The sequence below is a fragment of the Cherax quadricarinatus genome, chromosome 5, assembly GCF_038502225.1.
Source record: "Cherax quadricarinatus isolate ZL_2023a chromosome 5, ASM3850222v1, whole genome shotgun sequence".
Taxonomy (NCBI): domain Eukaryota; kingdom Metazoa; phylum Arthropoda; class Malacostraca; order Decapoda; family Parastacidae; genus Cherax; species Cherax quadricarinatus.
In genome coordinates, this window is record NC_091296.1 from 55,901,698 (window position 1) to 56,045,876 (window position 144,179).

Genomic DNA, 144,179 nt, shown 5'->3' on the forward strand with positions numbered 1-144,179 from the left:
ACTTATTTCCACTGGGGTCCTTTTACCTTATTATTATAATATAAAGGTTATAATATTTTCTTATTATTTTATAATGAAGATAACATCTTATTATCATACTAAAAAGACTATCTACTACACGAGGGTCATTAAGACTATCTACAATACGAGGGTCATTACTAGGAATAAGGTAAAATTTACACGTATGTTAGCTAAAAAATAGAAAATCATTCCCCTCCCTTTCTGTAGCTACATTCATCAGACACCTTTTGGCACTCTTCTTGAACTGGTTCATGCTATGACTGGCTTTGACATGTGCGGGTAGTCTGTTCCATTCCTTTATTGCTGTACAATAAAAGGTGTTTGAAACCTGGCCAATGACTGTGGGTACTACAAAGTTGTGCTCTCTCCCCCTAGTACTATGATTGCTTTGGTTCCCAACCTTGACAAAATTGACAGCAAGATATTCTGGACACTGTTTGTGAGCAATTTTATAAACATGATTTAGCTTCAGTTGTTTTACTCTGTCTTCAACATTCAGCATATCCAACTGCTGTAATTCATCCTGGCCTACATGTTCTCTTGGTCCCAGCCCCAGGATGAATCTTACGATTTTGTTCTGGGTGATTTGCAGTCTATCTTTCAGTTTTTTTGTCAAGGCAGAGTACCAAGAAGAGCAAGCGTAATCCATATGGCATTGTATAAGGGCTAGACATAGGGTCCTGCGAGCCTCAGTAGGTAGACACTGTGCTTGTCAATACAGGAACTTCAGTCTGGCATTCGCTTTCTTTACTACACTGTTCCCTATCAATTCTCCTGACATGCATGGGTCAAAGGGGATTCCCAAATATTTTACTGATGAAACCAAAGTGATGGGCTCCCCATTACATTGAACATTAAAGTTATTTACCCTTCTCAGTTTATGTTTCGTGCCAAAGAGAATGGCTTCAGTTTTCCCTAGGTGTAATGATAGTTTGTTGTCTACTAACCATTTGCTGCAGGACTCCAGTTCCAGTGTTAAAACATTAGCAATATCTTGTGGGTCTTTACCTGACACTAACAGAGCACTGTCATCTGCATACAGTAGGAGTTTGCACTTGACACTGATAGGCATATCATTGACATAACATAAGAATAATAAGGGACCCAGAATACTGCCTTGGGGAACTCCACATGTTATCGGCAGGGGTTCTGATTCTGTTTTCTTGATTTTGATTATTTGTCTCCTGTTGCTAAGGTAGGACTTAAACCAGTCTACAGAACCTATACCGATAGCTTGAAGTTTATTACATATTATATTGTGGTTGACAGTATCGAAGGCCTTTTGCAGGTCTAAGGTTACCATACCTATGAGGTTTCCCTTTGACATTTCAGTTCTCAGGTAATCCATCAGATTAATAAGGGAGGTGTCGGTTGAGTAGGATCTTCTAAAGCCCGATTGATAGCTATGGAGATTGTTGTTGTCATTAAGGTACTTAACTACTTGAGAATACACCGCCCTCTCTAGAATTTTAGATATTATACTAAGTATACTAACAGGCCTATAGTTGCTTACATCAGACCTACAATTTTTCTTGAAGATAGGAGTAACTGGCCTCCTTGAACCCCTCCGGTACGGTATTAGTGGTGATTGATAGATTTATTATGTGAGCAATAGGGATTGACAGTTCAGAAGCACCATCTTTTAGGAACTTAGACGGGATGTTATCAGGGACTGTGCTCTTAGTTGGGTTTAACCTGCTTAGTTCTTTTTGAATAAAGTCATGAGATACACTTACTAGTTGACAACTGTTTGGGGTTACCCCTTTATTGGTATAGTATGTTTGAAACTTATCAGAGTCTGTGTTAATACCACCTGGTGGTTCACACTTACACTCACTCACTCATTTGACCATAAACAGAAATATTAATCTCAGTCTTAAAATAATGAATCCTGTGATACTCCAATACTGAAACTATGTACTGTGCCAAAACAAAAGCATTCACATTGCTAAACTCACAAACTAGTATTTAGTCACTTAGCCATAATACCAACTTACCTCATAATTTGTAATATTTTACAATTAAGAATAAAACTAAGTATGCCCGAAATGCCTAGCCATGCTAAGCGTTCTAGTGGTACACTCTGTAATCACAATTTTACTACATGTAAACCAAACAATAACCAAATTTCTGTAAACTCAGCATTGTAATCCTTATAGAGAATAAACTTTGAATTGAATTGAATTGAAAGGTATTTGATGCAGCTGGTAGTTTACTTACTAGTGTTGATGCAACAGATGTGTAGTATGAATTAAAGTAATTTGCCACCTTAGATGTTTCATGGTATACCTCATTATCGATAGTGAGTACTATGTTAGACCTATCTACTGGCTTATGGCTATACCCCAAATGTTTTAGTTGTTGCCAGAGCTTTCTGGGGTTATGCTTATGCTCTTCAATTTTTGAGCAATAGTGCTTTGCCTTTGCTCCTTTTATAAGTCTCTGTACTCTGTTCCTCACCCTTTGGAATTCATTTAGTGCTGCAATATCCTGTCTGTTTGCTTTAAATCTTTTTAGCAGCTGGTCTCTGAATTTCATATTATCTAATATCTCAGTATTCATCCAGGGTTCAGTTCTTCGTTTAATCCTAACCTCTTTAACTGGTGCAATATTATCAAGGATGGTAGTGAACATTGTTTTGAATTTTTCCCAGGCATCGTTTACGTCCGTGCAACTTATCTCTGTCCAGTCACAATTGTGTAGCCTATTTACCAGTGTTTCTTTACTGTAGTTTCTAGTTGACCTCATTTTTATTGTCCTGTGTAGGCCTATCCTATCCCTAGTGATTTTCCTGGTGCAGTAAATGATGAAATGATCACTAAGACCTGTGGTAATGACGCCTGACTGACTAATGTTCTCAGAGCGGTTACAAAGTATGTGGTCAATTAGGGTGGCTGAGAACTGTGTGATCCCGGTTGGAGTATTAATTAGTTGAGTGTAACTATTTAATCCTAGAATTTGCTTATACCTTTTGCATAGCCCGTTATTTTGCTGCTGAAAACAGATATTGAAGTCGCCCAGTATTATTGTCTCGCAATTGTTTTCAACTCCGGACAAGACTCTGGAAAAGTCTTCTAAGAACTGGTCCTGGGTAGGAGAGCGGTAACTAGTTCCTACTAAGATGGGTTTGGTCTTAGGAAGCAGCACTTCAAACCATAGAATCTCCAGTTTATTGTTATTTAAATCAGGTCTTGGGTTGTAAGCTAAGTCATTTCTAATGTAGGCACATACTCCACCACCCTTTCTGTTCCTATCTAAGCGTTTTATATTGTAACCATCTATTTTGACCTCGTCGTCAGTCACCGTATCATCCAACCAAGATTCAGAGATGGTTATAACTGCCGCCCTAATTTTGTTAGCTAGAATCCTAATCTGGAGTTTACCTGGAGTTTACCTGGAGAGAGTTCCGGGGGTCAACGCCCCCGCGGCCCGGTCTGTGACCAGGCCTCCTGGTGGATCACAGCCTGATCAACCAGGCTGTTGCTGCTGGCTGCACGCAAACCAACGTACGAGCCACAGCCCGGCTGATCAGGAACTGACTTTAGGTGCTTGTCCAGTGCCAGCTTGAAGACTGCCAGGGGTCTGTTGGTAATCCCCCTTATGTGTGCTGGGAGGCAGTTGAACAGTCTCGGGCCCCTGACACTTATTGTATGGTCTCTTAACGTGCTAGTGACACCCCTGCTTTTCATTGGGGGGATGGTGCATCGTCTGCCAAGTCTTTTGCTTTCGTAGTGAGTGATTTTCGTGTGCAAGTTCGGTAAGATAAGATAAGATTTCGTTCGGATTTTTAACCCCGGAGGGTTAGCCACCCAGGATAACCCAAGAAAGTCAGTGCGTCATCGAGGACTGTCTAACTTATTTCCATTGGGGTCCTTAATCTTGTCCCCCAGGATGCGACCCACACCAGTCGACTAACACCCAGGTACCTATTTGCTGCTAGGTGAACAGGACAACAGGTGTAAGGAAACGTGTCGAATGTTTCCACCCGCCGGGAATCGAACCCGGGCCCTCCGTGTGTGAAGCGGGAGCTTTAGCCACCAGGCCACCGGGCCACCCTCTAGGATTTTCCAGGTGTATATAATCATGTATCTCTCCCTCCTGCGTTCCAGGGAATACAGGTTTAGGAACCTCAAGCGCTCCCAGTAATTGAGGTGTTTTATCTCCGTTATGCGCGCCGTGAAAGTTCTCTGTACATTTTCTAGGTCGGCAATTTCACCTGCCTTGAAAGGTGCTGTTAGTGTGCAGCAATATTCCAGCCTAGATAGAACAAGTGACCTGAAGAGTGTCATCATGGGCTTGGCCTCCCTAGTTTTGAAGGTTCTCATTATCCATCCTGTCATTTTTCTAGCAGATGCGATTGATACAATGTTATGGTCCTTGAAGGTGAGATCCTCCGACATGATCACTCCCAGGTCTTTGACGTTGGTGTTTCGCTCTATTTTGTGACCAGAATTTGTTTTGTACTCTGATGAAGATTTAATTTCCTCATGTTTACCATATCTGAGTAATTGAAATTTCTCATCGTTGAACTTCATATTGTTTTCTGCAGCCCACTGAAAGATTTGGTTGATGTCCGCCTGGAGCCTTGCAGTGTCTGCAATGGAAGACACTGTCATGCAGATTCGGGTGTCATCTGCAAAGGAAGACACGGTGCTGTGGCTGACATCCTTGTCTATGTCGGATATGAGGATGAGGAACAAGATGGGAGCGAGTACTGTGCCTTGTGGAACAGAGCTTTTCACCGTAGCTGCCTCGGACTTTACTCTGTTGACGACTACTCTCTGTGTTCTGTTAGTGAGGAAATTATAGATCCATCGACCGACTTTTCCTGTTATTCCTTTAGCACGCATTTTGTGCGCTATTACGCCATGGTCACACTTGTCGAAGGCTTTTGCAAAGTCTGTATATATTACATCTGCATTCTTTTTGTCTTCTAGTGCATTTAGGACCTTGTCGTAGTGATCCAATAGTTGAGACAGACAGGAGCGACCTGTTCTAAACCCATGTTGCCCTGGGTTTTGTAACTGATGGGTTTCCAGATGGGTGGTGATCTTGCTTCTTAGGACCCTTTCAAAGATTTTTATGATATGGGATGTTAGTGCTATTGGTCTGTAGTTCTTTGCTGTTGCTTTACTGCCCCCTTTGTGGAGTGGGGCTATGTCTGTTGTTTTTAGTAACTGTGGGACGACCCCCGTGTCCATGCTCCCTCTCCATAGGATGGAAAAGGCTCGTGATAGGGGCTTCTTGCAGTTCTTGATGAACACAGAGTTCCATGAGTCTGGCCCTGGGGCAGAGTGCATGGGCATGTCATTTATCGCCTGTTCGAAGTCATTTGGCGTCAGGATAACATCGGATAGGCTTGTATTAATCAAATTTTGTGGCTCTCTCATAAAAAATTCATTTTGATCTTCGACTCTCAGTCTGGTTAGCGGCTTGCTAAAAACTGAGTCATATTGGGACTTGAGTAGCTCACTCATTTCCTTGCTGTCATCTGTGTAGGACCCATCATGTTTAAGTAGGGGCCCAATACTGGACGTTGTTCTCGATTTTGATTTGGCATAGGAGAAGAAATACTTTGGGTTAGTCACGAGGGAGCATTCACCAAATTCAACTTCAATAACAAAAACATAAAGTGGGACCAAGTAAACCAAGTCCTAACCGATATAAGCTGGGAAGATATACTAAGCAACACAGACCCCAACTTATGCCTAGAACAGATTAACTTGGTGGCACTCGATGTATGTACAAGACTTATTCCTCTAAGAAAAAGGAGGAGTAGATGTAAAATAGAAAGAGACAGGCGCTCTCTTTACAGGCGACGGAAAAGAATAACAGAGCGGCTAAAAGAGGTCAATCTATCTGAAATGCGTAGGGAGACACTGGTCAGAGAAATAGCAAACATCGAACTTAAGCTAAAGGAATCTTATAGGAGTCAGGAATCGCGGGAAGAACTAAAAGCCATAAATGAAATCGAAAGAAACCCAAAGTATTTCTTCTCCTATGCCAAATCAAAGTCGAGAACAACGTCCAGTATTGGGCCCTTACTTAAACAAGATGGGTCCTACACAGATGACAGCAAGGAAATGAGTGAGCTACTCAAGTCCCAATATGACTCAGTTTTTAGCAAGCCGCTAACCAGACTGAGAGTCGAAGATCAAAATGAATTTTTTATGAGAGAGCCACAGAATTTGGTTAACACAAGCCTATCTGATGTTATCCTGATGTCAAATGACTTCGAACAGGCGATAAATGACATGCCCATGCACTCTGCCCCAGGGCCAGACTCATGGAACTCCGTGTTCATCAAGAACTGCAAGAAGCCCCTATCACGAGCCTTTACCATCCTATGGAGAGGGAGCATGGACACGGGGGTCGACACACAGTTACTAAAAACAACAGACATAGCCCCACTCCACAAAGGGGGCAGTAAAGCAACAGCAAAGAACTACAGACCGATAGCACTAACATCCCATATCATAAAAATCTTTGAAAGAGTCCTAAGAAGCAAGATCACCACCCATCTAGAAACCCATCAGTTACACAACCCAGGGCAACATGGGTTTAGAACAGGTCGCTCCTGTCTGTCTCAACTATTGGATCACTACGACAAGGTCCTAGATGCACTAGAAGACAAAAAGAATGCAGATGTAATATATACAGACTTTGCAAAAGCCTTCGACAAGTGTGACCATGGCGTAATAGCGCACAAAATGCGTGCTAAAGGAATAACAGGAAAAGTCGGTCGATGGATCTATAATTTCCTCACTAACAGAACACAGAGAGTAGTCGTCAACAGAGTAAAGTCCGAGGCAGGCACGGTGAAAAGCTCTGTTCCACAAGGCACAGTAGTCGCTCCCATCTTGTTCCTCATCCTCATATCTGACATAGACAAGGATTTCAGCCACAGCACCGTGTCTTCCTTTGCAGATGACACCCGAATCTGCATGACAGTGTCTTCCATTGCAGACACTGCAAGGCTCCAGGCGGACATCAACCAAATCTTTCAATGGGCTGCAGAAAACAATATGAAGTTCAACCATGAGAAATTTCAATTACTCAGATATGGTAAACATGAGGAAATTAAATCTTCATCAGAGTACAAAACAAATTCTGGCCACAAAATAGAGCGAAACACCAACGTCAAAGACCTGGGAGTGATCATGTCGGAGGATCTCACCTTCAAGGACCATAAGATTGTATCAATCGCATCTGCTAGAAAAATGACAGGATGGATAATGAGAACCTTCAAAACTAGGGAGGCCAAGCCCATGATGACACTCTTCAGGTCACTTGTTCTATCTAGGCTGGAATATTGCTGCACACTAACAGCACCTTTCAAGGCAGGTGAAATTGCCGACCTAGAAAATGTACAGAGAACTTTCACGGCGCGCATAACGGAGATAAAACACCTCAATTACTGGGAGCGCTTGAGGTTCCTAAAACTGTATTCCCTGGAACGCAGGAGGGAGAGATACATGATTATATACACCTGGAAAATCCTAGAGGGACTAGTACCGAACTTGCACACGAAAATCACTCACTACGAAAGCAAAAGACTTGGCAGACGATGCACCATCCCCCCAATGAAAAGCAGGGGTGTCACTAGCACGTTAAGAGACCATACAATAAGTGTCAGGGGCCCGAGACTGTTCAACTGCCTCCCAGCACACATAAGGGGGATTACCAACAGACCCCTGGCAGTCTTCAAGCTGGCACTGGACAAACACCGAAAGTCAGTTCCTGATCAGCCGGGCTGTGGCTCGTACGTTGGTTTGCGTGCAGCCAGCAGCAACAGCCTGGTTGATCAGGCTCTGATCCACCAGGAGGCCTGGTCACAGACCGGGCCGCGGGGGCGTTGACCCCCGGAACTCTCTCCAGGTAAACTCCAGGTCCAGGTAATCTCATTTTGTTGGTCTGGGGCTCTGCGCATACATGTCTGAACCTCAATTATGTTGTGATCTGAGTATATTGTTTTTGATATGTGACATTTCTTATCAGATCATCATTGTTAGTGAAGATGAGGTCTAGTGTATTCTCCATTCTAGTAGGCTCTATTATTTGCTGGTTTAAATTGAATTTTGTGCAGAGATTTAAAAGCTCATGTGAGAGCATTTAGCCTAGCTTTGCATTTCTTGTTTAGTTGTGGTATAGTGGATTTGTTAAAGGGTACATCTACACCAAGATATCTGGAAGTTTTAAAGTAGCTAATGATTTCACCCTGCAAATAGATGGGTGGGGGATGTCGTTTGCTTGTTAATATCTTTGTTTTAGAGGAAGATATTATGAGGCCTAGTCGATTACAAATTGCTTGAACTTCATTAAGAATGGTACTCATCTTCTTATGCCCTGTTGTATGGATCATGATATCATCAGCATAGCTTATAGCTATATGTTTAGGTGAGGCAGGTAGAGCATTTAGGAGAGCATTAATCAGAATATTAAATAGCATGGGACTAAGAACTCCTCCCTGCGGTGTACCTAAAGACATTTCTTTAGAATCACTTCTGAAGCCTTGGTAAAGGACAGAGGATACTATATTTGACAGGTATACTATTATCCAGCAGAGTAAGCTACCACCAATATTCATTTTGACTAGGTAATTTAAATATGGTGTCTAAAATATCTACTGTGAGACAAGCGCGAGGTCAAAATTTCCGGTTTTGTGTAATAGATGGTATATTATTAATCAACTAAATTAATATTTAATTGTTGGAGTTTAGAAAGAAGTTAAAAGTTATTTATTTTGAAAAAGTTTGATGGGATAAATGAATAATATTGTAGGTATATATGTTTATTTATCTAAGGTTTGCTCTCGTAGCTTTTCCTCCATGTTGAACAAGTGAGGATCAGTTTAGTACAGCCGCTCTTCAACATTACCACCGCCATGGCTGACGTAGGTGATCTCTAATACACTTCATTACATCTACGTTCATCTGGCCGCACTCTCAAACAACTTTGATATGTATCATATTTATGGTTTGATCATATATCGATAGTTATTCAGGATAGGGTTAAAAGTTTGTCTGTTTAGTATAAACTGTTTATTTTATTGTAATTGTGGACGCATAAAACTGTTTATCTTGAAACTTTTTTCCAGGCTCAAGAGCTGCGTAAGAAACGTACGTTCAGGAAGTTTACATATCGTGGGGTGGACCTGGACCAGCTGCTCGATATGACTAAGTAAGTGGCTAGGATAAAGCTGTGACATAACTAATTATTTAGAATAAAGTTGCAGTCATGGTCGGTCATCCATCATATCCGTGTTCATTATTTATACACAGTTTAGATTTTAAGAAGGTATTGTAAATAATTGATGAGAAACGTTTTACTTACAATTGTACTTCATTGAACCATTGTAGTTATTTCTTGTTAAATTTAAGAACCTAAAACTGTCATTTATGATAAGTTAGGATATCTAGTTTCCCTATCTTGATGACTGGTTCTTGATTCAAGGAACAGAAGCTGCTGTCTCACTCCTCGGATCAGAAACTGGCTCATGCTAGGGATATTCAACTTATCTAAAGGACCCCAATGGAAATAAGTCACTGACTTTTTTGGGTTATCCCAGGATCTCTACACATATGCTGCTATGTATGATAATTCTATGTAACTGTATTTGTGTATACCTGAATAAACTTACTTACTTACTTACTTACTTACTTACTTACTTACTAATTGTGTCCTTGTCTAACCTCTTCTTAAAACTACTCAAGGTCTTAGCTTCAGTGACTTTGTTCCACTCATCCACAATTTTTATTACCTAAGCTGAGATTTCCTATGTCCTCTTTATTCCCGTTTTCCATTTATATACTTCATATTCCTCCAAATTCTGTGCCTATCTCGAAAGTGCAGATTCCATGGTTCATTTCTTTCCAGAGTGCACATTTACTGAGCAAGAGCCTCGACTGCCAAGTAAACTATATACATGTATGTGATCTTTGGCTGCCTAGTAAACTAGGCTGGCAAAAAACTAGTCTTTAATTTTGTCTGTACTAAAATAAGTGCCGGAAATTGGTGTTGTACCTGTACATGATCCTATACATTTTCTTGAGGGAGTGCAGCTGCAATGTTAAATTTGTGCCAAAAGTCTGGCAATCCACTATCTGTTGTCAGTTGTTTTTAACTCCTCAATCCATTGGTTGTATCAAGGATGTCATTGGGTGATAAAAAAAAAAGGCTGTCTTGATATGTCCCCATGTCCTCCAGGAGTTAAGGAGTCCTGAGTGCAAGGTTTCTCAGGGACAGGTCCATCCTTGCTTTACCAGTAGTCATGCTTGAACTACTTGCTGAAGGCCTCAGTCACCCATGCTGTGGTGTTGGATTTCCAAATAACAGGCAACATGCTTTTATCTTTACTATTTAAAGCATGTGGATTCTTGGAGTGATAAGCAGTGGCTCACGTTTAAAGTCTTCTGATGCATTACCACAAAGAAGTAAGCTGAAACAGTATGTTGTGGCCTTTAATCTAATAGTTGTTTTTCCTTGATTCCTGATATATGTTCCAGATGGCATTTTCTAGAGCAAACCTATCTCATCAGCATTAAACACTAGCTTGAGTTTGTAGGCACCCTGAGAAATCTGTTAGTTATGTAGTGTACCTTTCATTGGCAGGATGGCCTGCAGAGGCACTCATTTCACTATATTGTACAACCCACTGCATTCTAAATCTGTAAAACTATCCAGAACTAGATGTGCACTCTTTTTTGGACTTTTCCTCCTCACACACTTGTAGTGGACAATAAAATCACTCATTAATGAACTAATGAAGGGGGGGGGGAGCTGTATGATAATGTTGATAGCCATTCCTGAATTCATGATTGTCCAGTCTGTCTTCTGAAGGTGGACTTTGTCCATTGATGCAGAAGACTGACACTAAGAATATAGTTATTGTAATTTGTATTACTACAGAACAGTACTGTACTGTATAGCAGTTTTATAGCACTCTCTGTAATTTACAGTAATTTTCCTTGCTGGAGAGACCAAGTGTAGACTACCATAATTGATAGTGGTGTCTTAGAATAATTTATATTGTCAGAGGAGCTGTAAAGCTCTACTAGTGAAAATAATGTAGATGGTCGAGAACCATACATCCTCTTGGCACCCCTACTTGCTTTAGAAGCAATTGTTAAGTACAGTACCTAATATGAATACCTAATAAAAGTGTACTGAACACTTGACAGTGCTTAGTAGAAACCCACATGGAGACGAACTCGGAAAATGAAATTGTATATTTTAACCCCCTACTGGGGCCCTCTTCAGCATGTATAAAAATGAAAGGAGAGCCCATGTCCCATGGCTTGATCGCTAGTGCACTCAACTCTCACACTGAGGTCCAGAGTTTGAATCTCCGGTACAGCTGGAAAACATTAGGGATGCGTTTCCATAAGACAGTTGCTGTCCCTGTTCACCCATCAGTGTAAAATGGGTACCTGGGTGTTAGTCTACTAGTGTGGGTCACATCCTGGGACAAAACTGACTTGATTTGTCCAAAATGCTCATCATAACCAGCAGCTTTCTATATAGTAGTGTGTCATTGATGTCAGCTAGGCCTGTAATACCTTGTACATGTACTTGTAGAAATAGATTTGTTATGATGTCTTAGATTCCCTAGTGATTTTAATTTCATATATTCTCTTCACTTTTATTTCTTTTTTATTCTCACTGACCATTTAATTACACTCATCCTGGAGAACAGGAAAATAATTTCCTACCTTCAGATCTGCTCTTGTAACCTACACATTGATGTTTCTTACTTTACTGGAAACTACTACCCTCTTTTAACTGCTTACTGCTGGTGACCTGTTTCTCATCACTAATCCAGACCGCCTTGCTCAACACTACAGAAGAAAGCCAAGGTGCTCTTTAACCACACTAATCCCACATGACAGCTCAGGCCAGGTAGTAACCTCTTGTGACTACTGTTATTCAGCTTTTAAGTTTGGGCGTGTGTGTTATTACCAATATAGAAAAAATGCTTGCTGCATTTTTTCATTTGCTAAGATTATTACTATTATATTCATGGGAGCACTGAACTTGGTCATACAGTGCTTGGGATAATGTGAAGCATTCAGGTTTGATCCAAGGAACAGAAGGTCTGGTTCAATTTCTTGGATCAATAGCCCCTCACCAGCACTTTTTTTTTTTTTTTTTAATATACAGTGGACCCCCGCTTAACGATCACCTCCAAATGCGACCAATTATGTAAGTGTATTTATGTAAGTGCGTTTGTACGTGTATGTTTGGGGGTCTGAAATGGACTAATCTACTTCACAATATTCCTTATGGGAAAAAATTCGGTCAGTACTGGCACCTGAACATACTACAGGAATGAAAAAAGTTCGTTAACCGGGGGTCCACTGTACTAGGCTTCTTAGGTATACACATATACTACGTATTGTGTAATATTGAGTGGCAAACTAAGTGACTGGACTAGATGTGTTTCATCCAGTCATAAAACAAGCTCATAGATTAAATTTGAGGTTTATTGGGGTTTAAATCTTATTTTAAATTCCCTATGCATCTTAAGGACATTATGAATATGATTAATTGAGCTTAACTCTTTCAGGGTCTGTCCCGTAGATCTACGGCTTTACGTTCAGGGTCCAAACTGTAGATCTACGCCATGAGCTCAGCTCACTCTGATAAACTGTGAATGGTAAATTTGGGCCTATATATGAGAGAATACAGTGGTCCCTCGCTTTTCGTAGTTCTCGGCAATCGTAAATTTCGCCAATCATAGGGGTATTTTCGTATAAACATGGACTCGCTTTTCATAGGTTGACTCGCGAATAGTAGTTCGTCCAGGACGCTTACGCACGGTGTGAGCCGGGGAGGCCTCCCTACCCAGCCAGTCTGGCATTGTTTACCAGTGAGTGAAGGTCCCCTCAAGTGCTCCTATGAAATATTTCATAATCCACTCATTTTAGTGCTTGCAAGTACTAAATAAGCTACCATGGCTCCAAAGAAAGCTCCTAGTGCCAAGCCTGTGGTAAAGAAGGTGAGAAATATGTACAGTGACAAAGTCTTGTACCATTTTAGGGAAGTGTTAAAGAGACGCCAGAAACAGAGCTCTCTCCACAGTTACTTTGCGAGACAGGACTAGAGTGACTCAAGGTGGTCCTAGTGGCAATAAGAAAGAGAAGAGAAGCAACCCCAGAGAAGCAATTGGTACCTGAGATGTTGCTGGAAGGGGATTCCCCTTCCAAACTGTAAACAATCCAATCTCTCTCCTCCTCCAATCTCCCATACACTAAGAAGAATCTCCAATAAAGGTAAGTGTTATGCTGTTAATGTTTCATTCATCATTTCCCATTGTATTGTTTACGTACTACATGTATATTTCATGTAAAAATTTTTTTTGTTTTAATACTTCTGAGTGTCAGAAACGGATTAATTGTATTTACATTATTTCTTATGGGGAAAATTGATTCGCAAATCGTAAATTTCGTTTATAGTAGCTCCTCCAGGAACGGATTAATTACGAAAAACGAGGAACCACTGTACATCTATGTGGTATGTGTGCACCACATAAAACAAATCCTGCAGCACACTGTGTATAATGAGAGGAAAAAAAACTGAGACTATGATTTTCGATTAAAACAGCGACTTTGCAGTGTTTTTACGTATGTTTTTTATAGTTTGCGATTTCTTGGTCTTGTTTGATAGAATGGAAGACATTTTACAGAAATAGAGATGATTTTGATTGGTTTTAGCACTGGAAACGGCTTGAAACTGAGCTCAAAGTAGTGGAAATGTTATATTTTTGCCGATGTTCAAGAGTAAACAAACGACCTCACACGTCTAATACACGCCAGCTGGTGGGTCTAATATACATTCACAAATGTGGTGATGATATTTATACAATTATTACAATATTGCATAACAGTAAACCTTCTATTTTTTGGTGTGAATAAAAATTCATTGTGAATAAAATATCAAAATGGAATTTATTTGTAAAGCCTCAAAACATAACTAATGAACAGAGGAAATGTTAGTTTAGTGCCAGAAATACCTACATTGTTTATTCTGGAACCTATTTTGAAATTGGAATATTTTGAACTTTGTGTTAAATCGGCCAAATTACCAATTTCCGATCACTTTATTTTGTAGTTGAAACAGTTGACTTGGCGATTTCTTGTGCTCAATCGATAGAATAGAAGCAATACAAGTGAAATAGCTAAGAATTTGGTCGACTAGAATAATGTAATTAGCCTAAAATGGGAGTCAAAGTCGGCAAAATCGCCGATTCATAAATATCAGTGACACCTCAAAATTTGCGAGAGCATAATTTCGTCAATTTTCCATCAAATTTCGTACTTTGTTTTATTACTATCAAAAAAAGATTCTCTACCATTTCATAAGAAAAACTAACAAATTTTGGTACTAGTTGTACTTAAAATTTAGTAGTGGTCTTCTGTTCTTGTTGGTAGCAATTAGTTATTGCCATTGTAATCTTAGGTTAAGCTTACCTGAAATGCTCTGTATAACTACATCTTTTTACATGCACAACTAAGTGTCCCCTATCTCTACAAACATTGTATCATGCTGAAATACAATATTATTATATTTATTCTTTCATATTCTATAATCTTTATCATACCATTACATTTTCTCCTATCAGCTAGTGAGAGCATATCAAATGTTTTCAGCCTAATTATTAGCTTTTATTTTCTTTAGTATTTTGTAGAACTTTGGAGACAAAAACTTGGAGACAAACTTGGAGACAAAAAGAATGCAGATGTAATATATACAGACATGGTAAACATGAGGAAATTAAATCTTCATCAGAGTACAAAACAAATTCTGGCCACAAAATAGAGCGAAACACCAACGTCAAAGACCTGGGAGTGATCATGTCGGAGGATCTCACCTTCAAGGACCATAACATTGTATCAATCGCATCTGCTAGAAAAATGACAGGATGGATAATGAGAACCTTCAAAACTAGGGAGGCCAAGCCCATGATGACACTCTTCAGGTCACTTGTTCTATCTAGGCTGGAATATTGCTGCACACTAACAGCACCTTTCAAGGCAGGTGAAATTGCCGACCTAGAAAATGTACAGAGAACTTTCACGGCGCGCATAACGGAGATAAAACACCTCAATTATTGGGAGCGCTTGAGGTTCCTAAACCTGTATTCCCTGGAACGCAGGAGGGAGAGATACATGATTATATACACCTGGAAAATCCTAGAGGGACTAGTACCGAACTTGCACACGAAAATCACTCACTACGAAAGCAAAAGACTTGGCAGACGATGCACCATCCCCCCAATGAAAAGCAGGGGTGTCACTAGCACGTTAAGAGACCATACAATAAGTGTCAGGGGCCCGAGACTGTTCAACTGCCTCCCAGCATACATAAGGGGGATTACCAACAGACCCCTGGCAGTCTTCAAGCTGGCACTGGACAAGCACCTAAAGTCAGTTCCGGATCAGCCGGGCTGTGGCTCGTACGTTGGTTTGCGTGCAGCCAGCAGCAACAGCCTGGTTGATCAGGCTGTGATCCACCAGGAGGCCTGGTCACAGACCGGGCCGCGGGGGCGTTGACCCCCGGAACTCTCTCCAGGTAAACTCCAGTATTTTCTAGCTTACTGTCGTTTTACTCCCATTGAAAATAGTGTACTTGAAAGTTTCACTAAAGTATGGAAGTTTATCGTGATTACATAAATATGATCGTCAAATTTTTTTTGTGAATATGATGATGGTATACAATACCAACAAGTTAATAATTAAAACAACACTTGCAACTGTTAGTTATCTTATTCCGAAATGTTTTGCCTACACAGTCAACCTTTTCAGTCTAATAAAGAAGAGGCAGCCGAAGCAGTAGAGATGTGATTGGGCCATTACCCTCAAAGACTTAGTTTTGAGGTGGTCACACTCTCAGCCTGGAGAAAAGTTCTGCTCCATAGTCTGGATGGTTTAGTCATAGGTTGACCAAGATGGTATATAAATTGACAGTGTATTAAGCAGTTGAGAATCCAACAGTCCAATAGTCATATGTTGTCTAATATTGTACAGCCTCTCCTCACTTGACAGAGTTCCATTCCTAAGACCACGTCGGTAAACGATTTCGTCGCTTAGTGAGGAGCATACTATAATAGTTGGTTTGAGTCGACCATCTTTGATATTGTTTTAATGTCATCTTTGCACTATTTATAACATTTGATATATTTTTAAATGTTTATACAGTAGTGTACTGTATATTGTAATAAAAAAGAATAGAGGAAATTGGCTCTGCTGTACATTATTTAGGCATGCATACTGGTCAGAGGGCCTGTCGTAAATCCGAGGCATCGGTAAATGAGTACATTGCTAAGTGAGGAGAGGCTGTATTTCATTTATGTTCGACAGTGGACAGGTTGCATTTCAAATTCTAGTTTATCCGTTTGCTGCATTTCTACCACTAGAATTTTAATAGTTAAATTTTAATCTGTCACTTCTAATGCTTTTTACCAATATTGTCAAGCTTCCTACTGTCTTCAACAAACTCGATTAATCCTCAAATGCTAACTTATTTACAACACTGCATATTTATTGGTTTCAGTGACATTGTAAGGGTTCTTTTTATTAATATCTGGCTGTAATTGTTTAGAAATTGTACTCATAACTGTATGACTGTTAAGTCTTGATAGTCTCTTGTCGCTAATCTGTTCGTTTCCTGAAGAAATTATATTTTGTTTAGCCGTGTCACTCCTGCAGAATTGTTTCCTCTCTCTCTCTTTTCTAGTAATTTCTTAAGCCTTTTGGAAGTCCATAATTTTTTTTTTTGTAAAGTAATCGTTCCGTGTCTTTGTCTAAGACTTGTCAGTGTCAGCAAGATAACCAAAGCATTCTTTAACCCTTAAACTGTCCCAACAGATCTATGTTCACATGCGTAGTGCTCCAAAAGTAGATCTATTTTTTTTTTTTTTTCAAATATAACAAAAAAAAAATGTAGATCAAAGTTTTTTTTTACACGTTTTCAAATGTAAAAAACAAAAAACAAAAAGAAGATTACATTTTTTTACATACTTTCAAATGTTGAAAAAACGTAGATGTACGTTTGGACAGTTTAAAGGTTAAATGTCAGAAAGGGTATGGGCATTTTTCACCCATGTATTGGAGAGGACAAACTGATCAGAAAATACAAAGTGTGTACTTATTGACTCCCTTTTGCACTTATGTATGACTGGTTAACTCTTTTGAGGTCATTGCTGTAGTACTGTGGCTTTAACATCTGGGTCAGTGGCATAGATCTATCTGATGAGCTCAGCTCTCACAACCTGTGAGTGGTAAATTTTGGTCTAGATAAGAGAATAGGTCTATGTCGTGAGTGTGCACCATATAAAAAAAATCCTGCCCCATGCAGTGCATAATGGCGAAAAAAAAGCTGACTGGGTTTTTGGTTGAAAATAGCAACTTTGTGGGTTTTCAGATGGTTTTCATGGTTTTATCCTTGGTTTCTTGGTAGAGTGGAAGATACATTACAGAAATAGAGATGATTTTGATTGGTTTCAGGAATGAAAATAGCTTAAAATTGTGCTCCAAATAACCGAAATAATTTATTTTTCCCAATATTCCAGAGTACACGCATCGCTTGTCAGCAATACGCGTCAAACTGGTTGGTCTATGTTCAAGAGTGCACTGACGTTGTTTATACCATTATTACCATAATGCATGGAAGTGAAAAAAAAAAAAATTTAATAAAAATTCAAAATGGAATTCATCTGTAATATTGGAGAAGCTGGGGACATAACTAATGAACAGGAAATGTTATTTTAGTGCCAAGAATGTCTCCATTGTTTATTCTTGACCCTATATTAAAATTTGTGTAAAATTGGCCAAGTTACCAATTTATGATCACTTTATTGGGTAGTTGAATGGGAGGTTTCTTGTAAATACCTCCTCTTCAAGGGGGGCTCCTTGGCGTGGTGTAGAGGCTCTTGGTCTGAGGAATTAGACCTGTCGGTCTTCTTCTTCAGACCGAACCTAATTACCCCCCATTCTCCCCTCCCCTATTCCATCCTCCCCTCCCCTATCCCATCCTCACGTTTTTCCATTCCTCCTCCTCCTCCTCCCCACCCCTCCCTTTTGCCCTTCCTCTTTTTGGCCTTTGGGATTTCTCCCACAGGCGCGCTAGTTCCTAGGTAGGGGAAAGGACACCGGGGTCCATCCCATTCCGTTGAGGTTCTTGGCGGTGGCGTAGTTTGCCGTGGAATCTGGATCGCCTGGGGATGTCCCGATCCCTCTCCTGTATCCCGGAGTAGCTTTGGGTGTCTTTCGGGCGACGGATGTATCTCTGGAAGCCACCTTTCGGATTCCGGGGGTGGTGGCCGAAGGAGGTATGCTTTGTGGCGGATATCCGGCCGCCCTCTCTTTTGTCCACCAAGGTAGCTCGGCAGATGTGAGGTTGCTATCCCGGATTGCTTGTTTACTGGCATGAAGGGTAGGGTATGGCACAGGTTCCATGCTGCATCTGCGCTACTAGCAGTGCTGAGGTCCTCTTGGGCGCAGAGGGAGATTTCCGGCCCTTTCGTTCCTCCTGGGAACTATTCCTCCCCGCTCCCCCCTTTTTTTTATTCTTTTTTTTATTTTTATTTTCTTCTTTCTTTTTTTTTCTTAAAAACAAAAAGCAAAGGAGTAACCTAACCATGGAGAACCCAATCCATGAACCCACTACCCCCGGGCCCCTTCTTGATACCGCACCCCATTCTGACCCTGCCTTGTGTTTAGACCACTCTTCGGACACTCCTGATGCCCCTGTACCTCTTGCTGGTGCTGTTTCCTCACCCGCTTCAGGTACCGGGGCTTCGACTGACTCCTTCGATTTGTCTGAACTCCGCTCTCCTTTGACTATGCTTCCGGCTTCTCCCTCTACGGTACGGCAATTTTCGAATCGTCCGCCCATTTCACGCTGGACCAACTCCGGTCATACTCCTAAACGCCAACGTCGATCTCCTGATGATGCTCCTTCGTTACCTTCCCATTCTACTCGGAAAAGACCGACACGTCAAGCACTCCCTCTCCACGCTCAGTTTCGGACCACACAGTGGACTAAATTCTTTATTTTAAGACCGACTTCTTCTTCTGCCTACCTTTCTGACCATAGTATTGGCAAAGCGCTCCTGCGTCATGTTGGTAGAGATATTTCATTTCATGCTTTCAAGAGCGGTACGTGCATCGTCACTGTCCAGAATGCTACCTAAGCTCATGATCTTTCTCTCCTTTCGAATATCGATACTACTCCTATCACTATTGAAAAACATCTTTCTCTCAATTCTTCTAGTGGTACTGTCATTCTGCCCCATACCATAGTCCAACAGAATTTCCAGTCATGTGGCAATGACATTCTTGAACAGCTGGAACTCCAGGATCTCCCAATCCTCAAAGTAGACACTTATGTCCTTCCTGCCCGGGGGCGGAGACGTTACCCTTGCAGTGTGGCTCGTTTAGCTTTTGACAGCCAAGAACTCCCGTCCTCTGTATATGTCGCGGGACATCAGTTACAAGTTCAAAAGGTGATACCTACACCTCAACAGTGTAGAAATTGCTGGCGTTTTGGTCACCCAGCAAAATATTGCAGATCTATGGCCGAATGCCCAGTCTGTGGTGCCGACGACCATTCTAATACATCTTGCAGTCAACCTCCATCTTGCCTTAATTGTAATGAAGCTCACCCTTCGTACTCCCGCCGTTGCCAGGTCTACTTAAATGAATGTGAAATCCGTTGCCTCAAAGAGGCAGAAGGTCTCCCTTATGCTATGGCAGTTGCTCATCTCCGCCTCCAAGGGAGACTACCCCATGTTTCTTATTCTCGTGTTTCCAAACATCCCCCCACTTCTGGGGTCCCATCTTCTGCAGCCTCTGTTGTTACCCCTCCCATAGCCACTCCGGCATCTAATCCTTTTGCTGTCCTTGGCTCTGACGTCCCAACTACAACTCAGTCTGTTCTCACATCTTCGCGTCCTTCCTCACAAGCCCCAGTATCGACAAGACCTCGTACGACACCTAATACCAATCGCCCCTCTACTTCTCAGAAGTCCAAAAAATCCACATTGCTCAAATCTTCTTTGCCCCTTCCTTCCCTTCTTCCACCTCCACACTTTACCTTTCCAGTCTCTGTACCTAGTTCTTCCCCTCTCTCTGGCTCTATTACAAGTGTGGAGATTCACCCTCCTCCTCGTACTATGCCTTCCACCCCCGTCCCCTCCCAAGTTTCTCCCTCTTCTGCCACCTCCTAGGTTTCTGCCTCTTCTGTCCCCCCCCACACTTCATCTCCAGTCCCTTACACTCTTCCCTCCCCCTCTACTTTGGTACAGTCCATTACTGTCCCAATCTTTACTCACCCTCCTCCTTCTATCTCCAATATGGTCTCCCATACATCTTTGAATTCAGAAACACTTGAAGCCATTTCAGAATATATTGCAGAGACTAAACCTTCAATGGACACTGATTCACTTCCTGTTCCTTCTCTTCCCTCTCCTCCATCTTCACAACCCCATTCTTCGCAACGCTCCGTTCCTTCGCTGCTTGAATGTCTTCCAATGCCACCACACATTGACTTTTCTAACCCCTCTAGTCCGTAGGTGCCTTTACCTACAGATTCCTGGTATTTTCTTCATCGCCAATCATGGCCTATTTACAGTGGAATATCCGCGGCCTCAGGGGTAATCGGGGTGAGCTTCAGATGTTGCTTTCCAGGTTTTCCCCTGTTGGTGCTTGCTTACAAGAACCAAAATTACACTCGGCTGTTTTCCAACCTATCTCAGGCTATAATTTATTGTATTCTTCGGATCCTTTCTCAGATGGGACCTTTAATGAAAGTGCCCTTCTACGCAATGATATTCCGTACTGTCAACTATTTGTTCATACCTCGCTGCATTACACTGCAGCCCGTATCCACTTGAATAAGTGGTTTACAATATGTTCTTTATATCTCTCTCCTTCTCGAGCATTTTCTATCCCAGACTTTGCCTTTCTTGTTTCATCCTTACCACCACCACTTCTGTTACTTGGTGATTTTAATGCCCACCATTTCCTCTGGGGAGGGTCTCATTGTGACTCGCGTGGCATCCAGTTGGAGGCTTTTCTCGCCTCTCACCCCCTCCATGTTTTAAATACGGGTACTCCCACCCATTTTGATCCTCGTACTCATACTCTCTCTCGCATCGATCTATCAGTCTGCTCTTCCTCCACTGCACTAGACTTCACCTGGTCTGCTCTACCGGACTTACATAACAGCGATCATTTTCCAATCATTCTTACTTCTCCTTCCTATTCACCACCTTTCCGTAGCCCTCGCTGGCAATTTTATCGGGCAAATTGGGATCCTTACTCACACCTCACTGCTTTTAGTGAGGTTCCTTCTTCATCCTCCATTGATGAGCTCCTGCACATCTTCTCGATGTCAGTTTATACCGCAGCTTCTCATTCTATACCCCAAACCTCAGGCAGGCATTCTCAGAAGTGCGTGCCTTGGTGGTCTCCTGCTTGTGCTCGTGCAGTACGTTTGAAACGCGCTGCATGGGGCAGGTACCGGTACAATAGAACCGCTGAGAGACTTCTTGATTTTAAGCAGAAGCGTGCGATCGCTCGCCGTGTCATCCGTGAAGCTAAACGCACTTGTTGGCGAGACTGTTTCCACCATCACCTCTGCTTCTTCTATGAGTGCAGTCTGGAAAAAAGTGAGGAAATTGAGTGGTAAATACTCTCCTGACCCGGCTCCTGTTCTACGGGTCGCTGGTGTTGATGTAGCAAACCCTCTCGACGTTGCCATTGAACTTGGCACACATCTGGTCCTTATTTCCCGGGGGCTCCATCTATGCCCCTCGTTTCTTTCCTCAAAGTCTGCCAGAGAGTTAGTACCCTTGAACTTTTCTTCTCTCAGAGAAGAACAGTATAATGTGCCTTTTACACTTCAAGAACTAGAGGCAACGCTCTCAGCTTGCCGATCATCGGCAGCTGGGCCTGACGACATTCATATTCGTATGTTATAACATTTACATCGGTCAGCCCTTGTAGTCCTCTTACACCTCTTCAGTCTTATTTGGGCACAAGGAGTTCTTCCCCAGCTGTGGAAATCTGCCATTATTCTCCCTTTCTGCAAACCGGGTACTACAGGACATGATGCCTCCCACTATCATCCCATCGCTCTTACTAGTGCAGTTTGCAAAGTGATGGAACGTCTCATAAATCGACGTTTAATGTGGTATTTAGAGACGCACAACAGTCTCTCCGCTAGTCAATATGGCTTTCGTAAGGGTCGTTCTACCATAGACCCCTTACTGTGCTTGGATATGTATGTTCGTAATGCCTTTGCGAATAATCACTCAGTTATTGCCATATTTTTTGACCTTGAGAAGGCATATGACACAACTTGGAGGTATAATATTTTGGCCCAGGCCCATTCCCTAGGCCTCCGAGGCAATCTACCATCCTTCCTTTAGAACTTTTTAACTGACAGACATTTCCGTGTTCGAGTCAATAATGTTCTTTCCCCGGACTTCGTCCAAGCTGAAGGTGTCCCTCAGGGATGTGTTCTAAGCACAACACTTTTTCTCCTTGCTATAAATGATTTGGCCTCTGTTCTTCCACCCAATATTTGGTCATCACTATGTTGATGACTTCGCTATTGCTTGTGCAGGCGCTGACTGTCACCTCATTGCAGTTTCTCTCCAGCATGCGGTCGACAGTGTTTCCACTTGGGCCACCACGCATGGGTTTAAATTTTCAAGTACCAAAACTCACCAAATTACTTTCACTAGACGCTCTGTCATCTCCGATCATCCTTTGTATCTCTATGGCTCCCGTATCCCCGAACGTGATAGTCAGGTTTCTAGGCCTTCTCTTTGACTGTAGGTTATCCTGAAAACCTCGCATTACCTCTCTGAAGGCAACTTGTCACAGCCGGCTAAACCTTCTTAAAACCCTTCCTCATCTTTCCTGGGGAGCTGATTGTCGAACTCTGCTTCGCCTACATTCAGCCCTCGTTTTATCGAAACTCGATTATGGTGACCAGATTTATTCCGCGGCCTCTCCTGCTACTCTCTATAGCAGTGGTTCCCAAACTGGGGGTAAATTACCCCCTGGGGGTAATTTAACCATTTTTGGGGGGTAATGGAGGGGTGACAGAAAAAAAGTTATGAATTCTGAAAATCAAGAAAACAATGCGGTACCCGGTATGAGGATTATTGTTAACTTTGTCTTAGTATATAAAGTTGTAAAGTAAACCTATTATAAGTAAGAAATAAAGTTAAACCAAATAACAGTAAACATCAAAAACTAATATACAGTATTAGAAAAGAAGAAATATATAGCTAAGTGTGTGGAAACCCAAAAGTATTTTGACAAGTATGCTTCAGGACAAAAGTCACTCAGTAGCCCAGATCGACCTGTCCAGTACGCGTCACTCACTTCCTGAGGCTGCCTCTATTTCACACTGTCAGTTTATCTGTGAGCATCAGCCGAGGTAGACATAAGCTGGTATGTATGTGTACTGCCCTGTGCAGTATATAGTTAGTATTTACCCACTGTTACTGTGAATTTGTAGCTATTATTAATTTTATATATAATGTATGTGTGGTTCTTACGTTTTCAATGGTTTTGCTAGGATTAGCAGAGTATGCGAGGCTGTATATGTTCACGTTTAGCCATGTATATCAATAATAACAACATTTTGTGAAAGGGGTAACATGCTTTATGTGGCATGTTAAATTGGGTAACAAGCTGAAAAAGTTTGGGAACCACTGCTCTATAGCCTTAACTCTATCCATCACCAAGGATTACGTTTGTGCCTTGGTGCTTTTCGCTCTTCCCCTGTTGAGAGCCTCTATGCAGAAGTGAATGTTCCATCCTTGTCTGATCGCCGTGATGCCCATTGCCTTCGCTACTATGTACGCTCTCACAATCTCCACAATCCTTCCATTTATAGAATGGTCACCGATATTAGTAGACATTCTTTATTCGTTCGCCGCCCCTGTTTGCTCCGTCCCTTTTCTCTTCGCCTACATTCACTCTTGTCTTCCCTTCAGTTACCACCTTCATATGTTCATGTAGCATCTCACTTTTCCCTACCCCCCTGGGAAGTTCCAGCTGTTCGGGTCTGTTCTTTCTCACTCCCTGGCTCGAAAGCTCAACTGCCTACGGTGGCTTCCCGCTCTCTTTTTCTTGATCACTTCCACTCCCATTCTCATGCCACCGCTGTGTACACAGATGGCTCTAAGTCTTCAGACGGCGTCGGATTCGCAGCAGTGTTTCCGGACAGCGTCGTACGGGGGCATTTACTATCTTCAGCTAGCATTTTTACTGCTGAACTGTATGCCATTCTTGCAGCACTTATTCGTATCGCATCTATGCCTGTGTCATCATTTGTAGTAGTCTCAGACTCCCTTAGTGCTCTACAGGCTATACGAAAATTTGATACATCTCATCCCCTAGTTCTCCGTATCCAACTTTGGCTACGCCGTATCTCTACCAAACATAAAGATATTGTTTTTTGTTGGGTCCCTGGTCATGTCGACGTACAGGGCAATGAACAGGCAGACACTGCTGCGCGGTCAGCAATACATGACCTACCAATTTCCTATCGGGGTGTTCCATTTCTGGACTATTTTGCTGCAATAGCTACCCACCTTCGCACCCGTTGGCAACAACGTTGGTCAACTCTGCTCGGTAACAAACTTCATTCTATTAAACCGAGCATAGGTTACTGGCCGTCTTCTTGTCATCAGTGCCGAGGTTGGGAGACCACTCTCTCCCGCCTTCGCATTGGCCACACTCGTCTTACTCATGGGTATCTCATGGAGAGGCACCCTGTTCCTCTCTGTGAGCAGTGTCAAGTTCCAGTATCAATTAGCCACATTCTGTTAGACTGCCCTCTCTATCAACAAGCACGCAGAATTTACCTCCGTCGTCGTCTTCGTTCTACTACTCTCTTTACCTTCCCTTCTTGCTGATGGACCCTCCTTTAATCCTGACTCTCTCATTGACTTCTTGACAACGACTGATTTACTCCACAAACTCTGATGATACTTTTTGCACTCCCCACAGCCCTTTCTAGTTCAGTCTCTTGCTGCCCTTTACCCTTTCACCATCCACTACCCCGCTGTTATCCGTAACCTATTACTCATCCATCTCCCTTTTGCCACCTGATGCCCTCGCTTCCTTCCTGCCCTGCAGCGCTGTATAGTCCTTGTGGCTTAGCGCTTCTTTTTGATTATAATAATAATAATATGCAGAAGTGAATGTTCCATCCTTGTCTGATCGCCGTGATGCCCATTGCCTTCGCTACTATGTACGCTCTCACAATCTCCACAATCCTTCCATTTATAGAATGGTCACCGATATTAGTAGACATTCTTTATTCGTTCGCCGCCCCTGTTTGCTCCGTCCCTTTTCTCTTCGCCTACATTCACTCTTGTCTTCCCTTCAGTTACCACCTTTATATGTTCATGTAGCATCTCACTTTTCCCTACCCCCCTGGGAAGTTCCAGCTGTTCGGGTCTGTTCTTTCTCACTCCCTGGCTCGAAAGCTCAACTGCCTACGGTGGCTTCCCGCTCTCTTTTTCTTGATCACTTCCACTCCCATTCTCATGCCACCGCTGTGTACACAGATGGCTCTAAGTCTTCAGACAGCGTCGGATTCGCAGCAGTGTTTCCGGACAGAGTCGTGCGGGGGCATTTACTATCTTCGGCTAGCACTTTTACTGCTGAACTGTATGCCATTCTTGCAGTACTTATTCGTATTGCATCTATGCCTGTGTCATCATTTGTAGTAGTCTCAGACTCCCTTAGTGCTCTACAGGCTATATGAAAATTTGATACATCTCACCCCCTAGTTCTCCGTATCCAACTTTGGGTACGCCGTATCTCTGCGAAGCATAAAGATATTATTTTTTGTTGGGTCCCTGGTCATGTCGACGTACAGGGCAATGAACAGGCAGACGCTGCTGTGCGGTCAGCAGTACATGACCTACCAATTTCCTATAGAGGTGTTCCATTTCTGGACTATTTTGCTGCAATAGCTACCCACCTTCACGCCCATTGGCAACAACGTTGGTCAACTCTGCTTGGTAACAAACTTCATTCTATTAAACCGAGCATAGGTTACTGGCTGTCTTCTTGTCATCAGTGTCGTGGTTGGGAGACCACTCTCTCCCGTCTTCGCATTGGCCACACTCGTCTTACTCACGGGTATCTCATGGAGAGGCACCCTGTACCTCTCTGTGAGCAGTGTCAAGTTCCAGTATCGATTAGCCACATTCTGTTAGACTGCCCTCTCTATCAATGAGCACGCAGAATTTACCTCCAATGCCGTCTTCGTTCTACTACTCTCTCTTTACCTTCCCTTCTTGCTGATGGACCCTCCTTTAATCCTGACTCTCTCATTGACTTCTTGACAACGACTGATTTACTCCACAAACTCTGATGATGATACCTTACGTACTCCCCTCAGCCCTTTCTAGCTCAATCTCTTGCTGCCCTTTACCCTTTCACCATCCACTGCTCCTCTGTTATCCGTAACCTATTACTCATCCACCTCCCTTTTGCCACCTGATGCCCTCGCTTCCTTCCTGCCCTGCAGTGCTGTATAGCCCTTGTGGCTTAGCGCTTCTTTTTGATTATAATAATAATAATTGTGAATCCCTTCACTAAATATTACCCTGCTCACACTCCAACAGCTCATCAGGTCCCAAATACCATTTGTCTCCATTCACTCCTATCTAACATGCACATGCACGCTTGCTGGAAGTCCAAGCCCCTCGCCCACAAAACCTCATTTACCCTCTCCTCCAACCTTTTCGAGAACGACCCCTACCCCACCTTCCTTGCCCTACAGATTCATACGCTCTCCATGTCATTCTACTTTGATCCATTCTCTCTAAACGACCAAACCACCTCAACAACCCCTCTTCAGCCCTCTGACTAATACTTTTATTAACTCCACACCACCTAATTTCAAAACTCCAAATTTTCTGCATAATATTTACACCACACAGCCCTTAGGACATCTCAACTGCCTCCAACTGCCTCCTCGCTGCAGCATTTACAACCCAAGTTTCATAGCCATATAAGAGTGTTGGTACTACTATACTTACATTCCCTTCTTTCCCTCCATAGATAACGTTTTTTTTGTCTCCACATGTACCTCAACGCACCACTCTCCTTTTTTACTTCATCAATTCTATGATTAACCTCATCCTTCATAAATCCATCTGCTGACACATCAACTCCCAAATATCTGAAAACGTTCACTTCTTCCATTCTCCTCCACAATTTGATATCCAATTTTTCTTTATCTAAATCATATGATACCCTCATCACCTCACTGCTAATTTCAGGATGTAATCTTCCATGCATTGCTACACAATTTATTTGTAAGGTACCTTGTAACGAATAGCTCGTACAAATGAGGTAGTGGGCTTCACATCTGCACCATCTATGTTAACACTCAGTTCAAGGTTATACAGTATTAGATAAATTCGGTGTCAGTGAGGCCATCTGCATTGTCTTGATTCCTGTTACCTGTGCACAGAATATCCTCCTTCACTGCAGTTAATTTACTTTTACATGTTTTTATTGGCAATATTATCAACTGCACCAGTGATGTAAAAACATTTGGTTACCTATCAAAAATTTCAGTGAGCAGCTGGTCGAGTTGTTTCCCTGCCGCCAACGTCGTCGTTTCCAGCGGGGACTGAAGCGCAAACACATGGCCCTTCTAAAAAGACTGCGTAAAGCTAAAAAGGAGTGCCCTGCTCTTGAAAAACCTGCTGTTGTAAAGACACACTTACGTGACATGATCATTGTTCCCGAAATGGTGGGATCTATGGTGGGTGTATACAACGGCAAAACCTTCAATCAAGTTGAAATTAAGGTTAGTATGTTGGTAAGACTGTGTTGTAATGGATGTTAATACGTATAATTGAATATGGATACTGCTGATTTATTTGCAGAATCCTGCATATATTTTTTGAGGACATTACTGTGAGGTAAGCCAGTGTTGCAAGAGACCTACTTCAAGTTTGGATGGAGAAGTCCAAATATTCAGTTCATTCAGGTATGTTGGTATTAAGAATGTGTGAATAGTGTTCTGAGGCCTTTAGTGAGGAATCTGCATGAAAGGTTACTAGTTACAGGCACAGTATCAGGTTTAATTTGTTAGATTTTCATAAGCAAATTATTGGAAAATAGAATTTTAACCACATTCTTCTCCCACTGAGTTAGGGTGCCCCCTCCCTTCTCAAAAAAAAAAGGGGGGGGGGGGGATTAATCATTCATTCAATAGCTTTCTTGTCAGAAGTGCAAAAATCACAAATTGTAAAAAATTGTCAGAGTTTAAGATTGTGTGATGTAGAATGTGTCAATTTTATTTTTTTATGCAATTGGTGAATTATAAATAATAGGATGATCATTTAAACTGAGGTCCCCCACATTTTTTCCTTAGTCACTCTGTCTGTAGGAAATGGCCTGTGGTAAAAACGATAATTTTTAATTCACAGCTACATTGTATGGGGGTAAAATATCAGTATTTCATATTAAATTAGAGCCTGCATTGAGAGGAAAAAATTTTATGTTTACACTTGTTTTGTAAAAGTATTTGAAAAAATGAACCCATAGCAATGGTTGATCAGATTGAGGTCAATAGGTTAATCATTTCCTCTGGAATTTGTATAAAATATGATATTGGCTATGGATTATTGAAAGTTAAGGTTTTAATTGAAGTGTATTTTGTTTTACATAAAATACTGTAAAATTTTTTTAAAGTGCTAAATGATTTTTCAGATTTGTCACTAACACAAGACTTTATTAATCATGTATTTACACTTCTTTAAAGCCATGACTATTTTGATTTTAGAAAATACTTTGAGTGGGCAATGATAAAATACTTTTAAAACTGTGATGGTTATAATCATTGACAGTGTAGATTTTTGATATTTATATCTTGTATAAAAAAATTCAACTTAACTGTGCACTTTCTTTTTCAGCCGGAGATGATCAGTCATTATTTAGCAGAGTTTTCTATAACTTACAAACCAGTGAAGCATGGTAGGCCTGGTATTGGTGCCACCCACAGCTCTAGGTTCATCCCTCTCAAGTAAATTGTAATAAAGAAATGACAGTAATACTCGTTTCATTCATATTCATTCGACTACAGCATATTTAGGTAGTTACTCAAAAGACCCTTTAAGCAGGTGCCTTAACCCTTTTAAGTGTCTTGACCCACTATCTGAAGTGCCCACAGCATCCAAGAATTTAATTTATTTTTTCTCATGTAACGGTAGAGAATCTTTTTCATCAAGGTAATAAAATGAAAGAAACATGAAATTTGATGAAAAATTTGTGAAATTACACTTTTCAAATTTTGCTGTGTCTCCAACATTTACACGTCAATGCTTTTTGCCCACATTGTCTTATTTTAGGCCAATTGCATTGTTCCAGTAGACCAAATTCATAGCTATTTCACTAATATAACTTCATTTTATCAATTTACCATAAACCTCCCAGTCGACTATTTCAATTGCCCAGTGAATTGATCAGAAATGATAATTTCACAAATTTCAGAATAGTTCAGGATAAACAGAACAGGCATTCCTGGCACTAAAATAACATTACCTCTACTCATTAGTTACATTCCCTAGTTTTACACATGAATTCCATTTTTAATATTTATTCACAAAAAAAAAAATTTACTGTTATGAATTATTGTAATGTATAAATATCTGCATTTGTGAATGCACATTGGACGAGTGAGGTGATTTATTGACTCTGGAATATTGGCAAAAATCAACCATTACTGCTACTTTGAGCTCACTTTCAAGTTACTTTTGGTCCTGAAACCACTCAAAATCATCCCTATTTCTGTAACATATCTTCCATTTTATTATCAAAAAGAAGCTCTGAACCTACGAGCCTCGTCAAGGGGGGCTCCTTGGCGTGGTGAAGAGGCTCCTGGTCTGAGGAATTAGCCCTGTCGGTCTTCTTCCTCAGACCGAACCTAATTACCCCCCATTCTCCCCTCCCCTATCCCATCCTAGCCATCCTCCCCTTTTTCCATTCCTCCTCCTCCCCACCCCTCCCTTTTGCCCTTCCTCTTTTTGGCCTTTGAGATTTCTCCCACAGGCGCGCTAGTTCCTAGGTAGGGGAAAGGACACCGGGGTCCATCCCATTCCGTTGAGGTTCTTGGCAGTGGCGTAGTTTGCCGTGGAATCTGGATTGCCTGGGGGATGTCCCAATCCCTCTCCGGTATCCCGGAGTAGCTTTGGGGGTCTTTCGGGCGACGGGTGTATCTCTGGAAGCCACCTTTCGGATTCCGGGGTTGGTGGCCGAAGGAGGTACGCTTTGTGGTGGATATCCGGCCGCCCTCTCTTTTGTCCACCAAGGTAGCTCGGCAGATGTGAGGTTGCTATCCCGGATTGCTGGTTTACTGGCATGAAGGGTAGGGTATGGCACGGGTTCCATGCTGCATCTGCGCTACTAGCGGTGCTGAGGTCCTCTTGGGCGCGGAGGGAGATTTCCGGCCCTTTCATTCCTCCTGGGAACTATTCCTCCCCGCTCCCCCCTTTTTTTATTCTTTTTTTTTTATTTTTATTTTCTTCGCTTTTTGTTTTTAAGAAGAAAAAAGAAAGAAAAGGAGTAACCTAACCATGGCAGCCCTAGTCCATGAACCCACTACCCCCGGGCCCCTTCTTGATACCGCACCCCATTCTGACCCTGCCTTGTGTTTAGACCACTCTTCGGACACTCCTGATGCCCCTGTACCTCTTGCTGGTGCTGTTTCCTCACCCGCTTCAGGTACCGGGGCTTCGACTGACTCCTTCGATTTGTCTGAATTCCGCTCTCCTTTGACTATGCTTCCGGCTTCTCCCTCTACGGTACGGCAATTTTCGAATCGCCCGCCCATTTCACGCCGGACCAACTCTGGTCCTACTTCTAAACGCCAACGTCAATCTCCTGATGATGCTCCTTCGTTACCTTCCCATTCTACTCGGAAAAGACCGACATGTCAAGCACTCCCTCTCCACGCTCAGTTTCGGACCACACAGTGGACTAAATTCTTTACTTTAAGACCGACTTCTTCTGCCTACCTTTCTGACCATAGTATTGGCAAAGCGCTCCTGCGTCATGTTGGTAGAGATATTTCATTTCATGCTCTCAAGAGCGGTATGCGCATCGTCACTGTCCAGAATGCTACCCAAGCTCATGATCTTTCTCTCCTTTCGAATATCGATACTACTACTATCACTATTGAAAAACATCTTTCTCTCAATTCTTGTAGTGGTACGATCATTCTGCCCCATACCATAGTCCAACAGAATTTCCAGTCATGTGGCAATGACATTTTTGAACAGCTGGAACTCCAGGATCTCCTAATCCTCAAAGTAGACACTTATGTCCTTCCTGCCCGGGGGCGGAGACGTTACCCTTGCAATGTGGCTCGTTTAACTTTTGACAGCCGTGAACTCCCGTCCTCTGTATATGTCGCGGGACATCGGTTACAAGTTCGAAAGGTGATACCTACACCGCAACAATGTAGAAATTGCTGGCGTTTTGGTCACCCAGAGAAATATTGCAGATCTATGGCCGAATGCCCAGTCTGTGGTGCCGACGACCATTCTAATACATCTTGCAGTCAACCTCCATCTTGCCTTAATTGTAATGAAGCTCACCCTTCGTACTCCCGCCGTTGCCAGGTCTACTTAAATGAACGAGAAATCCGTTGCCTCAAAGAGGCAGAAGGTCTCCCTTATGCTATGGCAGTTACTCATCTCCGCCTCCAAGGGAGACTACCCCATGTTTCTTATTCTCGTGTTTCCAAACATCCCCCCACTTCTGGGGTCCCATCTTCTGCAGCCTCCTCTGTTGTTACCCCTCCCATAGCCACTACGGCATCTAATCCTTTTGCTGTCCTTGGCTCTGACGTCCCGACTACAACTCTGTTCTCACATCTTCGCGTCATTCCTCACAAGCCCCAGTATCGACAAGACCTCGTACGACACCTAATACCAATCGCCCCTCTACTCAGAAGTCCCAAAAAATCCACATTGCTCAAATCTTCTTTGCCCCTTCCTTCCCTTCTTCCACCTCCACATTTTACCTTTCCAGTCTATGTACCTAGTTCTTCCCCTCTCTCTGGCTCTATTACAAGTGTGGAGATTCACCCTCCTCCTCGTACTATGCCTTCCACCCCCGTCCCCTCCCAAGTTTCTCCCTCTTCTGCCACCTCCCAGGTTTCTGCCTCTTCTGTCCCCCCCCCACACTTCATCTCCAGTCCCTTACACTCTTCCCTCCCCCTCTACTTTGGTACAGTCCATTACTGTCCCAATCTTTACTCACCCTCCTCCTTCTATCTCCAATATGGTCTCCCATACATCTTTGAATTCAGAAACACTTGAAGCCATTTCAGAATATATTGCAGAGACTAAACCTTCAATGGACACTGAATCACTTCCTGTTCCTTCTCTTCCCTCTCCTCCATCTTCACACCCCCATTCTTCGCAATGCTCCGTTCCTTCGCTACTTGAACGTCTTCCAATGCCACCACACGTTGACTTTTCTAACCCCTCTAGTCCGTAGGTGCCTTTACCTACAGATTCCTGATATTTACTTCATCGCCAATCATGGCCTGTTTACAGTGGAATATCCTCAGGGGTAATCGGGGTGAGCTTCAGATGTTGCTTTCCAGGTTTTCCCCTGTTGGTGCTTGCTTACAAGAACCAAAATTACACTCGGCTGTTTTCCAACCTATCTCGGGCTATAATGTATTGTATTCTTCGGATCCTTTCTCAGATGGGACCTTTAATGAAAGTGCCCTTCTTCTACGCAATGATATTCCGTACTGTCAACTATTTGTCCATACCTCGCTGCATTACACTGCAGCCAGTATCCACTTGAATAAGTGGTTTACAATATGTTCTTTATATCTCTCTCCTTCTCGAGCATTTTCTATCCCAGACTTTGCATTTCTTGTTTCATCCTTACCACCACCACTTCTGTTACTTGGTGATTTTAATGCCCACCATTTCCTCTGGGGGGGGGGGTCTCATTGTGACTCACGTGGCATCCAGTTGGAGGCTTTTCTCGCCTCTCACCCCCTCCATGTTTTAACCCTTTGAGGGTCGACAGGCCCTCTCCGAAACTCGTTCTCAGGGTCGGCCAAATTTCAAAAAAAAAAAAAATTATTTTTTCTTATGAAAAAAGTTTTTTTTTTCTAAACATTATAGGATAAACAAAAAAAATTTACCATCAATACTTACGGAGATATGGATGCATGAAGTTTGCAGAAAATGAGCCGCGTATGGCAACAGCGGCGACTGCCGCTCACCCGGTAAACTTTAGTTTACTTGTATTTGAAGGTTTGTTGTTTTTTTCACTATTTTATTTTTTCACATAACTTATGTGGCCTGTGAGACCAAAGTAAGGTGCAATGTACATTTATACACTCGTTGTATACAACACAATAAGCACACAAACATAATTATCAATATATTGTTTACAAAACTTGTTTACAAAAACAAACAATACAACACATTGTTTATTATTATTGTTCTATAATATATATACCAATATAGTCACTGAACATATTCCTATTAGTTCTGCAGCTTGTGGAACTCTGAAACATGGTGTCATACACAATGGTGTTTTATCTTTCTCCCTCATTCTATCTCTTTCAATCTCTCTCTCTCTTTCTATCTGTCTGTCTATCTCTGTCTCACAGGTACACATAAATACAAGTATACATAGTATAAATTACCTAGGATAACCCAAGAAATCCAGACAAAGTGCTATACTCTGCTTGAAGATGTGAGTAAAAGTGATGACACAGTCTTGTGGCTCTCTGAGACAGAGAGCTAGACGGATAGACAGATAGACAGGGAGCTTGACAGACATACAAATAGACAGACAGAAATGTTAGTGTACCAGTACCAGTGTACTAGTGTTCCACCCTCCTCCTCCTCTTCTTCCTCTTCCTCCTCTTCCCCCTACTCTTCCTCCTCTTCCCCCTACTCTTCCTCCTCTTCCCCCTACTCTTCCTCATACTCTTCCTCTTCCTCCTCTTCCTCTTCCTCCTCTTCCTCTTCTTCCTCTTCCTCCTACTCATCCTCTTCTTCCTCTTCCTCCTACTCTTCCTCCTCCTCCTCTTCTTCCTCCTCCTCCTCCTCTTCTTCCTCTTCCCCCTAATCTTCCTCCTACTATTCCTCTTCCTCCTCCTCTTCCTCTTATTCCTCTTCCTCCTACTCTTCCTCTTCCTTCTCCTCCTCTTCCTCCTCCTCCTCTTCTTCCCCCTACTCTTCCTCCTTCTCCTTCTCCTCCTCCTCGTCCATAGTGTAAATTACAAGGAGTCGGCAGCTGTCAAAGTGACATATTGGCTCATTACTCTTTCCCCCTCCGGCCTGTCAAAACAATGGGGTCGGATGCTGCTTCCCCTCCTCCATTCTATCTAATTATCTTTCTCCCTCATTCTATCTGTCTGTCTATCTCTGTCTCACATGTACACATAAATACAAGTATACATAGTATAAATTACCTAGGATAACCCAAGAAACCCAGACAAAGTGCTATACTCTGCTTGAAGATGTGAGTAAAAGTGATGACGCAGTCTTGTGGCTCTCTAAAACAGAGAGCTAGATGGATAGACAGGGAGCTTGACAGACAGGCAAATAGACAGACAGAAATGTTAGTATACCAGCAAAAACAAAGGGAGGGCGATGTTCATCTCATCTTTTGGCATCAGCTCTACCCTCATTTACCCTCATCAAACGTCAGCACTTATCAGATGTTATCTCCCCTTATCTTGTTACTGTCATGGGTGAACATTTATTATTACATATTATTATTATGTATTATTATTATTATGTATTATTATTATTATGTATTATTATTATTATTATTATTATGTATTATTATTATGTATTATTATCATTACGTATTCTTCTTCTTCTTCCTCCTCCTCCTCCTCCTCCTCTTCTTCCTCCTCCTCCTCCTCCTCCTCCTCTTCTTCCTCCTCCTCCTCCTCCTCCTCCTCTTCTTCCTCCTCCTCCTCCTCCTCCTCCTCTTCTTCCTCCTCCTCCTCCTCCTCCTCCTCTTCTTCCTCCTCCTCCTCCTCTTCTTCCTCCTCCTCCTCTTCTTCCTCCTCCTCCTCCTCTTGCCTCCTCCTCCTCCTCCATTCTTGGAACAAGTTTGAAGAGCTTGTAGTTCATAATCACTATCATTATCATCACCAATGCTCACATCTGAGTCTGGGATTTTGGAAAATAGGAGTTTCCTCTTTGATTCTGGTACAACTGAACGATGGCCCAGCACCAGAGGTGGAAGGCTGTGGGTTGTCTGGGTTTTCCTCACTATTACCCATATTATTGTCATTAGTTTCGGTCAAAACCTCACCAGAACCTTGAAACTCATCTTCACTGTCACTTCCATCTGTATTAGAACTGTCACTGGGGAACAAAAGTGTCCCAATTCGCCGAGGAGTGAGGAACTTCTTACCGCAGGGCACGGTGGAAATTGTGTACTATGATGGCATTCCCACAATGCACCACTGGGTCCCAGATTTTTTTCCTACTGCGCACACCCACCACACAGACCCATTCTCTCACATCTAGGCTTATCAGCCTTTTCCTGCGAGATTTGAGGCCGCTAGAATTTATGCGTACTAGTACGTCAAAAACCCCTACGCGTAAGACGTACTAGTACGACCAAAACCCTCAAAGGGTTAAATACGGGTACTCCCACCCATTTTGATCCTCGTACTCATACTCTCTCTTGCATCGATCTATCAGTCTGCTCTTCCTCCACTACACTAGACTTCACCTGGTCTGTTCTACCAGACTTACATAACAGCGATCATTTTCCGATCAGTCTTACTTCTCCTTCCTATTCACCACCTTTCCGTAGCCCTCACTGGCAATTTGATCGGGCAAATTGGGATCTTGACTCACACCTCACTGCTTTTAGTGAGGTTCCTTCTTCTTCCTCCATTGATGAGCTCCTACACATCTTCTCGACGTCAGTTTATACCGCAGCTTCTCATTCTATACCCCAAACCTCAGGCAGGCATTCTCAGAAGTGCGTGCCTTGGTGGTCTCCTGCTTGTGCTCGTGCAGTATGTTTGAAACGTGCTGCATGGGGCAGGTACCGGTACAATAGAACCGCTGAGAGACTTCTTGATTTTAAGCAGAAGCGTGCGATCGCTCGCCGTGTCATCCGTGAAGCTAAACACACTTGTTGGCGAGACTGTTTCCACCATCACCTCTGCTTCTTCTATGAGTGCAATCTGGAAAAAAGTGAGGAAATTGAGTGGTAAATACTCTCCTGACCCGGCTCCTGTTCTACGGGTCGCTGGTGTTGATGTAGCAAACCCTCTGGACGTTGCCATTGAACTTGGCACACATCTGGTCCGTATTTCCCGAGGGCTCCATCTATGCCCCTCGTTTCTTTCCTCAAAGTCTGCCAGAGAGTTAGTACCCTTGGACTTTTCTTCTCTCAGAGAAGAACAGTATAATGTGCCTTTTACACTTCAAGAACTGGAGGAAACGCTCTCACCTTGCCGATCATCGGCAGCTGGGCCTGACGACATTCATATTCGTATGTTACAACATTTACATCGGTCAGCCCTTGTAGTCCTCTTACACCTCTTCAATCTTATTTGGCCACAAGGAGTTCTTCCCCAGCTGTGGAAATCTGCCATTGTTCTCCCTTTCCGCAAACCGGGTACTACAGGACATGATGCTTCCCACTATCGCCCCATCGCTCTTACAAATGCAGTTTGCAAAGTGATGGAACGTCTCGTAAATCGACGTTTAATGTGGTATTTAGAGACACAACAGTCTCTCCACTAGTCAATATGGCTTTCGTAAGGGTCGTTCTACCATAGACCCCTTACTACGCTTGGATACGTATGTTCGTAATGCCTTTGCGAATAATCACTCAGTTATTGCCATATTTTTTGACCTTGAGAAGGCATATGACACAACTTGGAGGTATAATATTTTGGCCCAGGCCCATTCCTTAGGCCTCCGAGGCAATCTACCATCCTTCCTTAAGAACTTTTTAACTGACAGACATTTCCGTGTTCGAGTCAATAATGTTCTTTCCCCGGACTTCGTCCAAGCTGAAGGTGTCCCTCAGGGATGTGTTCTAAGAAACCATACCCCCGGCCGGGATTGAACCCGCGGTCATAGTCTCCAGTCGCGACGGGCTGGAGTTTTGAGACTATGACCGCAGATTCAATCCCGGCCGGGGGTATGGTTTGTTTGCAATCGTGTCATGACGATTTCTTAAGTTATGTGTTCTAAGCATAACACTTTTTCTCCTTGCTATAAATGATTTGGCCTCTGTTCTTCCACCCAATATTTGGTCATCACTCTGTTGATGACTTTGCTATTGCTTGTGCAGGCGCTGACTGTCATCTTATTGCAGTTTCTCTCCAGCATGCGGTCGACCGTGTTACCACTTGGGCCACCACGCATGGGTTTAAATTTTCAAGTACCAAAACTCTCCAAATTACTTTCACTAGACGCTCTGTTATCTCCGATCATCCTTTGTATCTCTATGGCTCCCATATCCCCAAACGTGATACAGTCAGGTTTCTAGGCCTTCTCTTTGACCGTCGGTTATCCTGGAAACCTCACATAACCTCTCTGAAGGCAACTTGTCACAGCCGGCTAAACCTTCTTAAAACCCTTGCTCATCTTTCCTGGGGAGCTGATCGTCAAACTCTGCTTCGCCTACATTCAACCCTCGTTTTATCGAAACTCGATTATGGTGACCAGATTTATTCCGCGGCTTCTCCTGCTACTCTCTCTAGCCTTAACTCTATCCATCACCAAGGATTACGTTTGTGCCTTGGTGCTTTTCGCTCTTTCCCTGTTGAGAGCCTCTATACAGAAGCGAATGTTCCATCCTTGTCTGATCGCCGTGATGCCCATTGCCTTCGCTACTATGTACGCTCTCACGATCTACACAATCCTTCCATTTATAGAATGGTCACCGATATTAGTAGACATTCTTTATTCGTTCGCCGCCCCTGTTTGCTCCGTCCCTTTTCTCTTCGCCTACATTCACTCTTGTCTTCCCTTCAGTTACCACCTTTATATGTTCATGTAGCATCTCACTTTTCTCTACCCCCCTGGGAAGTTCCAGCTGTTCGGGTCTGTTCTTTCTCACTCCCTTGCTCGAAAGCTCAACTGCCTACGGTGGCTTCCCGCTCTCTTTTTCTTGATCACTTCCACTCCCATTCTCATGCCACCGCTGTGTACACAGATGGATCTAAGTCTTCAGATGGCGTCGGATTCGCAGCAGTGTTTCCGGACAGCGTCGTGCGGGGACTTTTACTATCTTCAGCTAGCATTTTTACTGCTGAACTGTATGCCATTCTTGCAGCACTTATTCGTATCGCATCTATGCCTGTGTCATCATTTGTAGTAGTCTCAGACTCCCTTAGTGCTCTACAGGCTATACGAAAATTTGATACATCTCATCCCCTAGTTCTCCGTATCCAACTTTGGCTACGCCGTATCTCTACCAAACATAAAGATATTGTTTTTTGTTGGGTCCCTGGTCATGTCGACGTACAGGGCAATGAACAGGCAGACACTGCTGCGCGGTCAGCAGTACATGACCTACCAATTTCCTATAGAGGTGTTCCATTTCTGGACTATTTTGCTACAATAGCTGCCCACCTTCGCGCCCGTTGGCAACACCGTTGGTCAACTCTGCTTGGTAACAAACTTCATTCTATTAAACCGAGCATAGGTTACTGGCCGTCTTCTTGTCATCAGTGTCGTGGTTGGGAGACCACTCTCTCCCGTCTTCGCATTGGCCACACTAGTCTTACTCACGGGTATCTCATGGAGAGGCACCCTGTACCTCTCTGTGAGCAGTGTCAAGTTCCAGTATCGATTAGCCACATTCTGTTAGACTGCCCCCTCTATCAACGAGCACGCAGAATTTACCTCCAATGCCATCTTCGTTCTACTACTCTCTCTTTACCTTTCCTTCTTGCTGATGGACACTCCTTTAATCCTGACTCTCTCATTGACTTCTTGACAACGACTGATTTACTCCACAAACTCTGATGATGATACCTTACGCACTCCCCTCAGCCCTTTCTAGCTCAGTTTCTTGCTGCCCTTTACCCTTTCACCATCCACTGCTCTGCTGTTATCCGTAACCTATTACTCATCCACCTCCCTTTTGCCACCTGATGCCCTCGCTTCCTTCCTGCCCTGCAGCGCTGTATAGCCCTTGTGGCTTAGCGCTTCTTTTTGATTATAATAATAATGAACCTAAGAGGGTCATGCAGCGCCACCAGGCAGGGAAGTATGCAGGGGTATTGGGTAGGGAGAGGGATGATGATTAGGTCATGGAGTGCAGGGGTAGAGGGCAGCAAGAGATTGAGTTAGAATGGGCTGTGAGGAGTATTAGTCATCATCATCAGAGTTTGTACAGTAAATTAGTTGCTGTCAAAAAGTCAATGAGAGTGGGTTAAAGGAGGGTCCATCAGCAAGAAGGGAAGGTAAAGTAAGGGCAGTAGAGTGGTGATAACGACGGATGTAAATTCTGGGTGCTCGTTGATAGTGGGCAGTCGAACAGAAAGTGGAACCTGACAATTCTCAGAGTGGAACAGGGCGCCTCTCCACGAGATACCCTAAGATGAGTGTGGCTGATGCGAAGACAGGAGGGAGTGGTCTCCCAACCTCAACATGGATAAGACAGCCAAAAACCTATACTCGGTTTAATAGAATGTAGTTTATTACGGAGCAGATCAGACCAACGTTGTTGCCAACAGGTGCGAAGCAATTACAGCAAAGTAGTCTGTGAATGGAACACGTCTATATGAAATTGGGAGGTCATATACTGCTGACCGCGCAGCAATCTCTACCTCTTCATTGCCCTGTACATCAACAAGACCAGGAACCCAACAACAACAAAAAAAAAATTTGTGCTTGCTAGAGATGTGTGTAACCAAAGTTGGATACGAAGAACCAGGAGATGAGGCGTTATCAAATTTTTGTATAGCCTGTAAAGCACTAAGGGAGTCTGAAATGACCCCAAATGGTAACAGGCATAGATGCAGTATGAATAAGTGCTGTGAGAATGGCATACAATTCAGTGGCAAAAATGCTAGCTGGAAGTAAGAAGTGCCCTTGCACGGAACTGTCTGGAAACAACAACGAATCTGACGTCATTAGAAGACTTGGGACTATTGGTGTACACTGTGATAGCATGAGAATGAGATCAGAAGTGGTCAAGAAAAAGAGAGCGAGAAGCCACAGTAGGCAGTTGGGCTTTTACACATGGCAGTGGGAAAGAAGACACGAACCATCAGAACGTCCCAATGGGGTAGGGAAAAGTGAGATGCTACATGAACATAAAAAGGTGGTAACTGAAGAGAAGACGAGTGAATGTAGGCGAAGGGAAAGGGAATGGAGTAAACAGGGGCGACGAACAAATAAAGAACGTCTACTAATATCAGCAACTATCCTACATATTTCCATTTTATTAAATGAGACTGAGAATACAACAATCCAAACATACACCATAAAGTTGCTATTTTAAACCTAAAAAAGTTGCAGTTTTTTTCCCATTATGCACTGCATGATTATTATAATAAAAAAAGTGCTAAGCAACAAGGGCTATACAGCTATGGACTGCATGAGACTGGATTACTTTTATATGGTGCACACTTACTGCATCAACCCATTCTTTCATATCTAGGCCCAAATTTACTGCTCGCTGCTTATCTGAGTGAGAAGTTCATGGCACGGACAGAACTGCAGACCCATAGAACTTCAGCATGGAAGTCAAAGGATTTGATCAGAGGAATTTCAATTACTTCTCCCTTTTTTCAGATCAAACCCAATTTCCTTCCTTTCTCTAGATACCATATTATTATTATAATAAATGAAGCGCTAAACCTAAGAGGGTCATACAGCACAGCTAGATACCATATGAATTATGAGTTTGGCACTTCTGTGATAAAGCATATAATTTGTGATTTAAGTATAGAATTTTAAAGCCTATGTTCCCCTCAAGGAAGGTTCCTTGATGTTGGTGAGGGGCTCTTGATTTAGGGAATTGGATCTGTGCTCCAGTTCCCCGAATTAAGCCTGAATGCCTTCCACATCCCCCCCCCCAGGCGCTGTATAGAATTTTAAAGCCTATGTTGAAGTTCATTATGTATGCCAGAGACTTAATTTCATCTTTAAAGTGCTGTTAATTCTGATCAGTGTTACAAGTACAATTTTTATAATGCCCTTAAAAGGGAAAGATGCCTGAAGGTCATTTATGGAGGTCAATGCCCCTGCCCTTACAGCCTGTTCCCAGTCCATGAAACTGGCAAAAATACTTATTTTCAAAACCTTTAACTACAAAAACATATATACACCATGAGGGGCATGTTTTGGTGTACAGTTTTTTTTTTTTTTTTAACAAGTTGGCCGTCTCCCACCGAGGCAGGGTGACCCAAAAAAGAAAGAAAATCCCCAAAAAGAAAATATTTTCATCATCATTCAACTCTTTCACCTCACTCACACAATCACTGTTTTTGCAGAGGTGCCCAGAATACAACAGTTTAGAAGTATATACGTATAAAGATACACAATATACTCCTCCAAACTGCCAATATCCCAAGGCAGGGTAACCCAGAAAGAAAGAAAACTTTTATCACTCGTATAATATGCTTTCGTTTTTCCTTTTGGGCCACCCTGCCTCGGTGGGATACGGCCGGTGTGTTGAAAAATATACATATATCTCGCACACACTCGCTCTCTCACACACACACACAAAAGTAATCATACATAGTATACATTACCTAGGATAACCCAAAAAATCCAGACAGTGCTATACAGTGGATCTATACTCCAGTGTCCGCCGGGTTTAGCGCTTCCCCTTTGATTATAATAATAATAATATACTCCAGTGCCCCTCATGGAAGGTTCCTTGATGTTGGTGAGGGGCTCTTGATTTAGGGAATTGGAACTGTGCTCCAGTTCCCCGAATTAAGCCTGAATGCCTTCCACATCCCCCCCCCCCCCGGGCGCTGTATAATCCTACGGGTTTAGCGCTTCCCCTTTTATTATAATAATAATATACTCCAGTGCCCTAAATTAATAATAATAATAATATTAAACTATAATAGTGTTCACTCATTACTTACTGTAAAATATCTGTAGTCTTAATGCAGAGTGAGAGGAGTAAACAAGACTACATTAATAAACGAGAGAGAGAATGAGTGTGTAGAAGGTTCGTGAGTTATGTAAACAAACATTGTTGTCGTCGTTACTAGCCTGGACATGAATGGTTTTTGTTCACTCTGTCAAGCCGACCAGAAAACCATCTCATATTTGTTAATTTATATGTTTATATGTTATATGTTTCCTAGGTAGTAGGTTGGTAGACAGCAACTGCCCAGGGAGGTACTACCGTCCTGCCAAGTGAGTGTAAAACGAAAGTCTGTAATTGTTTTACATACCTGGAGTTTACCCTGAGAGAGTTCCGGGGGTCAACGCCCCCGTGGCCCGGTCTGTGACCAGGCCTCCTGGTGGATCAGAGCCTGGTCAACCAGGCTGTTGCTGCTGGCTGCACGCAAACCAACGTACGAGCCACAGCCCGGCTGGTCAGGAACCGGGCTGTGGCTCGTACGTTGGTTTGTGTGCAGCCAGCAGCAACAGCCTGGTTGATCAGGCTCTTTTGTCTGTCTCATAAACATGCAAGATTTCAGGTATGTCTTGCTACTTCTACTTACACTTAGGTCACACTACACATACATGTACAAGCATATATATATATACACACACACCCCTCTGCGTTTACTGCTATTTTCTTTCTAGTTCTTGTTCTTGTTTATTTCCTATCTCCATGGGGAAGTGGAACAGAATTCTTCCTCCGTAAGCCATGCATGTCGTAAGAGGCGACTGAAATGCCGGGAGCAAGGGGCTAGTAACCCCTTCTCCTGTATATATTGCTAAATTTGAAAGGAGAAACTTTCGTTTTTCCTTTTAGGCCACCCCGCCTCGGTGGGATGCGGCCAGTGTGTTGAAACAATGATGATATGTTATATGGGTGTGAAGCTTGGGTTGTAAATGCTGCAGCGAGGAGGCGGTTGAAGGCAGTGGAGATGTCCTGTCTAAGGGCAATGTGTGGTGTAAATATTATGCAGAAAATTCGGAGTGTGGAAATTAGGAGAAGGTGTGGAGTTAATAAAAATATTAGTCAGTGGGCTGAAGAGGGGTTGTTGAGGTGGTTTGGTCATTTAGAGAGAATGGATCAAAGTAGAATGACATGGAGAGCATATAAATCTGTAGGGGAAGGAAGGCGGGGTAGGGGTTGTCCTTAAAAGGGTTGGGGGGAGGGGGTAAAGGAGGTTTTGTGGGAGAGGGGCTTGGACTTCCAGTGAGCGTTTTAGATAGTGAATGGAGACGAATGGTATTTGGGACCTGACGAGCTGTTGGAGTGTGAGCAGGGTAATATTTAGTGAAGGGATTCAAGGAAACAGGTTATTTTATATAGCCGTACTCAAGTCGTGGAAATGGGAAGTACAATGCCTGCACACTAAAGGAGAGGTTTGAGATATTGGCAGTTTGGAGGGATATGTTGTGTATTCTTTATACGTATATACTTCTAAATTGTTGTATTTCTGAGCACCTCTGCAAAAACAGTGATTATGTGTGAGTGAGGTGAAAGTGTTGAATGATTATGAAAGTATTTTCTTTCTTTTTGGGTCATCCTGCCTTGCTGGGAGATGGCCGACTTCTTAAAAAAGAAAAAAAGTCATGTAGCATGTTCATTATATAATTTTGAAAAAAAAAATCATAGATGGATTAAGCAAAATGTCTATATTAATGTTTTAAACACATTTAATGCACCTCAGTGATAACAGTAATAATCATTATTAACCCTTTGGGGGTCGCCAGGCCCTCTCAGAGACTTGTTCTCAGGGTCGCCAAAACTTCAAAAAAAAAAATTATTTTTTCTTAAGAAAAGATAAGAGAATCTTTTCCCCATCATAATGACACCAAAGTATGAAATTTGATGGAAAACTTACGGAATTATGCTCTCGCGAAGTCAGCGGTCTCGACGATGTTTATGCATCGGCGATTTTGCCCACTTTGAGCCCTATTTTCGGCCAATTCCAATATACTAGTCGACAAAAATCATAACTATTTTGCTAGAACCCCATCTTTTCTATTGAATGAGTACAAGAAACCACCCATTTACCGATTTCAACTATCCAATAAAGTGTTCAGAATTTAGCAATTTTGCCAATTTCACAAATTTCAAAAGATGCCAATTTCTGAATAGGGTTCAGAATAAACAAGAAAGACATTCCTGGCACTAAAATAACATTTCCTCTGTTCATTAGTCATGTTCCCATGCCCCTTTTACATTCTTTTGCTTTCCACTTTGAATTTTTATTCTCACACAAAATACAAGATTTACTGTTATGCAGACCACTGCATTAGTGTAGAAATGGTATAAATAATATTAGCCCACTTGTGAAAGAATATTAGACTCACCAGTTGACATGTATTGGACGCTTGGCATGATTTGTTTACTTTTGAACTTTGGTAAAAATCGAACATTTCTGCTACTTTGAGCTCAATTTCAAGGTACTCTTCATTGTAAAACCAGTCAAAATCATCTCAATTTCTGTAATATGTCTTCCATTCTATAAAATGAGACCAAGAAAACTAGAATACAACAATAAATACCATACGAAAATACGTACAGTGCAAAGTCGCTGTTTTATTCCAAAAACACGGTCAAAGTTTTTTTTTTCTCATCTACACTGTGCTGCAGGATTTTTTTTTATACTGCGCACACTGACCACATAGACCCATTCTTTCACATGTAGGCCTACCAGCTTTCTCTCACTAGATTTGAGGGCGCTAGAATTTTGGCATACTAGTACGTCAAAAACCCTGGGGCGTAAGCCGTACTAGTATGGCCGAAACCCCCCAAAGGGTTAATATGGCGTCTTCAAGACCAATTACACTCTTAATGAGTGGCTCTGAGAGAGACAAGCAGACAGAAAGACAGACACAGGTAGACAAAGACACACACACAGGTAGACAAACAGAAACAGATACAGACAGACATACAGGTAGACAGATAAACAGAAATACAGAGATACAAACAGACACAGATATACGGGCAGACAGATACAGACAGGTTTATGTGCAACAGTGAAAACAAATAGAGGGTTCAAGAGTAAGAGCATTTCTTGCCACAATCTCCAGTGCAAGATTCAGACTTCAACTTAGGGGCTATGGTGAAATTTACTGTCCAGTTAGTACAGTTAATACAGTATGATGCTGCTAATAGGGCAGGGTTACTCATGCTGCCCATGCTGCCTGCATGGCGCAATGTCGCCGTGAGTATTGTCAAATATTTTACAGTGGTGTGCATCAGCCGGCCCAGCCCAGCTGCCTGATGCACTGTCATAAGTCGAGTGGACGTATGTCGAGCGGGTCGTAAGTCGGATGGTAGGTGTATATATTAATGTATATATATATTTAAAAAGCATGATTTAATATTTCAATTTATTATGGCAAAGTGTAAACCTTAAAATACCTTAGTTGTTACAGCCATTAAATTTCAATAATATAAATTACAACACTACAAAATAATTTTAGAGTCCAGGTCTGGGAATATTATACTGTGGTATTTGTGGAACAGGTGGAGGGTTACCTCCTGGAGGGCCAGGAGGTAATACACTCACTCCTGGTGGAGGCCCTGGTACTCCCTGTGTAGAGGTAGGTGCATACTGGCTGGGAGGTACCTGACGTGGAGTTTGTGAAATGTTTGCCTTACTGGCTGGGTCTTCTTGTGACTTGACAGTAAGTGTGTGACGGGGCCCTGTCTGCCAGGCATCATCAGATTCATCTGTGACCGAAGTATCCACACTCACCTAAATCACAAGAATTTGAAATGATTAATGCATTTAATTATATTCTGGATAAGTATTGATGCACATAATTTTATACTGTACAGTATGTAACCAAATATTTTTCCTAAAGTTATTACAGTAATTTAATATATGATAGGTTCTACAGCAATTTTTTTTTTTAATCTTTGTGGTGAGTGCTTAGAAAGTTTTGGAGATGCCCTTCAAAGCTATAAAATTATTTATTCCTGCATCATGGAATCACTGTTTAAGTAAATCACACAGGCCATTCTTCCTACGAGGCACATTACTGACCCCTCACAGGAGGTTCCTTGATACTGATGAGGGACTACTGATCCAAGGAATTGGGTCTCTTCTTTCCTTGGATAAAACCTAATTACCTTCCATTCTTCAGGCACTATATAACCTTCATGGGGTTGGTGCTTCCACTCAAAGATAATTATTATAGATATAGTACTAGTTTTATCAACTCCATTTCACACTGCTACAGACAGCTATGTGGAACAACAATAGTGCACTACATATTGCTAAGAATGTTTAAATACTATACTCTTAAATTGCAGTTATTTATAATTTAAAAATCCTCTCCCCCCCTCTCAAGGGAGGTTCCTTGATGCTGGTGAGGGGCTCTTGATCTAGGGAATTGGATCTGTGCTCCAGTTCCCTGAATTGAGGCTGAATACCTTCCATCCCACCCCCAACATGCGCTGTATAACCCTACGGGTTTAGCGCTTCCCTGTGATTATAATAATAATAATTATAATTTAAACCAAAACATTGCAAGCAACACACTTCAAAAGTGCTTCTATGTAGGTGAAAGGTTTTTGATTATAGGAAATAGAGCTAGTTACCTTATCCATTCTATGATCAAACCTGACTGCCTCCCACTTCACAGGCTATATGACCCCTATGGGTTTAGCACTTCCCCATGTATATAATTAGTATTGCACATACTTGGTATAGTCCGGGTACAGGAAAGCCCAGCAAGAACTGTGCTGCAAAGAAATCATTGTGTGGTTCTACCGTTTGGGTCAACAGCTCATTTGGCTCAATCTGTAAAATATGAACAGAGTGGATAACATACTAAATGAAGAAAAAAGGTCAAGCAGCATTAGAATGTGAAGAATGCATATGAAGAAAAAGGGGCAATATCAGAGGAAAACAAGAGATGGCATAAGAGAGTAGCAATGAAAGGCAGTGTTAAATAAAAAATCAAATACATTAAAGATAAAACAGGAGGGCAAGCATAGCTGTATTGAAACTGCGATAAATGTATTGAAACTGTCTTAAAATGAAAATGACAGTATCAGATAAATAGAATAATCTCAAAATAAGCTGGCCTAACAAATCACCCATGTGGTAGTTATTTTTATAAGTGGTGGTGGGTCAACACATTCTGGAAGAATTAGACAAAGACTGAAAACAATCAGCAATCCCTTTAAGGGGGAAGCTGTGAATGACTCCTAATCCAGTGAACTAGAGCTACATTTCCCTTCACAGATCAAACTTGATTACCACCCCTATCGATCCCATACCCCAGGTACTGTTTGACCCCAGTGGATTTAAAGCATTTTGTGTGACTTTAAAGCAAAGTGCAGTTAACAATGGCTTCTAAAGCAAATGATGGTGCCAAGAGAAAATTTGTGGTTCTCAAGTGTAGTTCTCAGAAATTACATCTTATCCATCTACATTATTTTCACTAGTAAAGCTTCACAGTTCCTCTGGCCAGAATAAAACTTATTCTTAGTCACCACTATCAGCTATGGCAGTTTACACCTCATATCTCTACCATGAAAAGGTGAATAAAATTACTGTAAATTACATAAAGTACTATAAAATAACTACACTACTGTAGTACTACAGGATACAATACCCATATTTATAGTGCCCAGTTGTCTTCTACATCAACGGACCAAGTCCACTACTTCAGAAGACAACCGATCATGAAATATTAATTTCACAATTCAGGAGTTGCAGACAATTGGAATTATCATACACCCCCTCTCACCAATTAGTCTGTTAATGAGAGGCTTTATTTCATGTGCCAACTTGGTTAATCGGCCAATTTTGCAGAAAAACTACAGTGAAAAAGAAAGACTTATGGCATATAAAGTGAATATTGAAAAAATAATCTATCAACCAACTGTAGCAAGCAACAAATATGACCATGGTTTTCACTGTAGAACAGTTTACTATATTTAAGGTTAATAAGTCTGGTAAAATAATACTGTACTGTATGTGAGCAACACTGAATGACTCAAATGGGTTTAATAATTTTTTTGATACTAATTTGATACTACTATATGAAGATGCAAGCCATATTCAATCTGTCCTTATATATATAACCTCTTTTATTTACACCTGGCAACTATTATACACAATAATACTTCATAAATTATTGTCTCTACTTTGTAATTATTTATAAATTACAAAAACAAGAAAAATAGTCACTTTATATTAATTTACATTGCAGTATATTATATATTATACGTACCTTCAAATCTAAGGTGTGCTGAGGACGGTTTTGAATTACTGAATTAACAGTTAAAGTGACAGAACGAACAGATCTGAAAAGTCCTGGTCTCTTGCCATGACCTATAACACCTTCTACTTTAACTGCTAGCATTGAGGATGTCTGGAACATCAAGTCTTAACTTAATTTATATCCTAATGGTTTCTTTAATTAATCATAAAGACCCACAATGCTTGTATGTAGCTGTCACCTGTTGCTCTACATTATGTCCAGAGTTAAATGCAATTTAATTTGGTATGTGTTTAAAGTAAAAGGCTCTAAAAATATATATAGCAATCTAAGGCAAAATTACACTACAAATATTAACCCCAATCATTAATGCAACCTCCACTCACTATATTTGAACAGGAATAGTGAGATAACATATAAATGATCAAACCTGCACAGAGATGGGGTCACCAGGAGTTCTAGGTTGTGGAAGAAGAGCTAATGTTATAGTAGTCTTCTGTAGAGTCTGGAAAAAGAATCGAGGATATGGAAGAGGTACACTTGTCAGTACTTGAGATATTCCCTGTAATAGCTGCAGATGCTGCTCTCTTACAGGCTTGACTTCACAAGACACCTGATGCAAAAAATATGGTATATGAATGAACATTAATGATATCTGTACATTATTATGGAAAATGCTATTATTCTGCTTCTTCTTTTAACAAACCAGCTGTATCCCACTGAAGCAGGGTGGCCCAAAAAATAAAACAGAAGTTTCTCTTTTTAACTTAAGTAATGTATGCACAATAAGGGTTACTAGCCCCCTGCTCCCAGCATGTTAGTCACTTCTTACGACACGCATGGCTTATGGAGAAAAAATTCTGTTCCACTTCCCCATGGAGATAAGAGGATATAAACAAGAACAAGAACTAATAAGAAAATAGAAGAAAACCTAGAGGGGCATGTATATCCATATATGCTTGTACATGCATGTGTAGTGTAACCTAAGTGTAAGTAGAAGTAGCAAGACATACCTGAAATCTTGTGTGTTTATGAGACAGAAAAAAACACCAGCAATCCTACCATCATGTAAAAAAATTAGAGGCTTCTGTTTCGCACTCACTTGGCAGGACAGTAGTACCTCCCTAGGTGGTTGATGTCTACTAACCACCGGTAATTTCATGCACTGGCCAGGGAGGTATACCATCTTTTAGGAGTGAAGAAGAACAGGATGTGAGTGTGGGGGAGGTGCATGAGGCATTATGTAGAATGTAAGGGAGTAAAGCAGCTGGAACTGATGGGATCATGACAGAAATGTTAAATGCAGGGGGGGATATAGTGTTGGAGTGGTTGGTATTTTTGTTTAATAAATGTATGATAGAGGGGAAGGTACCTAGGGATTGGCAGAGAGCATGTATAGTCCCTTTATATAACGGGCAGGGGGACAAAAGAGATTGTAAAAATTATAGAGGAATAAGTTTACTGAGTATACCAGGAAAAGTGTACGGTAGGGTTATCAATGAAAGAATTATAGATAAGACAGAATGTAGGATTGCGGATGAGCAAGGAGGTTATAGAGTGGGTAGGGGATGTGTAGATCAAGTGTTTACATTAAAGCATATATTTTTTTTTTTTTTTTTTTTTTTTTTCAACAAGTCGGCCGTCTCCCACCGAGGCAGGGTGACCCAAAAAAGAAAGAAAATCCCCAAAAAGAAAATACTTTCATCATCATTCAACACTTTCACCACACTCGCACATTATCACTGTTTTTGCAGAGGTGCTCAGAATACAACAGTCTAGAAGCATACACATATAAAGATACACAACATATCCCTCCAAACTGCCAATATCCCAAACCCCTCCTTTAAAGTGCAGGCATTGTACTTCCCATTTCCAGGACTCAAGTCCGACTATATGAAAATAACCGGTTTCCCTGAATCCCTTCACTAAATATTACCCTGCTCACACTCCAACAGATCGTCAGGTCCCAAGTACCATTCGTCTCCATTCACTCCTATCTAACACGCTCACGCACGCTTGCTGGAAATCCAAGCCCCTTACCCACAAAACCTCCTTTACCCCCTCTCTCCAACCCTTTCGAGGACGACCCCTACCCCGCCTTCCTTCCCCTATAGATTTATATGCTTTCCATGTCATTCTACTGTGATCCATTCTCTCTAAATGACCAAACCACCTCAACAACCCCTCTTCTGCCCTCTGACTAATACTTTTATTAACTCCACACCTTCTCCTAATTTCCACACTCCGAATTTTTTGCATAATATTTACACCACACATTGCCCTTAGACAGGACATCTCCGCTGCCTCCAACCGTCTCCTTGCTGCTGCATTTACCACCCAAGCTTCACACCCATATAAGAGTGTTGGTACTACTATACTTTCATACATTCCCTTCTTTGCCTCCATAGATAACGTTTTTTGACTCCACATATACCTCAACGCACCACTCACCTTTTTTCCCTCATCAATTCTATGATTAACCTCATCCTTCATAAATCCATCCGCCGACACGTCAACTCCCAAGTATCTGAAAACATTCACTTCTTCCATACTCCTCCTCCCCAATTTGATATCCAATTTTTCTTTATCTAAATCATTTGACACCCTCATCACCTTACTCTTTTCTATGTTCACTTTCAACTTTCTACCTTTACACACATTCCCAAACTCATCCACTAACCTTTGCAATTTTTCTTTAGAATCTCCCATAAGCACAGTATCATCAGCAAAAAGTAACTGTGTCAATTCCCATTTTGAATTTGATTCCCCATAATTTAATCCCACCCCTCTCCCAAACACCCTAGCATTTACTTCCTTTACAACCCCATCTATAAATATATTAAACAACCATGGTGACATTACACATCCCTGTCTAAGACCTACTTTTACCGGGAAGTAGTCTCCCTCTCTTCTACACACCCTAACCTGAGCCTCACTATCCTCATAAAAACTCTTTACAGCATTTAATAACTTACCACCTATTCCATATACTTGCAACATCTGCCACATTGCTCCTCTATCCACTCTATCATATGCCTTTTCTAAATCCATAAATGCAATAAAAACCTCCCTATCTTTATCTAAATACTGTTCACATATATGCTTCAATGTAAACACCTGATCTACACATCCCCTACCCACTCTAAAACCTCCTTGCTCATCCGCAATCCTACATTCTGTCTTACCTCTAATTCTTTCAATTATAACCCTACCGTACACTTTTCCTGGTATACTCAGTAAGCTTATTCCTCTGTAATTTTTACAGTCTCTTTTGTCCCCTTTCCCTTTATATAAAGGGACTATACATGCTCTCTGCCAATCCTTAGGTACCTTCCCCTCTTTCATACATTTATTAAACAAAAGTACCAACCACTCCAACACTATATCCCCCCCTGCTTTTAACATTTCTGTCATGATCCCATCAGTTCCAGCTGCTTTACCCCCTTTCATTTTACGTAATGCCTCACGTACCTCCCCCACACTTACATTCTGCTCTTCTTCACTCCTAAAAGATGGTATACCTCCCTGACCAGTGCATGAAATTACTGCCTCTGTTTCTTCCTTAACATTTAAAAGTTCCTCAAAATATTCTCGCCATCTACCCAATACCTCCATCTCCCCATCTACTAACTCCCCTACTCTGTTTTTAAGGGGGGAGGCGGGCAATTTTCCGCGCGCGCTCACCGAAAAATCGAAAAAATATGGAAATTGAGTTATATATACTGAAAAATAGCTCAACTCTTTGGCAACACAATGGTACCAGAATGAATGTTCTACGACGTTTCTACAAGAAATTATAGTCATTTATATCAGGTATGGTGACGGCGATGTTGGTACCGAGTCTGCTCACGGCCTATATATTTTTTGGAGTTATTTTCTTGTTTTTTATCGCCTTTTCTTGCATTATTCTTTCTAATATAATAACTGACTATTTGGCATCATAAAACAGTAGGTGGAGCTTATCGGCAGACTTAGTGACTACCGGGAACCAGATGGGAACGCTCAGCAGTGTTCCTGCTCCCGAGGTGCCAGCCAGGAATCACCCATTATTTCGCTTATATCAGCTTATATATCAACTCTACGGCTTATTTGTCTATCAGAATTGATCTAATATGATATAATAAACACTCTAAATAACATACAAACATGTTATATACTCTAGACTGAATAAAATAGGCCATAATATGGCCCAGAGATTATCGGGAATATTTCGATATAAAAGTGTAACTGGTCACCCTGTCGTCTCTGAGTAAGAGAAAACGGTGTTTAGAGGCTAACTGCACTAGAACATCAGTTTACTAAGAAATACACCCAAACAAACGCGATTTTCGCGAAAAAATTTTTTTTTTTTTTTTGAGACGGGGGCCGGCCGGCGTTCCCGGCCGATATCTCGGAAGTAACTTATTCACCTATAATTTGATGTGGGTCCTTTATTACTTAATTAAATGGAATAATATTCACAGATATTGTAGAATAATGATTTCTCTTATTTTGACCGTAGAATTTTTGGAAATATTCCAAATACTTCGGGAGTTATGTGGGAGTAAAGGGCAGATTTTTTTGCCATATTCCAGATACTAACAAACTTTATTTTTTTGTGAAATAACGATAAGGTATTTAGAGGGAAATCTTACGGTCCGAATTAGTATTAGCATTGTTCTCTCGGCACCAAGTGTCCAAACCACCTTACGTAGCCGCATATAAGAGTTACATCAACATCAAGGGCATTTTCAGTAAATCAGTCTTTTCTCAGTTGTTGTTTGAGGTATATTTTTTATAAATATTTTCAAGAAAGAGTGAGAACACTTTGTCTTGTGCACCAAAACTGGAGAAAATCGGACGGTAAATAAACGAGTTACGAAATTTGCCCTGTAGCCCCCTTAACTGACAAATCCATATTTTCCCTAGGCTTTCTTAACTTGTTTAACTCGCTCCAAAATTTTTTCTTATTTTCATTAAAATTTTTTGACAGTGCCTCTCCCACTCTATCATCTGCTCTCCTTTTGCACTCTCTCACCACTCTCTTTACCTTTCTTTTACTCTCCATATACTCTGCTCTTCTTATAACACTTCTGCTTTGTAAAAACCTCTCATAAGCTACCTTTTTCTCTTTTATCACACCCTTTACTTCATCATTCCACCAATCACTCCTCTTTCCTCCTGCCCCCACCCTCCTATAACCACAAACTTCTGCCCCACATTCTAATACTGCATTTTTAAAACTATTCCAACCCTCTTCAACCCCCCCACTACTCATCTTTGCACTAGCCCACCTTTCTGCCAATAGTCGCTTATATCTCACCCGAACTTCCTCCTCCCTTAGTTTATACACTTTCACCTCCCTCTTACTTGTTGTTGCCACCTTCCTCTTTTCCCATCTACCTCTTACTCTAACTGTAGCTACAACTAAATAATGATCCGATATATCAGTTGCCCCTCTATAAACATGTACATCCTGGAGCCTACCCATCAACCTTTTATCCACCAATACATAATCTAATAAACTACTTTCATTACGTGCTACATCATACCTTGTATATTTATTTATCCTCTTTTTCATAAAATATGTATTACTTATTACCAAATTTCTTTCTACACATAGCTCAATTAAAGGCTCCCCATTTACATTTACCCCTGGCACCCCAAATTTACCTACTACTCCCTCCATAACATTTTTACCCACTTTAGCATTAAAATCCCCCACCACCATTACTCTCACACTTGATTCAAAACTCCCCACGCATTCACTCAACATTTCCCAAAATCTCTCTCTCTCCTCTACACTTCTCTCTTCTCCAGGTGCATACACGCTTATTATAACCCACTTTTCACATCCAATCTTTATTTTGCTCCACATAATCCTTGAATTAATACATTTATAGTCCCTCTTTTCCTGCCATAGCTTATCCTTCAACATTATTGCTACTCCTTCTTTAGCTCTAACTCTATTTGAAACCCCTGACCTAATCCCATTTATTCCTCTCCACTGAAACTCTCCCACCCCCTTCAGCTTTGTTTCACTTAAAGCCAGGACATCCAGCTTTTTCTCATTCATAACATCCACAATCATCTCTTTCTTATCATCTGCACAACATCCACGCACATTCAGACTTCCCACTTTGACAATTTTCTTCTTCTTATTCTTTTTAGTAATCTTTACAGGAAAAGGGGTTACTAGCCCATTGTTCCCGGCATTTTAGTTGACTTTTACAACACGCATGGCTTACGGAGGAAAGATTCTTATTCCACTTCCCCATGGATATAAAAGGAAAATTAATAAGACCAAGAACTATTAAGATAAAATCAAAGAAAACTCAGATGAGTGTGTATAAATAAATGTGTACATGTATGTGTAGTGTGACCTAAGTGTAAGTAGAAGTAGCAAGACATGCCTGTAATCTTGCATATTTATGAGACAGACAAAAGACATCAGCAATCCTACCATCATGTAAAACAATCACAGGCTTCGTTTTACACTCACTTGGTAGGACGGTAGTACCTCCCTGGGTGGTTGCTGTCTACCAACCTACTACCTATAAGCATATATGTGAACAGTATTTAGATAAAGGTAGGGAAGTTTTTATTGCATTTATGGATTAAGAAAAGGCATATGATAGAGTGGATAGAGGAGCAATGTGGCAGATGTTGCAAGCATATGGAATAGGTGGTAAGTTACTAAATGCTGTAAAGAGTTTTTATGAGGATAGTGAGGCTCAGGTTAGGGTATGTAGAAGAGGAGACTACTTCCCAGTAAAAGTAGGTCTTAGACAAGGATGTGTAATGTCACCATGGTTGTTTAATATATTTATAGATGGGGTTGTAAAAGAAGTAAATGCTAGGGTGTTTGGGAGATGGGGGTGGGATTAAATTATGGGGTATCAAATACAAAATGGGAATTGACACAGTTACTTTTTGCTGATGATAATGTGCTTATGGGAGATTCTACAGAAAAATTGCAAAGGTTAGTGGATGAGTTTGGGAGAGTGTGTGTAAAGGTAGAAAGTTGAAAGTGAACACAGAAAAGAGTAAGGTGCTAAGGGTATCAAATGATTTAGATAAAGAAAAATTGGATATCAAATTGGAGAGGAGGAGTATGGAAGAAGTGAATGTTTTTAGATATTTGGGAGTTGACGTGTCAGAGGATGGATTTATGAAGGATGAGGTTAATCATAGAATTGATGAAGGAAAAAAGGTGAGTGGTACATTGAGGTATATGTGGAGGCAAAAAATGTTATCTATGGAGGCAAAGAAGGGAATGTATGAAAGTATAGTAGTACCAACACTCTTATATGGGTATGAAACTTGGGTTGTAAATGCTGCAGCGAGGAGGCAGTTGGAGGCAGTGGAGATGTCCTGTCTATGGGCAATGTATGGTGTAAATATTATGCAGAAAATTTGGAGTTTTGAAATTAGGTGGTGTGGAGTTAATAAAAGTATTAGTCAGAGGGCTGAAGAGGGGTTGTTGAGAAGGTTTGGTCATTTAGAGAGAACGGATCAAAGTAGAATGACATGGAGAGCGTGTAAATCTGTAGGGGAAGGTAGGCGGGGTAGGGGTTGTCCTCGAAAAAGTGGGGAAGAGGGGTAAAGGAGGTTTTGTGAGTGAGGGGCTTGGACTTTCAGCAAGCGTGCGTGAGCATCTTATATAGGAGTGAATGGAGACGAATGGCATTTGGCACCTGACGAGCTGTTGGAGTGTGAGCAGGGTAATATTTAGTGAAGGGATTCAAGGAAACCGGTTATTTTTATATGGCCGGACTTGAGTCCTGGAAATGGGAAGTACAATGCCTGTACTTTAAAGGAGCAGTTTGGGATATTGGCAGTTTGGAGGGATATGTTGTGTATCTTTATACATATATGCTTCTAAACTGTTGTATTCTGAGCACCTCTGAAAAAACAGTGATTATGTGTGAGTGTGGTGAAAGTGTTGAATGATGATGAAAGTATTTTCTTTTTGGGGATTTTCTTTCTTTTTGGGTCACCCTGCCTTGGTGGGAGATGGCCGACCTGTTAAAAAAAAAAAATAGTATTTATCTTTTCACATGTGTTCAGCCTTTTCCATACTCATAATCTGAAGCATAGAAAGAAGGTATAAGTTTGTCTTCCCGAAGCAAATGTTACAACTTAATGTAAAAAACATTTCCAAGTAGAAAGTATGACAAAAAAAGTTATGAGAATAATAATTTATTGTCTAAAAGAATGAGGAAATCATAGACAACCTACATATCCATGTGCGTATAGTGACAAATACATAGACTGCCTATATGGGTAAATAAAATCAAGAAATTGCTTAATTCAGGTATACAGGAAAAAAATAAAAACTCGGTTTTTAATCATCAAATAATAAGGCACAAATATCTGGGTTTCCTTAATGAATAAGCAGGAATGTGTTCTTTCACTTGATTTAATTTAGTCCCGAGTGATTTAACAGTTTTAAGGGGCATACCAATTTTGACAACGTAACATATTTTGGCAAGAGTATGTACATATGCTGAAACTTATCCTGCTGAGTTTCAAGAGATTATTATAAACTACAATTACAACCCTAATATTCAATGCCAATGAATCAGCTATTTTGGAAGCATATGCCATGAAAAACCTAAACAAGGAAGGACTTCATACATAAAATAACCCACACAGAGGAGACAGAAGCTTATGACAACGTTTCAGTCCAACTTGGACCATTTACAAGTCACCTGAACTTACAAAGGTGAAGGAGCCAGCATACATAGGAGAGGGACAGAGAGAGAGGAAGTAAGAAGTGGAAAAGGTAATGCTGGTAGTGGAAGTAGTAGTAAGTAGGAAGAGTGGTGGTAAGTGGGGTTTTTTTTAGTGAGGGGATATTCTGCTTCCGTCCGCTGGTATCTTGGACCTACGATAGTCCTACTGTCTGCTGTCTCGCTCTAAGTTTAGACTTTGGCTTTCTGTCACAAATAAAGCTGAGCTCTATCTAAGACTTGGATGGTTGAGAGGAAAGGCAGTTCCATTATACAGTGCCATGGCGGCACTTTCTATCCATTGGAGGTGGAAGCCTATTCCCGAGCCCTCTTGGGGTGGGGGTGTGGCATGCAAAGAGTACATAACCTTTATTTGGTGCATGTAAACACCCTCATTAACCCCTTGACTGTTGCAACACCAAATCCTGAGGTGTCTCCTGGTGTCACAAATTTCCCCCCCCCCAAAAAAAAAAAAATTATTTTTTCTTATGAAATGAGAGAGAATCTTTTCCCAATTGTAATGACACCAAAAGAACAAAATTTGATGAAAAACTGACGGAATTACGCTCTCACGAAGTTAGCGACCTCTGCGATATTTACGAATCGGCGATTTCGCCCACTTTGAGCCCTATTTTTGGCTAATTCCATTGTTCCAGTAGACCAAACTCAGCTATTTCTTTAGAACTCCATTTTTTCTATCAATTGAGTACAAGAAACTGTCCATTTACTGATTTCAACTACCCAATAAAGTGGTCAGAAATTTGCAATTTGGCCAATTTCACGAAAATTAAAAAATATGACAATTTCAACATAGGGTCCAGAATAAACAATGCAGACATTCCTGGCTCTAAAATAACATTTTATTTGTTCATCAGTCACGTCTCCAGGCCCCTCTGATATTACTCTTGCTGTCTATTTTGAATTTTTATTCAAACAAAAAATAGAACATTTACTATCTTGCAGACTGCTGCAATATTGTAAAAATTGTATAAATAATGTCAATCCATTCATGACTGCATATTAGAATGGCTACTTGGACATTTATTAGACAATGACATCATTTGTTTACTTTTGAACATCGGCAAGAATCAAACATTTCCCCTAGTTTGAGCTCCACTTCAAGGTTCTTTTCATAGTAAAACCAATCAAAATCACCTCTATGTCTATAATATGTTTTCCATTCTATCAAATGATACCAAGAAAACGAGAATACAACCATAAATACTTTCCAAAAATAGACCACAAAATCTGCATTTTAATTAAAAAAAAAATGGTCGTAGTTTTTTTTTTCTCATTATGCACTGCGTGCTGCAAGATTTTTTTTTATATGGTGCACACTGACCACACAGACCCATTCTCTCACACATGGGCCTACCAGCTTTCTCCTGCTTGATCTGAAGCCGCTAGAATTTATGAGTATATGTACGTCAAAAATGGTGGCTCATAAGATGTATATATACGACCAAAACAGTCAAAGGGTTAAAAGGCCACCTCCCCAACCAGTGAACCAGATACTAAGGGTCGGACGATCGTGGCCCCATCGTCAGATCAGTGTCTAGGTTCAACCAATCATAATGTGGATCTGGCAATTGTAAAGATGATGTGGTTACCACAAACATTTTTACCCTTGTCATTTCCATTCTAAAGCTGGTTGAAGCACGGTATTCTGCTGTTCTGTTGGCAGCTTCTTTGCCTTGATTACCGTGGTGTGCACTTATACCTATTGCTGTACATAGTGTATATAGTGTACATATTACTGTTTATATAGGTAGTAGGTTGGTAGACAGCAACCGCCCAGGGAGGTACTACCGTCCTGCCAAGTGAGTGTAAAACGAAAGCCTGTAATTATTTTACATGATGGTAGGATTGCTGGTGTCCTTTTTTCTGTCTCATGAACATGCAAGATTTCAGGTACGTCTTGCTACTTCTACTTACACTTAGGTCACACTACACATACATGTACAAGCACATATATGCACACCCCTCTGGGTTTTCTTCTATTTTCTTTCTAGTTCTTATTCTTGTTTATTTCCTCTTATCTCCATGGGGAAGTGGAATAGAATTCTTCCTCCGTAAGCCATGCGTGTTGTAAGAGGCGACTAAAATGCCGGGAGCAAGGGGCTAGTAACCTCTTCTCCTGTATATATTACTAAATGTAAAAGGAGAAACTTTCGTTTTTCCTTTTGGGCCACCCCGCCTCGGTGGGATACGGCTGGTGTGTTGAAAGAAAGAAAGATTACTGTTTATACTTGGTGAAGGATAATACAAGTCAAATTTTTTCTGTTGTGTTTATTTGGCTCCCTTTACACTCAGGATAACAAGCCTTTGAGAACCTGGGTTGTAATAGGAGTGAAGCAAGGCAATAGTAATAGGAAGAAGAAGAAGAAGAAGAAGAAGAAGAAGAAGAAGAAGAAGAAGAACAACAACAACAACAACAACAACAAGAAGCAGCAGCAGCAGTGGCAGCAATGGCAGTGGCAGCAGTAGTAGTAGTACTTCTTTAAGGTAGGACTTGCACCTTGTTTCACAGTAGCTTAGGAGTTGTTTTACCTTTGTCTTTCAACACATGAAGATTTTTAAGTGTAAACTCATGCTTATTTACAGTTCATAGAATCCCTATGCTTTGGAAGGTAAGGACAAATTATTCTTGACCATTTTTCCTTATATGTAAGAGTGATAAATAGATGGAATGAGTTGAGCAATGGCAGAATGGAAGCAAACTCCATACAGGTGTTAATAAAGATACAACACGGCATAATCATGACAGACAATTAAAAATAAAAGTGCTAATAAATGTCCACCAATGAGATCTATGGCAGAATTAATATGTTATTACAGTAATTTAAAATTAATAGGTAGTGCAATCTGCTAACCTGAGCTAATCTGCGAACCATGGTTGTGGCCTCCTCTAGTGTAGTAATTATAGACTGGGTTTCTAATGTTTCCCCACCTCCAAGTTTGCTGGTGATTGTGGTTAGGTCTGGACCAGTGAAATCTTCTGTCAGTTGACCTGCTGATGGTCGCGTGATAATCTCAATACCCTGAGCCACCAACAATGCACCTTGTTGTAGTAGTGCTATGTTGCACAGGGTTTTAGGATCAGCATCAAATACTGACTGGAAAAAATATTGAATAAAGAATTATTAGGTAATGTACTGATGACCAATTACAACAAAATTTTAAATTTATTCACAAAACTGCTTAAATGGTCAGATGTATAAATATTAGTTACCAAACACCACAGCTTCATTGAAAAAAATGATTATGAGTAGAGTATTATATTGTTATATGATTTGTAGAGGAAAAAATCTTTCAAAATACAGTATACTAAAATAAAAAAAATATATATTTAATAATTTTGCAGAATCTGACTGACCATACATGATTAAAATAAGATGGAAATAACTGTACCTGATACAGATTTCCGTATTGAGAGGCTAAACTGTTAAAATCTCGAGCTGATTTTGCAAGCTGCTGTGACACTCTGCCACACCTTAAGAGATCATCCCTAGTTGATGTTGCTAAAGATGCAGCAATAGCAGGAGGAGGAGCAGTGCGAAGAGAGAGGCAGGCATGGAGCAGTTGAGCATGGCACATAAAAGATTCTGCTCGAAGTCTCACATACTCCTGACAGAAAGTCATTGGCTGACTAGATGTGCTTGCAGCCTTCAAGAAAAAAAGTTATGACTGTTTTAACTGGTATCAATATTTATTAATGTAAGTATCTTTAAATAGTGAAAAAACATGTTACATGCTATGTAACATGTTTATATGTAACATATAAACATGTTACATAGCATATTTATATGTTACATGCTATGTAACATATAAACATGAAAAAACATGTTACATGCTATGTAACATCTTTATATGTAACTTATAAACATGTTACATAGCATGTTTATGTGTTACATGCTATGTAACATATAAACATGATAAATACACCCCACAGTAGAATAAATTAACATACGTAACAGTAAGATAAACCTGTTCACTGGGATGATTTCACTGAAGACCGGGGTAGAAATTAGCCGATCTGTGGACCAGTATGCTTTTATATTATGCTTATAGACATGAGGCATAAGCATTATTGTTGCAAAAAGCAAATACATTTCTGCAACAGTTGTCTCTTTCCACCGGTGTAGTCTTGACTGTGGTGATATGATCATATTTGCCATGGTGTACTCAAAATACTTATTACTTTCCCTGACAATAGTTTCCAGCAATGGCTGGTCAAAGAATAATTCAAAGAATTCCAGTTCATTGGCCGTGGTTCCAAGGGGACAAGTAGGTAGAATTCCACTTTGAGAGTCATCAAAGTGGTGGGGCTTGGGAACAAAATTGGGATTTTGCTGCCAATCCCAGATACGGTTTGCTGGTGGATAGTGGACATCATAGGCTGGTTGTGCGGGTGGTTGTGGTTGTAGTGGGCTGGTGGCTGACGCTCCGCTTTGTCCTTGAACTGAGGAGTCAGCAGCATGGGTCCCAGCCTGGGCTGGTGAGTCACGCATGGCGGTGCCACTGCCATCACCACTACCACCATCTACTGATGCCTGTGGTCTATCCATGCCAAGTGTAGCCACATCATCCTCACTATCACTATCTAAACCTGGTGTAGGGCCACGAGATGTACTCCGGGATGTACTCCGTCCCCTGGGCACAGCATAGGGTACACTACCCAAGTGCATGCGGCGGCGTACATACTGACGCTTCACTGGTGAATATGATTCCTCACTATCACTACTCGAATGATCGTCAAGTGCAATAAAATCACAATCCACGACACTATCATCATCATTACTGAAGTCAGAGGCCTGGCCACGCGAAAATATTAGTTTTCTCTTGCGTTGAGGTACAACTGACCGTGGCTGACGAGTGCCCACGCCAGAGGTAGAAGGTTCAGGATCGTCAGGGTTTTCTGCACTATTATCGATATCCTGGTCATTCCTTTCGGTCACTAACTGATCAAAGCCATAGAATTCGTCTTCATTTCCACTTCCATCAGTGTCAGAATTATCAGATAGGAAGAGGAGAGTCCCAATTTTCCATGGAGTGAGAGCTGACTTGCGACGAGGCATGGTGAACAAGGGTAACTTGAGCCGGCATTCCCACAATGCTATGCGGGCACCTAGATTTTTTGTTTATGGCACACACCCACCACGCAGACCCGTTCTCTCACATGTAGGCCTATGAGTGCTTTTGCGCTAAATTTGACGGCGCTAGAATTTTGGCATAGATCTATGGTTTGGACACTCAACGTGAAGCTGTATATCTACGGGACAGACCCTGAAAGGGTTAATTTTCCCCATAAGAAATAATGGAAATCCAAATAATCCGTTCAAGACAGCCAAAAGTACAGGTACCATCTGACTTACGAGCTTGGTTCTGACCAACTGGTCGTAAGTCAAAATGGGCGTAAGTTGAACCATTGAAAATTGCCGACATACTGGGTAGGGCATAATGTCAAACCTTTCCGAATAATGTCAAACACTCTGAATTTTCTGCATAATATTTACACCACACATTGTCCTTAGACAGGACATCTCCACTGCCTCCAACCGCCTCCTCACTGCAGCATTTATTGTTTTGATTACAAGCTGTAAGCACAGCTCTAAAATTTAATGGATACATAGGAAAAAGGTAGCTTATGAGAGGTTTTTACAAAGCAGGAGTGTTATAAGAAGAGCAGAGTATATGGAGAGTAAAAGAAAGGTGAAGAGAGTGGTGAGAGAGTGAAAATGGAGAGCAGATGATAGAGTGGGAGTGGCACTGTCAAGAAATTTTAATGAAAATAAGAGAAATTTTTGGAGTTAAACAAGTTAAGAAAACCTAGGGAATGAATAGATTTGTCAGTTAAAAACAGAGTAGGGGAGTTAGTAGATGGGGAGATGGAGGTATTGGGTAGATGGCGGGAATATTTTGAGGAACTCTTAAATGTCAACGAAGAAAGGGAGGCGGTAATTTCATGCACTGGCCAGGGAGGTTTACCATCTTTTAGGAGTGAAGAAGAGCAGGAAGTGAGTGTGGGGGAGGTGCGTGAGGCATTACGTAGAATGTAAGGGAGTAAATCAGCTGGAACTGATGGGATCATGACAGAAATGTTAAAAGCAAGAGGAGATATAGTGTTAGAGTGGTTGGTATTTTTGTTTAATAAATGTATGAAAGAAGGGAAGGTACCTAGGGATTGGCAGAGAGCATGTATAATTCCTTTATATAAAGGGAAGGGGGACAAAAGAGATTGTAAAAATTATAGAGGAATTTGTTTACTGACTATACCAGGAAAAGTGTACGGTAGGGTTATTATTGAAAGAATTAGAGGTAAGATAGAATGTAGGATTGTGGATGAGCAAGGAGGTTCTAGAGTGGGTAGGGGATGTGTAGATCAAGTGTTTACATTGAAGCATATATGTGAACAGTAGTTAGATAAAGGTAGGGAAGTTTTCATTGCATTTATGGATTTAGAAAAGGCATATGATTGAGTGGATAGGGAAGCAATGTGGCAGATGTTGCAAGTACGTACATCCTAATTTATAAGTATTATTAAAGAGATCCTAGGTAGTAGGTTGGTAGACAGCAACCGCCCAGGGAGGTACTACCGTCCTGCCAAGTGAATGTAAAACGAAAGCCTGTAATTGTTTTACATGATGGTAGGATTGCTGGTGTCCATTTTTCTGTCTCATAAATATGCAAGGTTTCAGGTACGTCTTGCTACTTCTACTTACACTTAGGTCACACTACACATACATGTACAAGCATATATATATACACACATCCCCTCTGGGTTTTCTTCTATTTTCTTTCTAGTTCTTATTCTTGTTTATTTCCTCTTATCTCCATGGGGAAGTGGAATAGAATTCTTCCTCCGTAAGCCATGCGTGTTGTAAGAGGCAACTAAAATGCCGGGAGCAAGGGGCTAGTAACCTCTTCTCCTGTATATATTACTAAATGTAAAAGGAGAAACTTTCGTTTTTCCTTTTAGGCCACCCCGCCTCGGTGGGATACGGCCGGTGTGTTGAAAGAAAGAAGAAAGATTAAAGAGATGCAGTATCAGTGCAGTATACATGATATACCTGTATCAACAAAAGGCAATGTGTGGTGTAGATATTATGCAGAAAATTTGGAGTGTGGAAATCAGGAGAAGGTGTGAAGTTAATAAAAGTATTAGTCAGACGGCTGAAGAGGGGTTGTTGAGGTGGTTTGGTCATTTAAAGAGAATGGATCAAAGTAGAATGACATGGAGAGCGCATAAATCTGTAGGGAAAGGAAGGCAGGGAAAGGGTCGTCCTCAAAAAGGTTGGAGGGAGGGGGTAAAGGAGGTTTTGTGGGCGAGGGGTTTGGACTTCCAGCAAGCGTGAGTGAACGTGTTAGATAGGAATGAATGGAGAAGAATGGTATCTGGGACCTGATGAGCTGTTGGAGTGTGAGCAGGGTAATATTTAGTGAAGGGATTCAGGGAAACTTGTTATTTTTATATAGTCGGACTTGAGTCCTGGAAATGGGAAGTACAATGCCTGCACTTTAAAGGAGGGGTTTGGGATATTGGCAGTTTGGAGGGATATGTTGTGTATCTTTATACGTATATGCTTCTAAACTGTTGTATTCTGAGCACCTCTGCAAAAGCAGTGATAATGTGTGAGTGTGGTGAAAGTGTTGAATGATGATGAAAGTATTTTCTTTTTGGGGATTTTCTTTCTTTTTTGGGTCACCCTGCCTTGGTGGGAGACAGCCGACTTGTTAAAAAAAAAATTTCCTCAAATATTACCCTAGTATTGCTAATATTAAAATTCAAAAGAAAAAATACAATTAGGTATAAGGTATCATATCCATTAAGCACATCTGTTGAAGGAAAACCTACAAGGATTATGTGGAGTAAAATAGATTGGATTTGATCTGCAATGTCTAGTGAATCAAGTGTGAGAGTAATGGTGGTTGGGGATTTACTAAAGTGGGTAAAAAATTTAGTACATACAAGGAGGGATATGTTGTGTATCTTTATACGTATATTTCTAAACTGTTGTATTCTGAGCACCTCTGCAAAAGCAGTGATAATGTGTGAGTGTGGTGAAAGTGTTGAATGATGATGAAAGTATTTTCTTTTTGGGGATTTTCTTTCTTTTTTGGGTCACCCTGCCTTGGTGTAAAGCAGCTGGTACTGATGGGATCATGACAGAAATGACCTTACTAGTAACATTGAAGCATTGTAGATAAGGGAAGTTTTTAAATTTAGAAAAGGCATATGATAGAGTGGATAGAGGAGCAAAAATGCTGTAAAGAGTTTTTATGAAGATAGTGAGGCTCAGGTTAGGGTGTGTTTCCTATGCTAGGGTGTTTGGGAGAGGGGTGGGATTAAATTATGGGGAATCAAATTCAATTACCAAAGGTTAGTGGATGAGTTTGGGAATGTGTGTAAAGGTAGAAAGTTGAAAGTGAACATAGAAAAGAGTAAGGTGATGAGGGTGTCAAATGATTTAGATAAAGAAAAATTGGATATCAAATTGGGGAGGAGGAGTATGGAAGAAGTGAATGTTTTCAGATACTTGGGAGTTGACGTGTCGGCGGATGGATTTATGAAGGATGAGGTTAATCATAGAATTGATGAGGGAAAAAAGGTAGTGGTGCGTTGAGGTATATGTGGAGTCAAAAAACGTTATCTATGGAGGCAAAGAAGGGAATGTATGTATAGTAGTACCAACACTCTTATATGGGTGTGAAGCTTGGGTGGTAAATGCAGCAGCGAGGAGACGGTTAGAGGCAGTGGAGATGTCCTGTTTAAGGGCAATGTGTGGTGTAAATATTATGCAGAAAATTCGGAGTGTGGAAATTAGGAGAAGGTGTGGAGTTAATAAAAGTATTAGTCAGAGGGCAGAAGAGGGGTTGTTGAGGTGGTTTGGTCATTTAGAGAGAATGGATCAAAGTAGAATGACATGGAAAGCATATAAATCTATAGGGGAAGGAAGGCGGGGTAGGGGTCGTCCTCGAAAGGGTTGGAGAGAGGGGGTAAAGGAGGTTTTGTGGGTAAGGGGCTTACTTCCAGCAAGCGTGCGTGAGCGTGTTAGATAGGAGTGAATGGAGACGAATGGTACTTGGGACCTGACGATCTGTTGGAGTGTGAGCAGGGACACCGGTTATTTTCATATAGTCGGACTTGAGTCCTGGAAATGGGAAGTACAATGCCTGCACTTTAAAGGAGGGGTTTGGGATATTGGCAGTTTGGAGGGATATGTTGTGTATCTTTATATGTGTATGCTTCTAGACTGTTGTATTCTGAGCACCTCTGCAAAAACAGTGATAATGTGCGAGTGTGGTGAAAGTGTTGAATGATGATGAAAGTATTTTCTTTTTGGGGATTTTCTTTCTTTTTTGGGTCACCCTGCCTCTAGTATTGCTAATATTAAAATTCAAAAGAAAAAATACAATTAGGTATAAGGTATCATATCCATTAAGCACATCTGTTAAAAACCTACAAATAGTTTTGATCTGCAATGTCTAGTGCTTACAAATTTAGTACATACAAGGAGTAGTGTGATTTCTAATTTTCATTTGGAAAATCCTTAATTTTGAATTGTTTCCTAATAAGAGAGAGAGAGAGCTTTTTAATAATTATTTTAATGTTTTTACAATTTAGACACCACAAGGAATGTTTAGCCCAAACAAAAGAGAAATTACTGAATAAAAATATCCATGAATCTCAACTTTAAAACTTGTACAGGTATTATAGTACTCAGCTTCTTGACTTCGATACAGATGGATGCTTGAAGGGCAGCTATTGTAAGTATCCTTCATGACTGTAATACAATGAGGCACATTAATGTATCTGAATTATCACACTGTACACTACAATACCTTAAGAGCTGAAAGTGCTCTGTGAAGATGAGTGTTGGCTGCTGTGAGATTGTCAGCACGGTCACCAGGAGCTGCTGGGCTGGCTTCACCACGACTCACCTCACCCAGAGCAGAAACCCAGAAATGTTGTTGGTCAGAACACACCCGCCAACTAAGTACTCCATACATCCCAGCAGCCAAGTTATGGTGGCCATATCTAATTTAAATAAACATTAACTGAATGCTGAGAAAAGTGCTAAAAGAATAGAAACTAATAAAAAAAAATTGTCTATTAAGCTTCAATACTTAATAATGAACTATACAATGTTCCTAAACCTGTAAACATAATTTTTTACTGCATACAAAATTAATACTATAAATACAGCACTGTTTAGTTTTCCAAGTACAGTGGTACCTCGAGTTTCGAACAGCTCCCAACTCAAACAATTATGTAAGTGTATTTTAGTAAGTGCATCTGTAAGTGTATTTTTGGGGGGTCTGAAACGGACTAATCTAATTTACATTATTTCTTATGAAAACAAATTCGTTCGGTATCGGCACTTGAACAGCCTTCTGGAACGAATTAAGTTCGTAACTCAAGGTACCACTGTATACACATTTATTTTCTATGTTATAATTTTAAGGAATACATTAAGAGCAAAACCTCTTTCAAACAAAATGCAAAGGTTTATCAAAAATTTCCACTAACCTTGATGCCTGTCGGGCCATACAGAATGCTGCCCACTGGTTGACACATTTACTTGCTGCTACCACTGCACTTTCTGCCTGACTGGACCAAGTGTGACCATGGAACACTTGCATAACCAGTGTTACGAGTGTAACCTGGGTATACAGAGATAACATTTTCTGTGTGTGTGTAATTTTCAAAATTTCATAATTATAATAAAAATGTAGCAAAATACCTACTGTGTATGTATGTATATATGTATATATGTATATATATATATATATGTATATATATATATATACATATACATATATATACATATATATATATATATACATATATATATATATATATATATTATTTTTTTTTTATTATCACACCGGCCGATTCCCACCACGGCAGGGTGGCCCGAAAAAGAAAAACTTTCACCATCATTCACTCCATCACTGTCTTGCCAGAAGGGTGCTTTACACTACAGTTTTTAAACTGCAACATTAACACCCCTCCTTCAGAGTGCAGGCACTGTACTTCCCATCTCCAGGACTCAAGTCCGGCCTGCCGGTTTCCCTGAATCCCTTCATAAATGTTACTTTGCTCACACTCCAACAGCACGTCAAGTATTAAAAACCATTTGTCTCCATTCACTCCTATCAAACACGCTCACGCATGCCTGCTGGAAGTCCAAGCCCCTCGCACACAAAACCTCCTTTACCCCCTCCCTCCAACCCTTCCTAGGCCGACCCTTACCCCGCCTTCCTTCCACTACAGACTGATACACTCTTGAAGTCATTCTGTTTCGCTCCATTCTCTCTACATGTCCGAACCACCTCAACAACCCTTCCTCAGCCCTCTGGACAACAGTTTTGGTAATCCCGCACCTCCTCCTAACTTCCAAACTACGAATTCTCTGCATTATATTCACACCACACATTGCCCTCAGACATGACATCTCCACTGCCTCCAGCCTTCTCCTCGCTGCAACATTCATCACCCACGCTTCACACCCATATAAGAGCGTTGGTAAAACTATACTCTCATACATTCCCCTCTTTGCCTCCAAGGACAAAGTTCTTTGTCTCCACAGACTCCTAAGTGCACCACTCACTCTTTTTCCCTCATCAATTCTATGATTCACCTCATCTTTCATAGACCCATCCGCTGACACGTCCACTCCCAAATATCTGAATACGTTCACCTCCTCCATACTCTCTCCCTCCAATCTGATATTCAATCTTTCATCACCTAATCTTTTTGTTATCCTCATAACCTTACTCTTTCCTGTATTCACCTTTAATTTTCTTCTTTTGCACACCCTACCAAATTCATCCACCAATCTCTGCAACTTCTCTTCAGAATCTCCCAAGAGCACAGTGTCATCAGCAAAGAGCAGCTGTGACAACTCCCACTTTGTGTGTGATTCTTTATCTTTTAACTCCACGCCTCTTGCCAAGACCCTCGCATTTACTTCTCTTACAACCCCATCTATAAATATATTAAACAACCACGGTGACATCACACATCCTTGTCTAAGGCCTACTTTTACTGGGAAAAAATTTCCCTCTTTCCTACATACTCTAACTTGAGCCTCACTATCCTCGTAAAAACTCTTCACTGCTTTCAGTAACCTACCTCCTACACCATACACTTGCAACATCTGCCACATTGCCCCCCTATCCACCCTGTCATACGCCTTTTCCAAATCCATAAATGCCACAAAGACCTCTTTAGCCTTATCTAAATACTGTTCACTTATATGTTTCACTGTAAACACCTGGTCCACACACCCCCTACCTTTCCTAAAGCCTCCTTGTTCATCTGCTATCCTATTCTCCGTCTTACTCTTAATTCTTTCAATTATAACTCTACCATACACTTTACCAGGTACACTCAACAGACTTATCCCCCTATAATTTTTGCACTCTCTTTTATCCCCTTTGCCTTTATACAAAGGAACTATGCATGCTCTCTGCCAATCCCTAGGTACCTTACCCTCTTCCATACATTTATTAAATAATTGCACCAACCACTCCAAAACTATATCCCCACCTGCTTTTAACATTTCTATCTTTATCCCATCAATCCCGGCTGCCTTACCCCCTTTCATTTTACCTACTGCCTCACGAACTTCCCCCACACTCACAACTGGCTCTTCCTCACTCCTACAAGATGTTATTCCTCCTTGCCCTATACACGAAATCACAGCTTCCCTATCTTCATCAACATTTAACAATTCCTCAAACTATTCCTTCCATCTTCCCAATACCTCTAACTCTCCATTTAATAACTCTCCTCTCCTATTTTTAACTGACAAATCCATTTGTTCTCTAGGCTTTCTTAACTTGTTAATCTCACTCCAAAACTTTTTCTTATTTTCAACAAAATTTGTTGATAACATCTCATATATATATATATATATATATATATATATATATATATATATATATATATATATATATATATATATATATATATATATAAAGTAGTAGGTTGGTAGACAGCAACCACCCAGGGAGGTACTACCGTCCTGCCAAGTGAGTGTAAAACGAAAGCCTGTGATTGTTTTACATGATGGTAGGATTGCTGATGTCTTTTGTCTGTCTCATAAATATGCAAGATTACAGGCATGTCTTGCTACTTCTACTTACACTTAGGTCACACTACACATACATGTACACATTTATTTATACACACTCATCTGAGTTTTCTTTGATTTTATCTTAATAGTTCTTGGTCTTATTAATTTTCCTTTTATATCCATGGGGAAGTGGAATAAGAATCTTTCCTCCGTAAGCCATGCGTGTTGTAAAAGTCAACTAAAATGCCGGGAACAATGGGCTAGTAACCCCTTTTCCTGTAAAGATTACTAAAAAGAATAAGAAGAAGAAAATTGTCAAAGTGGGAAGTCTGAATGTGCGTGGATGTTGTGCAGATGATAAGAAAGAGATGATTGTGGATGTTATGAATGAGAAGAAGCTGGATGTCCTGGCTTTAAGTGAAACAAAGCTGAAGGGGGTGGGAGAGTTTCAGTGGAGAGGAATAAATGGGATTAGGTCAGGGGTTTCAAATAGAGTCAGAGCTAAAGAAGGAGTAGCAATAATGTTGAAGGATAAGCTATGGCAGGAAAAGAGGGACTATAAATGTATTAATTCAAGGATTATGTGGAGTAAAATAAAGATTGGATGTGAAAAGTGGGTTATAATAAGCGTGTATGCACCTGGAGAAGAGAGAAGTGTAGAGGAGAGAGAGAGATTTTGGGAAATGTTGAGTGAATGCGTGGGGAGTTTTGAATCAAGTGTGAGAGTAATGGTGGTTGGGGATTTCAATGCTAAAGTGGGTAAAAATGTTATGGAGGGAGTAGTAGGTAAATTTGGGGTGCCAGGGGTAAATGTAAATGGGGAGCCTTTAACTGAGCTATGTGTACAAAGAAATTTGGTAATAAGTAATACATATTTTATGAAAAAGAGGATAAATAAATATACAAGGTATGATGTAGCACGTAATGAAAGTAGTTTATTAGATTATGCATTGGTGGATAAAAGGTTGATGGGTAGGCTCCAGGATGTACATGTTTATAGAGGGGCAACTGATATATCGGATCATTATTTAGTTGTAGCTACAGTTAGAGTAAGAGGTAGATGGGAAAAGAGGAAGGTGGCAACAACAAGTAAGAGGGAGGTGAAAGTGTATAAACTAAGGGAGGAGGAAGTTCGAGTGAGATATAAGCGACTATTGGCAGAAAGGTGGGCTAGTGCAAAGATGAGTAGTGGGGGGGTTGAAGAGGGTTGGAATAGTTTTAAAAATGCAGTATTAGAATGTGGGGCAGAAGTTTGTGGTTATAGGAGGGTGGGAGCAGGAGGAAAGAGGAGTGATTGGTGGAATGATGAAGTAAAGGGTGTGATAAAAGAGAAAAAGGTAGCTTATGAGAGGTTTTTACAAAGCAGAAGTGTTATAAGAAGAGCAGAGTATATGGAGAGTAAAAGAAAGGTAAAGAGAGTGGTGAGAGAGTGCAAAAGGAGAGCAGATGATAGAGTGGGAGAGGCATTGTCAAGAAATTTTAATGAAAATAAGAAAAAATTTTGGAGTGAGTTAAACAAGTTAAGAAAGCCTAGGGAAAATATGGATTTGTCAGTTAAAAACAGAGTAGGGGAGTTAGTAGATGGGGAGATGGAGGTATTGGGTAGATGGCGAGAATATTTTGAGGAACTTTTAAATGTTAAGGAAGAAACAGAAGCAGTAATTTCATGCACTGGTCAGGGAGGTATACCATCTTTTAGGAGTGAAGAAGATCAGAATGTAAGTGTGGGGGAGGTACGTGAGGCATTACGTAAAATGAAAGGGGGTAAAGCAGCTGGAACTGATGGGATCATGACAGAAATGTTAAAAGCAGGGGGGGATATAGTGTTGGAGTGGTTGGTACTTTTGTTTAATAAATGTATGAAAGAGGGGAAGGTACCTAGGGATTGGCGGAGAGCATGTATAGTCCCTTTATATAAAGGGAAAGGGGACAAAAGAGACTGTAAAAATTATAGAGGAATAAGCTTACTGAGTATACCAGGAAAAGTGTACGGTAGGGTTATAATTGAAAGAATTAGAGGTAAGACAGAATGTAGGATTGCGGATGAGCAAGGAGGTTTCAGAGTGGGTAGGGGATGTGTAGATCAAGTGTTTACATTGAAGCATATATGTGAACAGTATTTAGATAAAGGTAGGGAAGTTTTTATTGCATTTATGGATTTAGAAAAGGCATATGATAGAGTGGATAGAGGAGCAATGTGGCAGATGTTGCAAGTATATGGAATAGGTGGTAAGTTATTAAATGCTGTAAAGAGTTTTTATGAGGATAGTGAGGCTCAGGTTAGGGTGTGTAGAAGAGAGGGAGACTACTTCCCGGTAAAAGTAGGTCTTAGACAGGGATGTGTAATGTCACCATGGTTGTTTAATATATTTATAGATGGGGTTGTAAAGGAAGTAAATGCTAGGGTGTTTGGGAGAGGGGTGGGATTAAATTTTGGGGAATCAAATTCAAAATGGGAATTGACACAGTTACTTTTTGCTGATGATACTGTGCTTATGGGAGATTCTAAAGAAAAATTGCAAAGGTTAGTGGATGAGTTTGGGAATGTGTGTAAAGGTAGAAAGTTGAAAGTGAACATAGAAAAGAGTAAGGTGATGAGGGTGTCAAATGATTTAGATAAAGAAAAATTGGATATCAAATTGGGGAGGAGGAGTATGGAAGAAGTGAATGTTTTCAGATACTTGGGAGTTGACGTGTCGGCGGATGGATTTATGAAGGATGAGGTTAATCATAGAATTGATGAGGGAAAAAAGGTGAGTGGTGCGTTGAGGTATATGTGGAGTCAAAAAACGTTATCTATGGAGGCAAAGAAGGGAATGTATGAAAGTATAGTAGTACCAACACTCTTATATGGGTGTGAAGCTTGGGTGGTAAATGCAGCAGCGAGGAGACAGTTGGAGGCAGTGGAGATGTCCTGTTTAAGGGCAATGTGTGGTGTAAATATTATGCAGAAAATTCGGAGTGTGGAAATTAGGAGAAGGTGTGGAGTTAATAAAAGTATTAGTCAGAGGGCAGAAGAGGGGTTGTTGAGGTGGTTTGGTCATTTAGAGAGAATGGATCAAAGTAGAATGACATGGAAAGCATATAAATCTATAGGGGAAGGAAGGCGGTGTAGGGGTCGTCCTCGAAAGGGTTGGAGAGAGGGGGTAAAGGAGGTTTTGTGGGCAAGGGGCTTGGACTTCCAGCAAGCGTGCGTGAGCGTGTTAGATAGGAGTGAATGGAGACGAATGGTACTTGGGACCTGACGATCTGTTGGAGTGTGAGCAGGGTAATATTTAGTGAAGGGATTCAGGGAAACCGGTTATTTTCATATAGTCGGACTTGAGTCCTGGAAATGGGAAGTACAATGCCTGCACTTTAAAGGAGGGGTTTGGGATATTGGCAGTGTGGAGGGATATGTTGTGTATCTTTATATGTGTATGCTTCTAGACTGTTGTATTCTGAGCACCTCTGCAAAAACAGTGATAATGTGCGAGTGTGGTGAAAGTGTTGAATGATGATGAAAGTATTTTCTTTTTGGGGATTTTCTTTCTTTTTTTGGGTCACCCTGCCTCGGTGGGAGACGGCCGACTTGTTGAAAAAAAAAAAAAATATATATATATATATATATATATAGTATATATATGTATATATATAGTATATATATGTATATATATATATTTATTTTTTTTTTTTTTTCAACAAGTTGGTCGTCTCCCACCGAGGCAGGGTGACCCAAAAAAAAGAAAGAAAATCCCCAAAAAGAAAATACTTTCATCATCATTCAACACTTTCACCACACTCGCACATTATCACTGTTTTTGCAGAGGTGCTCAGAATACAACAGTCTAGAAGCATATACGTATAAAGATACACAACATATCCCTCCAAACTGCCAATATCCCAAACCCCTCCTTTAAAGTGCAGGCATTGTACTTCCCATTTCCAGGACTCAAGTCCGACTATATGAAAATAACCGGTTTCCCTGAATCCCTTCACTAAATATTACCCTGCTCACACTCCAACAGATCGTCAGGTCCCAAGTATCATTCGTCTCCATTCACTCCTATCTAACACGCTCATGCACGCTTGCTGGAAGTCCAAGCCCCTCGCCCACAAAACCTCCTTTATCCCCTCTTTCCAACCCTTTCGAGGACGACCCCTACCCCTCTTTCCTTCCCCTATAGATTTATATTCTGATCATGTCATTCTACTTTGATCCATTCTCTCTAAATAACCAAACCACCTCAACAACCCCTCTTCTGCCCTCTGACTAATGCTTTTATTAACTCTACACCTTCTCCTAATTTCCACACTCCGAATTTTCTGCATAATATTTACACCACACATTGCCCTTAGACAGGACATCTCCACTGCCTCCAACCGTCTCCTCGCTGCTGCATTTACCACCCAAGCTTCACATCCATATAAGAGTGTTGGTACTACTATACTTTCATACATTCCCTTCTTTGCCTCCATAGATAACGTTTTTTGACTCCACATATACCTCAACGCACCACTCACCTTTTTTCCCTCATCAATTCTATGATTAACCTCATCCTTCATAAATCCATCCGCCGACACGTCAACTCCCAAGTATCTGAAAACATTCACTTCTTCCATACTCCTCCTCCCCAATTTGATATCCAATTTTTCTTTATCTAAATCATTTGATACCCTCATCACCTTACTCTTCTCTATGTTCACTTTCAACTTTCTACCTTTACACACATTCTCCAACTCATCCACTAACCTTTGCAATTTTTCTTTAGAATTTCCCATAAGCACAGTATCATCAGCAAAAAGTAACTGTGTCAATTCCCATTTTGAATTTGATTCCCCATAATTTAATCCCACCCCTCTCCCGAACACCCTAGCATTTACTTCTTTTACAACCCCATCTATAAATATATTAAACAACCATGGTGACATTACACATCCCTGTCTAAGACCTACTTTTACCGGGAAGTAGTCTCCTTCTCTTCTACACACCCTAACCTGAGCCTCACTATCCTCATAAAAGCTCTTTACAGCATTTAGTAACTTACCACCTATTCCATAAACTTGCAACATCTGCCACATTGCTCCTCTATCCACTCTATCATATGCCTTTTCTAAATCCATAAATGCAATAAAAACTTCCCTACCTTTATCTAAATACTGTTCACATATATGCTTCAATGTAAACACTTGATCTACACATCCCCTACCCACTCTGAAGCCTCCTTGCTCATCCGCAATTCTACATTCTGTCTTACCTCTAATTCTTTCAATTATAACTCTACCGTATACTTTTCCTGGTATACTCAGTAAACTTATTCCTCTATAATTTTTACAATCTCTTTTGTCCCCTTTCCCTTTATATAAAGGGACTATACATGCTCTCCGCCAATCCCTAGGTACCTTCCCCTCTTTCATACATTTATTAAACAAAAGTACCAACCACTCCAACACTATATCCCCCCCTGCTTTTAACATTTCTGTCATGATCCCATCAGTTCCAGCTGCTTTACCCCCTTTCATTCTACGTAATGCCTCACGTACCTCCACCACACTTACATTCTGCTCTTCTTCACTCCTAAAAGATGGTATACCTCCCTGGCCAGTGCATGAAATTACCGCCTCCCTTTCTTCCTCAACATTTAAAAGTTCCTCAAAATATTCTCGCCATCTACCTAATACCTCCCTCTCCCCATCTACTAACTCCCCTACTCTGTTTTTAACAGACAAATCCATACTTTCCCTAGGCTTTCTTAACTTGTTTAACTCACTCCAAAATTTTTTCTTATTTTCATTAAAATTTCTTGACAGTGCCTCTCCCACTCTTTCATCTGCTCTCCTTTTGCACTCTCTCACCACTCTCTTCACCTTTCTTTTACTCTCCATATACTCTGCTCTTCTTATAACACTTCTGCTTTGTAAAAACCTCTCGTAAGCTACCTTTTTCTCTTTTATCACACCCTTTACTTCATCATTCCACCAATCACTCCTCTTTCCTCCTGCCCCCACCCTCCTATAATCACAAACTTCTGCCCCACATTCTAATACTGCATTTTTAAAACTATTCCAACCCTCTTCAACCCCCCCCCCCCACTACTCATCTTTGCACTAGCCCACCTTTCTGCCAATAGTCGCTTATATCTCGCCCGAACTTCCTCCTCCCTTAGTTTATACACTTTCACCTCCCTCTTAGTTGTTGTTGCCACCTTCCTCTTTTCCCATCTACCTCTTACTCTAATTATAGCTACAACTAAATAATGATCTGATATATCAGTTGCCCCTCTATAAACATGTACATGCTGGAGCCTACCCATCAACCTTTTATCCACCAATACATAATCTAACAAACTACTTTCATTATGTGCTACATCATACCTTGTATATTTATTTATCCTCTTTTTCATAAAATATGTATTACTTATTACCAAATTTCTTTCTACACATAGCTCAATTAAAGGCTCCCCATTTACATTTACCCCTGGCACCCCAAATTTACCTACTACTCCCTCCATAACATTTTTACCCACTTTAGCATTGAAATCCCCAACCACCATTACTCTCACACTTGATTCAAAACTCCCCATGCATTCACTCAACATTTCCCAGAATCTCTCTCTCTCCTCTACACTTCTCTCTTCTCCAGGTGCATACACGCTTACTATAACCCACTTTTCACATCCAATCTTTATTTTACTCCACATAATCCTTGAATTTATGCATTTGTAGTCCCTCTTTTCCTGCCATAGCTTATCCTTCAACATTATTGCTACTCCTTCTTTAGCTCTAACTCTATTTGAAACCCCTGACCTAATCCCATTTATTCCTCTCCATTGAAACTCTCCCACCCCCTTCAGCTTTGTTTCACTTATATATATATATATATATATATATATATATATATATATATATATATATATATATATATATATATATATATATATATATATATATATATATATATATATATATATACATATATATATATATACATATATATATATATATATATATATATATATATATATATATATATATATATATATATATATATATATATATATATATATATATATGCAATAAGATCACAGTAAACAGGTGATTTCAAAATATGCAAAACTACCATTCTGAAAGAATAGAGAAATTCCAAGTGCTTTCGTGACTACTCACATTATCAAGGAACTATATGATAATGTGAGTAGTCACGAAAGCGCTTGAAATTTCTCTATTCTTTCAGAGTGGTTGTTTTGCATATATATATATATATATATATATATATATATATATATATATATATATATATATATATATATATATATATATATATATACATACATATATATATATATATATATATATATATATATATATATATATATATATATATATATATATATATATATTTTTTCAACAAGTTGGTCGTCTCCCACCGAGGCAGAGTGACCCAAAAAAAAAGAAAGAAAATCCCCAAAAAGAAAATACTTTCATCATCATTCAACACTTTCACCACACTCACACATTATCACTGCTTTTGCAGAGGTGCTCAAAATACAACAGTTTAGAAGCATATACGTATAAAGATACACAACATATCCCTCCAAACTGCCAATATATATATATATATATATATATATATATATATCCAGCCTTCTCCTCGCTGCAACATTCATCACCCATGCTTCACACCCATATAAGAGCGTTGGTAAAACTATACTCTCATACATTCCCCTCTTTGCCTCCAAGGACAAAGTTCTCTGTCTCCACAGACTCCTAAGTGCACCACTCACTCTTTTTCCCTCATCAATTCTATGATTCACCTCATCTTTCATAGACCCATCCGCTGACACGTCCACTCCCAAATATCTGAATACGTTCACCTCCTCCATACTCTCTCCCTCCTTGAATATCAGATTGGAGGGAGAGAGTATGGAGGAGGTGAACGTATTCAGATATTTGGGAGTGGACGTGTCAGCGGATGGGTCTATGAAAGATGAGGTGAATCATAGAATTGATGAGGGAAAAAGAGTGAGTGGTGCACTTAGGAGTCTGTGGAGACAGAGAACTTTGTCCTTGGAGGCAAAGAGGGGAATGTATGAGAGTATAGTTTTACCAACGCTCTTATATGGGTGTGAAGCATGGGTGATGAATGTTGCAGCGAGGAGAAGGCTGGAGGCAGTGGAGATGTCATGTCTGAGGGCAATGTGTGGTGTGAATATAATGCAGAGAATTCGTAGTTTGGAAGTTAGGAGGAGGGAGTTTACCTGGAGTTTACCTGGAGAGAGTTTCGGGGGTCAACGCCCCCGCGGCCCGGTCTGTGACCAGGCCTCCTGGTGGATCAGCGCCTGATCAACCAGGCTGTTGCTGCTGGCTGCACGCAAACCAACGTACGAGCCACAGCCCGGCTGATCAGGAACTGACTTTAGCTGCTTGTCCAGTGCCAGCTTGAAGACTGCCAGGGGTCTGTTGGTAATCCCCCTTATGTGTGCTGGGAGGCAGTTGAACAGTCTCGGGCCCCTGACACTTATTGTATGGTCTCTTAACGTGCTTTTCATTGGGGGGATGGTGCATCGTCTGCCAAGTCTTTTGCTTTTGTAGTGAGTGATTTTCGTGTGCAAGTTTGGTACTAGTCCCTCTAGGATTTTCCAGGTGTATATAATCATGTATCTCTCCCTCCTGCGTTCCAGGGAATACAGGTTTAGAAACCTCAAGCGCTCCCAGTAATTGAGGTGTTTTATCTCCGTTATGCGCGCCGTGAAAGTTCTCTGTACATTTTCTAGGTCGGCAATTTCACCTGCCTTGAAAGGTGCTGTTAGAGTGCAGCAATATTCCAGCCTAGATAGAACAAGTGACCTGAAGAGTGTCATCATGGGCTTGGCCTCCCTAGTTTTGAAGGTTCTCATTATCCATCCTGTCATTTTTCTAGCAGATGCGATTGATACAATGTTATGGTCCTTGAAGGTGAGATCCTCCGACATAATCACTCCTAGGTCTTTGACGTTGGTGTTTCGCTCTATTTTGTGGCCAGAATTTGTTTTGTACTCTGATGAAGATTTAATTTCCTCATGTTTACCATATCTGAGTAATTGAAATTTCTCATCGTTGAACTTCATATTGTTTTCTGCAGCCCACTGAAAGATTTGGTTGATGTCCGCCTGGAGCCTTTCAGTGTCTGCAATGGAAGACACTGTCATGCAGATTCGGGTGTCATCTGCAAAGGAAGACACGGTGCTGTGGCTGACATCCTTGTCTATGTCGGATATGAGGATGAGGAACAAGATGGGAGCTAGTACTGTGCCTTGTGGGACAGAGCTTTTCACCGTAGCTGCCTCGGACTTTACTCTGTTGACGACTACTCTCTGTGTTCTGTTAGTGAGGAAATTATAGATCCATCGACCGACTTTTCCTGTTATTCCTTTAGCGCGCATTTTGTGCGCTATTACGCCATGGTCACACTTGTCGAAGGCTTTTGCAAAGTCTGTATATATTACATCTGCATTCTTTTTGTCTTCTAGTGCATTTAGGACCTTGTCGTAGTGATCCAGTAGTTGAGACAGACAGGAGCGACCTGTTCTAAACCCATGTTGCCCTGGGTTGTGTAACTGATGGGTTTCTAGATGGGTGGTGATCTTGCTTCTTAGGACCCTTTCAAAGATTTTTATGATATGGGATGTTAGTGCTATTGGTCTGTAGTTCTTTGCTGTTGCTTTACTGCCCCCTTTGTGGAGTGGGGCTATGTCTGTTGTTTTTAGTAACTGAGGGACGACCCCCGTGTCCATGCTCCCTCTCCATAGGATGGAAAAGGCTCGTGATAGGGGCTTCTTGCAGTTCTTGATGAACACAGAGTTCCATGAGTCTGGCCCTGGGGCAGAGTGCATGGGCATGTCATTTATCGCCTGTTCGAAGTCATTTGGCGTCAGGATAACATCGGATAGGCTTGTGTTAGTCAAATTTTGTGGCTCTCTCATAAAAAATTCATTTTGGTCTTCGACTCTCAGTCTGGTTAGCGGCTTGCTAAAAACTGAGTCATATTGGGACTTGAGTAGCTCACTCATTTCCTTGCTGTCATCTGTGTAGGACCCATCTTGTTTAAGTAGGGGCCCAATACTGGACGTTGTTCTCGATTTTGATTTGGCATAGGAGAAGAAATACTTTGGGTTTCTTTCGATTTCATTTATGGCTTTTAGTTCTTCCCGCGATTCCTGACTCCTAAAGGATTCTTTTAGCTTAAGTTCGATGCTTGCTATTTCTCTGACCAGTGTCTCCCTGCGCATTTCAGATATATTGACCTCTTTTAGCCGCTCTGTTATTCTTTTCCGTCGCCTGTAAAGGGAGCGCCTGTCTCTTTCTATTTTACATCTACTCCTCCTTTTTCTTAGAGGAATAAGCCTTGTGCATACATCGAGTGCCACCGAGTTAATCTGTTCTAGGCATAAGTTTGGGTCTGTGTTGCTTAGTATATCCTCCCAGCTTATATCGGTTAGGACTTGGTTTACTTGGTCCCACTTTATGTTTTTGTTATTGAAGTTGAATTTGGTGAATGCTCCCTCGTGACTAGTCTCATTTTGTCGGTCTGGGGCTCCATGCATACATGTCTGAACCTCAATTATGTTGTGATCTGAGTATATTGTTTTTGATATGGTGACATTTCTTATCAGATCATCATTGTTAGTGAAGATGAGGTCTAGTGTATTCTCCAGTCTTGTAGGCTCTATTATTTGCTGGTTTAAATTGAATTTTGTGCAGAGATTTAAAAGCTCGTGTGAGTGTGAGTTTTCATCAGAGCTGCCTCCTGGTGTTATTACTGCAACAATATTATTTGCTATATTCCTCCATTTTAGGTGCCTTAAGTTGAAATCCCCCAGGAGCAAGATGTTGGGTGCAGGAGCTGGAAGATTTTCCAGACAGTGGTCAATTTTTAACAGCTGTTCCTGGAATTGCTGGGATGTTGCATCCGGAGGCTTGTAGACTACCACAATGACTAGGTTTTGGTTCTCGACCTTTACTGCTAAAACTTCCACTACGTCATTTGAGGCATTAAGCAGTTCTGTGCAAACAAGTGACTCTGCAATGTACAGGCCAACCCCCCCCTTTTGCCTGTTCACTCTGTCACATCTGTATAGGTTGTAACCTGGGATCCATACTTCGTTGTCCAAGTGATCCTTTATGTGGGTCTCAGTGAAAGCCGCGAACATTGCCTTTGCCTCTGCAAGCAGTCCACGGATGAAAGGTATTTTGTTGTTTGTAGCTGGCTTTAGACCCTGTATATTTGCAAAGAAGAATGTTATCGGACTGGTGGTATTGTTGGTACTGGGGGATTACCAAAACTGTTGTCCAGAGGGCTGAGGAAGGGTTGTTGAGGTGGTTCGGACATGTAGAGAGAATGGAGCGAAACAGAATAACTTCAAGAGTGTATCAGTCTGTAGTGGAAGGAAGGCGGGGTAGGGGTCGGCCTAGGAAGGGTTGGAGGGAGGGGGTAAAGGAGGTTTTGTGTGCGAGGGGCTTGGACTTCCAGCAGGCATGCGTGAGCGTGTTTGATAGGAGTGAATGGAGACAAATGGTTTTTAATACTTGACGTGCTGTTGGAGTGTGAGCAAAGTAACATTTATGAAGGGATTCAGGGAAACCGGCAGGCCGGACTTGAGTCCTGGAGATGGGAAGTACAGTGCCTGCACTCTGAAGGAGGGGTGTTAATGTTGCAGTTTAAAAACTGTAGTGTAAAGCACCCTTCTGGCAAGACAGTGATGGAGTGAATGATGGTGAAAGTTTTTCTTTTTCGGGCCACCCTGCCTTGGTGGGAATCGGCCAGTGTGATAATAAAAAAAAAAAAAAAAAAAAAAAAAAATAATAAAAATATATATATATATATATATAATTATATATATATATAATTATATATATATATATATATATATATATATATATATATATATATATATATATATTATATATACAGTGGACCCCCGCTTAACGATCACCTCCAAATGCGACCAATTATGTAAGTGTATTTATGTAAGTGCGTTTGTACGTGTATGTTTGGGGGTCTGAAATGGACTAATCTACTTCACAATATTCCTTATGGGAAAAAATTCGGTCAGTACTGGCACCTGAACATACTACTGGAATGAAAAAAGTTCGTTAACCGGGGGTCCACTGTATATATACAGTGGACCCCCGCTTAACGATCACCTCCGAATGCGACCAATTATGTAAGTGTATTTATGTGAGTGCGTTTGTACGTGTATGTTTGGGGGTCTGAAATGGACTAATCTACTTCACAACATTCCTTATGGGAACAAATTCGGTCAGTACTGGCACCTGAACATACTTCTGGAGTGAAAAAATATCGTTAACCGGGGGTCCACTGTGTGTGTATATATATATATATATATATATATATTGTATAATATATATGTATATAATATATATATATTATATAATATATATATATATATATATATACAGGAGGGCCCCACTTATACGGCAGGTTAGGTTCCAGGCTATCGCCGTAAAGCGGAAATCGCCGTAAAGTGGAACACCCTTTTTTTCCACTTATAAATGCATACAAACACTAGATAACAAGTTTACACTAACATATATTAAGTTAGCAATAGAACCAGGCATCAAAAAACAATAAAAAAGTACAATACACACATAGTGCACTCATTACTTACCTTAAAATATTTATAGTCTTAATCTAGGGTGAGACAAGTAGTATTTATTGTAAGAAATCAAGTGTGGTACATATGGTAATAGCCAGGCTACCTTACCAGGCCACCCCACCCACACATACTATTCTATGATATTTAAGCATCCCAGAGCGATAAAATGTATATACAGTTCACTCATTACTTACCTTAAAATATTTGTAGTCTTAATGAAGGGTCAGGAGTAAGTAAATGAGATAAAACGAATAAATGAGAGAGAGAAAGAATGAGTACATGAGAGGGGGCAGGCGCAGAGTTATGTAAACAAACCAGGCGAAGGTAAGTTTTGTAAACAAACGAAGTGTACACGTCTGGTTTGTGTACAAGTTACATTGTGTACAGGTTGTCTCTACATTGATACGGTAGAATTAATAAAGAAGAACACTCCCATTCTCATGTAACATCATTTTGAGAAGAAATGAAGCTCTGAGTGAAGGCAATGGAAATAAGTCACACTGACTTTTTTGGGTTATCCTAGGTTCTCTACACGTATGTTGTTATGTATGATAATCTATGTAACTGTATTTGTGTATACCTGAATAAACTTACTTACATACATACGAAAGGAATAATTTTCTACAGTTACCCCCAGTAACACATTTTCTCTTATGTTAGATTAGAGAAAATGTTATTCTTGCCGTCACTTGTACAAGTTATGTGGCTCCCACATCTTATATTTATGTTTATTTATTCTATTGTGGGGTGTATTTATCATCTTTTTATGTTATGTATCGTGTTTATTATATAATTTAAAAAAAAATATCATGGATGGATTAATGAAAATGTGTATATTAACGTAATATACGACATTTAATGAGACTCGGTGAGTATTGTTATTATCATCATTTCTAATATGGCGTCACTTGTGCAAGTCGTCTGCTACCACATCTCACATTTATGTTTATTTATTCTACTGTGGGGTGTATTTATCTTATTTATATGTTATGCATCGTGTTTATTATATAATTTTGAAAAAAATATCATGGATGGATTAATGAAAATGTGTATATTAACGTAATATACGACATTTAAATGACTCGATGATTATTATCATCATTACTAATATGACGTCTGGAGACATAAGACACTTACCAATTTTAATGTGTACCTGCATGCCAGCACAGTATGTAAGTTTATTTAGGTACAGGTATACATAAGTATAATTATCAGAGTATATATAAAATATGAAATAACTTTTAAAAACATTTGAAATTTTGGAGTTTCCAGACAAAATGGAGAGACTTAGTGCTTACTGAGCTCATGGAGAATGTAAACAAACAGGGTGGGGCACGGTGACCATATTAGAAAGTCAGGTGGGGGGAGCAGTATAGCGAGTTTTGGTCATAATTTGAAATGTCCGTATTAGCGGAACGCCGTAAAGTGAAACGCCGTAAAGCGGGGCCTTCCTGTATATATAATATAATATATATATAATATATATATATATATAATATATATATATATAATATATATATAATATATATATATATATATATATATATATATATATATATATATATATATATATATATATATATATATATATATATATATATTTTTTTTTTAACAAGTCGGCCATCTCCCACCAAATATAATATGACTTCATATGTAGGTCAACCTGTGATACTGTACCAAAAAATCCTTAATTTTTTTATACATCTCAGGGATAAGTCTATGCTTGTATTTGGGGGAATTTATGAAGAATAAAGAATGAAGATTTTATATCTTTGTAAAGGTTACAATGTGCAATTACAATTTTGATTTGTTAAGTACAAAGGAAGCCACTATCATGCCGGGGGATTTTGGGCAAACTAATCCTAGTACTTAAATCTAGGCAAGATAAGAGTGGTTAACTTTTATTTAAATCTTTATTTACTTAATACTAATGCAAGGTAGTCAAGCTGGAGGTTTATAGGAATAATAATCTTGAAGTTGCACATAATAAAAACAATACTACAATTAATGGTTCAAGTAGTAATATATCATGGATTGGCAGATGTTTAATAGACTAGAGGTCATATAATATAATATAACTGAAGTTGTTTTGGTTGGTTTGGTTAGTATTGAGAGATGAGATGATTTTTAAGCAAAGTCCTAAATTTATAAGTAGTCAGGGGTATCCTTTTCTGGTTCAGGTAGTGAATTCCAGATCTTTGGGCCCTTTATTTGCATTGCATTTTTGCATAGTGAGAGACTGACACAAGGGATTTTGAAGAGTGCCTTGTGCCTTGTATTGTGACTGTGCGTTCTGTTGTAGCTATCAAGGAAAAGTTTAAGTGAAGGGTTTATATTGGAGTTTAATATTCTGTATTAGGGATGTATCGGATATCCATATCCGCATCCGCACCCGCGGAACATCTGCACAATTTCTTACATTCGCATCTGCATCCTTATTTTTCTAAATGAGATATCCGCATTCGCGTCCACATCCGCAATCACGTTCCAATATATATCCGCATTTGCATCAGCATCCGCCCCAAACAAAGAGGATGTGGTGGATATTATAACCTAAATTACACAGCTTGCATGTTTATTTCCCAACAGTAGGCCTGTTCCCCCATACTAGGCAGGTCTTTCACAAATCCAACCCACTAACAGAATAAACGCTACCTAAGCAATAAGCCTAGACAATTCTATTTACTCACGTGCACGTCCCGCTCAAATCCAACCCCTCTCCCTCATGTACTTATCCAACCTAAATTTGAAACTACTCAAGGTAGTTTCAGATTTAGGTAATTTCGATAACCCTACTAGGTAGACCATTCCACTCATCAACTACCCTATTACTAAACCAATACTTTCCTATATCCTTCTAAATCTAAACTTATCTAATTTGAATCCATTTTTGCGGTTTGTATTTATCCAACCTTGTATTTATCCAACCTAAATTTGAAACTATTCATGTGTAAGTTCCACTGTGTGTGTTAGACTGTGACTGTGTGTGTGAGACTGTGTGACCGTGTGTGTGAGACTGTGTGACTGTGTGTATGAGACACACACAGTCAGTCACACTGTGGAGGTGTATGAATGGAAAACAAGAATTAATATAGGGGATGTAAATAATGTTTGATAAACATATTAGGTTGGATAAACACACGAGTAAGAGGGGTTGGATTCGAGTGGGACTTGCACATGAGTAAATAGAATTATCAAAGCTTATTGCTTGGGTAGCATTGAAAATTAGGTTGGGCAAATATTCTGTTAGTGGAATGGATTGTGAAGGACCTTCCTAGTATGGGCCAACAGGTCTGTTGCAGTGTTCCTTCTTTCTTATTTCCTTAAATGAATGTGACCTGACCCAACTAAGAGCATAAGAAAGAAGGAACACTGCAGTAGGTCTGTTGACACATACTAGGCAGGTCCTTCACAAATACAACCCACTGACAGAATAAACACTACCCAAGCAATAAGAACATAAGAATGGAGCAACACTCCAGAAGGCCTACTGGCTCATACAAGGCAGGTCCTTATCAAAACCACCACTACCCAAAGCTAGTCAAGAATTCACTCCCGCACCCATGACACCAATCAAACTCATCTCCTCCCACTCATATATTTGTCCAATTTCTCTTTACAGCTACCCAAGGTTCTAACCTCGATCATAATAAGCTTTGATAATTCTATTTACTCACGTGCAAGTCCCACTCAAATCCAACTCCTCTCACTCTTGTATTTTTTTTTTTTTCCAACAAACCGGCCGTATCCCACCAAGGCAGGGTGGCCCAAAAAAGAAAAACGAAAGTTTCTCTTTTTAAATTTAGTAATTTATACAGGAGAAGGGGTTACTAGCCCCTTGCTCCCGGCATTTTAGTCACCTCTTACAACACGCATGGCTTACAGAGGAAGAATTCTGTTCCACTTCCCCATGGAGATAAGAGGAAATAAACAAGAACAAGAACTAGAAAGAAAATAGAAGAAAACCCAGAGGGATGTGTATATATACATATATATGCTTGTACATGCATGTGCAGTGTGACCTAAGTGTAAGTAGAAGTAGCAAGACGTACCTGAAATCTTGCATGTTTATGAGACAGAAAAAAGGACACCAGCAATCCTACCATCATGTAAAACAATTACAGGCTTTCGTTTTACACTCACTTGGCAGGACAGTAGTACCTCCCTGGGTGGTTGCTATCTACCAACCTACTACCTAGACACTCTTGTATTTATCCAACCTAAATTTGAAATTATCCAAGGTGGGAGAATTGGACCTGCCTCGCATGTGCCAGGAGGCTTGCTACAGTGTTCCTTCTTTCTTTTGTGTGTAGCGTCAGTCATCTCTACATAACTCCACCTGTTGTGCATTCCTTGAGTGATGGTGAAATTGTTGAAATGGTGTTAAATACAAATAAACATGTAATAAATGGTTTGGAAACTGACAGCTTGAAGAATTGAGACACTTATGCAACATATGGGAATCTTTATTGAAGAAACGTATCGCCACACAGTGGCTTCATCAGTCCAATACAAAGCAGGAATGCATAAGGAGAGGAGTTTCAGATAATCAGTCCCTCAGCCTGGAATCGATGTGTTCAGTCACTCACTCAACAAAAGTATTTGTCATACGGTAAAAAAAAAAATGGTGTTCTATGACTATCCTGCAAAATCCGCATCTGCATCCGAATCTGAGAGGATGTCAAGATGTGACATCCACAATCCGCATCCGCATCCGAATTGTACTGTAAGCAGATACCCGCATTTGCATCTGCATCCGCAAAATAAGTAAGACATCCGAATACACATCCGCATCCACCATATCTAAATTTTCACATCCGATACATCCCTATTTTGTATATGTAGTAGGCACAATAATGTGAGTGTAAGTCTTGTATATTTAGCAAGTTCAGGCTTTTGAAAAGTGGTGGGGTGTGCTGTCTGGCACAGGAGCTGGTAATCATCTGCACAGCAGCTTTTGGTTAGGTTATTAAAGGTTTAAGGTGGTTGGCTGTGGTTGATCCCCAGGCACAAACACCCCAGATGAGGTAGGGATGTATTTAAGAGTAGTATAGGGTAAGAAGTGTCATTTCAGGTACATATTATTGTATCTTGGAAAGGATGGCTATCGATTTGGAAATTTTCTTGGATATATGCTGGATGTGGGAATGAAATTTAAGATTACAGTCAAGAAGACCTAGAAATTTACCCTCAGTGTGTCTTGTAATAGGGGAACCATTTATCGATATATTAAGCTGGATATTTAAGGATCTTATAGGTAGTAGGCTGGTAGACAGCAACTGCCCAGGGAGGTACTACCGTCCTGCCAAGTGAGTGTAAAATGGAAGCCTATAATTGTTTTACATGATGGCAGGATTGCTGGTGTCTTTTTATTCTGTCTCATACACATGCAAGATTTCGGGTACGTCTTGCTACTTCTACTTACACTTAGATCACACTACACATACATGTACAAGCATATATATATATACACACCCCTCTGTGTTTTCTGCTATTTTCTTATTAGTTCTTGTTCTTGTTTATTTCCTCTTATCTCCATGGGGAAGTGGAACAGAATTCTTCCTCCGTTAGCCATGCGTGTTGTAAGAGGCAACTAAAATGCCGGGAGCAAGGGGCTAGTAACCCCTTCTCCTGTATATATTACTAAATGTAAAAGTAGAAACTTTTGTTTTTCCTTTTGGGCCACCCTGCCTCGGTGGGATATGGCCGGTGTGTTGAAAGTAAGAAAGATTTAAGGATCTGTTTCCAAACAGCATGAAGTATGTTTTGTCTATGCTAAGAGTGAGTTTGTTGGTCATCATCCAAGTATATATTTTTAGCAGCTCATTGTTTACGGTGTCTCTAAGTATAGCTGGGTTTGAGTGGGAGTAGACATAAGTAGTGTCATCTGTGAATAGAACTAGTTTAAGGAGTTGGGATGCACTGGGGAGATCATTGATGTAGATGAGAAAGAGGAGTGAGCCTAGGACACTATACCCTGGGAAACTCCGACAGCTACAGGCTGGATAGTGGAGCTGACTCCATTTGTATATACATACTGGTGTCTATCGTTAAGATAAGATTTTATGTAATTAAGGGTATGTCCTCTGATGCCATAATGATTTAGTTTTAGGTGCAGGAGATTGTGGTCCACTGTATCAAATGCTTTCCATAGGTCAATGAAGAGCCCCAAAGGATATTCATTTTTATCGAGGGCTGTCTGTATTATTTTAAGTAATTTGTACAATAGCATCATTCGTACTTTTTTTTGGTCTAAACCCAAACTGGCAGGGGTTAAGTGTGTTGTTTGATATAAAGTAGGAGCAAAGCCGTTTGTGTATTATTTTTTCAAATATTTTAGAAAGTAAGGGCAGGTTTGATATAGGTTTATAGTTTTTCAAATCAGTTGGATCACCTCCTTTGAGGATTGGGGTAACCCTTGCTGTCTTGAGAATGGATGGGAAGGTTGGAGACTCTGAAGATTTGTTAAACAGTGTTGCAACAATGGGTGACAGCACATGAGCAGCTTTTTTATATATGAATGGTGGCAAGTTATCTAGATCTCCTGCTTGTTTTTTAATGATTTAATGATGAATGTGACATCAGTATAATTAGTTGGAGCTATATAAAAGGGGCTAAATGATTAAACCATACCCCCGGCCGGGATTGAACCCGCGGTCATTACGATGTCATTACGTGTCATTACGATTTCTTGAGTCAGGCTAAATGATTCTAATTCAAAATGTATTCCATCCAAAACTGGGGAAAACAAAATAAAAATGTGCCAATTGATAAACAGAAATAAAGAAGCACTGCAGTAACCTATTGGTCCATGCTAGGCAAGTTCTACTCACATCCAACCTGTATATGGCACTGCACAAACAACCTGCATATAGGAAAATGAAACTTATGATGATGTTTTGGTCTGACAAACCATTAACTAGTAACACAAAAGTACAATACAAAGGGAGCCAGTATATATGAGAGGGGAAGGGAGTAGTAAAATGAGAGGAGGTAGTAGTATAATTGTAAAAACAGAACAGTAGTAGTAGTAGTAGTAGTAGTGATGGTGCCACCAATGGCAGCGGCGGCAGCAGCAGGAGAGCTAATGGTCCAAAAGGGTAGGACAAAAACCTAGGGAGAAAACTCATAGGACAGAACCCACCTAGGCAAAAGATAAGAAAGGCAAAGAAAATATAGGAAAGGAGAAGAGGTAAGGTGAGGAGATAAAGATCAGGTCAAGTCATGAGTGTTTTGAAGTTTGGAGCATTTGACAATGTAATGGAGGGATGAGGAAGGCAAACTACTGAGGATCATTTGAAATGTGATGTATATGGTATTCTGGCAAAACAGCTGTTGAATGAATGATGGTAATGTGTTCACTTTTTTTTTTTAATTATCCTATACACAAATAACTCGCATATAAGAGAAAGAAGCTTATTATGAAGTTCCAGTCTGACTTCGTTGGACCAAAATGTTGTTAAAAGCATCTTTCTCCTGTATATGGAATATTTGTGTACTGTTCCAGTCATGGTATTGTGCCATTTTGTTCTTAATTATCCTACTTTGGTGGGAGATGGCTGATGTGATAAACAGATTATTGTTAATGGTCCAAGTCGGACCGAAACGTCGTCGTAAGCTTCTCTCTTTTATGTGCGGGTTATTTGTGTATCGTTCCAGTCACGGTATTGTGCCTTTTTTTGTTATTTAGATTATTGTTAAATTCACATTAGTGAAGTCCAACTGTTTTGAGAGATAACCACAATGTTAACAGTGATAAAAAAGCTATATCTTCAAATCATAATAAAAACTGAAGAACTAACTTTTACAAGAAACATCTGGAAGCCAGAACCATATTTTCAAAAACATTAATGGAATACACCTTAGACAACAGTCAGAAAATAGATGTATTTTTACAAGTTTTAGTCAAATAAGTTACAGATTTCTTCAGCATATTATCTGAGACTTATGTCATCTGTATTTGAAAAATTAAATTTACACATATAACTTGAAACTGCAGAATGGCTTAAAGCATTCCTGGATGTTGCCTAAGTAATTTTTTATAGTTAACCATATTTAAAACTAATTTAAAGAGTACCAGTTAAGGAAGAAAGTATTTTAACAATGTCTTACAGACCTTTTAAGCTATTTCAGTCATTTATACAAGATGAGGATGTTATTGTGAATTTGGTAACCTACCATTAATTTAGTTTTGCATATGCTGAGCGGTGCTTCTAATGTAAACTTTTGAATAAGTTTTAATACTGGTGTGAGATGAGGTGCAAGAACATCCCCACGACTTCCTCCGAGGGATGCCAAAGCTTCGCAAACCAGGTGACAAGCACAAGCTGTTGCATAAAATAAATTAGGAACAGTTTTAAAAATCTATGTTCAAATAATACATTTTCCAAATAGCAATGTTATAGAATATCCTTACACTTTACTTCTCTTAAGTTTTACACCAGTTTAATCATTTCACCCTGAATTTGGTTACTTTTACATTCATTCTTTTACCTCTCACCTTAGCCAATTACAGACATCCTTTTTGAATAAAATTTTTAAATTTAATCAACTTTGTTTTTATGGAAGTTCCATATTATAATTAACTTCCTCATATTTTACTTTTCCTTTCCTTTCTGATAAAATGAAGTTCAACTTTTGTAGTGCCTCAAAAGTATAGGAATTACTGCTACTTGAATGTATGTTTTGAGAAAAATATATTGTAGTATTTATGGAAAAGTGATAAACCATAGGGGTCACATAGCCAATTAAAAATTCATGTGCATTTTTCACCATGATACAATAATTACCTTCATTCACTTTTTCAAGCTGCCATTGGCCAGGTTGTCTTTAGGCCTTTCCAATAAAGGCTGTAAGATCCAGTGCTATCTGTTTTTCCTAAGTTTATACAGCAGGGCCCCGCTTTACGGTGGTTCGCTTTACGGCTTTCCGCTAATACGGACATTTCAAATTATGACCAAAACTCGCTATACGGCTCCCCCCACCTGTCTTTCTAATACGGTCACAGCTGCCCACCGAGTTTGTTTACATTCTCCCTGAGCACATCTCCTTATTATGTCTGGAAACTTTCAAAAATTTCAAGTATTTTAAAGTTATTGTATATTTTATATGTATTGTACTTGATAATTAAACTTGTGTACACCTGTACCTAAATAAACTTACACACTGTGCTGGCATGTAGGTACACATTAAAATCACTAAGTCTCTCTACTCTTGATGCAATACTAATACTAATAATAATACTAATAATAATAATAATAATAATAATAATAATAATAATCTCTTGGGCGCATTAATGTCGCATATTACGTTAATATAGACATTTCCCTTAATCTATCTATGATATTTTTTTCAAAATTATATAAGAAACACATTATGTAACACACAAACATGATACATGCACCCACAGTATAAAAATTTATACAAATATATATGAGATGTTTACCAAACGGTTTGTAGAAGTGTCGGAAGAATTACGTTTTCTCTAGCCCGTCACCTGTTACTAGGGATGACTGTAGAAAAATATTCCTTTCGTATGCCTTCACTTTATAGCTATAATTCTGTACTAACTTGTACACAGTGTAAGAGTATTTGTTTTGTGATTTAATTATTATAATAATAATAAAAATATTATAAGGTAAAAGTTTCACAAACTCTTACAAATGTACATGAATGAACTAAAACTGGACACGTATTAATACCGTCTATTTCGCCTGACCGAGTGATCGTCCACAACCTGTTCAGTTTGTTTGTTTACGCTGTCTGAGCTCGGTGTATCATTAAATGTTGTATATTACGTTAATATACACATTTTCATTAATCCATCCGTGATATTTTTTTCAAAATTATATAATAAACACGATACATAACATAAATACATAACAACATATGTGTAGAGAACCTAGGATAACCCAAAAAAGTCAGAGTGACTTACTTCCATTGCCTTCACTCAGAGCATCATTTCTTCTCAAAATGATGTTACATGAGAATGGGAGTATTCTTCTTTATTTATTCTACCGTATCAATGTAGAGACAACCTGTACACAATGTAACTTGTACACAAACCAGACGTGTACACTGTTTACAAAACTTACCTTCGCCTGGTTTGTTTACATAACTCTGCGCCTGTCCTCTCTCATGCACTCATTCTTTCTCTCTGGTATGGTAGCCTGGCTGACTACCATACATACCACACTTGATTTTTTACAATAAATACTACTCATCTCACCCTATATTTTAAGGTAAGTAATGAGTGAACTGTATATACATTTTATCGCTCTGGGATGCTTAAATATCATAGAATAGTATGTGTGGGTGGGGTGGCCTGGTATGGTAGCCTGGCTGACTACCATACATACCACACTTGATTTCTTACAATAAATACTACTTGTCTCACCCTAGATTAAGACTATAAATATTTTAAGGTAAGTAATGAGTGCACTATGTGTGTATTGTACTTTTTTATTGTTTTTTGATGCCTGGTTCTATTGCTAACTTAATATATGTTAGTGTAAACTTGTTATCTAGTGTTTGTATGCATTTATAAGTGGAAAAAAAGGGTGTTCCACTTTACGGCGGTTTCCGCTTTATGGCGGTAGCCTGGAACCTAACCCGCCGTATAAGTGGGGCCCTCCTGTATATCTTCCATTTACATGCATTTGACTGAATGAATATCTGATAATGCTGCACAAACCTTTTTTTTTCTTATACATATTCAAAGATGTTTAAATATAAGGAACTTACCTGAGAGTATGCCATCAGCCAAGATGTCAGTGAGTGTGATTGCTAAGTCACTCATGATATTGGATTTAGTCTGGGCCAGCAGTACAGTACACACCTTATAGCAATAAAAAAAAATGAGTAAATATAAAACTTTTAGACTGTATATAAACTGTCAATCAAACTAATATAAAAAATGAAATCAGTATCTACTCAAATATGGTGATGATTTTCTTGTATAGAATAGGCCACAACACAGGCAAGAATCATTGATTCATTAATTCTTAGATAGTGGAAAAAAAAAAGGATTGAACATTAGCTATTACAGAGAAGATTACTTCTCATACTTCCCTAAAAGGATTTGAGCTCATAGGTGTCAGGAAAGACAGATTAATACTGTAGTTTATTCCACAGAATAAACCGTAGAATGGATAAGTGAGATAACTATTCTAAACACAAATAATTTTTATCATAATACGTATCCTCAATCCTTAAAGAAATGGGGTGAATTAAGCCAAGAGCAATACCCTTAACACAAATGTGCATTTTTAACTTACAATACATAGAATGGATTGAACATAAAAAGACAGAAGATAACTGTACTAGGCCCACTGACCCATGCTAACATATGCAGGGCCTACTGAACCATGCTAACATATGCAGAATCTACTGACACCCAATGATTAATATGAACATCATTCTTTAAAGTTGCAGAAAATATTCTGTTCAGCATAATATTATGCTTCAAAAAAAAGCAGATTCGAAAAGGCATAGTTTTATTTACAAAAATATACCAGTCTTTCTTTGAGAATAATGCTACACTGTACAGCAAGAAAAATGAAAACAGTGATTATATTTACTGATGCATTCTTGATTTTATGGATCACAATATAATTATAGCAAACTATTTATATTGTATATGGACAGAACTTTACTAAATGTTAGAGTATTTTACTTCAGTACTGTATATGCAAATGACTAGGTAGTAGGTTGGTAGACAGCAACCACCCAGGAAGGTACAACCATCCTGCCAAGTGAGTGTGAAATTGAAACCTGTAATTGTTTTACATGATGGTAGGACTGCTGGTGTCCTTTTTTCTCTCATGAACATGCAAGATTTCAGGCACATCTTGCTATTTCTGCTTACACTTAGGTTACATTACACATACTTGTACAAGCATATATATACACATCCCTCTGGGTTTTCTTCTATTTTCTTTCTAGTTCTTATTCTTGTGTATTTCCTCTTATCTCCATGGGGAAGTGGAACAGAATTCTTCCTCCGTAAGCCATGCGTGTTGTAAGAGGCGACTAAAATGCCGGGAGCAAGGGGCTAGTAACCTCTTCTCCTGTATATATTACTAAATGTAAAAGGAGAAACTTTCGTTTTTCATTTTGGGCCACCCTGCCTCGGTGGGATACAGCCGGTGTGTTGAAAGAAAGAAAGAAGGACTGCTGGTGTCTTTTTTGTCTCATAAACATGCAAGGTTTCAGGTACGTCTTGCTACTTCTACTTACACTTAGGTCACACTACACATACATGTACAAGCATATATATATACACACCCCTCTGGGTTTTCTTCTATTTTCTTACTAGTTCTTGTTCTTGTTTATTTCCTCTTACCTTCATGGGGAAGTGGAACAGAATTCTTCCTCCGTAAGCCATGCATGTTGTAAGAGGCGACTAAAATGCCAGGAGCAAGGGGCTAGTAACCCCTTCTCCTGTATATATTACTAAATGTAAAAGAAGAAACTTCCGTTTTTCCTTTTGGGCCACCCCGCCTTGGTGGGATATGGCTGGTGTGTTGAAAGAAAAGAAACATGCAAGATTTCAGGTACGTCTTGCTACTTCTACTTACACTTAGGTCACACTACACATACATGTACAAGCATATATATACACACACCCCTCTGGGTTTTCTTCTATTTTCTTACTAGTTCTTGTTCTTGTTTATTTCCTCTTACCTCCATGGGGAAGTGGAACAGAATCCTCCGTAAGCCATGTGTGTTGTAAGAGGCGACTAAAATGCCAGGAGCAAGGGGCTAGTGACCCACTTCTTCTGTATATATTACTAAATGTAAAAGGAGAAACTTTCGTTTTTTTCTTTTGGGCCACCCCGCCTTGGTGGGATACGGCTGGTGTGTTGAAAGGAAGTAAAAGGAGAATCTTTCGTTTTTTCTTTTGGGCCATCCCGCCTTGGTGGGATATGGCCGGTGTGTTTAAAGAAAGAACAAGAAACATGCAAGGTTTCAGGTACATCCTGCTATTTCTACTTACACTTAGGTCACACTACACATGAATGTACAAGCACATGTATACAGACCCCTCTGGGTTTTCTTCTATTTCCTTACTAGTTCTTGTTTTTCTCTATTTCCTCTTCTCTCCATGGGGAAGTGGAACAGAATTCTTCCTCCGTATGCCTTGCATGCCGTAAGAGGCAACTAAAATGCTGAGAGTAAAGAGCTAGTAACCCCTTTTCGTGTATACAAGAGGCAACTAAAATGCCTAGAGCAAAGAGCTAGTAACCTCTTTTTATGTATACATTACTAAATTTAAAAAGAGAAACTTTCGTTTTTCTTTTTAGGTTACCTGCCTCGGTGGGATATGACCAGTTTGTTGAAAAAAAAAGAAAAATATGCAAATGACAAATAAGAATAAGTGTATGCCTTCTTACTAAACAGGTACGAAGTCCAGCAGGAATGAACTCTTCTGGGCCAGGCTTGGTTGCTTCATCCACCTGTGAGGCACTGACAACACTCTGTAGCAGACTTAGAGCAGCACAGTGAGCCTCTTCACATACCACACTTGTCTTCTGTTCCTCAAACCTTGGGCAAAGAGAACATACTTAATTCCAATGTAATACTGCATTTTTTAACAAAAAAAAAAAAAAATTAGTATTACCAACAAAGCAAGAGAAACATTTACTGTTACTTACATATAGATAGCTATGTTGGTAAATAGTTGAATGGCTCTACAGGCTACACGAATGTTGCTGTCATAAACACATTCTCTGCACAAATCTACGAGAGCACATTCTGTAAAAATTCAAAATTTAACTTAAATCTGTTGTCAAAATTAGTCACTGAAAATAATTAAATTCTACAATTATTTAATTTAATCTTAGCTTTTTATCTGTATTACAGTAACTAAAATTTAATACAGCCTCTCCTCACTTAACAATGGAGTTCTGTTCCTAAGACCACGTTGGTAAACTAATTCGTCACTAAGTGAGGAGCATACTATAATGGTAGTGGGTTTGTGTCAACCATCTTTGATATTGTTTTAATGTCACCTTTGCACCATTTATAACATTTCTGATATATTTTAAATGCTTATACAGTAGTGTACTGTATATTGTAATAAACAGAATACAGGAAATCAGTTCTAACATACATTATTTAGGTATGCACATTGGCTAGAGCCCGTTGTAAGTCCGAGTCGTCAGTAAATGAGTACGTCGCCAAGTGAGGAGAGGCTGTATACAAAAGCTCATCATGCCAAATCTCATAATGCAGTACAAATGTGTACATATCAGTTCAATAACGAAAAAGTAAATGCCACTGGACCAAGTATTCCACAGAATTCTAATTCTAAAGACAAACAACAAATACTCAATCACTGTCCCCTATGTCCCCTTACCTATGCTGGATTTGAATTTGAGTTCATGCTTGTAACATGTTTTAACAAATAAATACAGGTTCCCCTCGATTTATACAGTTTCACATCATGCAAATTCACCATCATGTGATGTCCAATTTCTAATGGTAATTCAGAACATGAGATATATTGTACGTTTACAGTACGTGATTAGAGTGGCTCACAAGTTATACTGAGGATTCTTGCTGCAAGGAATAAAGTGTAGATGTCTTGATTAAGCTTAGCATAGTTGTCATGAGCCTAGAAAGCATCTACTGCATAAAATGAGACACACTAGTGCAGTTAAATCTTGATTTAATGAACTAATCCAAGGGAGAGGATGTCTGATACTACCAATTGTCTATTAAATACGAATAATGAAATTTTCTGCCAAAATCAAAACAATAATGGACAATTCCGAAAGCAATTTACCTAGCAGATGGTAACAATAATCAAGTTTAGAAAATGGTAACAGACAATTCTGGAAACATCCCAACAGCAGCTGCTGTTAGGAGACATTAGTCTATGAATCCATGGTGCATTAAACCATAATGTATTAGAAACAGGAGAAGACTGAAGATATATAGTGACCAGTCTGATGTCACATAAAGCAATGATTTTTCATATCAACGAAATTCATAATCTACCTGGAGTTAGTGTGATGCGAGGCAGGGCTGGAGCTGCAGTTAGTGATGCCAAAACAGAGAGAGCTGTTGTAGTCATAGCAGGATTATGGCGAGAACACCGTGTAAACTTAACCAATGTCTCAACATTGTCTGCAGACCAAGCATGTGGTGCAGCTCCTGCCAAGAACCCAAGTTCTCCAAGCACTGCCTGACGAACTCCTAAGCGAGCCTCACTCTCCAAGTAGCCAATCAAGAGGTCAACCTATGACAAAAGCGAGTATTGAAATTAATGAGAAAAACTAATGCTTTAATAGTCAATAATGAAAACATGTTAAAAATGTGTACTGTATTTTTTTCAACATGACGGATGTCTCCCACCAAGGCAGGGTGACCCAAAAAAGGAAGAGACACTCTCACCATCATTCAAACATAATCAATGTCTTTGCAAAAGTGCTTAGATATGACAGTTTAGATATCACTCCAAACAGCCAATATCCCAAACCCCTCCTTTAAAGTGTAGGCACTGTACTTCCTACCTCCAGGACTGAAGTCTGGCTAACCAGTTTCCTTGAATTCCTTCACAAAATATTACCTTGCTCACACTCCAACAGCTCATCAGGTCTCAAAAACCATTTGTCTTAATTCACTCCTATCTAACATGCTCACACATGTATTTATTCTTTAAAAAGTACATAAGAGCTATTAAAAAAACAGACATTAAAAAATCCATTTTTTTTTTATTATTATTATCACACTGGCCGATTCCCACCAAGGCAGGGTGGCCCGAAAAAGAAAAACTTTCACCATCATTCACTCCATCACTGTCTTGCCAGAAGGGTGCTTTACACTACAGTTTTTAAACTGCAACATTAACCCTTTCAGGGTCCGTCCCGTAGATCTACGGCTTTACGTTGAGGGTCCAAACCGTAGATCTACGCCATGAGCTCAGCTCACTCTGATGGCGTAGATCTATGGTTTGGACCCTGAACGTAAAGCCGTAGATCTACGGGATGGACCCTGAAAGGGTTAATGTTGCAGTTTAAAAACTGTAGTGTAAAGCACCCTTCTGGCAAGACAGTGATGGAGTGAATGATGGTGAAAGTTTTTCTTTTTCGGGCCACCCTGCCTTGGTGGGAATCGGCCAGTGTGATAATAATAAAAAAAAAAAAATCCATATCCCTGGGAAAAATATTTAAAACATATCAGTATAATAAAATGGCAAATGGTTGTAATAAACTGTAATAGAAAATAATATTGAATTTTGCAATGTAATCTTCCAACTGTACCAATATACTGTATCTCTAAGAGGACCCTCATACAGTATGCAACATGACATAATGTGAAGGTATGCACTAATTCCCTTTCATGTCTACTTGAAAGATGTCCATTTTCCACAGTGGCAATGAAGAAACAGCCTAAAGAGCTTACAAGATAATGAAAGAAAGAAATTAAGTAATGTATTTCTGCTGCTAGTGATAATTTCATAAAACTGGGAAAGACTCTCTTATAAATGATGGAAAAGTATTATAAAACTATTGTTGGAAATATACTGAATAGCATTATAACACCTTTCTTACTCAGTAGCATCATGGTCAACTAGTAGCCCCACATTTAGGCATAATATAAACAGAAGAATTTTAGTTTTTTTAAAAGGCATTGTTTTTAATCCCTTGATGACCATAAATGTTTATGTGGAACTTGGTACCAGATCATGAATACTGTATTTAATTGGTTGCAGGAGCAACAGGGCTAGATGAAGAGAATGAGCAGGAATTGCTTGCATTATTCCTTATGATAATTTCACAAAAATTGTCAAAAACAAAATGTCAATCTTTTATTTTCACCTACAAGCTACTGAGTGAAAGTGAATACACTGAAACTAACTTGCTGAGGAATGTCGACCAAAATATGAGCAGCCAACTGAGTGAGTGTGTGTAAGGTTGTGATGACGACTCGCTGAGTTGGATACTCCTTCAATAACTCTAGGCACAGACTCCTCACCTTGAACAGTACAGTATTATTATTATTATTATTATTATTATTATTATTATTATTATTATTATTATTATTATTACTATTATTATTATTGCATTCATGGAGAGGAGGGGGGTAAAAGAATGCCAAACTAATTGTGGTCATACACCACCTAGGGTGATGGGAGGCAATCAGATCCAATACACTGAAGATGAGGTCAAGTCCATTTCCTTGGACCATGAACCCTTCAACAGCGTCAAGGACCCTCCTCTGAGAAAGACCTACCTTGAACAGAATTAATTTCCACAGAGAATGTTCAGCAAATTTTTTAAATATTACAGACTGCAATTCATTGATAATTATGGTATACAGTACAGTATTACATACAGCTCTAATACACATGTTTAATGGCAAAGTTGGAATCTTAAAAATTACACAAACAGACAGACTGTTATACAGTATTATATACAGTTCTAACACAGGTGTTTATCTGCAAAGCTGAACTCTCAAAAATTTCATAAATAGATATCATTCACACCATATTACATATCACTAAATGCAAAAGTAAATGCTTTTGTGCATACTTTATCTGTTTGACATAGTTTAGCCCAGGTGCCACAAAATTACAGGAAGATAATAAAAGCAATAAAATGCAACTGGATTTTTTTTACTATGTTGGCCATCTTGCACCAACGTAGAGTGACCCACAACAAGGAAACAATCAGTATCATTCATTCAACAGCTATTTTACCAGGAGTATGTACACATCACAAGTGCAATGACCTTCTGAACTGTAACATACCCACCTCTCAAAGTGTAGACACTGTACTTTCCACCTCCAGCTCCAGTACTCAAGTCCAGGTAATAAGTTTCCTTGAATCCCTTCGTAAATGTTACATTATTCATACTCCAACAGTAATTCAAATCCCTACAATAACTTGTCTTCTCTCACCCCAATCTAACAAGCTAACACATACTGTATTCATAAAATAAAATTATTCTTACAGTTGCTGCTGTTTCAGCATCATGATGCATATGTTGAAACACTTGTATAAGCTGCAGCTTCACATCAACTGGTGTTGCCAATCCACCAATCATGTGGATGAGACGTTCACACATGTTCATAGCAAATGTTCTGTTGAATATATAATTGCCATAACTAACACTATCATGAAACTAGTACAGTTGGTCCCTCCAAATCCATGGGGTTCTCTATTCAAGGAATTTGATTATCTTAACATTTTTACTGATGGGTAATCTGCAAATATATTCAATCATTCCTGGGAGTTTGTCATGGAGTCAATTTTGGGGGATTTCATTCAAAATATACTCATTGGCTTTTCTGGACATTATTTCTAAAGCACAAAGTGAGCCCAACTCTGAAGCAAAATTTATTAATATTTGCATATGTAATTTTTAGTTATTTCCAGATTTTAGATTTGTGTGTCCTCCAGGAACATGATGCCCACAAAGTTACAGGGGCTGACTGTATATTATTTACATGCATTGAAGATGTTCATTCAGAGTTTAAAAAATATTTATTTCACTATTGCTTAAAAACAATAACATTTTTTTGAACATACTTAGACTTTGCAGCATATTTTTCTGCAGCCATAATAGCAGCCTGAAGCTCCACTGCTTCCTTGGCATCTAATGCTTCACGTATCAAATGCTGCACTCGTCTGTTCTCTCCCACAACCCCTGACATCCATCCCAGAGTGCGAAGGGTGAGGGCCCGTGCCAACTGTAGGTCATTCAGAAAGAACAACTATTAGAATAATACTTAGATGCTACAAACAAAAACTGCAATTTTTTTAATCCCTTGATGACCATAAATGTTTATGTAGAACTTGATACCAGACCATGAATACTGTATTTAATGACTGCAGGAGTAACAGGGCTAGATGAAGAGAATGAGCAAAAATTGCTTGCATTATTCCTTATGATAATTTCAACTCACTGGATCGTTTGAATGCATGACAGTGGTAATACGGCGGAGGAACTCATCCACATTGATGAGCTTGTCTAAGTGGCGACCACATGACTCCACAACTTCAACAACACACACACGTACAAAGTTGCTCCTGAAATAAAAGAAAATTAGCATTTATTTAACCAGAAAATTTTCAAAGAAAGTAATTCTTCTTTACTAAAAGTTCTGCAATAAAGTACAATAGATGGAACAAAATTACAAGAAACAAATTAAAGAATATAAAGGCACAATACCATGACTAAATAAGTTATTACTGTAAAGTAAATTATAAAGGGGAAAGGAGAAGGTAAAGAGAAACCTTTAAAAAGCTATAAAACAGATGACATAAAAAGACTGTGGAATATGTTACGAGTGCAAACTGTGGTACATAAGATATAAAGACCAGCTCCAAATATTTTTTAAGAAAATAGCGGATGTCAAAAGAAAAGCTACGTAATACTTAAGAAATTTGCGATTATTAGAAAGAGGATAAAACAAAGTGTGACTGACACTGCCTTGGTTGTTTACCTAGGTTTATGCCATCCTATCAGTGCCCTTACCTAGAAAATTTTGTATACTCCACCATGCAACTTTCAGGGATTTACTAGTCCCTACAGATGAATGAAGCCAATGAGTATATAATTACCTACTTGGATATAAATTGATCAGATGGCCACTGGTATCTAGAAAATTTTGAGTGTTATGAAAACAAAACTATACAAAACCAATAGACCTACTGCAGTGCTCTACTTTCTTACATAAATATTATGATGGAAGTTTGAAAGTGATTGCATAAAGAAATATAATAAAAACATTAATTAGGGGTATACATACATACATATAATACATATAGCCTTTGAACCAAGTGAGAGAGTAATTGTGGTAGGGGACCTGAATGCTAAAGTAGGAGAAACTTCTAGAGAGGGTGTGGTAGGTAAGTTTGGGGTGCCAGGTGTAAATGATAATGGGAGCCCTTTGATTGAACTTTGTAAAGAAAGGGGTTTAGTTATAGGTAATACATATTTTAAGAAAAACAGGATAAATAAGTATACAAGATATGATGTAGGGCGAAATGACAGTAGTTTGTTGGATTATGTATTGGTAGATAAAAGACTGTTGAATAGACTTCAGGATGTACATGTTTATAGAGGGGCCACAGATATATCAGATCACTTTCTAGTTGTAGCTACACTGAGAGTAAAAGGTAGATGGAATACAAGGAGAATAGAAGCATCAGGGAAGAGAGAGGTGAAGGTTTATAAACTAAAAGAGGAGGCAGTTAGGGTAAGATATAAACAGCTATTGGAGGATAGATGGGCTAATGAGAGCATAGACAATGGGGTCGAAGATGTATGGGGTAGGTTTAAAAATGTAATGTTAGAGTGTTCAGCAGAAGTTTGTGGTTACAAGAAAGTGGGTGCGGGAGGAAAGAGGAGCGATTGGTGGAATGATGATGTAAAGAGAGTAGTAAGGGAGAAAAAGTTAGCATATGAGAAGTTTTTACAAAGTAGAAGTGATGCAAGGAGGGAAGAGTATATGGAGAAAAAGAGAGAGGTTAAGAGAGTGGTGAAGCAATGTAAAAAGAGAGCAACTGAGAGAGTGGGTGAGATGTTATCAACAAATTTTGTTGAAAATAAGAAAAAGTTTTGGAGTGAGATTAAGAAGTTAAGGAAGCCTAGAGAACAAATGGATTTGTCAGTTAAAAATAGGAGAGGAGTTATTAAATGGAGAGTTAGAAGTATTGGGAAGATGGAGGGAATATTTTGAGGAATTGTTAAATGTTGATGAAGATAGAGAAGCTGTGATTTCGTGTATAGGGCAAGGAGGAATAACATCTTGTAGGAGTGAGGAAGAGCCAGTTGTGAGTGTGGGGGAAGTTCGTGAGGCAGTAGGTAAAATGAAAGGGGGTAAGGCAGCAGGGACTGATGGGATAAAGATAGAAATGTTAAAAGCAGGTGGGGATATAGTTTTGGAGTGGTTGGTGCAATTATTTAATAAATGTATGGATGAGGGTAAGGTACCTAGGGATTGGCAGAGAGCATGCATAGTTCCTTTGTATAAAGGCAAAGGGGACAAAAGAGAGTGCAAAAATTATAGGGGGATAAGTCTGTTGAGTATACCTGGTAAAGTGTATGGTAGAGTTATTATTGAAAGAATTAAGAGTAAGACGGAGAATAGGATAGCAGATGAACAAGGAGGCTTTAGGAAAGGTAGGGGGTGTGTGGACCAGGTGTTTACAGTGAAACATATAAGTGAACAGTATTTAGATAAGGCTAAAGAGGTCTTTGTGGCATTTATGGATTTGGAAAAGGCATATGACAGGGTGGATAGGGGGGCAATGTGGCAGATGTTGCAGGTGTATGGTATATGAGGTAGGTTACTGAAAGCAGTGAAGAGTTTTTACGAGGATAGTGAGGCTCAAGTTAGAGTATGTAGGAAAGAGGGAAATTATTTCCCAGTAAAAGTAGGCCTTAGACAAGGATGTGTGATGTCACCGTGGTTGTTTAATATATTTATAGATGGGGTTGTAAGAGAAGTAAATGCGAGGGTCTTGGCAAGAGGCATGGAGTTAAAAGATAAAGAATCACACATAAAGTGGGAGTTGTCACAGTTGCTCTTTGCTGATGACACTGTGCTCTTGGGAGATTCTGAAGAGAAGTTGCAGAGATTGGTGGATGAATTTGGTAGGGTATGCAAAAGAAGAAAATTAAAAGTGAATACAGGAAAGAGTAAGGTTATGAGGATAACAAAAAGATTAGGTGATGAAAGATTGGATATCAGATTGGAGGGAGAGAGTATGGAGGAGGTGAATGTATTCAGATATTTGGGAGTGGACGTGTCAGCGGATGGGTCTATGAAAGATGAGGTGAATCATAGAATTGATGAGGGGAAAAGGGTGAGTGGTGCACTTAGGAGTCTGTGGAGACAAAGAACTTTGCCCTTGGAGGCAAAGAGGAGAATGTATGAGAGTATAGTTTTACCAACGCTCTTATATGGGTGTGAAGCATGGGTGATTAATGTTGCAGCGAGGAGAAGGCTGGAGGCAGTGGAGATGTCATGTCTGAGGGCAATGTGTGGTGTGAATATAATGCAGAGAATACGTAGTTTGGAAGTTAGGAGGAGGTGCGGGATTACCAAAACTGTTGTCCAGAGAGCTGAGGAAGGGTTGTTGAGGTGGTTCGAACATGTAGAGAGAATGGAGCGAAACAGAATGACTTCAAGAGTGTATCCGACTGTAGTGGAAGGAAGGCGGGGTAGGGGTCGGCCTAGGAAAGGTTGGAGGGAGGGGGTAAAGGAGGTTTTGTGTGCGAGGGGCTTGGACTTCCAGCAGGCATGCGTGAGCGTGTTTGATAGGAGTGAATGGAGACAAATGGTTTTTAATACTTGACGTGCTGTTGGAGTGTGAGCAAAGTAACATTTATGAAGGGGTTCAGGGAAACCGGCAGGCCGGACTTGAGTCCTGGAGAGGGGAAGTACAGTGCCTGCACTCTGAAGGAGGGGTGTTAATGTTGCAGTTTAAAAACTGTAGTGTAAAGCACCCTTCTGGCAAGACAGTGATGGAGTGAATGATGGTGAAAGTTTTTCTTTTTCGGGCCACCCTGCCTTGGTGGGAATCGGCCAGTGTTATAATAAAAAAAAAAATATATAATTAAAAGGGAAGCCTGACCTCAGGCTGAGCTATAAGGGTGGAAAACCCCTGCAAAATTAGTTACAAGATGTAAGGCTCATCTAAATATTTTGATCAAAACTAATACATACTGTACATTACAGTATGTACTGCATATAACTTCTTTTGTAGTGCATGCATACTTATTACAACTCTTAATAATTACTGGTAATGAATCCCACTTTAACCCTTTGACTATTTTGGTCATATAGATACGTCTTACGAGCCAGTGTTTCGGACGTATATATACTCAATAACTCTAGCGGCTTCAAATCAAGCAGGAGAAAGCTGGTAGGCCCACATGTGAGAGAATGGGTCTGTGTGGTCAGTGTGCACCACATAAATAAAATCCTGCAGCACGCAGTGCATAATGAGAAAAAATAAACTGATCTTTTTTTGGATTAAATTGCAGAAATAGAGATGATTTTGATTAGTTTCATGATGAAAATGACCTTGAAATTGAGCTCAAAGTAGCCAAATGTTCAAGAATAAGCAAATCACACCACACGTCCAATACACATCAACTGGGGAGCCTAATATTCTTTCACTAGTGCACTGATATTATTTATACCATTTTTACAATAATGCAGTAGACTGCATAACAGTAAATTTTGTATTTTTTATATGAATAAAAAATCAAAATAGAAAGCAATAGTAATATAAGAGGGACCTAGAGACGTGACTAATGAACAGAGGATATGTTATTTTAGTGCCAAGAATGTCTACATTGTTTATCCTGGACCCTATTTTGAAATTGGCATCTTTTTAATTTGCGTGAAATTGGCCAAACTGCCAATTTCTGACCACTTTATTGAGTAGTTCAAATCAGTAAATGGGCAGTTTCTTGTACTCAATTGATAGAAAAATGGAGTTCTAAAAAAATAGCTATGAGTTTGGTCAACTGGAACAACGGAATTGGCCAAAAACAGGGCTCAAAGTCGGCAAAATCACTGATCTGCATATGTCGCCGAGACCGCTAACTTTGCGGGAGCATAATTCCGTGAGTTTTCGACCAAATTTTGTACTTTTGGTGTCATTACCATCAGAAAAAGATTCTCTATCATTTCATAAGAAAAAATAATTTTTTTTTCCCAAAAATTTTGCGACATAGAATGACAGTTTCAGAAAGGGGCTTGTGACAGTCAAAGGGTTAAACAAGATATGTTACAACAAAAACATACCCTGGTGTTTCCTGACGGAATACCTCAGCCAGCTTCAGTAGAGCTGAGTTAATTAAAATGGGAAAGGGATACTTTTCAAATAGTGCTGGAAATTTTGATATTGCTTCACACTGTTCTCCTGTCCTTGAAGACTTCAGTCCTGAAAGCAATACAAAATATTATTCTCAATTCAAGCTTTGCCTAAAATTTTAAGACATGTATAAAACTGTACTGAACTGTATGTACAACACACAATACAGTAACAAATTTGTAACTATTGATGTCATATACTACTGTGTCAAATTTAACACTAATCATTTGTGGCTGCTGAACGTACATATATTGTCAAGCCATAATGGCTTGACAAAGCTTCTGGAGAGCAAAATGTTGCCACCATACAATGTTACATTAGTTGCACATGTGTCTTTTTACTTAACATATTCTCAATAATTCTACCTTTATTATTGTCAATGGATATACTACTTTGTAGCCCTGAATGTGATGATAATTCAAAGGATTTTAGTAGTCAGGGATAAGATTAAAATAAATTTTCCATAATATGCTACAGTGCAAACTATTAAATTTGAGTACAGATAAAAATAAGCAGCTGTGTGTAGTGTGGCACTATGTCTGTGTGCTTAATAATTAACTTTAACTTGTATCAATCACTGTTCTGTAACCTATATAATAGTATTAAGGAGAAGTGTTAAACCTGTAGAGAGTCATATAGTACCTGGAGAATTGGAGGTAAAGGGTTTCATTCAAGGAAGGAGAGGATGGCTTCAATTCCTTGAATCAAGAGCCTTTCATCAGTAGCAAGACATCCCCCCCTCCTTGATTATTATTAGTATAATCATAACTTTTTTTGTCTCCTAAACATGCAAGATTTCAGGTACGTCTTGCTACCTCTACTTACACTTAGGTCACACTACACATACATGTACATGTTTATGTATACACACTCATCTGAGTTTTCTTTGATCTTAGTGCTTTTCATTTCATATCTATGGGGAAGTGGAATAAGAATCTTTCCTCCGTAAGCTATGCATGTTGTAAAAGTCAACGAAAATGCTGGGAACAATGGGCTAGTAACACCTTTTCCCTTATAGTTTACTAAAAAGAAAAAGAAGAAAACTGTTAGTATAGTGGTAACATCACTCTTATATGGGTGTGAAGCTTGGGTTGTAAATGCTGCAGCGAGGAGATGGCTGGAGGCAGTGATGTCCTGTCTAAGGGCAATGTGTGGTGTAAATATTATGCAGAGAATTCGGAGTGAGAAATTAGGAGGAGGTGTGGAGTTACTAAAAGTATTAGTCAGAGGGCTGAAGAGGGGTTGTTGAGGTGGTTTGGTCATTTATAGAGAATGGATCAAAGTAGAATGACTTGGAGAGTGTATAAATCTGTAGGGGAAGGAATGACAGGTAGGGGTTGTCCTTGCAAAGATTGGCGTGAGGGGGGTAAAGGAGGTTTTGTGGGTGAGTAGCTTGGACTTCCAGCAAGCGTGCATGAGCGTGTTAGATAGGAGTAAATGGAGACGAATGGTTTTTGGGACATGACAAGCTGTTGGAGTGTGAGTAGGGTAATATTTAGTGAAGGGATTCAGGGAAACCGGTTATTATAGATTTAGCCGGACTTGAGTCCTGGAAATGGGAAGTACATACAATGCCTGCACTTTAAAGGAGGATCTGGGATATTGACAGTTTGGAGAGACTTCTAAACTGTCATACCTGAGTGCCTCTGCAAAGACAGTGATTACGTGTAAGTGAGGTGAAAGTGTTGAATGATGATGAAAGTATTTTCTTTTTTTTTTTTTTTTGGGTCACCCTGCCTCAGTGGGAGGTGGCCGACCTGTTGAAAAAAAAAAATCATAATTAAGTGCTAAACCTATAAGGGTCAAACAGTGCTCCCCCGCCATCCTTGAATAAAGTGTGCTATATAAACTAGTTATAAGAGCCAAATACCTGTCTGGAATGCAGAAAAGCAAGATGCAGTATGAAGGAATTGTGGGAAACATGGCAAACTTTATAATTATAGTATGAATTCAAAAGATATGCAAAATTGCATTTTATTTATTGAGAAGCATTAAACCCATAGGGGTTATAATAGTCTAGGAATTGGAAGGCAATCAGGGTCTATCCACGAAAGGCAAGGACAAGTCTAATGCCTTGGATCAAAAGCACCTCATGAGGATCAGCACACCTCCCATGAGGATGGCAAGTAAGTAAGTTTGTTCAGGTATACAGAGTTACACAGATTATCATACATAGCAGCTTATGTGTAGAGAACCCAGGATAACCCAAAAAAGTCGAAGTGACTTATTTCCATTTGGGTCCTTGAGACATTTATTATTTATATTTAAGATTTAAACACAGATAGTACCTTAACTATGTAAAAGCAGTAACAATAAAAGAAGATATACTAGGGGAGAGGTAAAATTCGTTATTTTCATACAAGAGATTACTCTCCTTCCATTCTGCAGTCTTATTCATGAGGTACAGTTCTCACACAGTTCTCAGCCACCCTAACTGACCACATACTTTGTAACCGCGTTGAGAACATTAGTCAGTCAGGCGTCATTACCACAGGTCTTAGTGATCATTTCATCATTTACTGCACCAGGAAAATCACTAGGGATAGGATAGGCCTACACAGGACAATAAAAATGAGGTCAACTAGAAACTACAGTAAAGAAACACTGGTAAATAGGCTACACAATTGTGACTGGACAGAGATAACAAGTTGCACGGACGTAAACGATGCCTGGGAAAAATTCAAAACAATGTTCACTACCATCCTTGATAATATTGCACCAGTTAAAGAGGTTAGGATTAAACGAAGAACTGAACCCTGGATGACTACTGAAATATTAGATAATATGAAATTCAGAGACCAGCTGCTAAAAAGATTTAAAGCAAACAGACAGGATATTGCAGCACTAAATGAATTCCAAAGGGTGAGGAACAGAGTACAGAGACTTATAAAAGGAGCAAAGGCAAAGCACTATTGCTCAAAAATTGAAGAGTATAAGCATAACCCCAGAAAGCTCTGGCAACAATTAAAACAGTTGGGGTATAGCCATAAGCCAGTAGATAGGTCTAACATAGTACTCACTATCGATAATGAGGTATGCCATGAAACATCTAAGGTGGCAAATTGCTTTAATTCCTACTACACATCCTACTACACTCAAGTCCGGCAGGCCGGACTTGAGTCCTGGAGATGTGAAGTACAGTGCCTGCACTCTGAAGGAGGGGTGTTAATGTTGCAGTTTAAAAACTGTAGTGTAAAGCACCCTTCTGGCAAGACAGTGATGGAGAGAATGATGGTGAAAGTTTTTCTTTTTCGGGCCACCCTGCCTTGGTGGGAATCGGCCAGTGTGATAAAAAAAAAAAATACACATCTGTTGCATCAACACTAGTAAGTAAACTACCAACTGCATCAAATACCTTTAACACAGACTCTGATAAGTTTCAAACATACTATACCAATAAAGGGGTAACCCCAAACAGTTGTCAACTAGTAAGTGTATCTCATGACTTTATTCAAAAAGAACTAAGCAGGTTAAACCCAACTAAGAGCACAGGCCCTGATAACATCCCGTCTAAGTTCCTAAAAGATGGTGCTTCTGAACTGTCAATCCCTATTGCTCATATAATAAATCTATCAATCACCACTAATACCGTACCAGAGGGGTTCAAGGAGGCCAGAGTTACTCCTATCTTCAAGAAAAATAGTAGGTCTGATGTCAGCAACTATAGGCCTGTTAGTATACTCAGTATAATATCTAAAATTCTAGAGAGGGCGGTGTATTCTCAAGTAGTTAAGTACCTTAATGACAACAACATTCTCCATAGCTATCAATCGGGTTTTAGAAGATCTTACTCAACCAACACTTCCCTAATTAATCTAATGGATTACCTGAGAACTGAAATGTCAAAGGGGAACCTCATAGGTATGGTAACCTTAGACCTGCTAAAGGCCTTTGATACTGTCAACCACAATATATGTATTATGTAAGAAGCTTCAAGCTATCGGTATAGGTTCTGTAGACTGATTTAAGTCCTGCCTTAGCAACAGGAGACAAATTGTCAAAATCAACAAAACGGAATCAGAACCCCTGCCGATAACATGTGGAGTTCCCCAAGGCAGTATTCTGGGTCCCTTATTATTCTTATGTTATGTCAATGATATGCCTATCAGTGTCAAGTGCAAACTCCTACTGTATGCAGATGACAGTGCCCTGTTAGTATCAGGTAAAGACCCACAAGATATAGCTAATGTTTTAACACTGGAACTGGGGTCCTGCAGCAAATGGTTAGTGGACAACAAACTATCATTACACCTCGGGAAAACTGAAGCCATTCTCTTTGGCACGAAACATAAACTGAGAAGGGTAAATAATTTTAATGTCCAGTGTAATGGGGAGCCCATCACTTTGGTTTCATCAGTAAAATATCTGGGAATCCCCTTTGACCCATGCATGTCAGGAGAATTGATAGGGAACAGTGTAGTAAAGAAAGTGAATGCCAGACTGAAGTTCCTCTATAGACAAGCACAGTGTCTACCTACTGAGGCTCGCAGGACCCTATGTCTAGCCCTTATACAATGCCATATGGATTACGCTTGCTCTTCATGGTACTCTGCCTTGACAAAAAAACTGAAAGATAGACTGCAAATCACCCAGAACAAAATTGTAAGATTCATCCTGGGGCTGGGACCAAGAGAACATGTAGACCAGGATGAATTACAGCAGTTGGATATGCTGAATGTTGAAGACAGAGTAAAACAACTGAAGCTAAATCTTGTTTATAAAATTGCTCACAAACAGTGTCCAGAATATCTTGCTGTCAATTTTGTCAAGGTTGGGAACCAAAGCAATCATAGTACTAGGGGGAGAGAGCACAACTTTGTAGTAGCCAGAGTCAGTGGCCAGGCTTCAAACACCTTTTATTGTACAGCAATAAAGGAATGGAACAGACTACCCGCACATGTCAAAGCCAGTCATAGCATGAACCAGTTCAAGAAGAGTGTCAAAAGGTGTCTGATGAATGTAGCTACAGAAAGGGAGGGGAATGATTTTCTATTTTTTAGCTAACATACGTGTAAATTTTACCTTATTCCTAGTAATGACCCTCGTATTGTAGATAGTCTTAATGACCCTCGTGTAGTAGATAGTCTTTTTAGTATGATAATAAGATGTTATCTTCATTATAGAATAATAAGAAAATATTATAACCTTTATATTATAATAATGAGGTAAAAGGACCCCAATGGAAATAAGTCACTCTGACTGACTTTTTTGGGTTATCCTGGGTTCTCTACACATATGCTGCTATGTATGATAATTCTATGTAACTGTATTTGTGTATACCTGAACAAACTTACTTACTTGACCTGGTTCATGCTATGGCAGGCTTTGACATGTGCAGGTAGTCTATGGAACTGGCAGGATTCCAACCCATGGTAAACTAGTTGTAAAACCTACATGCCAGCATTCTAACCACTGTACCATGGTTGTCTATTAAGCTACAATGTTTCGCTTCTTGGTTGTTATCCAGTTACTAACCGGGACAAGCTTCTCTCACAGAATTACGAAAAGTCATATAATTCGTGTGTGTCATTCAGTGCTGCTGCTATAACACCAATAAATACTTGCCTCTGTCAAGCTCTAACAATGCTGAATTACCATCTTGGTCTTGTTCATTCAGACCAATATCAGGGAACGAGATCGGCCTTGCTAGAGCTGTCGCCATATTTATTATTATTGTTGACGTTGTTAAAACCCACTAAAGCTTAGCCATAATTGAACCCTACTTCCCGGCAGTCCGGGAAAATATGTTGCCATCATGTAGGCGGGAATTACAAATGAAAAAAAAAATCCCGGAAAGAGAAACGGGAACAGTAAGCTCTTAATTAGGTCATGTGGACCTTTGCTGAGTCAGACACCTACGCTTGCTCTTCATGGTACTCTGCCTTGACCCAAAACACTGAAAGATAAACTGCAAATCACCCAGAACATAATGGCAAGATTCATTCTGGACCTGAGTCCATGTAGGCCAGGATGAATTACAACAATTGGATGTGCTGAATGTTGAAGACAGAGTAAAACAACTGAAGGTAAATCAAGTTTATAAAATTGCTCACAAACAGTGTCCAGAATATCTTGCTGTCAATTTTGTCAAGGTTGGGAACCAAAGCAATCATAGTACTAGGGGGAGAGAGCACAACTTTGTAGTACCCACAGTCAGTGGCCAGGCTTCAAACACCTTTTATTGTATATCAATAAAGGAATGGAACAGACTGCCTGCACATGTTAAAGCCAGTCATAGCATGAACCAGTTCTAGAAGACAGCCAAAAGGTGCCTAATGAATGTAGCGACAGAAATGGAAAAAGAACGATTTTTTATTTTTTTTTTAGCTAACACACATGTAAATATAAATAATTCATTTTACCTTATTCCTAGCATATCTCCTTTACAGCATAATGATAAGATATTATCCCCTTTCTAGTATAATAATATGGTATTAGAAGAACCCCAATGGAAATAAGTCACTTTGTCTGGCCTTTTTTTTGGGTTATCCTAGGTTCTCTACACATATGCTATGTATGATAATCTATGTAACTGTATTTGTGTATACCTGAATAAAATTACTTATTTACCTTACCTGCATCAACAACAACAGGCTCTCCTTTGCCATAGGAGGAGCTGATGCATGGTGCCTTGACCAATTGTCCCAATCAACAAAACTCATTTCGTCCAATATCTCTTACTAGCTGCTTGTGTAAAACATTCGAAAGAATGATTCTTAATCGTCTAATGCACAGAATTAAGCAGTTTTTGTCTCTCTGGTTGCATGGTTTCACGCATGGAAGGAGTGTGCGTCATTGCATAACCACCTTTCTCACTGCACATTAACAGCTCATACACTACCTTCCTTGACCTTAAATCTGCTTTTGATGTAGCCAATCAACATGCAATCATTAGTGAACTTGCCAGAATGTATGTTGGAGGATGGCTTCTCTGCTGGATTAAAGGCTTCCTGTCCAATCGAAAGTTGTCTGTGTTGTTCCAGGGATATAGAAGTGTAACTAAAGATTTTGAATTAGGGACCCTACAGGGAGGTGTGCTCAGTCCCACCCTATTCAGTATTCTAATTAATGCTTTACTTAATGCCATGCCTAGCCAGCCCCATCATTATATGATTAGTGTTGCTGATGATATAATGATTCACACCGCTGAATTCTTCAACACCAAAAACATTCTTAATCATGTACTAGCCTCGTGTCAGAACCTGGGGTTGATTATCTTTACTGATAAAACAAAGATACTCAACAGGCGTCCTCCTCGACAGAGAGGCAGAGTTCGCCAGATCTAGTTGCATGATCGGTCTCTTCTAGAATATGTAAGCAGATACAGGTATCAAGGCTTTGAGGTTCCACTACTTGGACCTGTTGTAACGAGACTGTCGCCAATACAAAGAAAGGCTGAGAGCAGTTAGAGCTGTAGCAGGTTTTCATCCCAGGTATGGTGCTAAAGTTAAAGTTGTGAAAATAATGTATCTTGCCTATATTAGCTCATTGGTTGATTATGCTGAGCTACTACTTGCTCTCGTGTCTGACTGGAAGCTTGGAGGGCTGGAAAAACTGCAGAACGAAGTAATGGGGGATCATCCTGGGATGCCCTCGTACTGCCAAAATTTTAAATATGCAGAAAGAACTTGATATTCCAAGCATCAGAGATCGTGTTACTGAAAGAAATATCCTCATTGGGTTCAATATGCTTAGGCTAGGCCATTCAAACCCCTGCACAGAAGCCATCCAAACTTTCCTCAGCATGTAATTTTCCTTCTATACATGGTTACATGTATAGGAGTGTAGATGGTTCATTACCTTTGTAACTTGCCATGATTATGACCAGATCTACCTCTTATTCCTCTAAGAAAAAGGAGGAGTAGATGTAAAATAGAAAGAGACAGGCGCTCCCTTTACAGGCGACGGAAAAGAATAACAGAGCGGCTAAAAGAGGTCAATATATCTGAAATGAATCTTATAGGAATCTTAAAGGAATCTTATAGGAGTCAGGAATCGTGGGAAGAACTAAAAGCCATAAATGAAATCGAAAGAAACTCAAAGTATTTCTTCTCCTATGCCAAATCAAAGTCGAGAACAACGTCCAGTATTGGGCCCCTACTTGAACAAGATGGGTCCTACACAGATGACAGCAAGGAAATGAGTGAGCTACTCAAGTCCCAATATGATTCAGTTTTTAGCAAGCCACTAACCAGACTGAGAGTCGAAGATCAAAATTAATTTTTTTATGAGAGAGCCACAGAATTTGGTTAACACAAGTCTATCTGATGTTATCCTGACGCCATATGACTTCGAACAGGCGATAAATGACATGCCCATGCACTCTGCCCCAGGGCCAGACTCATGGAACTCCGTGTTCATCAAAAACTGCAAGAAGCCCCTTATCACGAGCTTTTTCCATCCTATGGAGAGGGAGCATGGACACGGGGGTCGTCTCACAGTTACTAAAAACAACAGACATAGCCCCACTCCACAAAGGGGGCAGTAAAGCAATACCAAAGAACTACAGACCGATAGCACTAACATCCCACATCATAAAAATCTTTGAGAGGGTCCTAAGAAGCAAGATCACCACCCATCTAGAAACCCATAAATTACACAACCCAGGGCAACATGGGTTTAGAACAGGTCGCTCTGTAGTGATACTGGTCCTGTGGGGAGCAGCAGCAGGATAATACTGCACCACCTCTAGGGGCCCTTAACAACAACAACAGTTTGGTGTGTGTCATGGGCACCAACACATGGTGTGTGATTCTCTCCTACTTTATCCATTTATCAGCGATGCAGATTACATGGTGAGTTTAAATATGTGGCCTGTAGTTATAACTTTTCTCTTGACATATGCAAGACATCACCATCCCTGTAGAAGCTATTATTAGATGTACTAGTCATTATATTTTGTTGTTGCAGAAGTACTATGAAGATTCTATGTTCAATAAAGCCTAGAGATAAGGCCTGTGTTTCTATCACAACAATTTATTGAACATAGAATCCTGGGCTACCTGGTGGTGATCCTGCGCTAGACTACATCACAACATGGAGCGTTTACTGAAACCTGAGAGGCTAGACTGTGACCCCAGCTTATCAACGGCTGCTCAGGAATGGAAGCACTGGTTTAAGACTTTCGAAAACTTCTTGGGAGCCCTTCCTAAAGAAGATCTAGATAAACTAAGTCTGCTCATCAATTTTGTGTCACCTAAGATATATGAGGCTATTTCTGAGTGTAATACCTACGAAGATGCTATCAAAACCCTCAAGTCTCAGTATATTAAACCTACAAATGAAATCTTTGCACGCTATCGCCTTGCAACTCGCCGCCAGCAGATTGATGAGTCCTTAGAGGAATACTTTCAAGCACTGAAAATTTTAGGTAAGGACTGTCACTTCCAAGCAGTGACAGCTGCTCAGTATTGTGAAGAGTCCATCAGGGATGCTTTTATCAGTGGCCTGCAATCACCAATAATAAGGCAGCGTTTATTGGAGAATAAAACTCTCGACTTAGCCGCTGCCTTTGACCAGGCAAGAGCTCTAGATTCAGCCCAGAAGAATTCTGAAGTATACAGTACCACTCAGCCTTCTCGAGTGGTAAGTGCTGCAATTCCTGACCAAGACTCTTGCAATGAAGTTACTGGGGAACCTGTCTCAGTGACAGCAGCAGCAGGTACGGTGTGTTTCTTTTGTGGTTTTTCAAGACATCCACGTCCAAAGTGTCCTGCTCGTGAAGCAATGTGCCATAAATGCCACAAGAAAGGTCACTTTGCTAAAGTATGTCGTGCTAATGCATCAACAAGAGCTAGTGCCTCCACACATTCCAGTGATCATGCGACTCTAGCAACAGTGACTTCTGCGGCTACTCCAAATTCACTGTCAAAGGCAGTTGTGAAAGTATTCATCAAAGGAACAGAAGTAGATGGTCTTATTGATAGTGGCAGCTCAGAGAGTTTCATCAACCTTGACTTAGTTAAACGGCTCTCCTTGACTCTACATCACTCATCAGGTACCGTTTCCATGGCATCAACATCTCTCTCTATTCAGACCTTAGGGTTTTGTAAGGTAAATCTCAGAGTTAATGGAAAGGATTATCAAGATGTACATTTAGCTATTCTGCCACAACTGTGCTCTGATGTTATCCTTGGTCAGGACTTTCAGAAGCTGCATGGTAGTGTCACCTTAACATATGGAGGTGAACTGCCTCCTCTTGTTGTCTGTGGACTTAGCACTTTAAGGGTAGACCCACCAAAGCTGTTTGCAAATCTTACCGCGGATTGCCATCCTATATCAGCTAAGTCACGCCGCTATTCTTATGAGGATCGGATGTTCATTGAGAAAGAAACTCAGAGGCTGCTGAAGGAGGGTATTATAGAACCGAGTGATTCCCCTTGGCGTGCACAGGTTGTTGTTGTTAAAGATGGTTATAGGAAACGGAGACTGGCTATCGATTACTCTGAGACAATCAACAAATTTACACTTCTTGATGGGTACCCTCTACCTCGAATTGACGATACAGTGAACAAAATTGCTCAGTACTACGTGTTTAGCACAATTGATCTGCAGAGTGCCTATCATCAAGTCCCTATAAGGAATGAAGATAAACCATACACAGCGTTTCAGGCTAGTGATGGCCTGTATCAGTTTACCAGAGTCCCTTTTGGAGTCACCAATGGGGTAGCCTGCTTCCAACGAATTATGGATTCACTCATTCAGGAAGAGCAACTCATGGGAACCTACGCGTATTTAGATAATGTTACCATTTGTGGCAAGACCCAGGAGGAACATGATGCAAACCTTGATAAGTTTTTGGAAGCCGCCAAGAAGAAAAATATCAGTTACAATGAGGAAAAGTGCACTTTTTCAACTAAAAGGCTTAGCATCCTTGGTTATGTAGTGGAAGGAGGTTCAATATTCCCAGACCCTGAACGACTACGACCTCTACGGGAACTTCCAATGCCTCAAGACAAAAAGTCACTCCGAAGAACTCTTGGTCTCTTTGCTTATTACTCACAATGGATCTACAACTATTCAAGTAAAGTCCGCCCATTGAGTGCTACCACATTTCCTGTGACAAAGGAAGCAGAAGCCGCTTTCCATACTCTCAAACAGGACATTGAAAACTCAGTAGTTCAAGCCATTGATGAGTCCCTACCATTCGAAGTGGAAACGGATGCATCTGACATTGCCATTGCTGCAGTCTTATCTCAGGCAGGACGACCAGTAGCCTTCTTTTCGAGAACTTTTCAAGGATCAGAGAAATGTTATGCTGCTGTAGAAAAGGAAGCCCAGGCCATCATAGAAGCAGTTCGCCACTGGAGGCATTATTTAACTGGTAGACATTTCACCATAAGGACTGACCAACGGTCCGTGATGTATATGTTCGACAAGAGGCACAAAAGTAAGATAAAGAATGACAAGATATTACGCTGGAGGATGGAACTATCGTGTTATGACTTTGATATTCTGTACCGACCGGGTCAAGAGAACATCTCACCTGATGCATTCTCTAGGTCCCACTGTGGAGCAGCATGTCATGATTTGCAATCACTCTCAGCTCTCCACAAGGCTTTGTGTCACCCAGGAGTTACACGCCTGTACCATTTTGTCAAATCAAAGAACATGCCCTACTCAGTGGAAGATGTGCGACAAGTGATCAGAGCATGCAGAGTATGTGCAGAGTGCAAGCCAAACTTTCATCAGCCAGAGAAGACTCATCTCATAAAATCCACCCAGCCTTTCGAAAGATTGAATATAGATTTCAAAGGACCTCTACCAAGCACAAATCAGAATAGGTATTTCCTTAACATAGTAGATGAATATTCAAGGTTTCCCTTTGTATTCCCCTGTGCAAATATGGCTGCTTCAACTGTTATTAGTTGTCTTTCACAGTTGTTCTCTATTTTTGGTATGCCAGCTTATATCCATTCAGACAGGGGATCCTCGTTCATGAGTAACGAACTTCAGGAGTTTTTGGCTAGCAAAGGTATTGCCTGCAGCAGAACAACAAGCTACAACCCTCAAGGCAATGGTCAAGTGGAGCGGTTCAATGGTACTATATGGAAGGCAGTTACAATGACATTAAAGTCGCGCAATCTACCTGTTCAACACTGGCAAACTGTCCTACCTGATGCTCTTCACTCTATTAGATCACTGCTGTGCACAGCTACTAATGCAACCCCTCATGAAAGACTCCTCAACTATTCACGTCGTTCCTCTACGGGAGCCTCCGTGCCCACTTGGTTATGTCATCCTGGACCCGTTCTCCTGAAGAGTCACCGTAGGATGAACAAGACGGATCCTTTAGTGGAAGAGGTAGAGCTCCTGCAAGCTAATCCACATTACGCCCACATTCGCTACCAAAATGGTGAAGAGACTACAGTATCTACAAGACATTTAGCCCCAGTTGAAATCCCTATTAGTGTGGAATCTCAAGATACACCAATAGATGTGAAAGATGCTTCGTTTTCTCCTGGAAAGCCCCTTGAGACTACCCCTATGGAAATAGAGGATTCTGCTCCAGCAGTTAATCAAACCCCGCTGGAAAATATCGAACCTGGTGAAGAGGCTCAAGGGCTACGAAGGTCGGGACATGTACGTCGCCCGCCTAACAGTTTGGGAGATTACTGTCTCTGATATTTTAGAAGGGGGAGATTGTAGTGATACTGGTCCTGTGGGGAGCAGCAGCAGGATAATACTGCACCACCTCTAGGGGCCCTTAACAACAACAACAGTTTGGTGTGTGTCATGGGCACCAACACATGGTGTGTGATTCTCTCCTACTTTATCCATTTATCAGCGATGCAGATTACATGGTGAGTTTAAATATGTGGCCTGTAGTTATAACTTTTCTCTTGACATATGCAAGACATCACCATCCCTGTAGAAGCTATTATTAGATGTACTAGTCATTATATTTTGTTGTTGCAGAAGTACTATGAAGATTCTATGTTCAATAAAGCCTAGAGATAAGGCCTGTGTTTCTATCACAACACGCTCCTGTCTGTCTCAACTATTGGATCACTATGACAAGGCCCTAGATGCACTAGAAGACAAAAAGAATGCAGATGTAATATATACAGACTTTGCAAAAGCCTTCGACAAGTGTGACCATGGTGTAATAGCGCACAAAATGCGTGTTAAAGGAATAACAGGAAAAGTCGGTCGATGGATCTATAATTTCCTCACTAACAGAACACAGAGAGTAGTAGTCAACAGAGTAAAGTCCGAGGCAGCTACGGTGAAAAGCTCTGTTCCACAAGGCACGGTACCTGAATAAACTTACTTACTCGCTCCCATCTTGTTCCTCTTCCTCATATCTGACATAGACAAGGATGTCAGCCACAGCACCATGTCTTCCTTTGCAGATGACACCCGAATCTGCATGACAGTGTCTTCCATTGCAGACACTGCAAGGCTCCAGGCGGACATCAACCAAATCTTTCAGTGGGCTGCAGAAAACAATATGAAGTTCAACGATGAGAAATTTCAATTATTCAGATATGGTAAACACGAGGAAATTAAATCTTCATCAGAGTACAAAACAAATTCTTGCCACAAAAATAGAGTGAAACACCAACGTCAAAGATCTGGGAGTGATCATGTCGGAGGATCTCGCCTTCAAGGACCATAACATTGTATCAATCGCATCTGCTAGAAAAATGACAGGATGGATAATGAGAACCTTCAAAACTAGGGATGCCAAGCCCATGATGACACTCTTCAGGTCACTTGTTCTATCTAGGCTGGAATATTGCTGCACACTAACAGCACCTTTCAAGGCAGGTGAAATTGCTGACCTAGAAAATGTACAGAGAACCTTCACGGCACGCATAACGGAGATAAAACACCTCAATTACTGGGAGTGTTTAAGGTTCCTGAACCTGTATTCCCTGGAATGCAGGCGGGAGAGATACATGATTATATACACCTGGAAAATCCTAGAGGGACTAGTACCGAACTTGCACACGAAGATCACTCACTACGAAAGCAAAAGACTTGGCAGACGATGCAACATCCCCCCAGTGAAAAGCAGGGGCGTCACTAGCACGTTAAGAGACCATACAATAAGTGTCAGGGGCCCGAGACTGTTCAACTGCCTCCCAGCATACATAAGAAGGATTACCAACAGACCCCTGGCAGTCTTCAAGCTGGCACTGGACAAACACCTAAAGTCGGTTCCTGACCAGCCGGGCTGTGGCTCGTACGTTGGTTTGCGTACAGCCAGCAGTAACAGCCTGGTTGATCAGGCTCTGATCCACCAGGAGGCCTGGTCACAGACCGGGCCGCGGGGGCGTTGACCCCAGGAACTCTCTCCAGGTAAACTCCAGGGGTTCATTACCATTGTAACTTGCCATGATTGTGACCAGATCTACCTGGAGTTCACTACCTTTGTAACTTGCTCAGCTATCATAACTTTGGGGTCCAGTCCCTGGACCCATTATGTACCTCTGTAATCTTTTGACTTCCACCCACAGGATAGGTATGGGGCTGCATAATAAAGATATTAAACTAACCAGAGGACTGATGATAGAATTTCAAATGTCCAAGGGAAGAACAGAAGGAAATTCGTCAATGATGCTCTGAGCAGAGGCACAGCGATACGTCCGTATTCCATTGTTAGTTCAAAAGACCTTCATATCGTCATATTTGTTGTAATAGGGCTTAAGGCCCTTACGGTGTAGGATAATAATAATAATAATAATAATAATAATAATAATAATAATAATAATAATAATATCTTAATTTACTACAAATACATGTACATGGTATACAGCCCTAGCTGATATCACTGACATACTACTATATATTATTATTATTATATTATAATCAAGGGGAAGCGCTAAACCCGTAGGATTATACAGCACCTGTTGGGGGATGTGGAAGGTATTCAGGCTTAATTCAGGGAACTGGAGCAAAGATCCAATTTCCTAGATCAAGAGTCCCTCACCAGCGGCAAGGAACCTTCCTTGAGGGGTTACTATTATATAGAAAGCCGCTTGTTACGCAGAGCATTTCGGGCAAATTAGGTCAATTTTGTCCCAGGATGTGACCCTCACCAGTCCAATAACTCCCAGGTACCCATTTTACGGATGGGGAATATAGACAACCGGTATAAAGAAACACGCCCAATGTTTCTACCCTCGCTGGGAATCGAGGGTAGAAACACTTCACACTCGCCGTATGAAATGAGAGCTTTAGCCACCATGCCACGGATGGTGGTGGGGGGAGTGGAGATTCATCTGTAAAACCTTGCATTTGTGGTCACAGTGGTGCCTATACTAACCTTCCAATGGTGTATAAATATACCAAGTTGGATGAATCTTATAGTAGCCAGCTGGCCCAGTGGCTAACGCATCGGTCTGGAGTCTTACGATTCACCGTGATTTCAGTCCCCCCCGAACCGTGGTTTGTTTGCAATCATGTCATTACGATTTCTCGAGTCGATCAATAGAAGTTGAAAGTTGAGTGTATTCAATTTTATATATATATTGTGGAAAATTGCATTTATCTGTATGTATCATTATATACATAACAGTAAATGAACATAGATAATTATTATTTATCAGTTAGACAAGTAGGAATTTGGGACACCTAGGCCGCAAAAAATGTCCCCCTTCGATACCTACAACTGTCATATCCACAAGTTGCTCTGGACCTATTAATTACCAATGAAATATGTATAACCAGGAATACTGGTAAATATATAAATTTTGTGGACTGTATATTAAAAATAATAAATGGTTATATATATATATATACACAATTACATAACAGAAGGAAAATATATCTTAATATCACTCACCAGTTTGACTGGAGATTAATGTGTATCATACTCAGAAAACCTCACTCTAACTAAATCTATGAAAATAATGCTGGCCAGAATTACACACAAATCTAGAGAGCTTATCTGAGGTTCCTGGAGCTGTCTTGTCCAGTCGTCTGATATCTCAAGTTATGCAGGAATGCATATCCACCAATTTCGCCTCCTATTTGAGAGGTGTCAACACAATTTTAACCTCTAGAGCACGAAAAATTCTTCCCATTACACCAACGTTTGTACAAAATTCAAAACCAAGATGGCGAGTCCCGTCTGCGCAGACGCAGGCTTTCCGTTTTCTATGACATAAATATTATTAAATACAGTATGGCCATCTATTTACATATAAATACTGAATTTCTGGAAAATATATACAGTATTTTCCACACACACACACACACACACACACACAGGCTACAAGCCTGGTCCAGCAACTGGCTCCTTGAATTTAACCCTGCCAAATGCAAAGTCATGAAGATTGGGGAAGGGCAAAGAAGACCGCAGACACAATATAGTTTAGATGGGCAAAGACTGCGAACCTCACTCAAGGAAAAAGATCTGGGGGTGAGTATAACACCGAGCATATCTCCTGAGGCGCACATCAATCAGATAACTGCTGCAGCATACGGGCGCCTGGCAAACCTACGGATAGCGTTCCGATACCTCAGTAAGGATTCGTTTAAGACTCTGTACACCATCTACGTCAGGCCCATACTGGAGTATGCAGCACCAGTTTGGAATCCACACCTAGTCAAGCACGTCAAGAAATTAGAGAAAGTGCAAAGGTTTGCAACAAGACTAGTCCCAGAGCTACGGGGATTGTCCTATGAAGAAAGGTTGAGGGAAATCGGCCTGACGACACTGGAGGCCAGGAGGGTCAGGGGAGACATGATAACGACATATAAAATACTGTGCGGAATAGACGAGGTGGACAAAGATGGGATGTTCCAGAGATGGGACACAGACACAAGAGGTCACAATTGGAAGTTGAAGACTCAGATGAATCAAAGGGATGTTAGGAAGTATTTCTTCAGTCATAGAGTAGTCAGGCCATGGAATAGCCTAGAAAGTGATGTGGTGGAGGCAGGAACCATACATAGTTTTAAGGCGAGGTATGATAGAGCTCATGGGGCAGGGAGAGAGAGGACCTAGTAGCAATCAGCGAAGAGGCGGGGCCAGGAGCTGTGACTCGACCCCTGCAACCACAAATAGGTGAGTACAAATAGGTGAGTACACACACACACACACACACACACACACACACACACATATATATATATATATATACTCTGAAGGAGGGGTGTTAATGTTGCAGTTTAAAAACTGTAGTGTAAAGCACCCTTCTGGCAAGACAGTGATGGAGTGAATGATGGTGAAAGTTTTTCTTTTTCGGGCCACCCTGCCTTGGTGGGAATCGGCCAGTGTGATAATAATAATAATATATATAATAATAATATATATATATATATATATATATATATATATATATATATATATATATATATATATATATATATATATATATATATATATATATATATATATATATATATATATGTGATAAAAGAGAAAAAGGTAGCTTATGAGAGGTTTTTACAAAGCAGAAGTGTTATAAGAAGAGCAGAGTATATGGAGAGTAAAAGAAAGGTAAAGAGAGTGGTGAGAGAGTGCAAAAGGAGAGCAGATGATAGAGTGGGAGAGGCACTGTCAAGAAATTTTAGTGAAAATAAGAAAAAATTTTGGAGTGAGTTAAACAAGTTAAGAAAGCCTAGGGAAAATATGGATTTGTCAGTTAAAAGCAGAGTAGGGGAGTTAGTAGATGGGGAGATGGAGGTATTGGGTAGATGGCGAGAATATTTTGAGGAACTTTTAAATGTTAAGGAAGAAACAGAGGCAGTAATTTCATGCACTGGTCAGGGAGGTATACCATCTTTTAGGAGTGAAGAAGAGCAGAATGTAAATGTGGGGGAGGTACGTGAGGCATTACGTAAAATGAAAGGGGGTAAAGCAGCTGGAACTGATGGGATCATGACAGAAATGTTAAAAGCAGGGGGGGATATAGTGTTGGAGTGGTTGGTACTTTTGTTTAATAAATGTATGAAAGAGGGGAAGGTACCTAGGGATTGGCAGAGAGCATGTATAGTCCCTTTATATAAAGGGAAAGGGGACAAAAGAGACTGTAAAAATTATAGAGGAATAAGCTTATTGAGTATACCAGGAAAAGTGTACGGTAGGGTTATAATTGAAAGAATTAGAGGTAAGACAGAATGTAGGATTGCGGATGAGCAAGGAGGTTTCAGAGTGGGTAGGGGATGTGTAGATCAAGTGTTTACATTGAAGCATATATGTGAACAGTATTTAGATAAAGGTAGGGAAGTTTTTATTGCATTTATGGATTTAGAAAAGGCATATGATAGAGTGGATAGAGGAGCAATGTGGCAGATGTTGCAAGTATATGGAATAGGTGGTAAGTTATTAAATGCTGTAAAGAGTTTTTATGAGGATAGTGAGGCTCAGGTTAGGGTGTGTAGAAGAGAGGGAGACTACTTCCCGGTAAAAGTAGGACTTAGACAGGGATGTGTAATGTCACCATGGTTGTTTAATATATTTATAGATGGGGTTGTAAAGGAAGTAAATGCTAGGGTGTTCGGGAGAGGGGTGGGATTAAATTTTGGGGAATCAAATTCAAAATGGGAATTGACACAGTTACTTTTTGCTGATGATACTGTGCTTATGGGAGATTCTAAAGAAAAATTGCAAAGGTTAGTGGATGAGTTTGGGAATGTGTGTAAAGGTAGAAAGTTGAAAGTGAACATAGAAAAGAGTAAGGTGATGAGGGTGTCAAATGATTTAGATAAAGAAAAACTGGATACCAAATTGGGGAGGAGGAGTATGGAAGAAGTGAATGTTTTCAGATACTTGGGAGTTGACGTGTCGGCAGATGGATTTATGAAGGATGAGGTTAATCATAGAATTGATGAGGGAAAAAAGGTGAGTGGTGCGTTGAGGTATATGTGGAGTCAAAAAACGTTATCTATGGAGGCAAAGAAGGGAATGTATGAAAGTATAGTAGTACCAACACTCTTATATGGGTGTGAAGCTTGGGTGGTAAATGCAGTAGCGAGGAGACGGTTGGAGGCAGTGGAGATGTCCTGTTTAAGGGCAATGTGTGGTGTAAATATTATGCAGAAAATTCGGAGTGTGGAAATTAGGAGAAGGTGTGGAGTTAATAAAAGTATTAGTCAGAGGGCAGAAGAGGGGTTGTTGAGGTGGTTTGGTCATTTAGAGAGAATGGATCAAAGTAGAATGACATGGAAAGCATGTAAATCTATAGGGGAAGGATGGCGGGGTAGGGGTCGTCCTCGAAAGGGTTGGAGAGAGGGTGTAAAGGAGGTTTTGTGGGCAAGGGGCTTGGACTTCCAGCAAGCGTGCATGAGCGTGTTAGATAGGAGTGAATGGAGACGAATGGTACTTGGGACCTGACGATCTGTTGGAGTGTGAGCAGGGTAATATTTAGTGAAGGGATTCAGGGAAACCGGTTATTTTCATATAGTCGGACTTGAGTCCTGGAAATGGGAAGTACAATGCCTGCACTTTAAAGGAGGGGTTTGGGATATTGGCAGTTTGGAGGGATATGTTGTGTATCTTTATATGTGTATGCTTCTAGACTGTTGTATTCTGAGCACCTCTGCAAAAACAGTGATAATGTGCGAGTGTGGTGAAAGTGTTGAATGATGAAAGTATTTTCTTTTTGGGGATTTTCTTTCTTTTTTGGGTCACCCTGCCTCGGTGGGAGACGGCCGACTTGTTAAAAAAAAAAAAAAAAAAATATGCAAAACAACCTCTCTGAAAGAATAGAGAAATTCCAAGCGCTTTCGTGACTACTCACATTATCAAGGAACTATGTTTCTTGATAATGTGAGTAGTCACGAAAGCGCTTGGAATTTCTCTATTCTTTCAGAGTGGTTGTTTTGCATATATATATATATATATATATATATATATATATATGTATATATGTATATATATATATGTATATATATATATGTCGTGCCGAATAGGCAGAATTTGCGATCTTGGCTTAAATAGCAACGCTCATCTTGCCATATAGGACAAGCGAAAATTTGTGTATGCAATAATTTCGCCAAAATCATTCTGAACCTAACGAAAAAAATATATTTCACTGTGTTTGTTTAGTATTAAATTATTGTAAACAAATCTAAAATATATTTAGTTGGGTTAGGCTAAAATAAATTGTTCTTGTTATAATAAGGTTAGGTAAGTTTTATAAGATTCTTTTGGAGCAAAATAAAAAAAAATTACATTAACATTAATGAAAGACATATATCTTTAAACGTATAAGAGAAAATTTTAGAAAGGACTTAATTTTAAATGAGTTCTTGCTAATTGACCAGTTTTACATATTCGGCACGACATATATATATATATATATATATAATGTTCAACTGCCTCCCAGCACACATAAGGGGGATTACCAACAGACCCCTGGCAGTCTTCAAGCTGGCACTGGACACGCACCTAAAGTCAGTTCCTGATCAGCCGGGCTGTGGCTCGTACGTTGGTTTGCGTGCAGCCAGCAGCAACAGCCTGGTTGATCAGGCGCTGATCCACCAGGAGGCCTGGTCACAGACCGGGCCGCGGGGGCGTTGACCCCCGAAACTCTCTCCAGGTAAACTCCAGGTATATATATATATATATATATATATATATATATATATATATATATATATATATATATATATATATATATTGGAGTGTTAGCTATAGGATGGGTGCCAAATAGCGATTTTCCTGTGGATAAACAACATACTTGACGAAACAGAACATGCTTATCAAATTTTCTCTAAGTACAAGCATAATCTAAAGCATATCTTGGACACTAGTAAATCAGTAATGGCGTGACGGCTCTAGACAGAGCGTCGTAGCCTGCTCTAGGCTACTAGTTTATCTGTGTAAGTTATGTTGTGATGACTTAGACTAGTGTTTTAGCCTGCTCTAGGCTAGTAGCTTGTTCCTGTGAGTTAGAGCGAGACGGCTCTAGCTAGTTTACCTGGAGTTTACCTGGAGAGAGTTTCGGGGGTCAACGCCCCCGCGGCCCGGTCTGTGACCAGGCCTCCTGGTGGATCAGCGCCTGATCAACCAGGCTGTTGCTGCTGGCTGCACGCAATCCAACGTACGAGCCACAGCCCGGCTGATCAGGAACTGACTTTAGGTGCTTGTCCAGTGCCAGCTTGAAGACTGCCAGGGGTCTGTTGGTAATCCCCCTTATGTGTGCTGGGAGGCAGTTGAACAGTCTCGGGCCCCTGACACTTATTGTATGGTCTCTTAACGTGCTAGTGACACCCCTGCTTTTCATTGGGGGGATGGTGCATCGTCTGCCAAGTCTTTTGCTTTCGTAGTGAGTGATTTTCGTGTGCAAGTTCGGTACTAGTCCCTCTAGGATTTTCCAGGTGTATATAATCATGTATCTCTCCCTCCTGCGTTCCAGGGAATACAGGTTTAGAAACCTCAAGCGCTCCCAGTAATTGAGGTGTTTTATCTCCGTTATGCGCGCCGTGAAAGTTCTCTGTACATTTTCTAGGTCGGCAATTTCACCTGCCTTGAAAGGTGCTGTTAGAGTGCAGCAATATTCCAGCCTAGATAGAACAAGTGACCTGAAGAGTGTCATCATGGGCTTGGCCTCCCTAGTTTTGAAGGTTCTCATTATCCATCCTGTCATTTTTCTAGCATTTTTCTAGTGTCGTAGCCTGCTCTAGGTTACTAGCTTGTTCGTGTGGCGGGTCTCTGCTAGTGTTCTAGCATGCTCTAGTCTATTGACTTGTTCCTGTCAGGTGAGTGATAGTGTTGATGGCTCTATCTAGTGCATCGTAACCGTTGTAGGTTACTAGCTGGTCCTTGGACGCTGAATTGGCTTAATAGTCCTCTAGCTAATTTGTTCTAGCCGGCTCCAGGTTACTAACTTATCCTCTGGAAGCTAAGTTATGGTGTGACAGCTTATCTAATACGTGGTGACCCGTTGCGAGCTACTTGACCTACATGCCCATATAAGTGAGGTTGCAACACCATTAACTTTTAGGGTGTGAAAGTCGTCAGTGGTCTGAAGACCACTGACGACCATGATCCTTATGGGCCATGTATCGCCTGAGCTATAACACAATGGCCTGTGAGTTTTAGAACTCACTTGCTATGGGCTCCACCCATTCTGGGATTTGATTAGCGCCTGAGAAATACGAGTCATTGGGTTTGATCCAAGGAAATGGTGGGTGAGTCAAGTTCCTTGGGTCAGTAGCCCATCACCAGGGAAGGAGCCTGATTTAGGAGGCGTGATCTGAAGCCGGGCCGTGGAGGGGATGTATGACATGTACACAACTTGACGTGGCCGTGACCTTCAACACATGCACCGTACTTCCAGGTTCCCTGGCTCCTCAGCATCAACGTTTCGTGGCAACACTGTACATCCTGCAATAAAAACTTGTTCACGAAACCTTGCTAGGAACTTCACTTCCAGTTGCTCTCCACACCACAAAAGTCAGGTAAAGGTACTCTAAAGCACTATCTGTGCACCCTCACTTACACACTATATAGTCCTTCCTGCACTGTATCTTATACCGGTCACAGAAGCATCACAGAGTAGTTTAGAAACTGAGTTTTCAGCTCACAACCAAACGAGCCTTGGTTTGACTCTGGGCAAGCCTTGCATCTGCTTTCCTTGTTCGCCTAGCAGTGAATAATTACATGAGGCACACTGGACTGTTGTGCCTTGCATAGGTCCTAGACAAGGGGACCTATGGATTTCCCACAAGATTATGCCACACTGCTTGACCTTTTTTCTGCGTTATTAACTATTGTGAATTACGATATTCGGGGTTAAAACGGGGTTAAATGTCACAACAGTGACGTTTCACAGCCCAGGATGACAGAACATGGATGAGCCCTGCTCCAGTCCGAAGCATAATCTGTCACTCCACTGTTATAACAATATGGCACCATGTTCCGCTTATATTGTACCACATGCTCCATGTCTTTTTCAGAGTCATTTAGGACCTCCAACACTGCCGTGCACCCGAAAGAGATATGCATGACAATGAGTCACCTATCTGTTATCTCCGTGTAAAATATCTTTAATTTTATTTTACTGGTTTGTGTCATTTAAGGGATCCTCTTGCAGTCTACAGCCATTAAACTACAATTGAACCATTATTATTTACACGCCAGTTTTAATCTGTATAAGTAACTTGAATACTTTTACCACATTTTTTTATTTTTTTCATGATTTATTTATAACCACTCATCAAGCAAGAACTGTAATCCCAATGCTATATACCTAACAGTAAAATTTAAGTTTCTAAGTGTATTCTTGCTTAAAACAATGCACCACGTGCTTTTTAAATGACGAAATTATAGGCAACTTATATAGCCTATTATGAAACCTTAAGCTTCGAAAATAAAGATGTTTATATCTATTAGAAGATAATGTCAGTAATGGTAAGAAGAATGATAAGATATATCACGTTTTGTTATCTGTGTACTCTTATGCTGTTATTTCTCACAAAATCTCGGTGTTGTGGACAAGAATAACGGCACTAAGATAAACCATCAGACAACATTAAGATACACATGTCTGACACATCCCCAAGATAACATGTGAATTATTAACATTCTCCGGCATTCATAAGTCAGCCATCTTTCATCGTGTTCAAAACTTAACGTTTCAGTTGCTCAGCGATCAAAAAAAAAAGGCATTCACAAGTAATCACATGGAAACTAATATCACAAGTCAATGAAAATAGCATGTTGGAAACTTTTGCTAAGATTCTCCAGCATTGGAAGTGTAAAGTCAATCAAAGGAGACATTCTCTGGTTATCGAAATACACAACTACTTCAAGTTTGAAGCTGCTCAGAAGTTCCTTCTCTAATTGTCAGCGTTGTAAGTTTGAAACCAATTGGACGAGGGATCACAATAGTCAGGGACCATTGAGCATAATATATGCTCCTTAGTGAAGAAAGTAGGGGACTTGGTTTCTGCATAATTAGGGATAACCAATGCAACCTTGATTTTTGTTGCAGGCGCTTAAAAGTTGAGGCAAGTGAGAAGATGAAGGCAGATGCAAAGCTTGACTTGCTGCCATCTGTAAAGAGACAGTGATCTTCAAAACACAGTACGTGCTGGACACTCAAAAAGCCATCTCAGACCCAATTGGAAGTTGCCTTGCCAGCAGAGGATCTTCAAGCACAGAATGTACAATGGCATCCCTCATGCAACCTATAAGGGACATGGATAGAGCTGTTATGAAATTCATTTAGCAGTCTCATTGCACATCACACTCATAAGATGACCATCGTTACTTGACTCATTCACTAAGGCGCAAACTAAAGCAAACCACGTGAAATCGTTGTATATATTTTGTGATCGAGGGTGGCTCGTACGTTGGTTTGCGTGCAGCCAGCAGCAACAGCCTGGTTGATCAGGCTCTGATCCACCAGGAGGCCTGGTCACAGACCGTGCCGCGGGGGCATTGACCCCCGGAACTCTCTCCAGGTAAACTCCAGGTAAGCAAAATAACAAATTCATTACGTTTGGGACACAGCGAGAGTGCTGGACAGAATCTACCTTCTAAATGCACTTGATCTGAGCAATAACTATAGGCTACGCTGTAGGTTTAATGAAAGTATAAATCCTGCCGACTTTCATACTATGAACATTGTGTACCACATGAACTGTTGGAATATGCATGTGACTAACAAACTCAGTCTGCGGAAAGATATGCAACTTGTGAAGTATCTAACAATGATTTCGATAATGTTTTGTAAGACTTTTTGTTTAACGGAAATGTTATAATGACACATTTGGAACAGAAATACAAGAACATCTGCACGTCAAATGGTATAACTGAAAAATATGTTAAATCTAGAAGATAAATCAAGAATTTTGTTGCAGAAGAACTCGAGAATGGGACATGCAGCTTAGTGTTCCAAGGTGTCCCTAAAAATAGCAAGATTTATCACTGGCATATACAGAAGTACATAATGTAAGTGACAGACTGACAGTATTCAATTAAATTTACAGGGTTTACAGGTTTTGGGTATTGTGTGGTTTACATGTTATAAAATACTAATTACAGAGGGGGCCACTAGAACACCTAGCATGGCTAGGCATTTCGAGCAGACTTAGATTAATTCTTAACATTAAATCCTTACAGATTTTGATATTAAGGCTAAGTGACTACATCATAATTTGTAGGAGAAATTTGCTTTCTGATGGTGGTACCTTTTGCTTGTTGTTGTGCTCCAGCTCCTCAGGTTGTACCTGAGCTCATTACATGTGTCTGTGCCAGAACAAATTGTAGCAGTAGTCGTTGCAAGAGTACTAGCAGTTCACTTCCATGGACATATATGTGTAATTCCTCTGATGGTGAAGACTTCTGTGAAAATATTAGTGAACCTTTTGAACAGACAGTGAAAGTAAAGATGACCCAACTGTTCAAAATGCTTCCCTTTGTGTCACTCTGATGTCTAATGCTTTTATGTGTCAAAGGGTAAATAATTTTAATGTTCAGTGTAATGGGGAGCCCATCACTTTGGTTTCATCAGTAAAATATCTGGGAATCCCCTTTGATCCATGCATGTCAGGAGAATTGATAGGGAACAGTGTAGTAAAGAAAGTGAATGCCAGACTGAAGTTCCTGTATAGACAAGCACAGTGTCTACCTATTGAGGCTCGCAGGACCCTATGTCTAGCCCTTATACAATGCCATATGGATTACGCTTGCTCTTCATGGTACTCTGCCTTGACAAAAAAACTGAAAGATAAACTGCAAATCACCCAGAACAAAATCGTAAGATTCATCCTGGGGCTGGGACCAAGAGAACATGTAGACCAGGGTGAATTACAGCAGTTGGATATGCTGAATGTTGAAGACAGAGTAAAACAACTGAAGCTAAATCTTGTTTATAAAATTGCTCACAGTGTCCACAATATCTTGCTGTCAATTTTGTCAAGGTTGGGAACCAAAGCAATCATAGTACTAGGGGGAGAGAGCATAGCTTTGTAGTACCCACAGTCAGTGGCCAGGCTTCAAACACCTTTTATTGTACAGCAATAAAGGAATGGAACAGACTACCCGCACATGTCAAAGCCAGTCATAGCATGAACCAGTTCAAGAAGAGTGTCAAAAGGTGTCTGATGAATGTAGCTACAGAAAGGGAGGGGAATGATTTTCTATTTTTTAGCTAACATACGTGTAAATTTTACCTTATTCCTAGTAATGACCCTCGTATTGTAGATATTCTTAATGACCCTCGTGTAGTAGATAGTCTTAATGACCCTCGTGTAGTAGATAGTCTTTTTAGTATGATAATAAGATGTTATCTTCATTATAGAATAATAAGAAAATATTATAACCTTTATATTATAATAATAAGGTAAAAGGACCCCAATGGAAATAAGTCACTCTGTCTGACTTTTTTGGGTTATCCCAGGTTCTCTACACATATGCTGCTATGTATGATAATTCTATGTAACTGTATTTGTGTATACCTGAATAAACTTACTTACTTACTTACTATTTAGTTAGGAATAACAATTAGGTATAGATGGTCATTTTTTGCCTCCTTATGCATTAAACAACATTAACTTTCACGTAATAAAAATTACATGACGGTTTAAAATTGGTAAGAAAATTTGAATTGTTTTTTTATCAGTATTCCAGGGAAAATCCTGTGAATGCATAATAACTGGTAATGAATGAGAAGGCATTAAAAAAAAGTCTAAAATAAAAGCATTAAAGAGTAAAAATTGCTTGTGGTTACACTAATAAAAATTCCATCAAATATGATTGTGAGATTCTTCTGGAATTTAAGTAAGGGGATCCACCAGATTTAATTGGGAACGTTTTTCTTTTTTGTTGCTTTTTACTTTCATAGCTCAACTTGTCTTGTTTCCTGACGAACCTTGTCCAACCTAACCTCCTAACCCGGTGGCCTGGTGGCTAAAGCTCCCGCTTCACACACGGAGGGCCCGGGTTCGATTTCCGGCGGGTGGAAACATTTCGACAAGTTTCCTTACACCTGTTGTCCTGTTCACCTAGCAGCAAATAGGTACCTGGGTGTTAGTCGACTGGTGTGGGTCGCATCCTGGGGGACAAGATTAAGGACCCCAATGGAAATAAGTTAGGCAGTCCTCGATGACGCACTGACTTTCTTGGGTTATCCTGGGTGGCTAACCCTCCGGGGTTAAAAATCCGAACGAAATTCCTCCAAAATTTCCACCAGTCAACTATAGTGACAATATAGCATTTATTGTGGTGGAGACGGAAAAAAATAGAAAAGCTAGATACAGCGATTGATAAACAAGGGTTGAGGTCGACCGTTCGTCATTGTAGGAGTTGCCAGCAGTCACCGGTTTCTTCAACACGCAAGTTATACTTTTGTATCAATCAAATCACATATTACTCGGGTAGATAATTTCCAGTAAATCCTTCATGTGTTAGCTCAAATCACCGACCAGTATGTTTTAAATAAGTGACCCACTGATCAGATCAGATCGACTGGTCCGAACCCTTGACTGGTCCGAACCCTTGACTGGTCCGAACCCTTGACTGGTCCGAACCCTTGACTGGTCCGAACCCTTGACTGGTCCGAACCCTTGACTGGTCCGAACCCTTGACTGGTTTCAAACGGTTTCGTTGGACAATAAAGCAGACTGTAAACGGATGGGGTTGTAGGCGCTCTTATAAACACAAACATTAAATATAAATCAGGAACGTGCCTGGAGTTTACCTGGAGAGAGTTCCGGGGGTCAATGCCCCCGCGGCCCGGTCTGTGACCAGGCCTCCTGGTGGATCAGAGCCTGATCAACCAGGCTGTTGCTGCTGGCTGCACGGTGAGCTGTCCAATATACAAAAAACAGTTAGAAACAGAAATACAAATAGCTAGAGCTTCATTTAAGGAGGTTATTAATAGAATATTCAAGAGGTTGCTAGTAGAATTGCAGTAAATCAACCATTCAAATCATTATGAAGCTGTGTGTAGTCTGCAGTCAGTCAAACAAACGGGCTTCCACATGGGTAAATTGTCATTTTTGTGGAAATTGGTGTCACGCCCCTTGTGCAGATATCCAAGAACTAGCTACAAGCAGTGTTAAAACAGGGAAGTGTTTTTGGGTATGCCCAAATGAGATAAATCTGTGGATTAAAATCACAAGGGTATTAAAAGAGGACAACATCAAAGCTGCTTTCATAGAAAACCTGGAAGCTTTCTACAACAGATGGGAACATAAAAAGTCTGGGCTGAATGGTACTGCCCTTGATACTGGCCATGTAGTCAGAAACTGTAATGGAAATAAGTCACTCTATCTGACTTTTTTGGGTTATCCTAGGTTCTCTACACATATGCTGCTATGTATGATAATTCTATGTAACTGTATTGTGTATACCTGAATAAATTTACTTACTTACTTACTTACTAAGGCTGGAGATGAAGTCCTGGTAGTCAGTAAATGTGGGGCTGATAGTGCTGTCCTGGGAGACAGTAATGGTGAAGCTGGAGGTGCTGTCCTGGGAGACAGTAATGGTGAAGCTGGAGGTGCTGTCCTGGGAGACAGTAATGGTGAAGCTGGAGATGCTGTCCTGGGAGACAGTAATGGTGAAGCTGGAGATTTTGTCCAGGTAGTCGGGAATTATACGCAGGAAGGAATACATATAAATGACCTCATAGGGGACAGGAGCCATAGTAGGGAAACAAGTGTAGTCAAAGATAAGATAAAACCAATATTGCAAACTAGAAATACCGCAGGAAATAGCAAACAAGAGGACTCCACTAGCAATAGTGAGGATATATTACCAAAAACAACTGGTGGGAGCTCCATTGTTGGTGCTAGGGAGGATAGAAGTAAGACAGGGAAACATGCACCAACAGGGAATAGTCACAGAAACCCAAGACAAACGGAAACCAAGCCTGTGCACATACTATGCACTTGGTATCTGCTGGCATGGGAAATCTGGAAAAACAGATGGGACGTGCAACTATGACCACCCTAGAAAATGCCATGCCCATATGACAACAGGAAAATGCAAACTCCCTTCCTATAAGCTTTTTCACCCTGAACTGTGTACCTCTTCAGTACAGGAAAGACTGTGCTATAACTTAAATTGCCAGGCATACCATCTAAAGGGGACAAAAAGATACAAAACATCCAGGCCATGGGAAAACCTGGGTAGCCACAGCCACTCAAGAGGGAGAGGTTTTTTAGTGCCAGGAAGGAAAAAAAACTGGCAGGAAATGGCAGAAATCGTACACCAAATCCAGTCATTCCTGGAGTGGAACCACCAGGAGGCCTGGTCACAGACCGGGCCGCGGGGGCGTTGACCCCCGAAACTCTCTCCAGGTAAACTCCAGGTAAACAGTCGATGGCCTCCACTCCAAACCAACAAATACAGATACTAATGCCGGAAAAAAAATCCCCCCCCAGTACCAACAATACCACCAGTCCGATAACATTCTTCTTTGCAAATATACAGGGTCTAAAGCCAGCAACAAACAACAAAATACCTTTCATCCGTGGACTGCTTGCAGAGGCAAAGGCAATGTTCGCGGCTTTCACTGAGACCCACATAAAGGATCACTTGGATAACGAAATATGGATCCCAGGTTACAACCTATACAGATGTGACAGAGTGAACAGGCAAAAGGGGGGGGGGTTGGCCTTTACATTGCAGAGTCACTTGTTTGCACAGAACTGCTTAATGCCTCAAATGATGTAGTGGAAGTTTTAGCAGTAAAGATAGAGAACCAAAACCTAGTCATTGTGGTAGTCTACAAGCCTCCGGATGCAACATCCCAGCAATTCCAGGAACAGCTGTTAAAAATTGACCACTGTCTGGAAAATCTTCCAGCTCCTGCACCCAACATCTTGCTCCTGGGGGATTTCAACTTAAGGCACCTAAAATGGAGGAATATAGCAAATAATATTGTTGCAGTAATAACACCAGGAGGCAGCTCTGATGAAAACTCACACTCACACGAGCTTTTAAATCTCTGCACAAAATTCAATTTAAACCAGCAAATAATAGAGCCTACTAGACTGGAGAATACACTAGACCTCATCTTCACTAACAATGATGATCTGATAAGAAATGTCACCATATCAAAAACAATATACTCAGATCACAACATAATTGAGGTTCAGACATGTATGCGTGGAGCCCCAGACCGACATAATGAGACTAGTCACGAGGGAGCATTCACCAAATTCAACTTCAATAACAAAAACATAAAGTGGGACCAAGTAAACCAAGTCCTAACCGATATAAGCTGGGAAGATATACTAAGCAACACAGACCCCAACTTATGCCTAGAACAGATTAACTCGGTGGCACTCGATGTATGCACAAGGCTTATTCCTCTAAGAAAAATGAGTAGTAGATGTAAAATAGAAAGAGACAGGCGCTCCCTTTACAGGCGACGGAAAAGAATAACAGAGCGGCTAAAAGAGGTCAATATATCTGAAATGCGTAGGGAGACATTGGTCAGAGAAATAGCAAACATCGAACTTAAGCTAAAAGAATCCTTTAGGAGTCAGGAATCGCGGGAAGAACTAAAAGCCATAAATGAAATCGAAAGAAACCCTAAGTATTTCTTCTCCTATGCCAAATCAAAATCGAGAACAACGTCCAGTATTGGGCCCCTACTTGAACAAGATGGGTCCTACACAGATGACAGCAAGGAAATGAGTGAGCTACTCAAGTTCCAATATGACTCAGTTTTTAGCAAGCCGCTAACCAGACTGAGAGTCGAAGATCAAAATGAATTTTTTATGAGAGAGCCACAAAATTTGATTAACACAAGCCTATCCGATGTTATCCTGACGCCAAATGACTTCGAACAGGCGATAAATGACATGCCCATGCACTCTGCCCCAGGGCCAGACTCATGGAACTCTGTGTTCATCAAGAACTGCAAGAAGCCCCTATCACGAGCCTTTTCCATCCTATGGAAAGGGAGCATGGACACGGGGGTCGTCCCACAGTTACTAAAAACAACAGACATAGCCCCACTCCACAAAGGGGGCAGTAAAGCAACAGCAAAGAACTACAGACCAATAGCACTAACATCCCATATCATAAAAATCTTTGAAAGGGTCCTAAGAAGCAAGATCACCACCCATCTAGAAACCTATCAGTTACACAACCCAGGGCAACATGGGTTTAGAACAGGTCGCTCCTGTCTGTCTCAACTATTGGATCACTACGACAAGGTCCTAAATGCACTAGAAGACAAAAAGAATGCAGATGTAATATATACAGACTTTGCAAAAGCCTTCGACAAGTGTGACCATGGCGTAATAGCGCACAAAATGCGTGCTAAAGGAATAACAGGAAAAGTCGGTCGATGGATCTATAATTTCCTCACTAACAGAACACAGAGTAGTCGTCAACAGAGTAAAGTCCGAGGCAGCTACGGACGGTGAAAAGCTCTGTTCCACAAGGCACAGTACTCGCTCCCATCTTGTTCATCATCCTCATATCCGACATAGACAAGGATGTCAGCCACAGCACCGTGTCTTCCTTTGCAGATGACACCCGAATCTGCATGACAGTGTCTTCCATTGCAGACACTGCAAAGCTCCAGGCAGACATCAACCAAATCTTTCAGTGGGCTGCAGAAAACAATATGAAGTTCAACGATGAGAAATTTCAATTACTCAGATATGGTAAACATGAGGAAATTAAATCTTCATCAGAGTACAAAACAAATTCTGGCCACAAAATAGAGCGAAACACCAACGTCAAAGACCTGGGAGTGATAAGATAAGATTTCGTTCGGATTTTTAACCCCGGAGGGTTAGCCACCCAGGATAACCCAAGAAAGTCAGTGCGTCATCGAGGACTGTCTAACTTATTTCCATTGGGGTCCTTAATCTTGTCCCCCAGGATGCGACCCACACCCAGCCTGGTTGATCAGGCGCTGATCCACCAGGAGGCCTGGTCACAGACCGGGCCGCGGGGGCGTTGACCCCCGAAACTCTCTCCAGGTAAACTCCAGTCGACTAACACCCAGGTACCTATTTGCTGCTAGGTGAACAGGACAATAGGTGTAAGGAAACGTGTCAGAATTTCCACCCGCCGGGAATCGAACCCGGGCCCTCTGTGTGTGAAGCGGGAGTTTTAGCCACCAGACCACCGGGCCACATGTCGGAGGATCTCACCTTCAAGGACCATAACATTGTATCAATCGCATCTGCTAGAAAAATGACAGGATGGATAATGAGAACCTTCAGAACTAGGGAGGGCAAGCCCATGATGACACTCTTCAGGTCACTTGTTCTATCTAGGCTGGAATATTGCTGCACACTAACAGCACCTTTCAAGGCAGGTGAAATTGCCGACCTAGAAAATGTACAGAGAACTTTCACGGCGCGCATAACGGAGATAAAACACCTCAATTACTGGGAGCGCTTGAGGTTCCTAAACCTGTATTCCCTGGAACGCAGGCGGGAGAGATACATGATTATATACACCTGGAAAATCCTAGAGGGACTAGTACCGAACTTGCACACGAAAATCACGCACTACGAAAGCAAAAGACTTGGCAGACGATGCACCATCCCCCCAATGAAATGCAGGGGTGTCACTAGCACGTTAAGAGACCATACAATAAGTGTCAGGGGCCCGAGACTGTTCAACTGCCTCCCAGCATACATAAGGGGGATTACCAACAGACCCCTGGCAGTCTTCAAGCTGGCACTGGACAAGCACCTAAAGTCAGTTCCTGATCAGCCGGGCTGTGGTTCGTACGTTGGTTTGCGTGCAGCCAGCAGCAACAGCCTGGTTGATCAGGCTCTGATCCACCAGGAGGCCTGGTCACAGACCGGGCCGCGGGGGCATTGACCCCCGGAACTCTCTCCAGGTTATCTTCTTCACCGTATATCATAATCAGGGCTCGAAATACATTGCCCAACTAAGGGCTCTTGTATATACGTCATCATAGTCAAACATACAACAACTAGGTGGCATCCTGGGGAAGAGCCAAAGATCCCAACTGCAATAAGTCACACTGCTGGACTTTATTGGGTTATAATGAATTATTAACCCTCCAAGATTATTAACTTTCCAGCGCTATTAATCCTCCGGGGTTAATAACTCCCCATGGTTAATAACCATTATTTTAATATATATTCGTAGCTCCTTGTGTTTATTACGTTCGTTTTGTTATCTTTTATGTAATTGTGCTTTTAATTGACTTATTATTTTGACTTTTTATTGACTATTAATTACTATCCAGTGCCTAAAATAGTGTAAATATATTTGCTAGCATAAAATAAATTTTTATAAGTTATTCAAAAGATTTAGAGCTAAAAAGATAATCATAGAATGTTCTCGACACATTCGGACAATTATGACCCAGTTATCTGAGTTCATAAAATAGAAGACAAAGAGGAAGGTGGTGCTTGTAGGCCTATAATCCAGCCGTGTGCTGGGGTTTATTAGCCCAAGATAGGCTGTACTGTATTGGTTCTTTCATCTGTGACGAAGGCAACTACACTACGGTTCTTGTAGTTGCCAAAAGTTGGCTCAACAAAAGCTAAATCAGGATGCATAAATTTATGTTGGCTTTTTTGGAAATAATCAGTTGCTTGAGTATCAGGTTAGTGTTCCTTGTTTAATCTAGCAGTGTCTGACCTGCCCAGACATAATGTAACTTAACTTACACAACATAACCCCAGTGGAAATAAGTCCTGTTTGACTTTTTGGTTATGCTGGGTAATTTACACATGTTACTATGGAAGGACTCCAGTGGAAATAGTCACTGGCTTTTTTTTTGGATTATCTTAGGTAATTTGCACATGTTTCTAGGTATAATAATTTTACTTGTGTATACCTGTACCTAAATAAACATAAGACAAATTTACTCATCCCAATACTGTGTAAATGTAACTAAATAAACTTACTTAACCTGACATAAATCATCTTAATCTGACCAACCCAATAAAATCTAACTTCAGTATTAAGCATTATTTGATCTATTATGTGGGAGTAACGTGATGCAAGAAACAGCTTGCCTGCCTTTACTAATGTGTATACGTTGGGTCGTTTTATTGTCTTCTTCGTTAATTTTATATAGTGATAATTGTTATTTAATATCATTGCTACAGTTATAAAAATCCGTAAAATTTACATCTTTGCTTGTATTACAGGAAAGTTCTACATTATGGAAGATGACTCATCCTTATTAATAAAGGAGGAACCTGAAACTCCACTAGTGAATCAACTGGAGAACTCCATAAGGTAGGCTTCATTATTTATTATTATTATTACTCATGAAAAGCTCTAATCCTGTCAGAGTTTTTCATGTGTATTCACTACCTTTGCTTTCCTTTGAAGTTCTTCCATTTGCTTAACAAACATAAATTATAATTTTGAAGGTCTGTTCTTGCCTTTCTCATATTTGTTTAGGTGTTTATATTTTGCTGTGTATTTTTTTTTTTTTTTTTTTTGCTTCTAGTGGGTGCCTTGATGCTGGTGAAGTGCTTTTTATCCAAGGAATTGTTGCTACCCCTCAGTTTCCTTGGCCTCAACTTGATTGCCTTCCATTCCCCAGGTGCTGTATGACATCAGTGAGTTTAGCACTTGCTTTGAAAATAATGTATAGTTTCTTAATGTAAACCTTCAGTGTCTTATCATTTAAAAAAAAAAGTCCTCATTTTTGTCATTTCTTGATGTTAATTCTGAGTGCCAAACAGTAGCATAATACAGTGGACCCCCGCATAACGATCACCTCCGAATGTGACCAATTATGTAAGTGTATTTATGTAAGTGCGTTTGTACGTGTATGTCTTGGGTCTGAAATGGACTAATCTACTTCACAATATTCCTTATGGGAACAAATTCGGTCAGTACTGGCACCTGAACATACTTCTGGAGTGAAAAAATATCGTTAACCGGGAGTCCACTGTATTACCTTTTTTTTTTTTTAAGTGCTACTTTAATAAATTTTGTCACTGTTGCAATTAACTTTTTTTTTTAAACTTCGGACTAAGATTTGCCTTAGTGTTCAGTTCTTATTCTTGGCTACTTCTGCTCCTACTTTAGTTTGTTTCTTGGCTACATTTGCATAGCTTTCATTATTTTTAGCACTATTCTGTGTCTTGGTTAACTGATTTTATTTAGTTTAGGTGAATTTTAGTTGAGATTAATTTTACATATTATCGTACTGTGATATATCTTAACTATCTTTTTAGGTGTTTTTTCGTCTGATATTTAAAATTTCTCTTCCTGTCTTAACCCTTAAACTGTTGATATGTAGCTCTACGTCCACGTGTGGGGGGCCTCCGAACATAGATCTACGTTATTTTTTACATGCTTTCAAATGGGGAAAATCAAGGTCGGAGCGCTACACACGTGAACGTAGATCTACGTTTGGACAGTTTAAGGGTTAACTGATGTATTTTTAAATTATTTTTATTACCTAATTGTTTCTCTTCATATATTTTTTTTTTTCATATTTTGTGCATGTTTCAGGCTTGGATTCATATTTTCCAACATTAACTTGTTCACTTTATCCTCCTGTAGTCCTAAATGGGCATGAAGGTGATACAGTATGAACCTTACTAACTGTATCTGCTTCTTAAAAACCCTTATGGGTTTAGTGCTTTTCCATGAGTATATCACCATATTTGCAAATTTGAAATCTTATTGTGGTTGAAAGTTGATTGTGTCTTTAAATTCAAGTACTTATACCATGATTTCATATATATACAAGCTAGGGTTTTGCAACAACTCAAGAGTAAAGGATATTTATATCTGTACAGTCGTCCTTGAAAATTCGCAGGCTTCCTTTTTTGCAGATTTTGACTATCCAAGATCTTTAAATTAATTACTCAGTGTCTTTCTGGCTCAATGACTTCCCCATGTCCCAATTTCTTTTTATTCTGGTCATCATTTCTTATAAATAATAATAATAACCAGATGAGAATATATTAGGTCCCTCACTTATGACATTAATGTGTTCTGAAAAGCGTAAGTCGACTGCTTTAAACCCTGTACCTATTTTTATGTAGACACCCGTTATAATCAGAGATGCATTCCTGAGGTAAAATATTCCATATCTTTGCTTCATTTACTTTTATTATTGAAATTATAAAACAATGTCCTTCCATCTCTCCTATTCTCTCTTGTGTTCCCTTACCTCTGTCCCTCTCATGCATTCCATCCTCCCATTGTATCTTGTACAATAGTTTATATTTGCTCTACGTCCTCCTCCCCACTACTCCAGTTCCCACCATATTCCACCACCTCCCCTCTTACTGTGTACTCTACTAAAACATTATACTCTAGCCCAACACTTTCTCCAACCCAACATCACCCCTACACTGTTCTCCATTGCTTATACTACTATGCTTCTACAGTGTACAGTGCCCCCACACTGTACTCCACCCACCACAACACCCCCCATCCCTAGCAGTTGACAATACCCCCCCCCACACCACACCCACACTGTATTCCGCCTTCCATACCACACCCCATGCCATGAACTCCACTCGCCTTTGTATGCCAAATAGTTATGGTGAGGGTATAAGGTGCCTGGACATTTGCTGTGGTGAAGGCTACATGTGCTGAGGTTAGCAGGGAGGGGGGATTGTGGTACAAGCCAAGTTGCTGCCTCACCCAGTGATCACATATTTCACACAAACACCTACTGCCTCCCCCCCCCCCCCATAAAAAAAAAATGTGTGCAGGTACTTTTAAATCTACAGTTCTTGATCAGTCTTTACCAGACTAATGGAAGCTCAGCTCATAGGAACATAAGAATGGAGGAACACTGCAGCAGGCCTACTAGCCCAAACAAGGCACGTCCTTCTCAAAAAATAATCATTCCCACCCATCCACTTGTCCAACCTTTTCCCAAAGCTACCTTAGCATTTGCTTCAATACCCCAGGTACTATGGAAAAAATAAACATTTGCAGCACAATGCGATCCCCATCGACTACGCTTCGCCCACACAGTGGGCCCCACCAAGCCACACGTAGATCACACAAACACGATCACACACTATTAATGTGTATGGTGAAAAAAATATCGGAGGAAAATTATATCGTTTAGCCTTAACAAAATCATACATACTGAATTTACAGTCACTGTATATACCAATCTCTACTAAACGAACATGAACCCTATGAATATGCATAAAGTGAACATATGCAATATGGTACATGAATGCATTATGAGAAAAAAGAGTAAAGAGAAACTATTTACTGTATTTAAAATAGTTTCTTTGAATGTGTGCAATGATAGTAACTGCAGTTCAGCATACATTTCACTAACCCTTAAAATAATTTTGTGTTATTAACTTCAGAAACTTTTTCTGAAGTTAATAACACCATAAAAGCAAAATTTAATGTGATAGTTATGGAATTATGCAGGCACAAACTTGGAGGTTGGGGAGCACTTTATACAACAGATTTTTCTCACTTTTAGGCCTATTTTAGACCAATCCTAGTACTCAAACCAACCCAGTTCTCAATATGCCTTGATCAGAAAAAACTGACTATTCAACTATCAAAACTACCCTCGGCAGACGATGCACTGTGTCCCCAATGAAAAGCAGAGGTGCCACTAGCACGATAAGAGACAACACAATAAGTGTCAGGGGCCCAAGACTGTTCACCTGTCTTC

General features: G+C 40.3%; 3 protein-coding genes across 10 annotated transcripts in view; 2 read left to right on the plus strand and 1 right to left on the minus strand.

The window, feature by feature from the left end:
• Window positions 1-8,839: 8,839 nt before the first annotated feature.
• RpS15 (ribosomal protein S15) lies at window positions 8,840-29,131 on the plus strand. Of its 2 annotated transcripts, none has more exons than XM_070102287.1 (4): window positions 8,840-8,914; window positions 9,119-9,201; window positions 27,648-27,882; window positions 28,994-29,131. In XM_070102287.1, the coding sequence occupies exons 1-4, from the start codon at window positions 8,906-8,908 to the stop codon at window positions 29,105-29,107; spliced, it is 441 nt and encodes a 146-aa protein (XP_069958388.1). In that variant the 5' UTR covers window positions 8,840-8,905; the 3' UTR covers window positions 29,108-29,131. The 2 variants fall into 2 exon arrangements, with proteins under 2 accessions (XP_069958388.1, XP_069958394.1); XM_070102293.1 differs by lacking the exon at window positions 8,840-8,914 and adding an exon at window positions 8,979-8,997.
• Window positions 29,132-45,536: 16,405 nt separating this feature from the next.
• On the minus strand, window positions 45,537-112,409 carry defl (Integrator complex subunit 7). Its single transcript, XM_070102304.1, has 19 exons — window positions 112,243-112,409; window positions 106,608-106,746; window positions 101,748-101,871; window positions 101,371-101,531; window positions 100,793-100,922; window positions 99,698-99,814; window positions 97,835-98,075; window positions 96,487-96,586; window positions 96,226-96,376; window positions 93,575-93,668; window positions 91,010-91,158; window positions 67,643-67,776; window positions 66,955-67,150; window positions 60,523-60,777; window positions 59,985-60,227; window positions 48,828-49,010; window positions 48,410-48,550; window positions 46,870-46,968; window positions 45,537-45,918 (listed from the first exon to the last, which is right to left on the minus strand). Exons 1-19 carry the CDS (start codon window positions 112,337-112,339, stop codon window positions 45,640-45,642), a joined length of 3,033 nt encoding a protein of 1,010 aa, XP_069958405.1. The 5' UTR covers window positions 112,340-112,409; the 3' UTR covers window positions 45,537-45,639.
• A 14,992-nt stretch (window positions 112,410-127,401) lies between these two features.
• LOC128685036 (uncharacterized) overlaps window positions 127,402-144,179 on the plus strand; it is an 18,509-nt gene continuing 1,731 nt past the window's right edge. For 2 of the 7 annotated variants that reach the window (XR_011394687.1, XR_011394691.1), the window contains exons 1-2: window positions 127,402-127,458; window positions 140,701-140,791. Coding sequence is in view for 2 of the 7 variants with exons in the window: in XM_070104907.1 (XP_069961008.1) it covers window positions 140,715-140,791; window positions 141,009-141,104 (173 nt within the window). In the remaining 5 variants the exon portion in view is untranslated. Of the gene's footprint in view, window positions 127,459-139,797; window positions 140,151-140,700; window positions 140,792-141,008; window positions 141,105-144,179 lie in introns of those variants that run through there. The other 5 variants (XM_070104907.1, XM_070104906.1, XR_011394686.1 and 2 more) reach the window with 5 other exon arrangements.

Coding starts and splice junctions, on each gene's coding strand:
- RpS15 (XM_070102287.1), top strand. Junction 9,202..27,647: donor CAGCTGCTCGATATGACTAA/GTAAGTGGCTAG, acceptor CAAAAATTTCAG/TGAGCAGCTGGTCGAGTTGT. Junction 27,883..28,993: donor TCAATCAAGTTGAAATTAAG/GTTAGTATGTTG, acceptor TTTCTTTTTCAG/CCGGAGATGATCAGTCATTA.
- defl (XM_070102304.1), bottom strand. CDS start 112,339: ATGGCGACAGCTCTAGCAAGGCCGATCTCGTTCCCTGATATTGGTCTG. Junction 91,159..93,574: donor GGCTGATGGCATACTCTCAG/GTAAGTTCCTTA, acceptor TTTATGCAACAG/CTTGTGCTTGTCACCTGGTT. Junction 67,777..91,009: donor TATGCAAAACTAAATTAATG/GTAGGTTACCAA, acceptor CTGTATACCCAG/GTTACACTCGTAACACTGGT.